This window comes from Anas acuta, chromosome 27, assembly GCF_963932015.1.
Source record: "Anas acuta chromosome 27, bAnaAcu1.1, whole genome shotgun sequence".
NCBI lineage: Eukaryota > Metazoa > Chordata > Aves > Anseriformes > Anatidae > Anas > Anas acuta.
Window position 1 is genome coordinate 3,793,380 of NC_089005.1, and position 106,910 is coordinate 3,900,289.

The 106,910-nt window shown below is 40.4% G+C and overlaps 2 long non-coding RNA genes across 3 annotated transcripts; both read right to left on the reverse strand.

Moving 5' to 3' along the window:
• Window positions 1-6,501: 6,501 nt before the first annotated feature.
• Window positions 6,502-97,595, reverse strand: LOC137845375 (uncharacterized). Its single transcript, XR_011090196.1, has 7 exons — window positions 97,397-97,595; window positions 57,561-57,653; window positions 30,333-30,526; window positions 26,989-27,219; window positions 13,192-13,344; window positions 10,707-10,850; window positions 6,502-6,939 (listed from the first exon to the last, which is right to left on the reverse strand). It is a non-coding gene; the product is annotated as an uncharacterized lncRNA (long non-coding RNA).
• LOC137845384 (uncharacterized) lies at window positions 35,213-37,561 on the reverse strand. Of its 2 annotated transcripts, none has more exons than XR_011090202.1 (3): window positions 37,164-37,561; window positions 36,914-37,035; window positions 35,213-35,338 (listed from the first exon to the last, which is right to left on the reverse strand). It is a non-coding gene; the product is annotated as an uncharacterized lncRNA (long non-coding RNA). The 2 variants fall into 2 exon arrangements; XR_011090201.1 differs by lacking the exon at window positions 35,213-35,338 and adding an exon at window positions 35,386-35,768 and having other exon boundaries at window positions 37,164-37,559.
• Window positions 97,596-106,910: the final 9,315 nt, after the last annotated feature.

The window sequence follows — 106,910 nt, forward strand, 5'->3', positions numbered from 1 at the left end:
AGCCCTTGCGGTGAGATCCGGGCTGTGCCACTTCCACGGCGTTTCACCTTCTGCTGTGCGTCTGGCAGGCTTACCAGGGCTTGAATTCATTCTCCCTCGCTTCGACAGGAAGATGTCAGAGGGATTTGGAGCCAGAGCAGCACCACGGAGCCTCTCATTACCCCGTTAACCAGCAGCAGCAGTGAATATTCGCCCCAACAGAGGCCCCGCGAACCCACACGTGCTGTTTGGGGTTTCCAAGGCAGCTCGAGCATCCCAAAGCAGCTCTGTGCTGTGCCCTAACACTTGTAACCTGGGCTCCTAAAGCTTATTTCCTCGTGCAGTCTGCTCCCTCTGTCCTGGAGTTTAGATGCCAAAATGGTGGATTTATTTTTTTTTTTTTTTAATAAAGTCTGTTATGAACTGACGCTGCATTATTCATTTTTTAAAAATTGCCCCCAGCATCATGCCCACTTTTTTACAGCCTGTATGGCTTGAGGTTTCTGTGCCCTTCTATTGGTTATTCCACGTTAACACAACAAAAATGAAATCCCATAAAACTTGGAGCTGCTCTGTTCAGTTCCATGCGACCCTATTGCCATTATCCCAACTCACCACTGCCCAGCCCCAGCACCTTGCCCCCCGCGGGAGCAAACAGGCTGGGACACAGAATGGGCAAAGTAGTCAAATGCCATTTAAAAATAAAAAAAAAAGAAATTAAAAAAAAAAATAGAAGCTAACTCTTTTTCCCCTCTATCTGCATCCCGACTGTGACATATCAAAACTTCTGAATAAAAAATGTTTTTTTGTTTGTCCTATTATGAGAAGTTGTTGCTATCTACAAATCAGAGACAGATTTGAATAAGAAAAATCTAATTAATCCCTGTTTTTATTCTGAAATGGCCAGCTCTGCTCACACCTTCCTCAAACAAGGTTCGGAACTTCATTATCATAAATGATCTGAAAGGACTTTCTCCAGATCTGTATTAACTGCATCCACATTACGGTCAGTACCACTTCAGCTAACATTCATATTTATTCATGATACAATTTCCTAATAAAGGTAAAAGCTGAAGTGTGCAGCTATTATACCTCGCGTTGATAATTCTCCAGGAAGAGTCCATTTGAAACTCTGCCAGATCTCAGACCGACCTGAGGAGTGATGTCTAAAGCAACTGAGCAGATTTCCAGGGGATGTCTTTTCCTGGATTCCTGGACCCTTTGATCTCGCATGAAGCTGAAGCAGCGTTGTCATAATCTGTCCTGCTGCCATGCACTTATCAAGGCTCAAAAAAAAAAAACATATTTCTACAAAAAAAATTAAATAATTTTAGTTTCGCATAAGTCTTCTGATACTGTAACTGAAAATATGAATTCTGAAACAGGAAGCTTTGATATGGTAGGTAATAAAAAAAAAAAGTGAGCTTTCACTCAACAACATAAGGGGGGTTGGTTGTGGGATTTTGGTTGGTTGGTTGGTTGGGTTTTTAAATCTTCTGACAAAAAAAAAAAAAAAAAAACATTTGACAAAGAAGAAAAAAGATGGGAAACTTGCAATCAATCTAAATAGATGGTTCTGGGGAAAAAAAAAAAGCAAACCTCATCAAGGAAAGGAGGATGAAAATGCCGGTTTGTGGTTTTGTTCTGTTTCTTTGGAGCAGTGAGTGAACAAGACACAATCTCAGAGAAACCTGAAATGTTCTAAGTGCTTGGCTGATCCTCATCCAGCTGGCAAAGCCTCCTGCCACCTGACCAGGAGTTACCTAGAGAAATTATCCATACTAATAAGTTCGTGTGCCATGGGATCTATAGTTTCTCTTCCATGATAATGAACCTGTATTTGTCTAGTTAACTTGGTGATCAATACTAACAGTTGTAATTTTATATACATATTTGTTAAGTGTGTTTGGAATTTTGGCCTTGAGCCTTCCAGCTTACCAACTTGTTTCCACGTACAAAGGCTTAAAAATTCATAGCAACAATAGATTGTATTTACATAAAGGAGCCTACGAGGTGTTTTGGCCTCTCCACGGCATCGCCAGATCCACGTCTGCAAAGCTCCCGACTCACTCAGGCAGCAAATAGTACTTTTTACTTCCCGTTGATCTACTAAGCCATTAGGGTGCATTCAAGTTGCATTTTCAAGGCTTTACAAATTCATTTAGACTTCTTGGACAGATTTAGAGATTTCAGGCAAACAAAGAACAATTACAGTCATCCAGCCTGGCCTCCTATAAAATAGAGGCCAAGAATCCTCCCAAAATACTTCTACCCCAGACCCATAATGTCTGCGATGATGTCTGTTTCATAAAGATGAGTGGCCTTTCTCTGAAAATCACAAAATACTGCAAGAACTGCCCAATTCCAGTGCAGGTTGTTGCTGTGTATAACAGTCCTCACTGGTGAAGCGTTTAAGAGCCAGAGCTTTTTGGATAAATATCTGTTCAGCCTGGTCTATATTCAGGGTCTTCCCCTTACCTCTGTCTGGTGTTTACTCCGAGGGCAGGCACAGAAGCACGGCTTGCCAACTGCACTCTTACATCAGCCACAGCAGGAAAGTCTTGCAGATGCCTTTGCTCCCAACACGTCCTTTTTTATCAGGTGCTCGTGTACCCTGACGCATGCGACGTGCAGCCAAAGACACAACCCCAATACCTCCAACCAAAGAATTTTTGCTCTCTGGGCCACCCACACCAGCTGATGTTAATTACGCACAGACTCAGTCTCAGCTGTGGTGGTTCCAGCTTTGGTCTCTGCACCTCACCCAGGAGAGCAGAGCGTGCTCCAAGCCAAGACAGACCCTAACACCAGCCCCTTTGTTGGATGCTCTTAAGTTTATTTTCCAAGCAGACATTCTCACAGGCACACCAACTTCAGCAGGATGCATTTCCTCTTCATTTAATTAAGGTTTTATTTGTCTTTCCTCAGACATCTAATAACTACTTTATTTATAAATTTATCTGATTAATGACGAATGTCTAATCTCAGCTTTAATTACCTTTGAAGCAGTCAAGAGCCTTAGGAAACCCAATCCAGCCATAAAGAGGCAGCCAGCAATACCAAACTTCCATACTCTACAATTAACTACAACATAACTCCTCAAACGGAAGCCCTGCTTTGCTATCCAAATGCCAATCCCTTAGTTTACACCTCTAATAAATAGTTTATAGGGTCACAAATCAGAACGGGATTTATGGGCAGGATGATAAAGCCAGAAGATACTGAAGATGCTTCCTGCTGCCAGCACTTGGGAGACCAAAAGGTGGTTGAAGCTACAGCAGTCTGACCACCATCCACATTAGCTGGGCTGTAGCACGCTGAACAAAGCAGAAAGGAAAATGCTGACAGTGCTAAGAGAGGTAGAAGCCTGTTCTTGGAAGAGAGCAGGAAACTAGAACATGAAACCTTCCCAACGATCTGATTCCAGAAAAGAAAAGGAACCGAAGTAGATGTACAGTCTCACCTCCTTCCTTCTGAGAGGAATTATCACGATGACTTAATATGCTGTAATATCTTGGCTGGAGGATGCATCCTGCCCAGTGTGACCCCAGCACACAGGATCAGCACATCCCGGTGGTACGCAGCGTGGGGTTCTGCCCCTTTGGTTGCCCTCTGGTTAAATGTCATTTCACATTGCAAAAGCTTTTTTTCTTTCTTTCTTTTTTTTTTTTTTTTTTTAAATTCACCTTGCTGTTATTTGCCAAATCACAATACATCAAGGAATTGATTGAGCAGCGAGGAGATAATCAGCGAGGAGCATCCGAGGCACGACAGCAACTCGCACGGCACCTTTGCAACTGTCTGCAAAGGAACAGCTCGCCTAGGAAAGAATTAACATGCACACACACACCAAACAGAGCAACTAAATGCGACACAAAACCATGCTGATGAGCTCCTCAAGATTAAACTACTTCTGCTTCTCCCTTTGTTGGACGTGGCTGCAATAAACTGGGGCCCCCCAGCTCTGTGCTGGACATTAATGTGTATTTCATGCTCCAAGCCAGAGCTGTGGGGTTTTTGCCCTTGGAAAAGGGTCAGATTAAGGCAAAATCTGCAGTAGGGGCAGGCTAACCTGTTAATGGTGATGCATCCTAAAGCTGTAACAGCGTTTTATGGCATTACATAGGGCACAATAGCGAATTTGCTCACAGAACACTTTTTCTGCCATCAAGGTGGCTGCGATCAAAAGGTCTCCCAGAGCTTTGCATTTTAGGACTTATTCTAGGTCAAGAGCACTCAACAGAATGATTTTATAATTGGCATCTTCTATTTTATTAAAGAGAGGTTTTTTTTTTTCCAGTGCTCATTATCCCTTCCTGTCCATTTCTTTTGGAATATTTACATTTGAAATTTCTGCATGATGTCCTGAGCTCCCCAAAACAGGACAATGGCTTTGTCTTTTATCAGTATTTCTATGCATTTTTGTCTTCCTCAACAGTCATTTAAAATATTGCCTTTGTACAAGGGAAGATTTACAGTCAAAGTTTTGAAGGCATAATCAAAGAAGAAAAAAGAATCTCTCTTCGATCTGTGCTGGAGAGCAGCCTGGAAAACCTAAAAGATCTACTTAGGTGAACCCGTATATTCATATTTTGTAGAAGTTTTATTTAACAAACAAACAAACACAAATTTAATCTGCCTCTGAAATTGTGTGTATTGCTAGGGACTTCGGAATATACAGCCTTAGATATCTGCCTTCTCTCAGTGATAGACAAGGCTATAATCACGTAGTAAGAGATGCATTTTTTTCTTCAGTAAGCTATTAGAAATTAAATTAAATAAAATACCCTACCCCTCAACTGTATCAATTTGATTAGGAGTCTATGAAGCCTTCTTTGAAAACTCCTACAGCTTCTAAAAATACTACAGTGGCTGAAAGAATTAATCACTAAATACAGCCAAGAAACAAAGCCTCTGCTTTTGAGCAGCACTCGTCAGAGCAGTCTGGGATCTTCATATGGTTTTGAAGCCCAGGCCACCTGGGAGAGCTTCGTGCTTCCCTCCTGTGCTACCAGCACAAGCTGGGCGGTTTTCCCTGTTCCAGTGCAACAAATACGTACGTGGAATTGAAAAGACAGTTTCCTGGTGATAAATGTTCACCAGAGGGATACCTGACCTCTTTTCGTCAACTGAGAAAAATGGCTAAAGCAATACCAATGGGAAAAACAATAAATAAATAAATAAATAAAACAACCACCTAACAAAGACCACAAGCAATTCAGCAAGAGAAATCCTAGTTTTGAAAAAAAATAATTCTTACTTTGCTTGGAAAATACCCACAACCCCAGATGCCCCAAACTTTCAGACAGTTCTCTTCCATTTTAGTCCTTTGCTGAAAAGCGATTATGCTTTTTAAACTAGCCAGGTTTTGATCTACAGGACATAATAAACGATCAATAGAAAATAGACAGTATTTTAAGATTATAAAAAGGAAGATTTTATTTAAAAGCACTTCCCATTAACTTCCTGTGATGGACAGCAAGGGTCCCACTGTTCTTGTTGCTGTACCACTGTAATTTTGGTATAAGAATCCAGGAATAATCTCACACGTGAAAATCAACTTTTAATCATATTTCTCTATTTCTCCATAATATACTGCACCACGCTGGTAAGCACATTTAAGATTTTCCTGCAGTTTCTCATAACTGCAGCCAATTGAGTAAAATTAAACTCTACTTAGGATTAGCCAGATAAAATGCTCGGGAGCTGCAGAAAACAGCAGCGTTGGTGCAAGGGAGGAACACGCAGCTGCTGAGCTCTTGTCTACTAAAGACGACAGCAAAGCACGGGTCCACCACTGCTGAATGCTTTGAGCACTTTTGGTGGACCACTCTTGTCAAGCAGCTGGGTTTTGGCAGCAATTGGAGTAGGCATTTAAGTCAGGTTTCATTCCAGCTTTTTCAAAGTGTTTCATTAAAACAGATAGGATTTAAATAAATGAATTCATCCCAAAGGACATCTGGACATCTGTTAGTACCAAAGTAAATTTCTGTTTAGCTAAATCCTCAGGCTTTATCTATCAGATGGATAATCTTCGACATTTATATTCCCTCGCCATTCCCAGCCCCCCATCGCTTGGCACCTGCCAATCTTGGATGTAGGTTCTGCAAAGAGCCCTGCCCATCACAGGACTATCTATCTGGACCTTGAAAGAGAATAACGGCCCAAATCCTGGAAGGTAACCTTCCAAACCCCAAAAAGTCAGCAATTTTTAAATGCAAGCAGATCCCTCAGAGCTGACTTGTACCATGCCTGGTCCAGCTACTGCAGAAGCCACCAAACTGCCCCAGACTAATATATTTATCAGAGAAGCAGTAAATATTCAGTCTGAAAGGTATCAAAAATATAAAATTGTTAGTGGAACATTTCTCTCCCCCACTTAGATGGCACTTACTAAATTCAAGATGATGCTGGAGCATGTAATAATATGTCATTTACCCACATCTCATTCCTCTTTTCCACGCTGACTGTGTTTAAGGTCATCATTTCTACTGAAAATGATCCTTGAGTTAGTTAATTGAATAAAAGTAATTCAGATCTAGCAATTGTTAATAAATTTGAAGTCCTGTGATTTGGTTAATCTTTGGAACCATCAAGAGGCTAAGAAGTCACTTGTCTTTATCTCTAATGTTATTAAAGATGGAAACATCTACACTTTGCAGTATGAGGTTGCTGCATTAATGTGCAGTCATTTATGTTTCAAAGTGCAAAATGAGAGTGTTGGCATTCAGGAACGGCAGACGTGACGATTTTTAAATCAAGACAAGATTTACTAAACATGTCCATAACATTGTAACCGAGCCCATTTCAGGCCACAGAGGGGACATTTCACACTCCTCTGGAAGACTTACCCAAGCACGTTAATCAATGGCCATTCATGCAACCGCCTTTCAGAGGGATTTTTTTACTTCTTTGTTCCAATGGGGTAGAAGAGGAGGGTTGGAGCTGACAACAAGAAATCTGCAAATACAAGGGCCCAATGGATAAACACAGTCAACCTCAGAACGACGTTAATAAAAGTAGGGGGAGCAAGGAGGAGAGCACAAGTTCAAAGCCTTTGAGTCAGCGCACTCCAAACGAGATTTCTTTGCAATTAAATGATCAGTCTCAGAGTCTACTCTACTTCCCTGCAGTCTTAATCTATGGGTTTTCTTTCTGATGACCTAATATTTGTTTGTTTGTTTAATCTAATTGAATGAAATCATTTATCGTCTGTGGAATAAACATCTCACCAAAACTCTTCACTGCAATCCAAATAAACTTCCCTCCTTTGTCTAATTTTACCAGGTATTTTATTTCTAAGCTCAGTCTAAAACTGAGTATCCTTTACAGCAACACTATTTGGGAAGTTTATAAAGAGTTAAAACAATGTTACTACATGTGTTAATACTCTTAATTGGCAGTTGCAATCCTACCTATGATTTATAATGATGTTTTAACCATCTCTAACACCTACAAACCATGCATGCAATTGCTATTAAGCATTTGTTAGCCCTGCATAAATTACATACAACTACAGTCTTAATATGAAATATGATCAGTTTCCCTCTAAAGGTGCAATTTTCATTCTACATTCTTCTTCTATACACGGCACATGGAAAGTGCTTAAGTGCAGCAAAGTGCTGTTGTGTAGCGGGAGAAACAACACCATGAATCTGAAGAAGTGCAAATTCCAAGAAACAGCTCAATGACAAGCACAGAGAGGGGAGTGGGAAAGACAGAAATAGGGAAAGGTTTCTTGATAACATCTCTGCAGTTTTCCTAACGCTAAGAAGAGACAGTAAGAAAATACCACGTCATCACTTTTTGTCGTCCTCTTCTATTTTAAAAGCCCCAAATTATCCAGGCAAAATAAATACATAAATAAACAAAATTCTCCAGCCAGCAGCACCACAACTGGCTAGCTGCCATACAGACTTCCACGTTGTCCTACCAGCATCCTTTATTTCAGGAAACGCGTGCTGGGAAGATCATTCCACCTCCAACGCACAAATCAAACTGTTGGCAGAGCTCGTGAAGAGGTCAATGAGACTGCTTACAGCAAAGCCAGGTGTGATGGTGCTTCAGTAACACGTTCATTTGTCCAGGAGACGCTGAAGGAGGATGACCAACTGATTTCCATACTAAGCATCAGACTGCCACTAGCCAAGCCTGGCTGCAATCAGAGCAGCCTGGACCCAAACCAATGACCTCCTTTAAACGACTATGTCGATGCAATCCCCAAGTGCTATTGAGGCAGAGAGATATTTAATTAAAATATCAAGAATAAGAGACTCTTCCAGCTGGACAATTATTCAACACAGGACTGACTGTGCACTTCATTAAGAGATTGTTACCGGGACGAGACACGTCCATGTTATTGGAAATTGCACCTTTAAGCAAAGTTCTTCCCAGCTCTGGGATTTGGTGAGAAGTGGTTGCTGGAACTGCCCACTGAAGGGAACGGGAACCTCGCTCCACATTTGGAGTCCAACGAAGCTCCTGAATGGAGGATTTTGTCATGGGTGCATCATTTGCTTCCAAATATGCAAAGTATTTTACATACTAAAATGTTTACGTTTCCCAGCACAGAGCAGGAAAGGAAAATGCTGTTGATGCTCTCAGCATGGAACACCAGTGCACAAAGCCTGCTCCAATAACATCTTGCACAGACACCTGGAATCTTGTACTTTTCCTAAAATGCCACATTTTACTCTTTGGTCCCAACTACACCACCACCCCATCAGACACGCTTTCAAACTGCTTAGCATTATCCCCGATGGAAGTTATTGACACCTTCAATTAGCCTGTCTGGATTTCATGTAAATATCTTCACATCATTTCTTTTCAGATGAGCCTGGAAATTCTACAGGCTACAAATGTGTACAAATGCTCTAAGCTAATCTGGCGCATTTTGAAAGAGACAGATGTGTTCACACTCGATGCAGACTAGGTGACGTACACACACAGATAAACAGGAGTCTATGTATGGAAACGGGCACGTCTATTTTACGAACTAGATTGCACATCAAATTTTGCTCAACATACTTTGCACGATGCCACTGAAATGAGGATGACTGCAGACATCTGTATGAAGTTAATTGGCAAGTCTTTCAAAACATGACTTTACAAGCAAAAACAGTAATTATGGGGGCCTGATTTAGTGATTTCTAAGGTACCTATATTGAGTTTTAACATGAGTCTTAAATGAGTGCCATTTAAGAACATGATGGAAATTGGACCCTACTTGCCTAAAATATTTTAGGAGAGTTTCCTGGAAAGCAGAGCATCGGGGTGGGTACAGTGGCAGGTGCAGGACGACAGACACTGAGGGGGTTTGCATGCATGCATTTCAGTTCTCCAAAGGAATCAACCTGTCTCTTTACTACATTTTAACTCATGGTGGGCATTTTTGTAGGGCTAAGTCTTCAGTACAGAGATAGGTGACCCAGCCAATAGTAACAATTCAAATCACAGGATAAAACACTATGAACTCAGGGGAGGTTTTTAGGCAAATGAGAACGTGTTTCACTATACCAGCTTGGACAGGACTGCCTTACTTCTGTTAGTTTTCAAGTCCAGAGGAATGATTTTGTGGTAAGGCCTACTTTGAATTGGAATAGCCAGGCTGCTTTCAATTCCCTTCTCTTAATCTGGCCTCATCCACAATGGCTGATACAGAGACAGGAATCAGAAATCAAATGCTGCTAATAAAGCTAGCATGAATCTTTGTTTCAAGGGCTACTGAACTCAGACCTTGGCTTTTCCTTCCCCCCTCTCTCCCCACTGCTAGTAAACTATGAATAAATTAGCAATTGGAGTGTAATGGCTGGAGCAACTTCATTAATATACTGTCATCCTGCACAGAGGTACAACTTCTGACATTGAGACTCTAATGTCCTGTGAATTATTGATGGAAATATATACATTCAAGTTCCCATCCTCAACTCTTCATATGTGAAACATTTGATCGTCAACATTTGGCTGGTACATTAAAAACAGCATGCAATAAAACCCTTTCTGGATTCCTCAATGTTCTTCCACATTTGTCTCAGTTTACCATGAACTTATTTATTTTAGCGTAGCACATGCAACCAGCAACACTGTTCCCCTAGCTGTATGCACGGAGCCACATACACAGCTAAGAAAAAAGAGAACTTAACCAAGCAAAAGTGCAGAGGGAAGATGACTGTCTCTCCATTTAACAGATCAAGAACTGAGACTTCAAAGGACTGACATGCCCAAAGCCTCACAAACTGTCTCTTTGATGCATAAAATGACTTTGAACAGAACCTGCACCTTTTCATATTCCACGCATGGCTTACCCATGACCACCTTTCTTGTCAGCCAGGCAAGCGCCCAAGTATAAAAACCCTCCAGGATGCAGTCAAGTTCCCTAATCGTGGACCACATTAAATACGGTGGATTTAAGAGCAATGTTAACCATGAGCCACTGGAAAAAAAAAAAGAAAAAAAAAGAGGCACATAGTGATAAGAGAAGAGGCAACAGACACAAGTCAAGACACAGGAAATGTCTTCATGGGATGATTGCTCACAGAGTTTGTGGAATCTCCACCATCAGAAATATTCAAAATGGGACTGGATGCGGGCTGACAGAGCCTGACCTAGTTAAATTGCTTCAAACAGAAGCGGTTGGAATATGGATGGCCAGAGGTCCCCTCCCACATCAATTACTCAATGAAAGGAAAATAAGCACCTGGAACTTTAAGGGTGAATTAGATACATACCTTAATGCTTTTGTGTAATTCTATCAGGCACCACTCAGTGTTTTCAGTGAGGAAACAAATCTGTAAATCACGACTGAATTTCTCCATGTGATGCCCTCACATGAAAGGATAGGTTTTCAAACGTGGAGTACCTCAAACTGGAACCTGAAATGCAAAAAGAAAGCTCTCAGCACTCAATAAGCTTAATTCGTCCAGAAATCTGAATGACGGGAGAGGCAAATAAACAGCAGATGAACTCTTCAGAAACAATACGCAGCTAATTCTCAGTTAAATGAAAGATTCCAACTGATTTTAATTGAATATTTTATTGGATTTCTATTTGAGTGTATTCAAAATAAGAAGTCTCCCCAAACTGGATTTTTTCTTTGATCAGCCTTGATTCCATCTGACACACCCAACCTGGAATACCCAAATCCATTAATCCTCGCTATAGTTTCCAGTTGTTGAGGAGCTCACAAAGGCTTTCTCTCCCTTGCTGCCCTTTTTTATACTCTTCAAACCCTGTTCATAGGGAGTTTCCAATCTACAGAGAAGATTCATGACTTAGATAACCAAACTCCACTGACATTAGCATCTTTTTTTTTTTTTTTCCACAATACGACTAATAGTAGGAAAAGACTGGCCTCCATCTAACTGTCTATTGAAATTCTACACAGGCCACAGGAGTGCATCCGCACCACTGACAGTGTGTGGGACTGCCCTTAAAAGACAAGAGAGATGGGCAGGCGACGAGGGAAGATTTGCAGAAGACCTGGCTCCTACAAGCCCACCCTAACCCCCTGCTCAGGTCCTGCTGTGGGTGCAGGGGCCCAAGTGGAGGCATCTATCAGCCTTCTCCCACAGCTGCACTTCTAAATGCCAGCCGTAGTACCAAATCTGTTTCTTCTAAGCATTTGGAATCTGAGCAAAGGTAATTTCCTTTCTTAGCCCTCAATTAAGGCATGAAAGACTGAGAATGGCAGTCTGTAGCTGTTCCCCTTCTGAAAACTTTAGTAGAAGGCACCGGGATCCTGCAGCTGCTGCTGGTCATTTTCCCTGCATCATTAACTTCTCTTCCCCTCTCATGCGGTGGAGTGGGATCACAGCTGAAGGGTTCAGTCAGATCAGAACTTTCTGATCTTGCTCTCTCTGTCCCTATTGATGTCACCATGGCAGGTACACCTGCTGATCAAAGCTAACAAGCGCGTGGCTCCAACATCACCAATTTGCTCCCATTCACAGCACTCGGAGGTGTCCTACTGGAGACTTTCCTGGCTAGGAAGAACGATGTTATTCATTTTACTCACAGACTACAGCACAGCCTTGAGGTTTCAACCCAATGCAAAGCCTCCCTGAGGATACCCAAGCTCCAGAGTACCTTCTCTGTACTTTGCTATTTATCTGACTGAAGTACAGTGTTATTTACTGTTTGCATTGCGATGGCATTGAGAAGTCACCGTGATGGGCATGGGTACAAGCTGCTGTCCAGACGGATGAAAAGACAGCATCGTCCAAGGAGCTAATACTGCAAACAAAACGCTGAGGGGGATGGGAACAGACAACTGTGCTCTGACCACATAAAAGCAGGAAACAGAACTGATTGGCACAATGGCAAGAGAAAAATATCATCTATTTGTGCTTTTTGTGGGAGGAAAAAAAAAAAAAAAGGAATTTCAGGACAAACAAGGAATCATTCTTAAAAAAAATACAAATCTCAACTCAGGGATTCACTTGGAAAAACATCATTCAGCAGGTTGTGGAAATGTATCTTTCATGTTCTGCCTTATTTAACAGTACTAACTACTGCAACTTATTGCCACAGGATCTCATTAACCTATGAATCAAGATTTAAAAAAAAAAAAACACAACTTTATAGTGATTACCCATGCCTTCAAATTAATAAGGAGAAAAGCAATATTCAAGTATTTCAAAAGAGAGCTAAATCTTCTTATGTACATCAACCTTTTATTAATGGGTGCTGGAGGGAATATTTCCTGGTGGAGAAATCATCCTTTACCTACTGCAGCACCGAGTACACCTTGTCCTGAAGGAGGCGTTGGGAAGGAGAATATGGGAACAACTGGATCATTTGTGTCAGGCACAGGGGACATAGTGTTTGACACCCTTCCAGGGCATTATGTTACACAAGCAATATGTTCTGGCATCGGTAGTCTTCCTCTGAGACTGCTCCACGCAAAGCTAGAGCACATAGCTTGTACGTGGGTGGCCCCAGCACCCTGCTCTGGGTGTCCCAGCTTCAGCAGGAGCTTGGACCAGGCAGCCCCAGAGCTGCCTCCCAGCCTTAACCATGCAAGTTGTACAAGACAAAGCTTCTCACAAATTTCCTTCTGAAAAACTTGCTTTACTCAAAGCCTTAAGTCATTGTGAATGGGGAGGTGAAAAAAAGGCCTGGAAGCTCTGGGGCCAGGCATGAAGTGGGGAAGAAATACCCAGTGTACCAACAGGAAAACTTTACCTTGTTGCTCCTCACTACCACAGCTCTTACCAGCGAGGTTAAAGCCTTGTCCACAGCACTCTCTCCAGCTGCTGAGCATCCTTAAACATGACGGACACCAAGGGCACTCAGCACATCTCACGACCAAGCCTTTCTTCCCCGGAGCAGTTACCAAAGGAGATTCTTGCACAAGCACCGATTACCCTTGAAATAAACAAGCAAACACATTACCAAAGAGACTTAATGTCGCAGTTTTAGAGCTCAGAGACGATTTACAATCCTGCAGTAGCACACGGATGTTTTCAGAACAAAACTGAAATTAAACCTTAAGGTTGATTTACAGAACCAGGAAGCTGAATTTCTGAATGCTGCTGTCACGCATGAGATGTGCCCGGAGACAACTCAGGCCACGTTCAGGCTTGAGTTATCCAGGAGTAAATCTGAGCAGCAGACAATCCTCCCCACCTCATGTCTGCGAAAAAAGCTGTAGAAAACCTCTCTCTGTTTAGTAATAACTCCACCTCTATCACCACTGGCCTTCCAGCATCTCTCCCTCTCATTTCTAAGGGCAGTGGCACAAAGATGGGATCTTCTGAGCTCAGCTGCTCGTTCCCACCTGGAATTCTCTGGGTTTGCCATCGAAACCATGGTGGCATCAAGCACTGCGTCACACATGGGATTATTCTTCTGGGGAGCCCTGTGGCTCTCATCTGTTTTATTTACGACGTTTCTGGTAAAGCCTTCTTAGAGATCCGGAGCTGTATGAAACAAATAATAGGGTATGTGCTCTAAGCTGTTATCTGGAGCTCGCAGCAAGGCTACCTACTGATTTGACCCTAACATTTTTTCCTGAGTTAGGCAATTTGGGCTTTGTACAGCTGCTTGGACACGCGACCCATTTCAACCATCAGCGGCTGCTGGCAGGCTTTCACTAGGTGACACGTTTTTAATACATCTGCTATTCTGTTAGCAGAAACCCAAACCACTTACAAAGCTAACGAGTACAGACAAACAGGGATAAAGCTACTTGAAAAGTAAAACATTAGCCAAAAAAAAAGGAGTCTTAAAGCACCAGCAATGCACACCCCCCTTTATCTACATGGTTGTCAAAGGAAATGCTGTTATTCAAAAGTGGTGGGTAATTGTCTGAATGTTTTCATCCTCCAGGACTTAAGACTGCGCTGAACCACAAAGCCTTGCTTGTAGAGAAATGTATTGTAGTTGAAAAATACTGTGCCTTTAGTATTCTGCTGCGTGTACTCGTTTTGAGTAAAAGCAAGCAATCACACAGTCTAGGAGACTGTCACTGATGAACCCTGAAATAGCCATTTAGCAGAAACCACAAGCAAAAGCAAAAATAAAGGTCATTTATTTAATTCTGAAATTTACCTCACTCCTCGCATTGTACTAAATACGCTATTAAGGATGGGAATTAATTGAAGTGGATGCACATCCAGCCAACCAGGGGAAAAAAAAAAAAAACAACACCTTTTATTTGCTTCTAACCTTTCTTATTTTCATGACAATGTCTGCATTTTCTCTCTTTAAAACACAAACAAGTCAATGTAAGCATGGCTGGAAGGCTAAGATGATTATGGGATAATTCGTGTTTGCAAGACCAAACAAAATCAATTGCAATTGTTTAGGAACCAAGCACATTAAATGGTGGTGAAAAGATATTTGCTGGACTCTGACAACATGGCTTTTTTAAATCCCAACAATGAGAAGGGATAGACTGACAAAAACCCTTAGGAACTGGTTCAGAAATGTGCACGCTATCCTATCTGCAGCGGTAATGCAGGGAGTCATCTGTATCTGCTGCAGCTGAAATACAAGTGGATCTTGACAATATTTAAACAAAAAAGTCACAATCCCTCCCCAAAAAATTGTATGAGAGATTGACTGGCTCAGGACGTCAATTTAATTCTCTGGTACACCAGATTAAACACAGAATTACTCAATTAACTTCAGATTAATTATGCCTCTCGGGTAAACATGCTACCTGTCATCTGGGCTAGCACAAGGCGTTGAGTCACGGGGTATCAGCTCGAACCCCTCTCACCCTGACCAGAGGACTTCTCGTTGCCGATCAAACCCTTTATCTGCATTTTTAACCAACTTCCTCCACTGATGAGGTGCTCATGAAGTGGGGTCAAACATGTCCTAGGAGAAAATCTCCCCTCGGGTACTTCGTTATTTATTTTATGTTCCCAGGGGTTTCTGCTGCATGTACAGAAAACACTGACTCTGCCCTCAAGTTTGTAAAGCAAACAGATACAAACTTGCTGCTGCACTTTATTTTTTTTTTAAATAAGAGCTGCTGGTTCTTAATGGGCTCTCAAGTAATGTGTCTTGGTTTAATTATTTATGACGATGCTTGATGGTCTCATTACTAGGTCATACATGACCTCTGGGTAGTGTCTTCATCCTTCCAGATTAATAAGTTATTGTGACACAAATAACTTTGGCAATTACTTCTTCTTTAGTGCCAGAGAGATATGTATTTTTTGCTCAGGAAAAAGGTCGATTTTAACAAACACAAATGTCCTTTAAAAACAGACAGTACCTTCACACTCGAGAGGCCAATTATTCATTCTTTATTCATTTTTTTTTTTTTAATCCCAGCTCCTGCTTTCTATGACTTGGGCGAGTTGTGAGGGTTATCTTGAGCAAGGTCCTTGATAATCTGCACAAAAAGCCTAAGGAGTCCTTTAACTCTTCGTCAAATTGTTGTAAACTCTGTGCAGTGTCAGGAAGCACCCCTTTTTACGGTGCTGACTTTTAGTCAAACTTAAAAATTAGTATCTTCCAGTATTTATCTTCAGAACTCCTTCATAGTATTGAATTACCCACTCTTTAAGGACAGCTGGATTACAGAATATCTGCAGTGACAAACTGGAAATGACAAACTACTGCAGGAAAAATAAAAACAACCACTCAAAACACAAATTAAGAAAAGTCGAAGTGTAGATTCAACTCTGCTTTAATGCAGATCCAACTCTGCATTATTTCAGTGCAGAAACACTAAACAATAGCACATACGTATGTAAGTATGTAGTTCCTCCAGTAGTTATCTAAATAATGCAAGGTGGGTTTCTACTGAAGCTGAACGGAGACAGTAGAGTGGAGGATTCCAAAATTAGCTCCTGAAACAAACCATTTTTTATTATTTTTTTCCCTGGTGGTAAGACTATGTTTTGAATTGAGATTTTTCACTTGACAATTTTCAGCTGACACAACCGCTGCCCCTCGGCAAAGGAAAGGATACTCCTGGCCGTGTCCTCTGAAGAGCAGAGACACCTCCCTGGGGTGCTGCATTATTTAGGCACGGGGCATCAGAGGGCTGACAAAGAGGGATATTCTCTGTGAATTATTTTCACAGATTACTTTCAGCATCTGATCATCCCCTTTTGTGTCTTTGATTTTCCTTCTCAGAAGCAAACTGCAATTGGCAGGTTTCATGTTCAACAGTGATGAGTTCCTTCATCCTCTGAGCCTGACTTTGCAGGGCTGTCTCATCTGTCCCCTGCAGGACTGAATTTCAGGGCGATCCTTTTCAGGCAGGGCAAGCTCTTGATGCATCAAGCAACAATGCTCAAGATCATTCTAAGAAAAGCATTCACGGAAAGGAAGCGGAGCTGCATTCCCAGGCAGCCGGCAAAACTTCTCATCTACTCACAGGACAGAGGTCAAGGGAAAAAAAAATAATCTTTAAAAACACGTCTTTAGTCTGACTTTTCCCATCTCTGGACAAGAGCTCTAAGGCAGGAAGGAGGTGGTTATTTAGCTGGAGTGCTTGAGGCTTCACCTACCCCAGGCACCTCTGAAAATCTCACTCATCGCTTTCCTTTGGTGCTAGTTCCCATTCCTGTGGTTGTTTGTCAATCTATAGAAGCCCATCATTTGGAGTTAAATTCTCACCTAGCATGAAAATGATTCAAGATTACACTCAGCAAGAAATGCCTTCAGGGGGGAAAAAAAGCACAAATCCACTAGAAGAAAGACGATCCATAACTGAGTCAACATTCAATTGTGATTATGAATGCGCTAAAATGCTGACCACCCACACTGGTCTGGGAAAAAAACAACAATAACGATGAAAAAACATCAAACCACCACAACCACTACACAAACCAGCTTGGGAAAACCCACCAAAAGCATTCAGCAGATTGGGGTGAGCCTAGAAATGTGGTTTCTATTTCTGTCCGCATTTTGCCAAGTTCCCTCCCCTACCTGTTCTCACCTTTCGTCCTACTGGAGCAAGGCTTTTCTCAACCAGTTATGCTGATTTATGCTGTGCCAGCAGCTAAGCACACGAAGCACAAATCACATCCAGAGAATCCCCAGGAGATGCTCCCTATTGAAAAGGAACTGGCACGAGACACCCATGATGCGTGCTGACCTCTGTTGAGGCTGGTTTATCAATAACAACCTTTAAATTTTAGGCAAAGCACACGCAGAAGTATGCTGAGAAGTGTTTAACAAGGCTCTTCTCACCAGTGCTTGCTCGGTAATGGCACGTTCCTTGGGGAGCTGAGCACAGAACCCCACAGGAATCCCCGCAAGCTCTTCCAGGGTGAGCAGCATCTAGCAAGTTAATAAGGTTTTCTCACATTTATAAGAATAGGCATTTACCAATTGTGAAATACTTCTGAAAAGGCTGCCTTGGTCTATTATTTAAGATTACAGATGCTGCAAAACCAGCAACACGTCAGGAAATATATTTTGTTAATGTGTTTATTTACCTGAGAGACTGGAAGTGCCCCCTCAAGACCATGTCAGGTCTTAAAAGTTTTTATTAAAATCAAACATAAAACCTTGTTGTTATACTCATCATCTAGTCAAGCACTTAAATGGCTCCTGGGGGGGGGGCTGCTCTAGCCTGTCCTACACTTCATACCATAAATTCAGCAGAAATGGCCCAGAGACTTGCTTTTTTCTCCACTTTTAATTAACAGGGGGTGGGTGAGTGGGTGAGTGTTGCACTCAGTTTACACAGCTGCCCAAAATACATGCCAACATAGCAGCTAAAATTAACCAGTTGTCAAAACTAGTTATTGTCTTGAAGAAGAATAAAAACAAGAGTGAGATTCTAGAAGAAAAAAGGAAAAAGAGCATGAAACAACAAAGCTCTTCTCCTCCCCTTTCCAAACTAATTTAAAAAGCTGATCTCAAGCTCAAGACCCTGGCATTGGAGTCCCTCCTTTCCCTGATTTTCACAAGGCAGATGTGATGCCAGGGGTGAGTGGCACAGCACCAGTCATTACCAGGGTTTCCTTGCTCCCATCCCATTGAGCAGTTAAAAAAAATCAGCACACAACTTGGATGAGGACTCAGGAGCAAAAGTAAGTTCAACTGGGGAATAACTATTAGATGAAAACCCCTGGTTTGGAGGTCTGGGGAACTGTAACGCCCTCTGTAACGTTCTCCATATTATCTCCAAATTACAAGTGTTTTTGCAAAATGTGCTTCAGCTCTTTAATTTTCCAACAGTAATGATGAAAAATTCCTTTCAGACTTTCAACTTGACGATCGCAGATCAATCCCTCAAAACTCCAAGGCTATGACTTGCATCCCTTCAGATATGTTTCCATTAAAATGTAGTTTCCTGGAGGATTAACAACACGTAGAGCTCATCTAACAGCTACATCACCTAATACATACCAGAGAGAGAGATGTGAAGAAAATGGATACCTGGGTTCCAACTCCATCAAAGATTAGTAGGACTTGCCAAACCGAGTCCCTGCTCACTTCTGTCTTAGCTATATCAAAAAGGGATATATGCATTTGAAATGTGCTTTTCATTTGAAAAGATACTGTAAAAACGTACCTGGGTTCGTCTTGTTACTGCCACTGACATAAAACTTGTCAAAAGGGCCATCCTGCACAGGCAACTTGGGGCCTTCTCTCAGGAGCACGTCACAACAATCAGATGACGCCGTGATTTACTTGACACGCAGTCTGCCTCCCTGTAGATTTTCAACTCGTAATAATGGCCTGCTTGTGTTCAGAAAAATCCGATGTTTGTCGAAAGGTTCTGCATATCGCTTCCATTTAGACCTCGATTCAGCAAAGCGTTTCAAATACACTTACCTTTAACATATGGCTAAACCCCACTGAAGCCCTTCATACACACTTAAGTGCTTTACTGAAGAGGACTGGAAGCAAGCACATTTGCAAAGCAGAGATACAAGGTGGGCACTAAATGGGTCTAACTTTTTCCAACACCGCAGAATTATTCAGTCTGCTGTTGTAAGCACAGCCAATTCCTCATTACACCATGATATAGAGGAAGTCTGGCTTCCAAAACAAAACCAAACCCACAGCAACCCAACTATTTTCTTGAGCTCTGAGGGAAGCCTCTGCTCGTTGGTAAAATACAAGAGACAACGCACGGCCGAGGGACATTTTCCTTCCCATCCTGCCCAACTGCTGGTGTAAGTTTTCTCAGGGCACAGCTGACACCCCCCAAGAAAAACAGAGCAGGGAGACACTCGAGCCACATCAGCCACAAACTAATCCCTGCCAGAACTCAAAGCAACAGAGTTGTGTCAGCACAACACTGTGTCTAGATTAATTAGCTTTGCTGAGAGGCTGAGCTAATTAGCCCGCGCACTGCCCTACTACCCACTATATTGCTTTTAGACAAATCAGCCTGCTCTAACCTGCTTTCCACAACGCGGATACAACCTAGAAGACATATCCCCTAGCAGAGTTTGAAGCTAACATGGTAAGAAAATTGTACGAGGGGCTTCGCGGAGTGACCTTTTCCATGCTAACAGGACAATGATTACTACATCCCAATCAGCAGGGACAAACAGGAACAAAATGTCCTTGCAATAACGAATGCAGCGGATAATAACAGCATTGATTCCAGCAGGAAATATTAATTCAGGACATTCAGATTTCAGCCATTTTTAGCACACCCTCCTCTCTCACCCTCACCTCTGCTATCTCCCCGACTGTTCGTGCTGCTTAGCCCGGGTGTTCTTTGCAAGTCTCAGCGCTGCTTTGCAGGACAGATGAAAGGTTCATTTACATGCCTGTAGCAGCTGTAGTGGAATTAATATTGGTCTCATTATCTTAGCTTACGATGTACAAGCCACCGGTTTTGCAATGCATACTGATGCAATAAAGAGGGGAAGAAGGAAAAGAAGGCTGGCTATTTTCACTACAAATGATTTTGTAAGATAAAGCAAAGAGTCGAGGAAATCCTAGAAAGGAGAGAGTTAATACGGAGTAAAACCCCAAAAGCTAACAGCACCTAATGCAATTAATTTAAAAAAAAAAAAAAAAAAGAAGTTAGTTGTGGAAGTATGCAGTCTGTGCCGTGATATTTTTAATTAAAGGTAGAAGAAAAGTGAAATCATTTCATCCCTCATAAAGGTAGGGCCTGGTTTTGAAATACCCTTTTCCATCCATCTACAACACGGGCATTACCAACGCCAAGACTTAAAAATTCAGGAGACTATTAAAGAAGAGATTTTTCAAGAAGAGATTTATCAGTTGCCACTGTTTAATGAGTCTGTAGGGTTCGCTTAGGTCAGCTTCTTCCAACTTTTCTCCTAACATCACACAGGAAAAAATCACTGCCTTGGGAGGGGGAAGTGTCCACGAACATCAAGTAGTGTGGACATTAAGAAAACGAGCAAGTATCATGGCCCTGCTCCTTAAACAGCTGCCAGCACTCAACTACTGGAGGAGAGGGAAGGGAACTGGGTGTTTTAGTGGACTTCGGTAGCAACACCTTACCTCTGCAATCCTTTGCAAATCATCTGCAGCCAGCACTGCACGCAGCAGCACTGCCTTCCAACACAGCTCCTACGACTGGGGAGCAAACAGCATTTTCCTGTGCTTAATGCAGAGGAACATCTCAAGGAAAACATCACAAAGCAAAGTGCTTCAGCTAAAATGAACTGAGATTTTCCTCATTCCCTAATTATGATGCTACCTTTGGAGATCATAAATAAGGCCTGATTCACAGCACGTTCAAGTCAATCTCCTCATTGATTTCAGTGGATCTGGAGCAATCCCATCAGTATGCTGTGGAACACCTAACTAAATAGGATTTAAAGCTGACTGCACAATGAAGAAATGTACCAATTGTTTAATGATTGATGAGGGAAAATGTCAGACGAATTATCTGCCAAATGATACTGGGTATCTGTCCATCTGTTACAGAATTTTTCCAGGTAACAACAGAAAGAAATTAATTACATCGAGTTCATATATAGCAGTATTCTAAATTGGGAAGCTCGGCTCTTTTCATAAGCGAGTCCAGCATCATTATCCAAGTACAAAAACTGAAGTGGTAGTGGAAAGGTGGTCACAAGCCCTAACTTTAGAGTCACCTGGTATATGCCCTGGCAGGCTGGTCGAACAGCAGAGACAGAGAAAGGTGTGATGGGCTCCCGAAGCAGTTCAAAAACCAGTTCTTCAGCAGAGGCTCTGAATTACAGAGAAAGCTCCTTATCTCCCATTGATGGTACCCAAAATGAAGTGAGACAAATGCTTCCTCAGGTCATCCAGCAGTACACTGTAGCTGTGCACATCCCCAGAACTGATTCGTGTCTTTCTCAGGTCCTGATTTTTCATGCAACTCCAGTTGCCTCTGCTCCAAACACACTGGTGTGTTAGATCAAAGTGAGCCTGAATTTAATACCATTCCGATTTCACTAACACTGGAACCACATCACTTATTACTTTTTTCTTCAATATACTTTTTGCCTCCAAGTTAACTGTTCCCTCTCTACCCTGCTTTTAAAGAAAAAGCATGTCTTTTCCACTACATTCCCACTCTGCTTTCTCTAGAAGTTCCACTTACCACGCACATCTTCCATCAAAAACCTTTGACTCCCTCATCTATTGGGATTTCTCACAATAAGAAAAGATGACGACAAATTAAGCAATGCAGCCTGAAGACAATAAAGTTCATGAGATTTGGAATGCCTCCCACCATGCCCCCGATGACGCTCTGTCAAATTAGCAAAACGTTTTTCTGAACAGTGACTGGGTTAAAGCTAAACCACCCTGAGCACAACCCTGCCCTGATTTACTCTTGGCTTTAGTTATGGCATTTTACCTCAGCCATTTCATATGGCAGAGAGAGCCTCATCTCTGCGTGACACTAGGATTTTGAAATGTTCAGGGGGATTTCTCCATTTTGTCTCCAGCCAAATACTCTTGGTGTTTTTCATAGCCAACAACATTTCTCCAAAAGAAACCAAAGTGGTAATTCGACCTATCATAACCTACTACAGTTGCTCCTCATGTTTAATTTATCCTTCTCCTTTGACTCCAGATAACAATCCTTTACAGACAATGAATCATTCATGGGATATGGAATGGAGAGGTGGAAAGCAACACAGTGAAGAATGATTAGGCAAAGCCAGAACCGATTATGTCACTGGGCAGGTTCACTCCTGCTGGGTATGGGACGTCCAAATCACTCAGGGAAGATTTCAGACAGCAGATTTTCAGCTTATGGCAGAGGGCAAGGGCAGCTTATGTTAAATTTGTAGGGTACCCATGCTAATAGGAAGTGCTGAGATGGATACCTTGAAAGACACAAATCATCCTGATCATCTCTCTTCCAATACTGCTATCGTCTCTTTGATGGACCTTCTCTCAGAGGCCTCTAGCAAAGAACCACACCAGATACTCAACTGTGTCTGCATCAGGGCAAAGACAATCCTAAATCAAGCAAAGGCAATCCTAAAGGAGGTAAGCAGCTCAAAGCCCTGGCTGCTGTGGAGTACCAGTTCTCTGTGAACTAACCCTAAATTACGTACATAAGGAAAGACTACAGATTTCAAAGGACAAGCCAGAGACTGTAATGCCAAATAAATCCTAGTGGATTTAGGATGGCATTTCTGTACCAGAATGCAGCTTCCATGGCAGTTTGTGACATATATGTTTTTCTACAGCAAATTCTGTGTCCGTATGCTGAGTTTCTGTCAGTGGTTAGCAGAGCTAGCAGTGAGCTTAAAATGCTGCTTAGTTGGAAGCAAGCTGCTGCTTTAAGCCTGCTCACACGCCTAATGCTGGGAATGCCTTGGGCTTTGGGTAAGTCTCTTCCAAGCATCATTCCAAAATATGATGTACCTAAGGAACACTGTGTAATACCTGTTTAATTGGAAAGAGGTCTATTATTTTCAATTTTATTTTGAGTAAAGGGATAATGATTACCAGAAGATACAAACCTATATGTTGAAGATGAACTAATTTCAGAAAAATGGTGATTGGAGAATTTACAGGTGAAGGAGACTGAAAAGATTCCTCCTGACGTTACTTGCCTTTGGATTAAACCAAGAGCAAGGATGAAGTCCGAAGTACTCAAAGTAAATATTGGAAGTCCCTAAGTTTTTTCCTCTGTTCATAACAACATAGTCCCTGTCTGCCAGCGTATCGTTCTAACACACACAGATAGTCACATACTAACAATGCTGCTAAAAGGGAAAAAAACACACCCGTAAGACCGAGGACATGTCAGTAATTGTCTGTAGGCACCATCTGCCACCAAGCTCTTTTCATAAATCCATCTGCTGTTAATGTTTTTCTTCCCCAGACCTGTCCGGTCAAGTCAGATGCACTGAGAATCCAAAGGCTGAAAAGGTCAAGGGACAGCTTTTGCTCTCTTTAGGTGAGGTGTTTCTCTCTTTCCTGTTTTGAAAGCAAAGATCACCACTGTTAAAATCTGGATCATATGCGGAAACAACACGGGCCAAACAAGCTGCATAAAACGATAAAAGATTTGTGCTTTTTATTCACAGTTGAAATTCAGGATCTGCAGTGAGTACTGCTGGTGTTGTTGCACTGGGAAGGGTTTGGGTTGGGTTTTTGTGTTGTTTTCCCTCTTCAGAGAAGAAAACGATGGGGAAGGATAACAGGTGAGGAGAGAGAGAAGAGCAAGGAAGGAGGTGAGGGAGAAAAAATATATACTGCCTGGTCCTGCCATGCCAAATCCAAGAGATGCAGCATCGCTGACGAAATATGGCTTTTGTCAACTCAGTTCACATCATCTGAGGAACTCGTGTAGCAATGCCAACAGAGAAAGTTTTGCTGGCATATGCTGCACGCTGCATGGAGAACCTGCCAACAGAGTTTTACAGGAATAATTACAAAAACATCTATGTCTTTGTTACCCTTCAGCTCCTGAATCTCAGAGCTCACACATTTTACCCCTACGGCTTTCCCTGTTACCTCCAGACACAACCGAGGAACACAGAAAGTGAACTATGACAAATTCAAGGGAGTTTAGTTTTCTCATCTGATTACTGAATCCCTATATTCCTATAAGATTTCACAGCAAGGCATGGGAAGTCTATAGCAGTAAAATAACCACAACCACCTCCCAGTCTCATGTAGCAATTCACCATCTTCACAGCCATTTTCGGACAAGGTATATGGAAGCTAGATGCCCTTCCAACACGCTTGTCCCCACGGCAAGGCAGTGGCACACAGAAGAGCAGTACCCTCATACCAGAATGATGACCAGTGAATAATTAATAGCCTCGTAAAAGGTGGTTCTAAAAAACTAAAGTTACACGAGAGAATAATTTCCAATTAAGGTAGTACAGCCTGATTTCGGTTACAAGATTAACTTAGTTATGAACAATTATTTATTTTGAAATAAATTCTGGCATTTCATTTAGCAATGTGTAGCCCTTAAAACCTAACAAGGTATGACGATTTATACATTTTAAGTAGTGTTTTCCAGAAGTGATACAAATGTACACCTCAGTAGGCTGGATCTCAGCAGCTGCCAGCTCTGGGTGCAGTGCTACGTGTAAGAGCAGAGAAGTGGTGTAGTTATTGTGAGCTCTGCAACGTTTTCATAGCAGTGCATGTGGAATAGACTAGTACAGCCTTCTTGTTTATGAACTAATCCTGTTGCTAGTAATAGGATTAGCATCAAGAACAGATGCAGAGTAATTCATGGTGCATTTTTTCCAGATACAAAACTCTGCAGAATAGTTCCTCTAACAGTAACAGGAAAGATAAATTCATGCCTAGAGTTATCTGAAGGACAATGAAAACAGGCATCCTTCCTGTGTGCACTTAGTCTTAAAGCATTTACACGAGGCAGAACACCAGGATGGGGACAAAGTGGATGCAGTCATTGTTACGCTACAATGGCAGGTGCCAGAAGACTAAAATGTGCCACAGAAAAATGCTTCTTTCTTAAAAGAGGTACTTTGTTAAGGTATTTTGGGATGCCTTTGATATTGACTATCTTCAGGCTGCTTAAAAAACACATCTTGAAACGGCATTTCTATTAAAGTATGTGCACCTATAATACCTGTACGTAACTCTCACTTGCAGTCTGCTCTCTGAAATTTCTCCTGGCCTCTGCTTTGAGAAATTGTTGACCAGTAGGCTTATGTCATGTATTTCGTGGTTTCACACAAAAGACAGAAATCACAGTTTTCAAAGACTTAAATTTTTACCTAGTATACACATGAAAACTTCTCAGATTTCACCTTAAAAGCTTAGATTTCTCATCTCCCTCCTTTTCTACATGATATCAAAAATCCATGAGCCCAATTGTCTATTCAACGGGTTTTGAATTGCTTCACTTGCTAAAACAGATTGATAGACCTCCACTAGTGGAGAAAATCTAGTTCACAAATTTATTCCTAAGTGTAGAGGCATGCTGTAATTACCTTTACATGCAGTGAGTAAAGCCCAAGCGGTGCCAGGCTTATGTTTTCTACAAGAACAATAAAATCCTATGGACCAAGACATGGGTATGGTGGTATGAGGGGCTGACATGAAATTAGAAATAAACAAATAGAAATAATAATTCATCCCTTTTTCGTTTGCCTCCCAAGTTTTACCAATGCATCCTAAAGCTTTTGTCTGAGGATCATGCAAACAACAATTAGCATTTTTGTGGTTTTAACTGCAAAATAACTTTGTCATGGAATTACTGCTTCCACTGTGGCTCCAAGGAAACGCCACTGAACAGAGGTTTGGCTTAATAATGATTACAATTTTAAGAAAAATGATTACAAATTTAAGCAAAATGAAAGTTGATTTTAATATGTCATTTGGGTACTAACAAAACCAATAAAACAAGGGAGCATAAAGCTGGAGAAGGTATTGCTTTTGGATAAGCCACATTCTAATATAAAACATCCCTTCAGTTTTGTTATAAACCAGGTACAGCATACAGGAAGAGGCAATCATTTTGATTCTTTAATTTAATCTCCGATTTCACACCACAATGCCTAAGGACGGTGAGCCAGCCAGGCACACTGTCAATAAATGGAAATTGAGGTCAAGTTATCTCTTAGGGAATTTGGGTTCGGATACAAACCCTGTAGATTGGAACCACAATCTCATGTTACTATGCACATTTTTGCTAAAGAAGTAATAAATAATACTTGGTATTTCCAGCATGCTCCTCATTGAGCAAGGTCTGTGATACATTAAGTGAATTTTAATTAATTAAGCCTTCTGTGGGCAGAGAATTACAAATATTTTATGACTTAAATCAGATTGACCATTGATAATTGCATTAAAGAACCTCAGAGAGGACCTATCTGAAATTCAAGTCCGTTGGGGTAAAGACTGCACATATGGTAGTAAAGGACAAAGCTCTGAAGAACCAGAAATTTAAATGTAGCAGATAGAGAGAGGAGAAATAATACATTACCCTTACTTACAGATGAAGAACTGATATGCAGAGACAGAAGGCAAGACTGTAGGAGGAAAAAATTATGCAAGGAGCACAAATTTCTAACTTAGCGTTTCAAGTTTCTGACTTAGTGTTTAGGAATGTGATAAGTAAGATTCTCAAAAGTGCTGCGCAAACACGAAATGCAATAAATGCTAAGCACTTACCAATTCTGAAAAATCAGACCATGTATTTCAGGCTTTCTGTGCAAGCTTCTATTTTTCCATCCGCTCCAGCCAAGTGCCATGTCAGAAGCCAGGCAGTCTGCCTGTCATGAAGTTTTCCTGAGTGACAGATAATGACTTCTCGACATCACCTTCCATTATAGACTGGCTTCAAAGACGAATGCCTCGTAGTTTCGGGCCTTTCAGGAGTCTGAAACTATTCACAGGTAGCATCTGCGAATAAGGAATGACCCACTTCAAATTTACTTACCACACAAAATGAAGAATAGCACAATACTCAATAGAGTTGTCATTTATAAAAATATTGGTGAGACCTGGTCATTCAGCTCCTTTTTATTTTTATATTATGTATTCTTAGCATATACTCCTTTTTTAAATTCTAAGCATTTTGTTTAAAAGCACTAGCTTTGTGAGAAGTTGGCCTCTCAAGCATTGAGATTCTTTGATTCAAAGATACATTTTATTCTCTGGAGGGATGCCACATGTGTTCATTTTTCAGTTATTAATTTTTGCTAACAGTTCAATCTCTGCAAGATCAAAGATAGTTTTTCTATTTAGGTCAGTCATATTTTTCCCAAAATGAGCCAAATGAAAGTTTATGCATAGTGCTATTAAAATAAAAAAGTCTTTCAAGACATTTGCATGCTCTGTACAAAAAAATGAGTGGAAAGAAGTGTATTATAGAATTTGTACATTTGTTCCAGTAAGATGAACTTTTCCCAAATAAGGAATAACCCCAAACCAAAAGGTTTGTACAACCCTGCTTATACAATCTAGTGTTGGTCTAGACTCGTCTTCTTATTGAGGAGGAAATACTAAGTGATGATCCTTCCCTGAGCCCCCCTTCACACCTCTACTCATCATGCTTTCCCAATCTTCTCCCCAAAAAGCCTCTAGAAGAATTCCACAGAACAATGAATCATTTGCCTCCCCATCTCACTAGGTACCACAACTCTAATTCTGATAGTAGCAATGCCAATAACAGTAGCATCCCAAAAGCGTGAAAGATTTCAACGAGTTCAACTGCAGTATTGCCCCCAGAGCTGTCCTAACTCCACATCAAATCCAGCAAAATGGTTATTTATTTATTTTCCAATTTTACACCCAGCCCTTGTCAATATGCAGTTACCTCAACCTTTAACCACATTTTTTCTTTATTTTTTTTCAGGAGCAGTAAATGCACTAATTATTCACATAAAAGTTATGCTGGGTAGTCTTTCTCATGTTGTAATGCTGTAATGCTGTCAATTTATTAGGTTGTAAACTTAGAGAGAGCTCAATATTACAGACTTTTTAAGGTAAAAAATGAGCATGTGCTATTCCAGTAATTTTACACTCTGCATACACACTACAGAATGAAAAAAAAAAAAAAAAAAAAAGAAAAAAAGAAAAAAGAAAAGGTATTTAATCCTGTACTTCATAAGAGATGAGCACAGAATACTGTCTCGTCTTTGGGGTGCAGCGCTACCTAAAATTTTCTAGGCACGCTTTCTCTCTGGCAATGTAAACCTTAAAAAGAGCAGCAGAAGTGAGAGTTGGCATAGCACAGAAAGCAATTTAGTAGATTATCATAGCGCTAAATTGTACCTCCAGAAAAGCATATGTGGACGTTCCAAAAATAATCTGACAGTTTATCAAAAGTGGCAGGCACTGCCCTGGGTCATCAGCATAATGGCTAGGAAGATATAAACCATACATCACTGATAGAAGTGGATGGTCGAATTGGAAAGCAAAGGGGAAGGGAAGAGATGGGGGGAGGAAGAGAAAAAAGAGGGACAGTACTAATTAGCATGCCGAGCTGACGATGACCGGGCTGGTGTGGGCACAGAATACTAATGCAGGCAGTACACAAGGAGGATCAATACAAGTGTCGCTCCCCTTAAAGCCTTACTAAGGAGCAAGACTGCTGTCCACACGCCTATTCCCAAATATTTCCTTACAGCATATGCAAGATGATGGGGCTTTTTCTTCCCCTATTATTTATTCTCCCCCTCTCCAACCATCTACTCTCTTCTGAATCTTTTTCTTTGCTGAGCAGAATCAGATTTATTTTTTTTCCCCTGCTTTGCATCGCTTCAATTAAATGCAATTCTCCCTATTGTCACTGCAGGAGAAAAACGGTAACGTGAGCTAACAATGTTAGAAAAGGAAGGGGCTTTGATTGTTTGTTTGTTTTTAATAAACATCAACAGCCAAGTGATTATGCTTAGTGAACAGCACTACAGCAATGCTCTTAGGAGTGGAAAAGAATCCAGACATAATGAAAATATTTAATCTCCAAACCCAGATGATAACATCACAGTCATTACTTACACTAAGCTCGAGATAAGGCAAAGTGCTCTAAATATCACAGGTTCATGTTCCAGCAGAGTTCAGAAGTTTTTTTTTTCCCCTCTTTTTTGGTGGAAAAAGGTTCTGGGAAGTACCAGGAAAATCTGTGCCTGGCCTGTTATGAAAATCCAGAGCCAGCAACGGGCATTATGCAGGCTGTGTTTATTTTCCATATGTATATATATAAAGCAGAAGCAGCAATTGACTCGCCCAAGGCTACAAACTGTAGAAAAGCCAGAAACTGCTGCCAGTTTTACTGCATCTTTTTCCATTGCCACATGGCCCCTCTCCTTACAAAGCCAACTGGAGTTATTAAAGAAAAGAGGAAGGGACGAGTCCAGCCTTTAAAAAGACTTGCAAGATGACTTATGTTATAGAGAAGGAACTCTTCACGGATGCTTGCTGAATTGGGTTGGTTTCCCATAAGGGGACACCGGTGCATTTCAGGCATCTTCAAGAACTTCAGCATGAGCCTATTTGTTTACATTTGTTTACATTTTGAACAGCAAAGGGTAATTCCTTTCAGCAGCAAGAGATGCTGACATCGGTTCAGGCACTCTTTCCCACAGCTGGCGAGTCAGGGTGCATTGCAGAAGCTGAAACGTGGAGCAGCTGACTTGTTTGCTCAAACACTGGGCAACCTGTGGCACCAGCAGAACAGAACCCAGCAAACATGGCCAACACCAGAGCCAGGAGAAGCTCCCAGCTGGTACCAGCGAGGCAGTGGAAAGAGATCAGAGATACTGCGTGACATTTTCCAAAGAACCTGACTCACTTTGAAGCTGGTGCCCCAACAGAATTTGGAGTGAGTGGGGCTCCTGAAAGTTGAACGTACACACTGAACTCCAGCACAGATGACTTTTAAACTGCTGACTATTGCTTCAACAACACACTCTGATGTTATGCAAAGCAAAACCTGCCATAGATGTTCTCAGTGTATCTTAGAAAGAACCATGGGGACAGACTGGTGGAAGGTGCACTCACACAAAACACACCTGTGTGTAGATTTAATCAGCAGAGTCTTCAATCTGCAGCTGAATCCCACTCACAGCTTCCTTTCCACCACCTTGCCTGCTGTGCAGTAGTACCCAACTCAACCAAGGCAATATTGTCTCCTCCAGTTCCAGGTGTGCAAAGAGCCTCGCTGGTTAGATCCTCTTCGTTTCATTCTCACTAAGAGTTAAAAGCCCTATGGAAGAAAAAAGAAATGGTGAAGTCGGGACCTCGCAGAAGCCAGAGCAGCTCCAGCTCCTGGCTCGCCCGTGGGTTTCTGTGGCTTTAAGATGTTTGGCACCCAGACAGAGCTCAGCCTGCCGAGCCAAATCTCACACAAGCTCCTTTTATTTAGTTTGCTACTCACTGAGGGGGGAAGGAGAGCAACTGTGGCAGAAACAACGTGTGACATGAACACAAAACAAATGCCTGAATTTCAACTAAATTCCCCAAATTCACAGAACTTTACTGCAGAATATAGGATGAGGGAAAAGCAAAGGACAAGAAGGATTTGTGTCCTTTGCAGTTGGGATAAAAGGAACTAAGAGATCAGCTCCAGTATTTGCAGCAGCAATTTTTGTTGTGAATCCAGTCCAGAGTTCGCTTCCATAAATGCGTATCCAGAGTAAAGCTACTGACAGGGCAATTGTGAGTGTCAGACCAGAAACAGACCCAAAAAAACAAACAGGCGAGTCTGCATTAGTGAACAGCACATGCACAAAAATAGGAACAAATAATGTGAACCATTACCCACCAAAAAGGGCTAAAGATTACCTAATCCTGAAAGTGTCGCTAGCATTTACATGCCCGATACGTATGAAAACTCCAACCAGCTGATTACAAATTGCTTTGGTACACGCTAGCCTTTTATTATTACTAAACATTTTGCAGTATCAGATTGTTCCAGGCTCTCAGCAGTTCAAAAACCAAAACTGGGCAGAGTTCACCAAAGCAATGTCTCACAATATTGTGCCACAACCGATGAGAAACTCCATTTTCAGGTTTGGATGTGTAACATGCCCCACATCTGCTCCCTTAGCAAGGAGAGGAAGCTTTGATTTGCACAGAGCCACTAACTTGAGTGAACATGAAAAGGAAATCTGAGGAGCTTGGGATTTGCAGAGCCAGATGTCCCGAGTTTGGGAAGCTGCCTTAATTGAGACACTTCAATAGATCATTTCCTCAGCAAGGACGATGACGCTAAAGGTTGCCTAACTTCAGAAGACGAATTTTCTGCAGTGTCCCGAATGAGTTGGGTGGTGCTCAGTCAGGGAAGAGCTATCGCCACTGCATTTATCGCATCCAAAAAACACAAAATTCATCTGGGAGGAACGACCTCGCTCTGCAGAAAGCCATCCACGGAGCAGGTAAGGGCACCCAGTGGCTCAGAGACTGAGTCAGGACTGAAGTTTACAGTAGTTTTCTAATTTCTGCATCATATCACACTGCTACAAATTTAATAGCTTGAACACCTTCAATGGAACGAGCCTCTTCTCCTTGTAGCAGTTTTTATGTTCAGTTTGTGTTAGTCCCGAATCGTTTTCATCTCAGTACCCCTACAGCAAACAAAATCCTGGAGAACAGCTGATGTATGAAGCGTCGCTTCATCTTGGTGCCGTTCTTAATGTGCACGGTTATTTTTAAACAGCTCCTTTTTCACACTCCTGCCCATTAAGCCCCAGGGTAAACAAGTGCCTGGTGGGACCTGCTTGCAGTCTGGTAAAAATAAAATGTTCTTCGACAGCTCTGCATTTCTTGCTGTTATATTTCTTCAAAAGGCACGTAACCGTTTTAGTGAGCACACTGTTAATGAAAGAAGTTTTAGTACTTGCTTCAGCCAGCCTTGTGCTCGATTCCTTTATGCCAGGCTCTCGGGAAGTCTCTCCCATTCTTTCTGTCCTGTGTATTGCTGGAAACCATCTGTAGTGCGGCCCTTCTCCAGCATGCAAAGTTCTGTCCTCTGTTTTTCCTTCCACCGGGAAAAAAAAAAAAAAAGTATATGACGACCTTAAAAAATGAAAATATCTTAGAAGATATTAAATCTGCAGTTCTGTTTGCTTTACTTAGTGAAATTTAAAGGACTGCAGTCTCAAGGATTTCTCCTCAACCACAAGAAACCTATTTTAGAAAGCTAAATCTCATATGAAAACATGATGCCTGCAGTCAGTGGTTTAGGAACCCAAACACAGCCTTATGAATAGTTCAGACAGACTTCATAAGTGGCTGTTCAAAACCAATTGCTGTTATGATCAGTTAACTTGATTCTGCTGAAGTCAACGAGAATATTCCGTCTCATTTCATTACAAAGAATCTTGGTAAAAGAAGCGTGTCAGGGATTAGCTTCGAGAGCAAGTTCAAGACCACTTTTAAATCATTTAAACTGTACAGGAAGCACATCAATAAAACGTTAGATGCTGATGTGGTTTACTCTCCATGTACAGACCATTAAATCCTTTTTCCATTCACAAGATTTGAGCCCTAATTTCAAACCCAAGAAAACACAGAAATTTTGATTACAGCTTCCCCAGTATTTCTCTCCTTGACCTTTCTCCCTTTTGACCAGTTGCTACATCCTCTTAGAAGCTACCCTGATACGTTCAAACAAAGCCAGCACGGTGAGAGACAGCATCTCCAGTCATCCTCCTCCTACTCATTCATTTAAAATGAAAACAAGGGACAGAAGAGAAATTTTCCTGAGGTTGGAGCTGCCTCATTTCAAGGGCCCATAGATCACCCTGACCTGACCACATACACATTCAGAATAAGCTCGTGGTATCACATTAATCTTGTCTATAACATTATATTTCAGCAGCTTTGCTGGAACTGGGAAGCTTTGGTATTTCCGTTTCATATCAGCTTCAGGATTCACGCTGAGCCAATTCAAGGTATGTATCCCTTCATAAATGCTGCTGTTTCAAAAATGAATGGTGAAAAGCTATGCTTCTGAGAGCACGAGTTTGGCAGCTCACACAGATTCCAGCTGCTCCATCTTTAAGCTTCGTCCATAGCTTTGAGAGAGAAGATTGAAGGATTAAATTGGTGAAGAAACAGACTTGGGTAAAGACACTGCTGTTATAGGAATCTGCAGCCCCTGCATACACAACCCTCCATCAAGATTTCAATTCTTCTGTTATACCAACCATAAAAAAATTAAGAAGGGCTTTACTGAACTAGAAGAAGGCCCACTGCTAGGAACACAGTAAGGCAAAGCCAGAACAGCGCATCCCTGTAAGGCACTCACAGTTTGCAGTGGTCAGCTCTCAGCACTAATTAGAGCAACAGATTTTAGGCTAAATAACCTTTGACAGATTTTCCTCTTCCTCCCCACCAATATTGTCTGATTGCTTTTTTTTAACTCTTGTAGAAGTTTGTCATCCACAATATCCCATGGCAGAGAAATCCACAGTTAAATCACGCAATGAGGAAAAACAGTTCTGCACTTTTCCCATTCAACTCCCCCTTGAGCACCTTTATGTTGTAAGTAGGACTGAACTCATTTGCTATTCGATTTCTCCATGTTATTCATGATTTTACAGGTCTTTGTCATACCCTGTAAGTCATCTCTTTCTCAGAGTCCTCGTCTGTTTAGCGCTACCTATACAGAAACCATTTCATGACTTCACTGAACCCGTTGTTTTTTCTCAGACTGCAGTTTACTTACATGGCTGTGACCAAGTCACATCAGCCTCTCCATGCCTCAGTGCTTGTTGTAAAATGAAATTTTTACTTACCTTTCAAGAATATTACAAAAATTCTCACAAGGCAGTGATGCTAAAATGTCCCATCTATCAACCTAAAACAAATTGCCTTGCATACTGCCCAACCTCTGCAAAACAAACACATGAACCACGAAGGATCAGGCAAGCTGGCTGAAGTGTAGCAGGCTCCTGACCCATTTGGGTTTGATAAGAGTATTTCATACTGCTAGTTTTTTCAGTCAAACACAGAAGAATTTAGAACAGAGATGCGACACCGTTTTAATGGCACATCTAGCTTTTCCCTTATCTTTCTCAAGAACAGATTTTGAGAGGAAAAGCTATCAAGGTGCTCAAAACAGCTGGAGAAAGATATTGACATAACGTCAGAAAAGTGAAAAGTGCTTTTCTTTAATCTCTGAAAATAGCGATCATTACAAACTTGTCATCTTATTACAAAAGCAAATCAATGATGCTTGTTTTCTTGCTTTTACAGCATAATCTGTGCTGAGGAAGAATTATACTGATTACTTTGCCAATGCTTAGAAATCCTGAGACAGAGCTGGACAGGCTGCTCATTTGAACTCTCTCTGCTGTCCCTCCCTCCCTGTGTCTTCAGGACACGCGGATCTGTAAGTTAAATTCTTTGACACCAGGCTCCCTGGCTGGCAAGCACAGGATCAAAGAGCAACTTTGGAACAAAAGCACTCTTTTGGGGTTTAATATGAAGCTAATTGTGATCTTTCTAGTGATTTCCATGAAAGGCTGCATACCTTCAGCCTACAGAAATTAGCTCAGTTATGCTCATGTCAATGATCTCTCTGAGTTGGGTAGAAAAACGCCTTAAGAACTAAATCTGAAAATCATTTTGTTGCTGCAGCAGTGTCCCTTCGTTCTAGATCTGTTTCAGTCAGTACAAACCACAGGCAGCAACCCACAGAATTCACCACCAAAGCTGGTATTTTTGAAAGAGCCTCTACGAATACATGTGAGTTGAATCAGAAGTTAGAGCTCTGCTCCTGCTTATCAGGATTCTCACTTCTTTTGTTAGAACTTCAGGGAGAAAGCATGCATAAAGATATCTACTGGCTGAATAAAAAGAATAAATAGCGTATTATCATTGCAAGGAAGTGAAAACACTGATTTAAAAGATCAGGTCTTTGCTGAGGTAATATTCCAGCCCCTCACCTTCCCTTCAAACCTCTGAGATTCACAGGGACAACCACGCTTGTCAGTTTGACTCCAGGGACGGAGGATCGATTCTCAGAAGCAGCTGTGCAGTTTGGAATACAGGGTGAACTCATTTTCAATTTCTAATGAAAAATAAAAAATATTTAGAAAAAATAAACACTTTGGGTTCTATAGGTTAGATCCTACATGACAGACAGACAGCAAGGATGACAAAACTCTAGCTTCACGTTCAGATGTTGTGAAAAAACACCGCTAACCTCCTGCAATGTCACCACAACATAATCATTCTTTAGGTACACTGACATCCCTGGGGTTGATACAAATACACCAGTCAGAAAGTATCATAATTATTGCTGTATTTTAATGATTTTAATAAGCTAAGAAAATGAAAGATAGGTTAACTATTCATACGCAGCTGACAGATTTCATTAAAACCACACAGCATCTCTATGCTGAAAGGTCTCATTTGACACATTTTATCTTCAGGTCAAAACACAGCGCTTAGATCTTCTCCAAATGCAATCATATTGCATTTACAGGCTCTGTTCCTCTCTGTAACAAAGAAAGATTTTAAGAGGGTAGCACATGGGAAAATACTGTTTGACAAATTAGGTTTAAAAACAGTAATTATCACTAGCATTGCTTAGGTCATTTGTTTCTCCCTCTGCTGATAGCGTTATTAATTACTTGTGATGTGCATTCTCACCACTGTGCTGGGTACTGCACACTCTCAGAATATTCCAAAAGAAATCTTTTGACAGTAGAGCTATTACTCAATTATATTGATAGAGAGGAAAAGTATAAAATGACTGCAACAAGATGGAATAAAAGATCCATGAAGAAAAACAAACAATTTTTTAAAATTTAAGGAAAAAAAAATAATATTTGGCTTTAATAAAAGCTTAACCTCTTATATAAGTTTTTTTTTTGGTTGTTTTGTTTTGTTTGTTTGTTTTTTAACTCTTGCATTGTGTACATCGAGGAGCTCCAGGCACAGACTGGGATGTGACACCTTTCTACCATAAGGAAAGCATAAGGGCTGTTAGAAATCCAGAAGATAAAGAAAATCAACCTCTCACTTTGTGTCTGCAGTAAAGCCAACAACTGAACCTGTAAATAAAATGCTGGTGATTTTATTTCATTGCTGGTAGCAAGAAAATTAAGAAGATTCTTATCCCAAAGAAAGAAAAAACAATCAATCAAACAAACAACACTTTGTGCTACTCTATCACTCCTCTCAGAAGTTTAGAAAGAAAGGTAGATTTCAGTAATCTTTATTTGCTTCCCTCCTTCCTGTAATATTCCAGATTTTGCATTTCCAAAAGTTTCTGGCCTGAAAACAGCAATTCTTACAAGAAGAAGGTACACATGCAGACAACCTATAATAAGCAGCCAAGGGAAGGGACAACAATTTTATGTACTTTTTAAAAGTTTTCTTCAGACAACAGCTCTGTCTGAACAGATGTAGAAGCAAAGTTCTAAATATTTTAGATAAAATGTTTAAGCACATCTTTATTTTAAGAACAAAAGATTCAGCTTTAAGCGCTGTACATCTAAGAAACATAACTTTTGTTTGCTAGGAAGAATGAAGTGTACCTTTAATAAATAATACAGTAAATAATTTCCCAGTGCCCTTTTAGTTTGGGAAGCTTTTTAAGCATTCTATTTCATCTCCACGAGCACTCAGCCCTGCTTACCTTGCCTAAATTCTTTGGACCTAGGGGATCCATTTAATGCCTCACCCTTTGGGAAAGATAAATTATTTACAAGGACTGGGTGTTTGATAAGGAGGAGTTCTAGAGATTTTTGTTCACTTGGTCTGGAAGAAAAAAAAGAGCCAGACTAGTTAACGTGAAAGCAATTCCAGCCACTCAGTTGTGCATGGGCCAGCAGCTTCCACAGGTATAACGTGAAGGTTAAAGCCGAGATGCAACGCGGAATACTTACGTTCAGTTGCAGACTCCCCGCGTGGCATCAAACTCATTGTGTAGACTTCCTGTGCTTTTAAATGAGAAAAGTAAAGCCTTCAGCATGTTTGACATATTTAAATTGAGAGCTCTTCAAGGATCCAAGCAGAGACGTGTGAGATCCCGGGCTCAGCCAGGCTCTCTCAGATACAGGCCTACTAAATCCAAGGACAAAATAGTGGTGAGGCCAGAAAATTTCATAGAAAAGCTTCAAGTAATAAGTTAGTTTCATAAAGTCACTCCTCCATTTATTGCACAGAATTTAATCTCTCTCATATTCTTCCTAAAGAATACTTAAAAGACCTGAAGAAAGAACTGCAATCTGGAGGCCTTTGTCGAGTGGCTCTGAGCAGCTGCCTAGCGCTGTTGTCTGGCCACGCTCCCCAGCCATACACCGCCTTTAGACGGACAGAAATGTTAGCCAAAACGGCTGCAAAAGCATTAGATAAGGGCTGCTGTGTGCAAATACAATGAGGGAACTGGGGTTGTTTGGTCTGGAGAAGAGGAGGCTCAGGGGAGACCTCATTGCTCTCTGCAACTGCCTGAAAAGGAGCTGGGGGGAGCTGGGGGGCGGCCTCTTCTCACAGGTAACTCTGACAGGACCAGAGGGAACGGCCTCAAGTTGGGCCAGGGGAGGTTCAGGTTGGAAATGAGGAGACAGTGCTGCTCAGAAAGAGCAGTCAGGCACTGGGACGGGTTGCCCAGGGAGGTGGTAGAGTCACCGTCCCTGGGGGCGCTCAAGGAAAGGCTGGGCCTGGTGCTTGGGGACGTGGTTTAGTGGGTGACATTGGTGGTAGGGGATGGTTGGACGAGATGATCTTGGAGGTCTTTTCCAAATTTAATGATTCTACAATAAAGATCTCTTATTATTAAATAAAACGACTACAACCAGACTTGTTTCTACTGCTGCCCCGGTCACACACAAGGTCTGTCTGTGTGGAACTGGGGCCCAAGACGAGAGCAAGCGGTTACGTGCTGGCCTGAAGGCTGTGCTCACATTCTGAAGGAGCAGAGGTGCTGCAACGGGTGACCTCGCATCCACATCACCTGAATGGCAACCAAAGCCTAGGAACACACTCCATCCATGCTGGCAGATCACCTTACTTCTCTATCGCAGTATCTCCTTTTCTCCTTTAGCCACCCAAGGTAAGCAGTTTGCCAACAAGGCTGCTTGTTAATATTCACTGAGGCAACAGAAGGCAGCTTCTGCATGGAAGCCCGAGATGAATTTCATAAACACAAAATACTGTAGCTCATAAGAGCTGCTGTTAACAGCAAAAGGTTTTATTTGGGAGACACACTTTCTTAGCCCTACCAGTGATCCCTTTTCTTTACAAGGGCATTGACACCAACCAGGCAGACTTTTTCCTACAGGAAACTCAAGAGATACTCCAAGCTACTCACTAATATTAAGATAGTAGAAGAACACCATAAGGGAAATTGGCAGCCAAATAAAGATAATGGTAAGAAATTAGTACCACAAAAGAGGATTAGCTCTACTAAGCTTAATAGCATCACATATCACCTAAGCCAGAAGATGGAAGCAAACGTGGGCAGCAAACACCACTCTCCCTTCCTCCCCTCCCACAGGCAGATGCTGCAGCTGGTGCAGCCATACCCCTGGCATCTCTTTAGAATAAATGTGGCCATTTGAGGTTTCTAGGAAATAATGACTTGCACTAATTACTCTAATGAGGATTGTACTTTGCACTCCCTGGACTTTCCTCTTGCTCAGTTTTTCTTTTCTTTTTCACACGAAAACACAATGTTCGAGACTTAAGTCTAATGAGCTTGGTGGTGTCAGTCCAGTTTCTCTTGGAGCAACCTCCATAACCAGCAAAACCAAACACTAATTAGGCCCCTTGTTGCTAATGTCTGCAGTAAAGCCAAGGACAGAAGGGATATTAACCTACCTCCTTTACTGGTGTAATCTTAAAGCGATCCCTGCAGATTTAAACTGAATTACAATTGCAAAGGGTCAGGAGGGAAAAAAAAATGCTTTCAGAGTCCTCACCTCAGCTTGAGGACAAATCAAATATTCTGAGGTTTGATGTATCCCTGACTTATACCAATGTAATTATAGCTTCAGAGAAGGTCGTTATATTGATTTGAAACAGGTGAGAAGAGGAGCCCTCCCCACTGCCCTCTGCGATTACTGAGGCAGTCCAGCACAGCGCCTGAACATGAATTTGAGGGGAAGGAAGCCCACAGGCAATTTAGAAGTGAATTTTGGTGGTACAACCTTTTTTAAACTACAGAATATAAAGTTTCTATTGTGTCCAAGAGTTTTCCTCAGGTAGAATTTGTGCCAGGTGCCACAATGTTTCCTTTCCCAGGTGATACTGAGAATTAGCCTAACACGTCAAATACTCCAGGTGTCCTTTCAAGACTTCTGTGGTTGAAGAAGTGGTGGCAGCACTGACAGTATGCCTCCAACCCAGTTCATAGCCACAGAGGTAGCCACTTAACACTGGCAGGCATAAATTGTGGTGCTGAGGAGCAGATAACACTGCCCATTCCGCTGCCTCCCTCTGCTATCAGCACAGCAGTCTTCAGCAGAGGGATGGGGCAGATAAGGTAAGGGATAAATCACCTTGGCAGCAATCCTTAGCTTGGAATCTGAGGCTGCTGAAGGCATTCTCACTCATACTTGGCTGCCTCCTCTTGCTGGCCCCGAGTCAGCAAAGCATGCGATGGAAAGGAGAGAGCACAATGCTAGAATACCTGGTTAGCTGGAGAGATCTTTTCTGGAGGGACAGGGAGACAATTTACAGAGCTCCATGTACGTAGAAGTATAACCATTTGTAGAAAGTGAGGACAGCTCAAAGTTTTAAAATCAGTCTTTGATTAATTATTCCAAACTTGGTTTCCCAAAAATAAAAGAAAATGAAGAGCTTATGCCCGATGGGTCCTGCTGAAAGCCTCCTGCACACCTTAACTAACGATGACAGGGAGTCTTGGCACACACTGTGACGTCTACTCTTAGTGCTAGAAATCTCTAGGAGTTCCCTAAAACTAATCTTTTTATTTATTTTTGCTATGACTTTTACAGTAATAGCATTTACAAAAATAAAGGACAAAGGGGTTATACTGGTTGAAGGATTGTTTTTGAAAATGTTGGCTCTTCTGAGGTCACCAAGGAGCCTTTGGAGAATACGCAATAGGAGTGTTACACCAGAAACGGGTGGGGTCTTGGAAGACAAACTGCTAGCAGAGACAGGAACACTCGCATTAATTAATAGCCAGTGTTCTGTTGGCTCTTTCTTTTTTCTTCTCTAAACAGCCATCAGAAATTGCCAGCTAGCCAGAACCAGATGGTAGTCCTCACTAGGCACCGCGGCCATATTCTGCATTCATTATTCATGCACAGCTCCTACCGAAGTCACTGAGAACACTGAGCACACAACAAACGTCTGCTACAAAACCCAAAAACTTCAGCAGGAATTCCACTGCGTGGCAGGGCCTGTTGTTCACTTCTCCTATAGCTCCTTTGCCCCAGGAATACAGAGTGGGTATCAATTTAAGTCTAACAGAATTCAGGCCAAAGGGTAGAAAATAGCAATTGATGTCTTCTCTGATACAAAGCCCACTGAAGTCAATACGGATTTTGTAACAAAACCGAAGGCACAATATAGCCGTAAATACCAGGACGAAGAGAGCAGTAAGCATCTGATACAAAAGCAGCTGTAGATGTTAGGAGCTGCTTAGAATGAAGAAGAAAATAGCCTGCTTGAGATGGGCTGCATTTTGAATCTTCCTTTGAAGAGGCAGATTAAGCTCAGGATGTTTCTGTCTGTGGTGCAGTGGGGGAAAGAAAGGGGTGGAAGGGGAACCTCCACCTTGGTTTCTTCTCTTCTGGCTCTACACGGTTTAAAATCTACCAGTTCACCATCTCCTTTCAGAAGATTTAACTGGGTTTATATGGCTGGAGGAAGAATGGGGTGCAACAGGTACCGGAGGAGTGGGGAGGAAAGCAAAATCTCTGAATTGCCATCCATCATCAGAGCAGCCACAAGCTACAGCTGACGGCTGAAGGTCGGGATTTGTTTTCACCCTGTGCTGGGAGCAACCGCTTGGCAAGGAGACACGGAGCCCTTTACCCTTTAGGACACCAGTTCAAATCCAGGTCATTCCTGGCTTTAAGCACTAATGGGAGCTGACTGGGAACAGATTTTCCCTGCTAATCTAAAAGGAAAGTGAGTTCTGCTTCAGGCGGCTGCAGTGTGGAGCCCCCGGTGCCCTCCTCTCCAGGCGCACTGTGAGCTCCCCCTTCTGTTCTGCTTCCACCACCGAGGGGATGCTGCAAGGACTGGGGGCTCTCCACAAGCACCAAGCCAGCCCCAACAGCACTGTCCGTTCAGCAGAAGTCAGAGTTCCCCCTGGTACCAACAACTGTTTGTTCATCTCCAGGCAGGTACGGTCATAACACTTCTTTTTAATTTTTTTTTTTTTTTTAAATGACAGACTCAGCCCCAAAGCCGGCATCCTGCTGCGCCTTCACATCGCTCACAATCCCGTTTGGATAGAAGCTCAGCAAACAAAAGCCCTAGCTATTTGCAAGGGCATGAAGAATATGCATTTCACTCACTGAAAAGGAGCCCGTGATCTCAGAGCAGGCACTGAACCGCTGTTTAATATTTTTTTTCCACTATTTCCACTGAGAAAAAAACTTCGAGCTGTGCTGCAATCTGCCTTAGAATGCTAAAACAACAGGAAAATTAGAACATTTCACTTATGAAACTTTGCCATCAATTTCAGGGAATGGCCAGGCAAGTGTTTTAGGCCTACCACAATTGTTTCAGCACATTTAATTTTCCTGTGCACACCCTGTAGTTCCTCTGGTTTTCTTCCCCATGCCACTTTGAAGAGAATCAGAATTATAGAACCATAGGAGGGTTTGGGTTGGAAGGGACCTAAGTCACTGAAATCCAACTCCAAGCCCCAATTCTGATTATTCAATTATCATCTGGGTCAAGAAATACTTCAAAATATCAGTTTCCAGTGGAATGGATATCCTGAACTTCATCTGTGCTCAATATGCCCAATTTAGAGGCAAGGCAAAGATAAAGGAAGGAGTAGGTCCACAAAGGAATAAATAAGTAACAATAAAAAACCTTATGGCCTTGTATCTTTCCCACATTCCCATGTATTTACTGCCAGAGTTTAGGTCCTTCAGCCTTCTCCCAGCTGCAGGACATCCCAGAAACTGTTCCAGCCCCAAGGCAGTGGTGGTTCTTCCCTTGTGTAACAGCAACTTTTCCTCTTTTTCACCCCTCAGCTAAGAGGTTTCCCTTAGTGCCCCACCTTCAGCTGTCCTTCCAGCTGTCCAGAGTTTAAAAAAGACCACAACCACAAAGCTCACCACAGCCAGTTCTGCAGTCTTTAAACCTGTGCCCCTCTTGTAGGACTCCTGTGAAAGCTTCACAAGCCCATGCCAACTGTGTGAAGTGACAGAAGCCAACACGGTTCTTTGATTCCCGTACTTCCCTCGAGCTTGTTGCTGCAGACTGCTGAGCTGCCTGGCGTGTGTTCAGCTTTCTGGATGCAAAAACTGCTTAGAAAGTAACGTACAAGCCTTACGTGGTTTGATGAACTGCAGATTTAATCTGAGGTGATCCCCAAATCAGACATATTTGAAGTAAAAATGAGATGCCGTGTTAGCCTTTTCAAGGATCAAACTATTGCAGCTCTGTAAATTAAGACATCCTAAAGCTGACATTTACACAGTCTCTTTTATCAGTAGTAATGCAAGTACAGACTACACCAGATGAGCAAAATTAAGTTGAATTTCAAGGTTGACACAAAGAAAATTCACACGCAGATGCTTTTTTGGATTTTCCTTGCAAAAGGTTCTTTGCGCTTGACATCAATGCTTACCAGGAATCCTTGTGTGCTGAGTGCTAGACAGAGATGCACCAAATAATATCTCCATTTGGGACAGTTCCACATTTCATGCACGCAGCCCCCCAGTACAGACCAGATGTGCCAATCTCCTGGTGTGAAGGTGGTGAGTTAGGAATAATCCTTCCTGGGCCAGCCTGAGTTTGGTCACACTGACCCGAGATGGTTTTGCTCTCAGCCTGTTTAGGAGCTGAATCATTACTTCCAAAGCAACACACCAGGCTCGCGATATTGAAACGCAGGAAATCTTTTTCACAGCACCCAATTTCAGTAAATGAAATAATTTCCATAGGGAAAATTGAGAAAAATTGCAGAGCGCTCCATCTTACATGCTAACTGCAAGATGTGCACTCTTCTTCTTCCTGCAATCTGTAACAAGCACATCCTGGCTGAAACCCTTTTGGGGGAAAAAAATAACCCAACCTCACAACTATCGGAATTCAAGCATCAATTCCCTGCTTCTGCAGAGAGAAAACAGCGATGAGGTCAAATATAAAGAATCCATATACAAGGGAACACGTCAAAGTAATTCTCCTAGTCCAACCAGTAACATTTTACCGGGCTGTGATTTCTGTGCAGGTGCACCAAGAATTGGGCAGCCTGCACTGGAAGGGGAGGCTCTTCAGTGGCTTGCCTGACAAGCAACAAATAACGAGCTTTTTTTATATGATTTCCTTCCCAAAACATGCTTTCTGCGAGTTGTTACCAGCAAGAATAATAAAATGGAAATTGCTTTGTTTTGACAAGTGTGGAGTAAAGCTTGCCATGCTTCAAAACATTCCCTAGCATTTTATAGAACATATAGGTTATCCAAAAAAACATAGAATCAAGGGAAGAGAAAACCCAAATATTCACGAAAAGGCACATGCTCTGTTCTGTACGCTGACTAAACGCTACTTATCAGTACCATTTGACACAGTAATTACACCGAAATATTTCTGTGTAAAGGCTGAAAGTAGAACATATTTAGGACATTTTTGCATTTCAGTGTGATTCTCCAAATCCGGCTGCCTCGCTGTTCTCATGTTAATCAGGTGCACCAGGAAATAAAAAGACAAAAGCACAAAGGTTCTAACTAAATGCTCCCCAGCAGCAAGAAAATATTACTGACAAGTTCCTTAGGACGCCCAGCATCTACTGCAATAAATTCACCCAACAGCTCGGTTTGCCAGTCAGCACTTTCTGGCTGTACGGCCTCTGTTAGTCCTTTTTCTTAACCCAACTGCATGCAACTTGCTCAGAAAAAGATGGAAAATTGAAAAAATCCAACCACAGCAGGTGATAAGTGTGATAAATCTAATAGTGATGAAATAGCATGGGGTTTTTCTTAATGAGGAACACAAATTACCTATAGTGGGTAAGTTCTTCGAGTGCGGCTGTGGGGTCTCCACAATTCTTAAGTGGCCATCCTATTCATTTTAAAAATCCAATCAGCATGACTGGCAGCTGCAGGAGGTTGACTTAACAATGCTGCCTGGATGTGGTAGCTCTTTTTTTTTTTTTCAGACATTTCTATACTGGAAAAAATCCTTGCAGAAATACAATTATACCAGCAAAATGTGTTTTCACTGGTGTACTTTATGCTGTTTCCCTGAGCTCCCTTGCTGATGTGTGTTCCATCTGCAGCGGAGGGTTTCCAACACTATTTTTCCTCGTGTGTGTTAGACATTATTAGAAAGGAAACATTACTAAGCATCCACCAGGAAACAACACCTAGAGACTACTTTTTGGATGCTCTCACTAGAGCTGGCTTGAAATTGTATTTGCAGTTTAGTTGAAAAATATTTTTTAAGTTTAAAAACATCTCTTTAAAACATCTGATGTATTTTTGAAAATATAATCATAGTATTACAGTTTTCATGGCATGCACGTGAGGCATGCGCAAGGACCGCAAGTGGGAAATTAGTACAAGGGACTGTTTGGAGCCAGAACAACAAAAAATATTTTTTTGCTCCATGTTTTTATTTTAAGACATACCACCTGCACAATTGAAGGCTGTAATTATACGGTGCTTGTAGACGCTTTATTGACTGTAGGTATTTCCATAACACCATCACAGCTGCTAGACGGCTCCTGGAGACAACCACAGCACACATTTTTCCCATTTTTAGACACTAAACTCTTGGGGGGGGGGGAACAACAAGAGTTGGAGAGTTTTTGGCTACCCTGTGGCTGCGTGCACAGGTGCAAAATTCAGATTTGAGTTCATCAGAATAATGCAACAGTCTGCAATTTGGGTGCATTCTTTAACTGCAAGACTAGTGGATGCTACGCTACCTGTAGTACCAATTTCTTACCTCTGTGTAATACAGAAGAATGATCCCATCATCATATGTGAAGCATTTTGACCTCGGCCACTCCTTTGATTCCCACAGGGATGAGAGGTAACACTGGATCCAAACAATCCTAAATGTGAAACCTCCCCTTGGCCCCCTTTGAAAGATGCACGGAGATATTCTTGACTACAGAAGTACCCTAAAGAAATCTGTCCCCAGATTAAATCCCTGATGACGGCACACTTCACAAAGACAGAGTTGAGGACTGAGTTCCTAAATTCTTGGCATGAGATCACACAGGAAGGTCATGGGGCACCTACAGAGTGGACCACCTCCCAGGCTTGCTGCCTGACCATTGAGCCATCCTTTCTGATTGCAAAAACTTCTTAATGGCTTCTGAAATACCAGCTACCTACATTTTGTTTTTCTTTTTTGGAACCAATTCGTTAATTCCCTTGCTGTTTGCACTGTTTCATATGACAGAGAGAATACCTAATGATAGGCAAGTTTTGTTGAAGCCAGTAGCTAATTTAGATCTGGCTTTCCTTAACAAACCAAGAATCTTCATCTGTCCTTTTAAGTTATCCTCAAAAGACTATTTCAACACCACAGATGAAGACACAATCTTTTTAAGTAACTGTTTTATCCTCTTTGGGAGGCAATTAAAGAGTGCAAGAAATTACCACCTTCTGTTTCTATTCTTGTCATGGACGGATAATTGGTTTACTTTTAGAGAGGGAAAACTAGTCAGACGTCGCCACATTTCTAACTACTTAAAGATTATCAGTGCAAAAACATTCTGCCAAAGTGAAGGACAACATTTCTAATGAATTTACATACAAACACACACCCTCCAACAACCACTATGGCAACTATGGGGCTCAGAAACACACTCCATTTCCTCAGCAGATGCCTTCATCTGTGCAGCTCCCACTGCCATAACTGCCTGTAATTCTTCTGTTTGAGACATCAACGTAGCTGTAAGGCAAATAGAGGTAAGTCCTTGGAGGATCAGGACCCAAGCATACTTTTCCTTTCCTTCCTATGTCACTGCTATGGTGTTATGTTGCTTTACCTGGGAAAGCCAGCTGAACATTTCATCTGAAGGTTGAAGGCGAATACGAAATGAGGTAATGCAGATTGCACTGAATTTTAAATCTCAACTTGACAAAAGTTTCGTGGTTTGAATTTAGTCCGGTTGATTGGTTTCGAGTCTCCTGAGTTTCGGTAAATACACCCAGATTAGGAAGAGGTTAAGAAGAAAATGAGGAATTTCCAATTCAGGAACATGCCTGTCACCCTCCCCAGCCTGTGCAGGACGGAGGCAATGATGTTCTGTTTGCGTTCCCCAACAGTCCTGTTCGGCAGGCACTGTCAGCATCAATTAGAAGCATGATCTATGTGAGCTTTTTGTCAATGCTCTAACTAGTTTAGAGCTTGCTCTTCAACTACAGTCTGAGAATCAACTTTGGGAAAGACAAATCTATACAATCACTAAAATTGATTACGGGTGGTTGAGAGAATTACAGAACATCTCTGAATTGGATGTATATGCAGAGCGCACACCTAAACTTGAAGGCTTTGAAATTCAATTACAGAAACTAAAATAAATGACCATAATGTTTTCCATTATCAGATACACAGAAATCATTTTCCCTTCCTTCCCCTGCTCCAATAAAACAAATTTCCATGACTTTTTTCCTAATCGACAAACTTAACCTTTTAGCCGAGTCCTTCAACAGTGTACAAATTTTTAAGCTAATTAATGTATCATAACTACAGAACAACACAGCAGAGGATTTGTGATTGCAAAGCACAGGATCGTCGTTTAAAAACCAAGTATCTGGTACTTACAACGTATCTGGTCTAACCGGATAAAAAGGGGAACACCACCCACAGCCACGCTACGCAGCACCTAGATCCTGGAAAATGAAGGTGAAAACAATTTCCTTACATTCCTTCAGCCCTTGTATGAAATGTGTTGTGTGAGTTCTGTAAAACTCACATTCTGTCTACTAGAATGCTCAAAAATAAACTGTTTTTACAAGTCACAGAAGCTAAGTTACAAAGCCTCTGACACTGCTTCCCCCCAGAACCTGGCCCAGCACCGCAGCTTGCTGACAGGCAAAAGGATTTATCATCAAGTTGTGTCATTTCCCATAAACAAGCCTGGAAGCTAAAAACATGTCAGAAGTATGACCTTTGCATAAGTGCTTGGCATAAGCACTTCATCTAGGTACTCAAGCTGGTATTTGCCTAGCACACAGCATCAAGGCCAGGTTTACAACACATTTTTTGCACCTTCGATGAGCTAAATCACTGAAGGCCACGATCAGCAGTCAGTGTGCTGCTGCTGGAAGTCCTCAGGATATACATGGACGTGCCAGCAAAAGGAGTTCAGCTGATGTTGGAACTGTCCAGAAACTCCAGGGTCTCAGCTTCACGCAATTCATTGGGCACTTGCCTTTCCAGGTGGCTTCCGATGGAAGGGACCTGAACTCCCACCTCTGATAGTCACAATCTGTGCGTGTCTCAGCTTATCAGGCTTTTTAGCACGGGATTTTATTTCACTGGCAAATTTGAGGGAATTAGAAGATCCCATACAGCAAGATATAGTGCCGGAATTACCCTGTTTAAAACATTACAATCACATCTAAGCTGTCTCAGACACTCCTAAGCTTTCCTTTATAGGTATATAAAATCTACATTAGAAAAAGCATTCTAAGCCTTTTCCTCTCCATCCCCCTCCTCCTCCTTCAATGCAGCGTGGTTGGGACTCCAGCTTTACATCTCCACCAACAAAGGCATTTTCAGTTGTCTGAGGAGAAAAGGAGAAGAGAAAACAAACACAGAGTTGCCAAGGTTACTGACAATCCTCGCTGAAGAGACGAATGAAATTGATAGGGAGGAGACGGGAATAAAACGATACTCAACTCTAACTTGATTTTTACAAACCTCCTATTTCAGATGTGACTGGTCCTAGACAGCTTTTTTCTTCTGGGAAATTTAAATCAATTTGTATTTATCAGAGTTATTCATATGCCACCTTGCAAACTTAAGACTCAAACAGCACACATGCAATTGCCTTAGCTTTTCAAAGTGTTGATCTGCTAAAGCTCCTTACTCCACATTATATTGAAATGATATAAAAGTCCATTTATGCCGTCTCAAAAATCTTCAGCCAGAAATAGTAAAGCTAAAAATAAGACTTTTTTTCCTCTGCTATGGGAAAGATGAATGAGAAAGATGCCTTTCCTGCTAACTGTACTGAAAGGAATTGGCTGTCATGCCCAAACCTTATGTTGGTGATGTCTTAACTGTCTCGTAAGCCCTCTGTTGCAACCAAGTTGTTCCCCTTTTATTTTGCAAACAGGAAGACGAAATTGCCAGCGCTGTGCTTTTGATTTTCCAGCCCTGTGTTTCAGCCACGTGCTATGGGCAACTGGTGACAAAGTTCTGTTTGCTACTGATCAGCTTGGTTTTCTTAGTTACCTTTCACAGGGCTCTCAAACAGCCTTGAGATCCCATGCTGAAAAATCACTACATCACGTGGCAAAAACCTTGTTACAACAGGAAAGCACTCTAGCATCAGTGAGCTCAAGTGCTAGCAATTAGGTACTTGATGTCCAGTCACTGAGCTGATTTTCTTAGGCTATTATATTCCAGAGTCTGCTTTGGAGGCTTACCCTCACAACTAAATGAACCTTAAGTCAACCCATGGAGGTTTCAGATGCACAGACCTAAATCTTGGGACCAGAAAGCAGCTGGGAGCTACCTCAATTGCATATAAGGTCTGTGCATTGAGCAGATGACGAACTGGCCCATTACACTAGAGATACCCTTGAAGTTTTGCAATTAGCCATACGTACGCTGGATGTTCTCTGTATCCATGGAAAAGCCAAGGGCTGGCTGATGGAAACAAGTCAGCTCTGACAACAGCCAAACTCAGCTTGCCACGATTCATCGAGGATTCAGTGGTTCCTGAAACTGCCACAGTCCTGAAGCTCTCCACCAAGCCTCGCCGAGCTCCTGAAACCCACAGATCATTTACCTGGGCGACGCACTGTGTGAGACAAGGACTGAGCCTGTGCTGTGCTCTGAGTACCAAGCAAAGGGCTGTGGTTGACCTTCCACCCATCGCAGTCCTAAGAAGTTGGTTCTTTCTCAAGTTCGCATTTTGCTACAGGCTTCTAAAAAGCACATTAAAAATCTGCAGCTAGTTTGGTAAAGATCTAACGAGCGGTTTTTATTGTAGGCTGCTGACAAAGTGAAGACAAATCATCTCGGTTTTTGAAGTCTTGCTTCTAAATAAAGAAGGAGCCTCTCTGGGAAGCAGTATATTTGGGGATGGTAAAGAAAGCATTTTTGAGGACTTCTTATCTTCATTATTTACCTTGTAAATCATGACCCTGGGAAATTGATTAAATTGTACAGCAGCAAGAAGTTCATTCGAGGGAGTAATCAAACGAAGGTAATACGAGCACTGCAGTTCTTAGAGCTTTTGAAGCAAGCAGGACTGGTCCATAAAAGTAAAGGATAGAGCTGTCCTGGGGAGAAAGGTCCTTCAGAGGAAAGGATAACGTAAGCTCCTCATAACTGCTTGGCTCAACGCAGTAGCGCTTCCAGAAAAGTAGATTTGCAATAAGATTACAAGAGTACATAACCCTGAAATAACATTTATCTTTACAATGTTATTGTGAGCGGTTGAAAAATGTTATCACTTCACAGAAGGGGAACTGGGAATCACAGACATGATGTTCTGGATGCATTCTAACATTCTCCCAATCTAAGTGCCAAAACTTGGTGTCCCAACCAAGAGGTCCCCAGATTCCCTGCAGAACACTTTGGTATCTTACTGGATATGAGCCATAAGTTTGGATCCATCAGTGGAGAAGACAAAGAGCAAAGTCATTTATTCAAGCCCAGGTTGGATGGGGCTTTGAGCAACCTTCTGTAGTGGAAGGTATCCTCGCCCCTGGCAAGGGGGTGGAATTAGATGAGTTTTAATGCCCCTTCCAACCCAAACCATGCCATGATTCTCTGATTTCAGGAAATGCTGTTCTTAAGCCAGCCCAGCTCAGGCCCACTATATCCAGAACGTTCCTCCTAGAGCCTTACCTTCCTAGCAGCACCCAGATTTGACCAGGATGTTTTCCCATTCCTGCACTATGTAAACATCCCTAATACAGGCTAGATAAAAGAAGCCTTGTGTTTGCTTTGCTGAGATGCAGAGGCACAATTGCACATGGTTTCTGTACACAACACAGCAAGGCTTCTACCTGTCAGATCCTTCCTAATATTTTAAGTTTTAGCTAGAATTTAGCATCACTATGACAATAACTGTGTCAAAAACTGGGGATTTGTCTGATTTAGATCACCTTAAGAGTATGTGACTCAGAATCTAAGTAACCATCCTGAATTATAAGTAAAGGTGGGTTCTGTTCAAGCACCAGAGGTACAATTAGATGGGAAAATATATTTCAAAGCAACTTTCCAGAGAGCTGTGAGCAGTATGGATGGTATGGGCTCAATGTTTATAATCAAGTTGCTAGATATGGGAAGTCCCGTGCCAATAAAATTCTGATAATACAGGAAAAAGATGGTAAGTTTTATTTAGCAGAAGGAAAACTGTAATGACAAGCTCAAACTAACAAGCTTTGCTTAGCCCTGGCAGGTCAGCTAACATAATGATGTTCAAGCTGTTAAGGAGACAAGAAGAAGGTGGTTTTCATCACTGCCCACCATGAAAAGAATGACAAAATAAGCTCGCTGAGGTTCACTCTGCCACCAACCCTCAAAATATGCATGGTTGTAAATCCACATCACCACAGGACTCCATCATTTCCCCTACCAGGCTCCTGACACATCTTGTGTTGTCTATTTTAAGCAAATTAATACACGGTGGAGTTGGAAGAGTTTTTTATTTTCCTTTTGACAAAGAAAAATCTGATTATTTAGTCAATTCCTTAATCACAAAATTATGAACTTATTGAATTAGAAAGCTCATTCCACAGCAAAGCCATTTGTCAAGTCAGAAGAAAGAACCAGATGCTGAATAAATCTTAAAGAACCTGTATTTGTCACAAAAGACATAAGGGTCAGTAACTACTTGAATAACACGCATTATATCACAGAATCACAGAATAACCTCGGTGGGAGCAGGAGCAGCCACAAAGGTGACTGGTAAAAAGTGCCGCCAGCAAAAGCCTCCTAAAAGCCTGCCAGAAGAGGATTCTGTGCCAGCTGCAGAACCGGGCCTGGCAACATGGGGCATCCTTGGAAGGCGCTGCTGGCCTCCTGCAAGTGCAGCCTAAGGGGACCCAAGTCAAAGCCTTGATTTCATTTGACCTGTAGGTACTGGAACAGCAGGGTCCTCATGCAAGGCAGCCCTATGCCAGTGGCCACCAAAGAAAGTTTAGTGCTGGGGGATGGCTCTGAACGAAGAAAGTCCTAGAAAGATCAGATGGGCAATGATGAAATCCAATTGCATTTATCACTATGGATCTCGATGCTCTTTTATAACATTCCAGTATAAAAGCAGTATGTAAGAAAATTAAACATTCATAAAAGACTAAAACCAACCTGATAGACCCATTACCCTTTAATAAACGCAGACAGATGCCTTCTGCATAACTGAGAATCAAACATACGAGTAGCACTCTTCGTATATAGCCACAGGTAGGTACCAATCGCACCAGAAGTAACCACGTAAGGTGTAATTCCACCAGCTAAACATGCTGGTTTTAACAGCAGCACGTTGTTGTGTTGATAAAACTAAAACCTTTTCAGCACGATTTGCATATACTTAATCTTAATTACAATTGTATCCTGCTTTCAGATGGTGGTTTTAGGATATAAACACAACAGAAATGAAATCGTTTTAAATTCTTTCCCAAATTCAAAACTCCAAAATATTGGAATCTACAGTCTAATGTTTTCCTGCAAAGAACTACAGAAAACTTTATTTTCTCATCTAAATAGAAGAATCAGAATTTAGTAGTATGTTATTAATACACTGAAAGTCACACTTTGACACATCCATATGCTACATGCTCCACTGGATATCCAGCAGACAGATTAAGCACGTGTTTCAGCCGGAGTGCAAAAATGCACTTGACTGAAATAAAGGGAAGTCATTGCATGTCTCTGTGTATGAACATGATAAATTGGATTTGACAAGTTTTAGTAAACCTTCTTATACTACTGTTCAAATAACCAAGACCCGGTTACATAATGAAAGAATTCTGGTGCTAAAGAATAAAAAATTCTTCAGTTTTGAGGTTGTCTTGGGAATGCCTCAAATAAAATCCTCTAATAAACATGAGCTGTTTCATGTCACATTGAAGGCATAAACCTATTCCTCTACTTTTGTCTAATTTTTACTTTTCTTCCACTTCAATGTCATTTTACTAAATGAAGCCCTTCTGTGTTAAAACTGTTACGAACAGTGTTAGTCACACAACCATACCTCACGTAAAATTGGCTCACGCACTTCAAACTCATATTGCATGTGACCTTTATCATCTTTCCAGTCTGATTTATTTTTGGACATTTCCAGATCATGTCAGGATTTGCAGGCATTAGAGAGTGAAGAATCAGAATAAATGTTGATTACAGAGAAGAAAAGATCCATACTTCTAAAGAGAGCAAATATCAATTTCATAAAGGAAACAAATCTGAAGAATCTGAAAGAGCTAAAGCAAAGCTGAAGTCCCTACTCCCCATTCCATGTATAATTTCTCTTACGGTAACTACAATGTGTTCTCAAGGTTTTTGACTGTTTGCTTTCTCAAGATTGCATATTTTAAAAAGCACTATTAGCCCCTTTGCTACTCAAGAGAGAGAAACACAACAAGGATCTGGTATTACTCAGTCTCGCCATTTTGAGGTGCAGGATTTCTTAATCCCAAATAAGAAATGGTGATGACTACTTGAGGCCAGTCTCTTTCAAATAAGGGAAAGTAGTTTAATTTAGCATCTAGTAGATGAAAAAGATTTGCCTCATGACTTTACCTATTTGAAATTCACTGTCTTCAACACATGAGTCAGCATTCAGCTTTCCAGATTACTCTGACTCAGCTGCCTGGAAGCAGGAACACTTGAAATTTTATGCCAGCATTATGCAGAATGTCACTACAAGAGACTATTGTCCAAAAGTTGCAGACAGAAAGATTAAGCATCGACATCATTTTATCTGTTTCTAGCAAACTTTCCTAGTCACACTCCTATTATACCTCTGCTAATGTGGTACTTGAATAGGAAAGCATAGCAAAAATCTGGAGCCGTCTGTTGAGCTTTAGGCAACTCTTTTCATTTCTCCGTGCTAATGTGTGCTCATTTCTGGAAAAGCTAATTTTTTTTGCCTATTTAACTTGCATATTAATCTCCATTGAACTATACAAAATGAATTTCAATCTTCATGTAAAAAATGGGAGGATGGTTTTCGATTCACACCCTTCTTGATTTTCATCAATCAACCTTTTCCGCTTAAGTACTATTTAATCAAAAAAGATGTGAGATGGCTCCTAAGATTTATCTGGGCATCACTGAAATAGAAAATACTGCTGGAGCTCCCACATAGAGTTGCTCATGAGACTGACATTATAAATACAGATTCGGTCCTCTAGCAACTTTCTTCTGCCTCTGAGGAACAGGACCGCCAAAGCCTTGCCCCTCGTTTCTGTTGTAGTGAGCTGCTCATACAGCTATCTCACCCAGTTTAGGTGTGTCCTCATCAGAAGGAGCACACAACAGCACCTTTTCCAAGGCAGGGAGCCCTGTACGTTCCTCACCTACCTCTGTGACCCATGTGAAATATCCAGCCTTCAACAGGTGTTGCCTCATTAACGCTTCAGAGGAGCAAAGCCCTAGTTTTAAGCAGCACGATCCCATCTCAGACCTCCTTACTTGTCTTATTTCATGACAAGGGAAGCCAAGTATTGCAGTGGAGCCTGGATCGTTCAGTAAGCACTGGGGAGTGAAGGCAGGCATCTTCCCCCATGTTCCCTGTATCACTGACCATGGACCAAAAGCAAGGCTTAAGAATTAGGGAATTTGTCTGTCTAGGAAGAAAACAGATGAGTAAGAAAAATCTACATGTAAAATTCACTACAGGGAGGAATTCACTTGTGAAATAATGTAGTATTAAATAGTAATGATAAATGCAACACTGAAAATTACATTGCTTTTTTTAAGTCCTAAGATCTGCTAAAAATACAAAGTGGTAACGGTCAAAGCCATACAGCTGTGGCTACTCTGCAGTGAAGCAATTATATAGCTACTCCTAAACAAAAAGGGAAATAAAAGTAATTTGCATAAAGTGCAAGTGTAATACACTTGTGTGTTATGGACTATGCTAAATTATATTCAGTATTAATACTCTGTAACTGCTTTCATCATACTGCCCTACGGGTACTCAATATAATGATCAATTCCAGTGTCAGTTATAACAAGGAAATACATATTGCTATAAAAAATTTGGATACCACATACTCAAGGCCCTTTCCAAAGCCCAGCGGAGTTCTTGAGTGCATTGTTTCTCAAAGTCCATGGGGTTCAATCATCACAAATCATTAGAAATTCAAACTGGCAGTTTTAATGGTGCCCAGGGGACTTGGGCACTCAGCTTCCATTATGCTTCAATTTAACTTCATTACCTAAGATACCAGTGAACTTTTGAAAATACCAGCATAAGTAAGATCCAGGGTGAGTTACAGTACAGCAACAACAAAAAATCTGAATAAAGTATCTTATGTAGCGTTTCTTCTTCATATTTTAGAAGCGGCTTGTCAAACTGTATGGGAGAGCTGTAATTATCTATTAAAATCTACCAAGAAGTCCCCAAATTATCCAGGAGTTTCCTCCTAGGAATCCTAAGAAGCATACACTCTTCCAGTCTTCATTTTGTGCTATAACAACTTGGATCATTTGCTGTCCTCTCCCTGCCTCCAGAACACACTGATGAACCAGGAGAATGTGTCTCTATTCAGTAACTATAAGCCTACAGGAAAGGTTTTTTGAAAGGTCCCTTTGTTAATATTTTACTTTAAGTTTACTACTGAGAGTTTCAATTTTAAAAGGAAAACCATATAAAATAGACTAAAAACATAAAGGTTAAAGTAACCAGAATGAAAAAAAAATAACACTGCTGCCATAAATGCTGTATAACAAGTAAATGCTGTTCCATATGCCACAAGATTGCTCACATGTCAAGACATTTTGTGCAGAGGTTACAGATGGAATAGATCTATTGTTAAAGACAAACATGCCTTGGGACCCATTGATTTTCATATTAGGTCTGGCTGAAGATTCACAAGGACTATCAAGTACACACAGACGCGCACACACACACAAATGCTCCTCCTGAGAGCAACACTGATTGCCAAAAGGATAATACAGAAGCAGAAATCCTGCTTCCCTGAGAATTAGACACTGTAAAAGAGAAAAGCCAGCAATGTACCTTAAACACATTGAGAGAGAGAATTCAAACATGTCCCATTTTTAGAAAAGTACAAATTAATTCTAATATTCAAGGCATGCAAATTGTGATGAAAAAAAATATTTTACCATCTGCATTTTCAGTTCCTGGAGCTAATCTGCAAACCTGATCTCCCAATTTGAGATTTGTCCCTAGATTATGTCTTCTTGTGGAAATATGTCACAAATCTGCATTTGTGCACAAGGAAAACCTGGAACAGAGTTTCTCCCTCCTCAGTCATAAAAACCCCTATTCATCCTCAAAAATAAAAATATCTTCTGAAACCCAAGTAATTAGCAGAATATGAGAAGACAGCATACAACAAATACACTTTTTTTCTGCAACAGTCTATTTCAACTAATCACTGGATTAGGAACCCCCTGAGCCACAGGTGCCCACCACTGTGTTAAAAAACTAGAATACCTCTACACATTTAAGTCTGATGTGAACTGCCTGATGCTGCTTGACCAAACCTCAGCCTCGCCATCTCCAAGATTTTAAGACATTGAAGAAGCAGACGCACAAAACCAAACCACCACAAACTCCAGGGTTCTTACACTGTTCATAATGTCGACAACTTTTACTATATTCTTTAGACCTGTGTCCCTTTGGCATGACTTTGGCCACCAACATACAAAACCTGTTAATGCCACGTATTCTTCACTGTTGCACAGATCAAGTGCTAAACCCACCCATTTTACAACCGCAAAGATGTCACATTTCTAATCTTTGGTTCTCTGATTTTTTTTTTCCTTCTAGATATTTCCTATCTTGATTCCTACCATACTCCTCTACAGAAGTTGATATATCTTAAACTACACGGCACTGCCAGAAATAGAAAAACTGCCTCTCACTTTATCATTAAAAAGCTCCTTGTTTCTCAGATTTATCTGCAGTATTAAAACTCTCTTTGTTTTAATTAGTACTGCTGGATGATTCATGACATTTCATGACAATAATAGCTGTTCTGGATTTTTTTTTCCTGTTTAATACTTCCTCAGATAATTTGTGTCAATTTTGCGTTGCTTTTAAAGCCCTATATCCATCGAAAACATTAACCTCCAAAGAAAACTCACTTTGCCTAAAGACTGCCTGCCACTAGTGATTAAGTCAAGTCGACCATTCATCATGACTCTCAATTTGAGGTTCAGCTTGCAGGCCCCTCAAACCCATCTGAAAAGATTTTTGGATGTTTCATTGAGTGAATCCCACAGCTGACTCACTGTGGTTTTGCAAACCAGAGGATGAAAGTGAGCCCTTCTAACTTTATTATCTATAAATACAGAGCAATGGTCACCAAACACGCTTAAAATTATGTGCTTGGGACATATTCATGCATCAGGGACACAAATACTATTTTATGCCACAAATATTATTTTATGCTTCAGTCTTACAGGTCAAGGAGTCCTTAGCCCAGCTCCTCAACCTGCCAGTTTGGAATAAGCTGGAGGATCGGTGCTCCCTGCCTCACCTGAACTCACCTTGGGTTGCTGTAAGCCTTTCTATGTGTGCTTTTCAGTGTGTCCCATACTTCCCCCGAGGGTCACACAACAACCCTGCAAGCAAGCATGAGAACCAGCCTCTTTTTGCCTGGAGCCCAAGTTCAAAATCAATACCCGACTCTTTGACAGCATCCCCATATAAAACAACAAAATTCAGCTCGTGTTTTCTGAAGGGCTTGTCCAGGTACAGCTTTTTTTTGTGTGTCATTCATTCTACTTACGTACAAAATTGCTGCATGGTTTCCAGAAGTCAGCCTGAGAGATCAGCCCATGCACACAGAATACTTTTCACATAAGTGCTGCCAGTGATCCTTCTGTTTGGAGTACAGATGAAAAGGTTAATTATTACCAGTGGATGACCACTGCTGGATTGAAGGAGAAGGAAAAAGTAGTATTTAAACATGTAATTGCCAGCCCATCTTTCCCACTAACAAACTTAAAGAAGTCTTTGCTTCTGTAATCACTCTTCCACATGTAACCTCTCATTTTCTGAAACAAATTCATGCAGATTTGTACTGAAGAAAAAGCAGAGTAAACTGGACTTATAATTCGTGCATCGAAAACATCCGTGGGGAACAGGAACTAGGGTGCACTGCTTTTTTGTGGCTGTGAAAGTGAACTTTGTGAGATTCTGCTGCTCACAAGGTCACAAAACTCCAGATTGAAATCCATTACTGAAAACAAGGCAGAGAACAAGGTGGGGTTTTTTTGTTGTTGTTGTTTTTGTTTTGTTTTTTAAGCTTTGCAAAGACCTGAAAGATCCTGGAGTAAATCTACAGTGAAATTCTCTTTCCTCTCCGCAGAGAGGCACCCCAGCAGCATTGGCCACTTAAGACGTTTTTTTCTAAAAGAATCAGCAGCTTTGTATCCTCACGGCTGTATTTAGCCTTGCGTGTCGCAGGAAACCAGCACAGATTTGCATTCACCCAGCTCAGAGCTCTGAAAGACCATCTCATTTAACAATATAGGATGCAGTGCTCAATTTTCAGCACCAAGCTTCAGCAGAGAGATGCAGTAACAGCAGGGAATGCAGAGGTGAACCATGAAAACATTTGGAACCCTGACAACAAGGAAATATTGAGATTATTGACAGCGATTAATTCAGGGAAAAGAGGACTGAAGTGAGCCATAATAATCACCTTTAAATATGTAAAAGATCTGTGCAAGGAGAAAGGGAATATATTCTCTGCGTCCATGGTGGAATAGCATAAGTAATGGGCTTACACTGAAGTGAGTGAGATGTAAATTAGGTATCAAGAAAACCTTTTAATTGCAATGATACTTGCACTGAAATAGCAGCAGAATTAAATGCTAGGAAGATAGGCATTCCTATCCCTGGAGGCTTTCAAGAACACACACACAAAAGGACTGTTAGGAATAGCAAATGCACAGCACTTGCCTCTGGGCAAGGATGTGGTTTGAACAATCCCATGTCCCACCAGCCCTATTTTCCACGATTTTGCAATTATGCCATCTGCATGATTTCCCTAAAGAATGATACCAACGTTTGGTCTGTTTTGTGAATGGAGCCAGTAAATAACCGGTCATCTTTTCTTTAAGGTGTCTGAGGCACGTGACCAAGTGAAGCAGGGCAAGTTACAGCAGTATTACAGCTGCTACTCCACAGCTCAAATCAGGATTTTGTTCAGAGAAGAATTAGCTTCCTCCTGCAGCTTGGCACCCTTTAAGCTCCATTAATAATTGCAGCTCTGAAAGCCTACCTTAAATTTTCCCTTATCGTAGGAGATACCCCATTGACTATGTAATGATGCAACTGCACAGCGATGCGTGGGACATACATTAAAAATGACAATCAAATGACAATATAAAAAAGTTTGAGATACCTCTGTGACACCGTTTTCCATTTCCTAAATGTTGTGCCATAACAGTTTGCTACAGTGCTGACATTTGCACTTGCTGTAACACAGGCAGCTCCCCCCTGCTTGGGAAGGTGTTGAGGACCAGAGCACAGGGTCAGTGTATCACAGAACTCACACACACACAGACAATAAAATCTATACTAGATTATAATAAATAGTCTATAAATCTACAATCTATAAATAGATTATAATAAATGATATTATAATGAGTTATTTTATAAATAAAATTCTGAATTCTTTCCAGCCATCCAAGTGCTTTGGACATTAATTTCATGTTGTCTTTTGTTTGACTGTGAGGAACTTCCCATTCCTTCCAGTTCAGAAAACACCAGTGACATTAAGCACAATACTAACAAGCAAACACTGCCAAAACCTCAAGTCAAGCGGATCCCCAAAGATGGATTATTAATCTGGCAGTATGTCCACATGGTTGTAGATCGTGAACTCTCTCTTATAAAAAACCCTTTATCAGCACATCCGCACATCACGTGTTAGATGAATGTGATAGCAGAACGCACAAAAATATGCAAATTTTAATACGTCCTTTCCAAGGTTTGGGGGAAGGGGTTTATCCAAGAAGACTACCTGCTGACATCCTTTGAATAAAAGTTTACAAAGCAGCCAGAAAAAGGAAATTTTTTATTGATTTAACTCTTCACCAAGACCAGGCAGATTGAAAATCAGCACTGACAAAGATTTATAACACAGATGGAATGAGTCATGGGCTGAAAAAAAAAAATACAGTATTGCATGCACATACAGACGAGTACCAGGGATGTGCATGGGGAATGTGGTTTTCCCCCCAGTCCATCCGTCTGCTAGTTCAGATCTCTGCTTGAACAATAAATCCTCCACCATCTTCTAGGAGACTGCACTTAGGCTTAAAAACCTATTTATGCTTACCGCACAATATAATGAAAGCCCTGGAAGCAGACAAACAAGAGGAACTGAATTATTGCTACATTATTTAGTAGGTTGCATGGCCAGTATCTACAGGAGTCAAACCTGCCATAAAATAACTAACCTGCTTTCTCCAACCAAATTCTCCCTTGACATAATAAAACATGGCCCAGAAGTATTCTCTGATAGTATTAAACAAACATCTGGGGGGTGGAAGGGACGTTAGGATTTAGAAGTCTGGAAAATACACAGCTCTCCTGAGACACAGTCATCCATACAGCTAAGCCTCGCAATCTATTTAGGACTTTCTTTTGAACCTTAGTGAGGTTTTTAAGCCTTATCTGATGAGCATAATGATATTAAACTGTTTTTCATTACCCATAAAAAATGAACAAAAAGGATAAAGCTGCTAGCATCTCAGGCTATTTGAAAGGAATCAATAGTCTGAATCCCTCAGTATATCCTGCTCATAAAAAAAACATTTTCTTTAAACAAAGAGGAATTGTATGGACATGAGAAACTAGTTTCACATGAAGTACCTTTCACAAAAAAAGTAGCTCCAAGGTTGATAGAAGAAAAATGTAAGACAGATTATTACGTGCAGTTAGATATAGGTATGTATGCTTACGTGCAGCATGTCTGCACACCATGCACTTAGAGGAAACATGCCAGAACCAAATTCACCAGCCCTGATAAAGTTTACAAATACAGACAGGAGATAAGAGTTAGGCCAGAACAGGATACAGTAAGCTGGAAGCAGCAGGAAAAAAAAATCTGTATCTGAAGGCATCAAGAATTCCCTTAATTTCCAGTCTCCCTATTTGTTTTGCTGCACTGTGCTGGGCAGACACGCAATGCTACAACAGAACAGCCCCCAACAAAGCATTAGCAGCTACAATTCACTAGCAGAGCTAACTGCAATGTTCCCAGTGTGATTTTTTTTTTTTTTTTTTGTCTAAAAATATTGATTTGTTGGAGCTGCAGCTTTTCACAGGACTGCATCCATTTCAGGAGACAGCCATCGTGACAGCATCGCACCTGACAACTCCTGGTCAAAATGTGAGAGACAATGTTTGTAACAACAGCAACATCCTTTCCAGACCGCTTGCCTGGGCTATAGCAAGATAAAAAAAAAGGCTCAAAACTGTGCTCAACAGCTTATTTTATTCATTATTTTCCTGATTTCAGGCTTCACGTTCCAGCTTGGCCTGATTCATAGAAGGGCTTAGGTATTCTAGGAACCTGCTGCGCAAAGCACTGATCTGTCTTGGGAGGGTGTTAGCTTTCCTGAAACTCGTGGTTCTCTTTTTTACTGCACAACTTCAGGAAAAAAAAAAAATAAATAAAATCAGCATGGGGAAGAAACTGAAATTCCCCAACATTTTTACTGAAGAAGAGCACGCACTTGTTTCTCGCCAGTAATTAGAGGTGTCAACTTCATTCTCACGTGGAGCATGCCACGTATTCCTCTGGTTTGTAGGGAGGATGGATGCAGGCCAAGACACAGGGAAAAAAAGAAATCACAAATCTTTGTGATTCATAAATGGGTTGCTGTTCTATCACTTTAAAGCTACTTAATCTCTACTCTTTGAAACACACCCTATTATGCACTAAATGATTAATATCATTCGTTTAATAAAGAATTTGTCCATATTAAGATATTCAAATCTAAACCATCTTAAAATAGAAAGGCTTAATCCTCCCATGGTGTAAATAAGGATGATTCCTTTGAAGTCAATGAAGCTAAGGCAATTTCTGGCAGCTAAGGATCAATCCTGCATGCCTCCAAGGCTTAATTAACTCTGTGTACCTTTTCTAACACATAATGCTCTCAAATGAATTAATATTTAAGCTGTTATCACCTGTGAGATGTGGAGCATGTATTACTCAGAGCTGCATGAACAGGATATTATTCTATTTATATTCTTGTGATGGCTTCCCAGACGCTGGGTGAGCTTTCCTTCCCTGGAATAGCAACAAGTATTTTACTTACGTGTTCAGTTCAAGCAGAAAAAAAAACAAACCATGACTGAGGAGCTAGCCTGTTCATAGGTAGTCCTTACATCTGAAGTGCTTCTTGCGAAAACACGCCTGACTCACACACACAGAAGTATACAGCCAGCTACCTACATGAAACTGGGGAGCCAAGCTTGCAAACACAGCTCAAAAAATGGAAAAGCCTTCATATAAAAAAAGGCTTTGCTATTAGAAACAAGAATGAATAATTTTGCATCCTGGAGAGAAAACAACAGCACGTGTAACTGCAGCTTTTATCCAATGGGCAGTATTGGGAGTCAAAGTGGGGAGAATTTCCAGCAGAGCTTACTGCAAAGTTCATCAAGGTGGGTAATCAAAACCTGGCTCTCATCAGTACTATCACCACTGCCCTGTTATGGCTGTGAAAGTAACTCTACGACATCTGTAGTATTTTTAAAGGTTTTTAATCTTTATTGCTTCCATCTTTGGTTTATTCTAGTAGAATACACCCTCCCATCTCAAAGCAAAGTAAGAAACACCATGTTGTTCTGAAGCTGGTATATTAAATTTTCACATGCAGCTACTGGAGACAGATTTATAAACTAATTAAGTGTAACAATCTCATAAGTACTGTTTATATCTGAAGAGTCTCATATCAACCAGCTGAGTTATTCCAATGGATAAAAAACTTATTCAATAGGAACATGTTTCAGAATTAGGCCAAAATTATCTTCTGACTAATGTAGATCAACCCATGTGTAAACAACTTCTGCAAATACCTCCTTATTAAATTATTTGATTTTTGAATAAGGAAAGCTTGGACTCATTGATACATTTTGATGAGCTTCCCTCTATTACTGTACACACTCACCAGTTTTTCTGCTATTCTATTTCAACTAAAACTTCCACAGGATGACAACAATTGACATCCTTCTCCCTTACTGAAGTCTGATCTGCTGTTCCTCTCATCACAGTTACAGTTCAGGATCTCTGGTGATCTTTTTTCCATTTTTCTGGTGATCTTTTTTGTGCAAGGTTTCCATACTGTACTACAGAATGCTTATACAGGCACTCCAAATTAATTGCAGGTGAACAACGCGCAGTATTTTGCATGCAGCTTTACTAGAACAAAACCACACAAAAATATCAGAATTTAGTATTTTGCTGGTGTTGTAGCCAGTTTTGTACAAAGAGCAGCCAAAGCTATTTTTCTTCCTGTCTCCCACCCCCCCCAATGCAGGAACACCGCACTGATTTTGTTGTATGTTTGCTCCTATGCCTGGCCTGTATTTTCTGCACTCCTAGTCAGTCACTTCAACCTACTTGTTGCTTACAAAAATTCCACAGCAACCTACATTTAAGAACCCACTTCTCCTCTTATTATAAGCAGGTATTGAAGCAAAACCCATCAATCACCATTAAATCACGACCAAGTAGCTCGAGCTGTAAGCCTTTCCCCGGTGGTCTTCCACCGTAACAGAGACTATGAAAGAGCAGTCTTCTAGGATTTTATTAACTCAATTTTCATAAGGGAAAAATAGCACTCTCTAGAGAACGTTATCATTGCCCACATACTCAGGAGACTTCCAAAACTCCCTGTTTAGAAGTCGACTCATCCACCCAAAAACGTGCTGAGAGCTGCAGCCTGACCTTGGGATTCCCCCTGGCTGGGGCCAGGGGAGTGCATTCGGAATTGGTCCCAAACGCCTTCTTTTGCTGAAATTCCGTTTTACTCAATGACTCCAGGCACATCGTTAGTATTGATTACCTGCAAGCACCATGATCCACTGTCTTGTCCTTCAGTGTTAGTTCAGCCAAACCCAAGAGCCACTGAGTGGATGTTTCTTTGAAATTCCTGAGGCTGAAAGGCAAAGGGATGAATGGGAAAGAAAACCCAAATTGTGGCGGAGCAAAGACACAGGTACAACGCATTTTCATGATATTTTCCCTGCCAGGTGACAGAAATGACTGCATTACCAAGTGTAGGCACTATCTTGGAGTTTTTCTCCAAACACAAGATGTATTTTCAGGTCTGCCTATGCACCATAGGATGTACAACACCGACAGTGCCTTTAGACTTCTTGAGATTTGATCAAAGCTCCTTTTCCTGCATACAACTCTTGTAAATATAAATGCATGTACATACACATGCCTGAGTACAAGAAGCCTTGCCATAAGCACAGTGTGCATCTGCAATTTCTCTTGTATCAGAACAATTTCCCCCCCACGCTATAAAATCCGTTCTGAACTCAAATTGGGCTGTAACAGTCCAGCCATCAGCTGTCTGCTGCAGAGTTTCTCTGTAATAAAACTCTAATTATGACCACAGAATGCACTCTTGAGCAACAACCTGTCTGGAGGCGGAACCAGATTACTTGTATACATGAATTATAAAATGATGATAAGCAGAATCACGCGGGAATAAATCCATTTATGACCTACTGCTGACAAAGGTAAAGATTTAGCTAAGCAACTATTTGACTTAGAGCCACTTTCTTGGGTCTGCTTCGCTTAGCATACATCAAAAAAAAAGTCTTAGAGCTGAGCCTGTCCAATGATTGATGGGCTTCTATTACTGTTACAGAGTCAGTAATATATAACCTATTGTTTAGGTAATAACTTATATGTTTTCTTACTTTACAAGGCTGTTCAGTGTGGAGTTTGATGTATGGAGTGTTTTATGCACATCTACACAAAATATAAGCAATTTGTTTTCATTAAGGAAAGATATATGTAAATAGTTCCAAAAGAGATTCTGACATCTTTATTCCTTTTAATAAATATCTAACTCCTCCCACTGCGGTGGGTGGGATGCTTTGAGATGTTTTACTAGTCCCTGCAAAACCCTTTCACGTGTTCAGCCCTGCCTGATCTTTTCTCTCTCCCTCTTTGCACCTGCTGTTTGAAGGGACAGGTCACGTGGGATGCTCTAGGCAACTACCACCTAGCTCATTAAATTCATCAATTCATTTATGAAGCTAGCTTAAAGCTAGTTAGATTTTGCTTTTGATGGTTTCATAAGCTATTTGCATGTGGATGTAGGTGCTTCTCTAGCTTTTTAGACTTCTGGTCCATTCCAGTACTTGAAATGTTCACTGGATACCAAAGATCTTTGATTTTTGAAGACAAATCTCTAGTCCTTGGAAGATGCAGTCTGGGAATGTCACTACAGCACACTGAATCCAAAGTGTTTGGGGTATGCCACTGCAAACACAGGAAAGAAGGACAGCTTAGCACAAGTATTAATCAGCTCAGATCCTCAGTAAGAGTGGCTACACTGGATAAAACAACTTTACATCCACCTTGATAGCACAGCTCCACTAATTCTCACTAGCAATCACCTATGGAAGACTGTAACATATTTTATATGTCTGTATTTACAAACAAATCGGAATACTCTGTGTGTACGCAAATATTCTGCAGTGATTTTGCATCTCAGAGCCTTTCTGAACGGGTATTTTTGTGTTCAAGATCACCTAATGAATTTGTCTGCCAAAAATCTCTTCCCTTTCCTTCATTTTGGCATCCACAGTATCTCATGGACGTGTTACTTGTTTTGAGCCTGCCACTTAGCAGTTTTCTTTGACAATCTGTAAGTCACAAGGGACTGAGGAGAGTCTCTTGAGTCTCTTCATAGAGAACATGACTTCATGTAGTCATCCTCTACTGCGATTTCACATACCTCTGCCAGGTGTCCCCTCACCAGTCCTCTTTTCAAGGCTGAATCATCTTCCGCTTGTCTATTTCCAGAGCTTTTGTAAAACAGGACAGGAACAGACCCTTACGCATTATAAATATGACTAATTCAACTGAAATTAGATTGAAGACTGGCTTAAATTTGAAACTAAGCAACTCCAGTGGTTTCTAAAGCTTAGGCTCTCTGTGCATCACGGAGAATCGACACTGCCAGTTTAGTGATCATCAGTCTCTTCTCAATGGAGCTGGATGATTGAGTTATTTCACTTCATCTCAATTACTGCAGCCTGTCTCTTTTCTGAAAAATATAGTGGGCAAGAAGCTGACATTAACAGCAAATATTTTAGGGTAATAAGTGTGAGTGCACATGGCCTTGCTTGTGGAGTTTACATCACTGTGGGAACAATCTGAAGCCAGAACAATTTTCTTCAAGGAAAAGGCCTTTTCAGGTAAAATGTTTACAACACAGACAGAGCAAGGCCAAGCATGGTTCCAATTCTGCATCTTCCATCAGACTGGAGCAGATTGATTGACACTGCACTATTTATAGAGATTTTCTGGATTTATATTGATGGAATAAGACAGAATTTGTCCTGGTGTGTCTCAGATATAAACAACTGAGATGATGATACAACATCTGCTGTCTCTTCCAACATCCTCACTTTATTACTTAAGGCCAATGCAGGAAAGAAATGCAAAATCTTAGTATTTAATTGCTGGGCTCTTGCCTATTGCAAAATCCCTTTTGACAGTACTTCCTGTTCCTCCAGCTGACACATTCCTCTCAGCACAGCTTATAAGTTCAAACTCAAACATTATTCTGCTCTGTTGACCTCCGTCAAGGTCTTCACCCATACCCATACAGAATAACAGAAATTCAGCCTGAGATCAGACATTTTTGGGGGGAGAAAAAAAAAGCCTCCTAATTTTTGAACGGAGGTTGGCTCTGCAGAGGAATTTGTATTTGCTCTTCTCAGTACTCTCAAGAAACGTGGGGATTTTTCTAATATTTTTCTAATAATTTTTTCTAATATTTTTCTAATATTTGTTTTTGACAGCAGACTGAAACCATTAACAAAGATTGAGAGTATGGCTGAAAACTCCCAAACTTGCTCCTCTGTGCATTTTGCCTCCTGTCCATTTCTACTCCTAATTTAATCAACTTCTAACACATCTGCAGTATTTATCGTAAGCTCGTCTACTTTAAGCTAAAGACTCAAAAAAAGACATAAAATCATGGCATTACATTGATCAGAAATAAAGCTTGCTTAAGCCAAAATACTTATGAACTGATTTAAATCCTAATGAGGCTGACAGTTACCGAGTGGCAGAATGAGAACAGAAAATAGCAGTGGCCTTGCTGTATTGTGAGGCAGCTGTTTAAGTGGACTGCAATTAGCTCCTAGAGAAAAATCTTTATCATTGTTTAACTATCAATATCCCTCAGAAATGGACTAAAATCAAAATTCCACATACACAGACTTTCAGCTTCCAGCTCGTTTCTGGTACAAATGCAGACTCGTGCTTGGGAAATGACATGTAATGGGATGGGAATTCAATAATCTTCGGGGCAGGGAAAAATCAAGACCTGTAATTTTTAGCTTGTTTCTTTCTAATGTTCTTCCTTCAGTGAATTCTCAGACTATCACCACACCAACGCTAATAGAAAGTACTGTGAATATGCAATGAAGGGCTGGAGGAGCTATTATCATACCTCCTTGGATCACGGAGAGAACAGAAAAATATGCGTTTCATTCAAATAGAGGGTAGTTTGCTTACTAACACAGAAATTTTTCTAGCTCTTAACTGACTGTATAATTCTGCTGTGGTTTTTCTGACCATCTTGGACTTGGTAGTTGAACAGGGCTTTTTTATTATCTAAAAAAACAGCTTTGTATATTTAGAAAGCCTAAAGGGTTTGACTAGGAACTGCAAACCAAACTATGCTATGCACTGTATGCAACTTAGCACCAAACCATACCCTAAAACACTTACAGTGCCAATGTAACTGACATGAGAAATATGTACAATGAAAGAAGCAGAAATATTAAAGAACAAACTTCGAAAAATAATTTTTAAAAGTATTTTCCAAATTCTTCTTTGGAAACAAATTCTGATGTTTGGAATAAAAATTCAGAATGGAAAATATGGGGGGGAGGGGGAGACTGGTTTTCCTACTTTATCTTTCTTTTTCCCCTAGAACACACTCCCTGATCATTCTGCTCCTCCTGTTTTAAAAAGCAACGCTTGTATATTCATACCATCAAAAGCCAATATAGTTTGCTTCATTTTCCCTGCATGCTTTAGTAAGCAGGCCTGAAGTTCATGAACATTTCCTTCCTTCTGAAACTGTATTTTAGGAGACAGCTTATTTGCCAGAAAAATTAACTCCAGCTACAGCAGCTTCCATCAGGTGAACAAAAACAAGCCTCAAAAGACAATGAAAATAAAAAAAAAAATAAAAAAAATGACAGACTGACTTTTTCCAAAGCTTAAAAAGCTGATGCTTTACAATTTCCAGCCATTTGCGCAGATGTGACTTATTTACGGTATACAGATTTGGCTTTGCTTTCCTATAGATCCCTCTATCTCATGCCCAGCACCCTACAGATGACTGGTACCAGCCAACTAGCAGGTATCCCTACCAATATTCATTTGAGCTGATAAACAAGAATGGGGTCTGCAAGTTACTGTTAACTTCAAAGAGGAAAAAAAAAAATCCCTGATATTAGCACTGTAAACATAAAAAGAACAACTTTATCAATACGCACTAGGTTTGCTTTATACAAAATACAGGGAAAGAAAAAGCTGAGCTGGAAGTTCCCCAGAACCTGAGCTGCCATTTGCAGCACGTGGTTTAATTAGACAAACCACAGCCTCGTGGCTGCTGAGACCACAGCAGGCACTATGGACTACATTAGATTTTTAAAAGTTGAAAAATTTTAAGCTAATAATACCATTCATTTCATCTTCTCACTGACCTTTCCACTTCAATTTTCCAAAGCATCTACCCTTTTGCTCACCTTTGCACTGTCCTTTTAACATCGCTATTAAATATTTATATTACAGTAAAGCCCATAGCAAAAGCAATACTCTATCTAGAAAGCACTGTGAAATCACAAAATCATGGCTTTTGCAAAGGATAGCCTTTAATTTACAAAGTAACGATGCTGTTGCAACACAGTAGGACAAAAAAAGTCACTGGTAAAATAAGCAAAATATGTTTAACCCAAAGCTAACTACAATAAAGCCACAGGAAGATGTGAGACCTATTTGTGCAGCAGGCTCTTCGCAACCCGTGGAGCACCTTGACCAGAGCCACACAAAACTTTTCATCTTTTTTAGCTGCACAATTGCAGCTCTGAAATACACAAGCAGCCAGATGAGATTTCAGCTCAACTGGCAATACGTCAGAACTTCTTTTCCACAGCAATCCTTTTACACTATCAAAATAGAGGATTGACAGAACATAACATATGTCAATTGGCATATGCAATACCTTGGAGTAAAATATACACATATTTAACCATATACTGTTACTGCCTGTTGGTAAAGTAACACGTTGTTAACGGTGAAAGGTATAATCTTATCTGAAAAAACACAGCTTCAGCAGCAACATTATGAGTGTGTCCAGAAAATGAAGTTAAAGCAAAGAGTCAGCACAATACATATTGACACAACTAGTAAAATTAGCTATAAAGTGCTCAGAAAAGAATTAGTTCAAGGGTTTCAAATGTGCCCTGTAGTCATCATGTCTTAGGTAATTAAAGACATTTCCAAAACCAGAATAATCTTACGCCTTATAAGTCTGCAAAGTTGTTTGGTTTAATCTTGCTCCTTGCGTACTTTATTTAATCTAAGTTCCTCCCTGTCCTGAGGAATTCATAACCTTCCACCTTAACACTAGTAAAGCTTAATTGGAGTATAAACAGGTTACAGGAACTGTAATCTCATTAAGATTTGCTCTTAGGCTAGGCAGAGAATCACAGGATGGTTTGGGACCTTAAAGATCATCTAATTCCAGCCAAAAAACACCCACCCCACATGACACAGGAAGCCACAATCCCTGGCTTGGGGGAATTCAGCTTTCAAACAAAAAAACATCAGAATTCAATTGTCCTTAAGAAGTTATCACTCTGCAAATCCACTGAATAATTAAAAAGTCTGCAGTCCAGAAGCCACCTATGTACACTTACACTCCAAAAGTACTTGGAAAGGAAAAGAAAAATGTTAGTCACCATCTCTTTTTCATCTCATTCTTCCATTTGTGTTCATCTCCTATGCTTAAAAAAAAAAGACTTTGAATTTATGTGTGTGTGTGTTATTTCTTGCTTTGGTACCACACTTCCAATACACCACAATTGATATAATTCTACTGAACGATAATCAGGTGTGTTAAGGAGATTTCTGACTTACCAGACATGCTTATGAGAATTCATCTACGCTGTAACTCTTATGCAAGTTCTATGTCGATGGACTTCATTTATGTTAGCCTGGAGCTTGGCTGATAGCAAACAACTTGGGGTTAAGTCTATGGAAAAGAAATAATCCAAGATCTGACTGTACTGAAAAGAGTTTTGAACCAAAGATTTTTACCAAACAGATACGAGTGGTGCTTTGTGCAGCAGGGAAATTTTTCAAGAGAAGCAGAAAAAAATCAGGATTTCTCCCTGACCAAAGTAACCGTGCCATTTAAAAAGATCTTGTGATGCCTTCCACAAGAATTAATTAAATCCCATTTTGGCTAATTCACTCAAAATTTATGGCACAATATGGGAAGCATCTGCCACATTCTACATCTGAAACAAACACATTTCTTTGACTGATCCAACCTTCAGAAACAAGATAACCAAATATCCCCCTGATATACCATTTCCCTCCAAGTCATGGTCAGGGATGACCAACCCTCTACCCCACCTTCCCCAAATTTCTCCCCCATGTCCGACCTATAGCAAGACCTCTACCTGTCTGCATTCGCTGCTGATTTTCCAAGACCATTTCCCACCTGCATGTCAGAAGAGCTCTGTACTGCAAACATGGGAGCAGAATTTAATGCAAAACAGGTAGATTACATAATTACAGAAAATCTACTAGAGTACTGAGATGAACATTAAACCAAAGGGAAATGCAACTTTTATTTTCTGACAAGGTGACACTATGGTATTGAGAAGTTAAAGCATCTGCTTACCACAATCAGAGAAAGAACTGATGCATCTTAAGAAATCAATAACCACCTGTAAGAATTGTTTGCTTATGGATAAATCTCCAAAGTTATGGGAAAGTCCTAGAGCGAATTTCAATCTGAACTTTATTCTTACAGATAAATTCAATAAACTTGCCCTCGGTACCCTTATTTAGGAAAAGCTGAATGTAATAAAGGAGTTATTAAAGGAGCTTATTGAAGGACTAACTAAGGAATGGGTGAAACCTCATAAAAGTCACTGAAAGTAAAGCAGTCTTAGAACAAAACCAGTCTTAAATATCAAGACCAGGTTTCATGTACTTTTATAATAACCGCTCTATTAAGCTTCACATTGACAAAAAAGTTGTGGGTTGTTTTTTCTTTGTTTTTATGTTGTTGTTTTTTTAAACAGTATCAGCCAAGTGCTAAAACTAGATTTAGGGTGGCAAACAAACAACAGCAGCAGCACTTTTTTCTCCAGAGACTGGCAATTTTATACTTGCAGACTCAAACTGTCTTGCAGCTAACGGCACCCTGTGACAAGCGGGGGCTGTTCTACCAACATGCAAAAATTGACAGCACCATGTGCCAATTTTAGAAACAGCTATCTTCTAATACCAAGCATTAGCAAAAGATGCAGCAAGACAAAGGGAAGTCCTTGAACCTAAATAGCCTTTCTGATTGCAGCCGAGCTCCTCTGACATAAAAGATAGCCCCAAATGTGTAAGAATCTATATCGTTAGTAAATAAGTCAATGATTAATGAAAGTACACCCGCTGGTTGTCAGCAGGAACATCGCAGAGTTAGAGGAACAGCTGGATTTGGAGATTTGGCTCTTACATGCTCTCCTACCAATTAGAACCCAACATTTAATTGTCTGGAACAAAGCCCAAGTCACTATTTCTTCTTATGCTATGGCCTGATGTTTGAATGTATTTATTTCATTTCAAGGTTACATTCTGTTTATATCTTTTTTTATTAGGCCTGCAGCAAAACATCATAATTGGACACTTTTACGATCACACTGATTCTTATGGTTATTTTTATGACAACGATTGGTGGGTACCTGTTTTTCCTCCCCCTTTGCTTTGCATCTTATTAATTCAAGGCTATTTTTAAAAGTCCAAGAAGAATGGAATGGGAGTGCTGTTTTCCAAGCAGCCACTTTCAGGGAGCTTTGAAAAACAAAGCTATTTTCCTACCCTACCAAACACTCCACAACAGCTATTTCAGTGTTAACCATTCTGTGAAACAGCACCACGGCCCACTGAAAGTCAACATTTCTCAACAAGCTTTGCAGAACTGCACAGACTGACAGCAACAGGCATTATGGCCCTTTAGGAAGTTACTCTATTCCACCTGGTACAGAATATACCGGGCAATCTCTTTTGCTGTGCCTCTTACAGGAGCATATTACATTATTTGACATGTAACCTACTGAATTCCAACAAAATGTCTTGGAGCCAGCCTTGGCCTTCTGGGAGAGCTGGATTTTAGGCTTAGAGAAACACTGTGGTACTGTGGATCTGAAGGAAGAATTTACAGGACAGCAGAGGCACCCAGCATATTGTCTTCAGCACCTACAGGACTCAAAAAAAAACATTAAGTACCAGATTCAGCCTGTACTCGAGTACCAGCTGTGAGCGCTTCACAATGCTGAACACAGCAGAGCAATCCAGAACTGACAAAACCAGCAACCTCCTGTTTCAGCCAGCCAGTTAATTACTCAGTGCTACCCAAACCATAAAGTCAGGATGTCTCTATCACATACACACAAAATATCAAGGAGCAAAGCAAAAATACTTCCTCTAAATCGTGACAATCTCCCCGTTCACAGCATTCACCTTCCCAGCTTGTCCCGTCTCAGCTACTCAGGTCAGGGTGGTGCTAAAAAAAATTACTTATCTATTAATAGGGGCACGGGAAGTTCACTTCAAAATTTATGGCGTCTGCTTTAAAGCATTAGAAAAGATGTTCCCTCCTTCATCAACAAATGGGTTTGATGGAAAGTCTCCAGGAAGATTTTCCTTATAGTGCTGATAAACTTAAGAGCTCAAAACTCTAAGCCACACATGAAAATACCAATACAGCCTGAAAGAAAATTCACCCAAAAAGTAGTGAAATGATACAAATTAGGCATCTCGTAAACTTACAAAAACTTTGAACAATTAAATAATAAGAATTAACTATCCTTTTATTTTTTGCCAGAAGTACTAATGCTACTGCAGCGTGCCTTAAAAGGGAAAAAAATAAATAATTTACTTATATATCTAACACATATTGAGGCAGGCCAGGCAAGAACACTGTTTTTTTGTTGTTGTTGTTTTTAAAGACAGTTAAAAATCATCTCCTCCACCCACACAGAACATCAAACAGTTCTTTAAATTACATATACTTATAAGAAATCAAATTCAGCTAGAACAAGGTGATGCTGTTTTTCAGAAGAATTTCCAGCAAAAACTGCAGCTTCGAGAAAAATACCGTCCAATCTTTTTGTCACAAATTAAGTAACAGATTTTGTTTGTTTTAAAGTTGAGTTTTCATTTTGTTTATTAGGCATTTGATGATCGTGCCTGGAAAAATTTCAGGGAACAGAAAAACAGAATATATAGACTTTAATTTGAGCAGGTTTCTTCTCTGGCCCCTCAAAGAACACAAACAGGCTCTGCTGCCAATCTGCTCGCTCTGTTTCACTCCAGGACTCGGGGAGCCAGTTCTCTACTCAAGTTCACTCCCTTCAGTTTCTTCTGAGATGAAATCTGGACTCAAGCAATGGGACCATTTGCTCTACACTCCAGTACAGACAGTATGAGTATGGTTTGTGCCAAATTGAACTTCACCCATCACAGTCCTGAAGCTTGTGCACACTCAAGCACTCCCAGCTGCCTCCCAGGCCCTGATGGGCTGGGACAACCTTTTCAGCCTGTTTGGCACTATGAAAAACCACCACAAGGATTGCCACAGGTTGCTCAGAGGAAACGCAGAATCACAGAAGCATTAAGGTTGGAAAAGCTCTCCAAGATCATCTGGTCCAACCACCCCCTACCACCAATGGCACCCACTAAGCCATGTCCCCAGGCACCAGGCCCAACCTTTCCTTGAACATCCCCAGGGACGGTGACTCCACCACCTCCCTGGGCAACCCGCCCCAATGTCTGACTGCTCTTTCTGAGCAGAAATGTCTCCTCATTTGCAACCTGAACCTCCCCTGGCACAACTTGAGGCCATTCCCTCTTGTCCTGTCAGAGTTACCTATGAGAAGAGGCCGACCCCCAGCTCCCCACAGCTTCCTTTCAGGCAGTTGCAGAGAGCAATGAGGTCTCCCCTGAGCCTTCTCTTCTCCAAACTAAACACCCCCAGCTACCTCAGCTGCTCCTCACAGGACTTGTGTCCCAGGCCTTTCACCAGCTTCGTAGCCCTTCTCTGGACACACTCCAGGGCCTTGATGTCCTTATTGTAGTGAGGAGCCCAAAAGTAAACACAGCACTCAAGGTGCGGCCTCACCAAAGCAGAGTGCAGGGGGACATTCACCTCCACGGGCCTGCTGGCTATGCTCAGCCGCACACCCACACAACAGGAGGTACAGCAGAGCCTAAGCAATGAGGGTAAATAAAAGCAGCTTACACCAAGTGGCCCACAGTGAGATGTTAGCTCCACTTTATAGGAAAGAAACACCGCCTCAGCTGGCAGTCACGTAGCTCCTGGCTGGACATCAGCGCAGCCGGGCCTAACTCCTACCTGCAGCTGGCCTCAGGCAAGTTCCTTCACTTCTGTGCAGTTGACCATTTATCAAACGCTAACAGCAACTAGTTTTTCAAAACACTTCTAAGTTCTGCTGCTGGCAAAAAAACTATACAAGAAACATGCAGTTTGCCCACCTTGGATAACCTCTTCGTACAGTGCCACTCCTAGATAAGCTGTACCAAAACAGGAGGGTTTTTAAGGACAGGGTGTGTTGTTTTTTTTCAATCACCCACATTCATAAGGGACATTGCTTTTACTTACAAATAAATCACAATATTTACTCGTGAAACTATGAAAATACTTCTGATTTATTTGTAAAGGGATGGTCCATATTTAATTGAATACCCTTCTGTTAACAGTTCTGACAACAACATTGCTTTGAGAGCTGTGACAAAAGAGAGCTAATGCTTTCTAATAGCATATAAAGATTACACCACTGAGATTGACAGAATCATTGGCTTTATGTCACAGAACACAAATGCCTCCTTTCTTCTGTATGATGGTGTGTGCCATAGAAATCCCTTGAAATCTGGGGAAAAACATACAGGGAAATTATGTTTCTACTAAAGAGAAGCTGAAGCAATGAACTTTTTTTTTTTAAATAAATTAAAACAAGCTTGACTAACAACACTATTATACTCAATCACATGAAAGTGACTTAGAGTACTTAATTGACTGTAATTCTCTACAGCACGGACAGTGATATCGGGTACATGTTTTTCCCCAGGGAAATCTCACTGAAAAATAAAGCCTGTGTGGATGGACATAATGACTGCATGCAGGTTTGAAATGACACAAGTAAATAGCAAGTTTTGCAATCAGAAACTTGATTATTGAAATCAACTATTCCCCTTTGTGAGCATGATTCCTGACAGATTATAGAGAATACAAACACAGAAAGAATCCCAGCTGCAGGCAGCAGGCACGCATCCCAAAGTCTACTACGCTAGTGTGTCAATAGGACCAATGGTCCAACACACTCAGCACTCTGGAAACCTGGGTCTTAGATCTGGAAGAATAAGATCTTTTCTTTAAGGATTATTTCCATTACCTCTTGCATATGAAAGATCATCTCCCTTTTGTCGATTGCTCTCCTACACACTTGTTTCACGTCCCTTAGAACTGTACTGGAAAGTGTATTCAAATGGTACAAGGCTGGCAAGACTTGCAGGAGATTCTTTCAGTGAACAACTTGGTCCTTCTTCTTTCATGGGAAGGAAAAAAGCCTTACATTAGACAGAGGTTAAGAGCATACAGTCTTAGGTTTTCTTTGTAGAAAGCATGAAGCAGAACAGAGGAAAAAAAGGCTCTATTAGTAATGTTGATCCACATTTTGATGAAAGCTTAAAATGTAAATGAAAAGAGAGAGAATAGGGATGAAGCATCTTTAAACTTGCAACAAATCATTTTATATTGATAGAGTCCTGGGCTTAAATCCAAGCACAGCTATTGCCTTAATGCAGACTGATTTCAGGAGACTTAAAAATAGCCAAGATACTATGGTGATTGGCAGGCATTGTAGAGACAGCTGCCAAAGTCAAATTGATTTTTTTTTTCCTTTTGAAGGACTCCAGATAATTTAAGCAAGGCCACAAATTAAAGCACACACACATGACTTCTTGATGATTTAAAAAACCCAGTCCCCAGGAGGGGAGCTATTTCCCCACCCTCACCTTCGAGAAGCACAGGGAAATCATGTGCAGACCGACCCCACAATGCTGGCGAGCTTCCAAACGAGCGGTTTGCTGCAATCTTGCCCTGCACACGATCATGCCCGATTCAGCTGCTGTACAGTTCTGACAAGTATGAACTCTAGGGCTTCAACAAATGGCGATTCCTAGTATTATGCACTATTAACAGATGGGACCATCTCAGGACTTCACTGGGCAGAAAACTCAATTACACTCCGTATCTACTTAAGGCAGAGCTGCAACAAGAGGTCGCACAGGCTGCACAAATAGGCATAGGTCACTAGCTGGATTTGCAGAAAAACTCCAAATGTAGCTATGCTAGAGAAGGTCCAGAGAAAGTCCTGAGGGTAACAGAAGGCACGAGTTTGGGCATGTTGCTTTTTTTTTTTTCTTTCCCTATGTTAAAACCTTCCATTTGTACTAAAAGGTCAGGCAGGCAAGGGCAGGAAGGACTTGGGGGTGGTGATGATGCTTGAAGCATTTTCTAATCCACCAAGAACACTGCCTGCTTACACCATTCACGCATCTGTCTAAGACTCTTGAGATATTACTTCCACCAGCAATATAAATGAATTCAAACCTGCATTACAAGTCTGATGAATTTTCAGCTAGTGGCATTTTTAAAATAAAAGACATGTCAAGCAGGCCCCGTCACACAGCGTACAATACATCCGAGCTGGTACTTCCCCTATGCGAGAGACTTGCTGATATTAGCAAAGCTCAAGCCTTCGATTGTTGCTGGATGTTAATAATCCAGAGAAATTTAAATAAGTAATATTGACACTGCTTGTTGCTTTAGCAGTGAAGGTAACAAAACCAACCTGTTCAGCTTACAACTACTTACACCGAGTGCACAGTGTAGAGCTTTTGTATCCAACACCTGTGATACTCCTTTGGTCTTCAGTTTTGTACTACAGAGACTCTACTCTTCTTAGGGCCAGAGTAAGCAGAATAGTCCTACAGTCACCTTTCTGCTTGTAAAAATGATACAGGTGGATATTGGTAAAGGCTAACGTTAGTCCTGTTAGGCTAACACAAAATCATCATATCATTCATGTTTGAAAAGACCTCTACGATCATCTAGTCCAACCCCTAACCAAGTACTGAAGTCCACCACTAACCCATGTTATTAAGCTCTACATCTACATATTTCTTGAAGACCTTCAGGGACGTTGACTCAACCACTGCCCTGGGCAGCCTAGGCCAATGCTGCACAACCCTTTCAGCAAAGAAATTTCTCCTAACATCCAACCTAAAAAAGGCTATAATCCTATAAAACGCTAGCATAAGCTCATCTCCTCAGTTTCCCTTTACAGTCAAAGTGCTCAGTGCAGTAAGCACTGCCTAGGAAGATTAGGCTCGAAACGTCATTCATTAAAAGTACCATGCACAGACACGAAGCAACTTGCTGGAAATCATGTAAAAGTTACGACAGGGCTGTATCAGAAAGGACACGGTTATTGCCTTCAGGTCACTGCACCACCCTCTTTCCAGGATCCAATTCCTACCTGCACAGGTAGCTGACGTGGCCTGTGAGATATTTTCTTGCCAAGTCTTGTAATCACAGTGGATTCATTCACCTAATGAATCCAAGTTTGATAATTACAGTAGTAGCATTTGCACATACATGTACATTCATGTGTTCTCAAAAGAAAGGCCTAACACATGAAAAAATTCCAAAAATAAAAGCTCCTTTATAAATAAATGCCAATACACGATTCCAGATATTAAAGATAACGAAAAATTAGTTTTTTTCTCTGAAGTTCATTATAATTTGTGATGCATTTCTCTTGCAATGAACTTAATCAAAACTATGTGCTTAATATGGACAAATAAAATACAGAAACCTGCTCTGCAAACACTGAAACAACAAATGATCATTAATCATGGCTTTGTTCAAACTAGAAAAGTCTGTACAGGTAGGGACAAAATGAGAAAGCTTTGGGATTGTGAGGCCTGATTCCACACACTCCTACCCCAAGATCTTAATAGTCAGATCCCGTTTGATTTCAATGAAGTTTTGGTTAAAACCTCAACTGCTTGTTCTCATGGCCTGGATTTCCCTATACAGGCACTCTGGCAAAACCCAGCATCTGTCCATCTCAGCACCCTTTTTTTAATCACAAACTTTTATACAGTTACAGGCATGGGGGGAACACACTGATTCCCCTTTATACCTTTCCCTATGCTAAAATCGTCCTTGTACAATCACTAAACAGGATCCCTATTTAAAGATCACCTTTCCTCAGTCCTCCAAGACCATTAAAGCCTAAGTATCCATTACGTGTTCTGCCCAGCCTATTATAAAGGTCAAATGTTCTAAGACAGCTACCTTTCAGCTCCAAATGTAATTACACTTCCTGAAAATCATACTGCTCACATTCTTTTTTGAAATACATAATGAGATTTCCATACAGAAGCACTACTGCAGAAATGATAAACCCTTTGTGTAACACCAAGGCTTGGAAAATGACATCTCTGCTTAGTTCAATACTGAACAAGAACGTCAAAGTCCCACAGAAGTTTATTCTGAACTTTTTGAGCCAGTGTTGGAGCAGCTCAACAGGAACAGAGCTGTGTTGCTTTAGAAAAATAATTATAATTAAAATCAAGTTTAACATACCTTTCATTATCAGCGGTAAGGCACAACAACTTCCAGAAACGTCTAACATACAAACTTAGGGGACTTTTTGTGTAAAACGTGACACACAATGTTTTATCATTATCTGTATCATCGTGGCCACCTAAAAACCATAAAATTCAACTCCTCCTGCTTATCAAACTATTAAGACACATACACAGAAGTTAGTTTCCAAGCAAAAGAGCCTAACCCAGGCACCAGAAAAGTAGCAATAAATCGTCCAAAAAAGACAAATGAGGATGGTAGGTTGGTAAGGTGAAAGTGAGAATATGAAATCAGCACGTGAAAAATAGTCTGGCAGACAAACAAAAGTCACAGCTCTTCATCAAATTCACCATAAATTCAGGTTTGTGACACACAGCGGTATTAGCACCTTAAATAACATTCTCCATTATGGCTAAGAGGAACATTTTGACAAAGAGAGGTTATAATGCACAAACACAAACCTGGGAAGAGAACAAGCTGCACATGGACAAAACTCGGTAACACTCCCCATGTCATTAAATAGAGATGTAGAAATTGTGGAGCAGCACTGGAGAGCAGCCTGAGTACCACAGACTTGATTCTGCCACTTCTAATCCCATAATGCTGCAGCTATGTCAGCACAACTTGATAAGAAAACAGCAAAAAAAAATAAATAAAAAAGTACTTGAGACACCACAGGAAAGTGCTGCTGCTGCTGAAGTTTCCCGAAGATCATCAAAAGGGGGAGACATTGCTCAACAAAGCTGTGTTGGATGCAATTGAGATAACAGTGGAGATCGTCCTAAGAGCCACCCTGACAGAAGAACAAAAAGAAGAGAGGGTCTAGGAGTTAGCAGAAAGACATGGTTACATCACACTCAAACTCCACCAGCCTTTTCTTAAGAACTTGGACAAACAACTCCCCTCGTGTGCTTGAGACTGCTGCCTCCAGTAGGAAGATTTGTCAATTCCTTCACCTTCTTCTGCATTTGCACAGCAAACTGTTAGGAACAGAATGAACATTAAATGCAATATTTAGCCACAATGATGTTCTGGCTTATTTTTAAGTCAAACCAGAACCCTCATCTGCTATAATACATAGCTCCACAAATTGTGAAATTATCCCAACAGAAGACTTGAGATCCATGGGCTAAGAAAGAGGGGCTTACTACCTCTGGGCACATGCACAGCTGCACTGAACCTGAAAATGAGCACCAGCAATGACCACAAAAAAAGCTTTTGCTGTGCCTTCCCGAAAGCAGTGTCCCAAATGAAGACAACAGCTTACTCCAACTCCTGCAGTCCAGTGGTACAATGCCTTCATATTTTAGAGTCAGTACAAGTAATTTATGATTTGAAGTTTAGATTAAAATGTTTCATTGATGTCAGGGAGTATTACACAGTCAGAGCTACTTGATATCAAAAGGAAGGTATGGTACTTGAATGATGATGTGCTCTCTTTAGTGTCATGGAAGGTATCTTTTGGAGTTGGAACTCTGTCCTACAAACTTCACACATTTCTCTGAGGAACTTTGCAATAAAGTTGGATCACCTCTCTTCGATAGAAACATTAAAGTCCTTGATGGCTCAGACTAGAAGTGAAAGTAGCTGGTTTTGTTAGTATGCAATCCTGGAGATCGATCTTGTTTTATTCCCATGACTGGTATTTTCACAGATTAAAATTTGCTCTGCAAATGAAAGATGTTGACCTACAGCTCTTTCCTGCAGAGACAGGAGAGTCACTGCTCCTCTCAGATGAAGTTCTCTCCCTTGAGAACAGCCAAAGACCTAGAGCTTTCATCGGATTGTTAACAATGTTATCTGGCACTGAAATCTAAAGGCTTCAGAAAGAACTTCTATGACTGAGGGAGTCTGTCATAGCTCATGCGTGTAATATTAAACATTTATTTTAAATGCAGGTAAAGTACAAATGCTCTAGGGGGTCCTGTAATGGGAAGAAAAAAACAAAAACGGAAAACGATTCTTCTCAACATTTTCCCAAAAGTAGTCCACATAAATATCACACTCATGACAACCATCCTCGCCCTGGCAGGTAAGCCAGCCAGCCAACTTACTGCAATCGTATTGTTACAGAGCCAACAGCCTCATTGCATTATTCAAACTATCACATCCATCTGCATGCTGACAACTGAAAGCTCGGAATAACTTGCAAGTTGCCTGGAGATGCCCAGCTGTTTGCTAGCCAGCTTAATTAACCATGGGCCTAAGTGAAATACTGCTGGAGTCAACAGGAAAACTCTACTGATGCTAATGGGCTTTGTATCGGTCCCTACATCCAGTTGTGCTTCTCAGTTGAGAGCCCAGCTTCAGCAGATTTCAAATGTCTTAACACTTCCTAATTTGTTTCTTAAAGGTCAGAGCTTCTAGCTGCCAGACAAAAGGCTTATTTGTATTTTTTTTCCACATTGTGGTATCAGACAAGAACCCATGCAGAAGCCCAGATCATCACGTGGAAGAAGCAACAAGATGCAGCACATAAGGAAGAGCTCAACTTTGAATCCCCAAATTCTTTATACATTTCTGCTAACTTTCCCTCTTCAGCCTATTTTAAGTGTTTGCAGTTTTCTTTTACTATTAAAGCCAAGAATTCCTGTGTTAGGTCACACCAGTAGTCCCAATTTAAGTGGGAATTCTCACACCGGTGAAATCTCTCCAAATATTCCCTATAGTTTGCGATGGCTATCGGAGCATTTTAAAAGCTGTGAACAGGGACATCACTACCAATTACACTCCGAAGGGAATGACTTGGGGAAACTTATCTATAAAAATTATGTTAAAAAAAAATTGCCATTAAACTAGCAATAACCCCAAAGAAATAAAGCATGTCGCTTTGCGCTAAAAGCTTTCCCACGTGAAAAAAAAATCAAGTTATTCATGAATGCACATCCTGATATTATTTTGGCAATAACGCGTTAGGAAAACAGAAGGGAGAACCCAAGCTAAGTGCTAGGATGTTAACGTATTAATTTAGAGAGGTGAAGAACATCTGCATTCACACGCAGCCCTCCAAGAAAGCCCTTACATCATCTAAGAGTAGGATTTACTGAAATTAGCACTTTACCTTACGCAAGAGATAAGGAAGGAAAAGCTTCTGCTGGAATTTATTTATAAGGGTTTCAGCACTGGCACTGTGTAGCCAATTGAATAACTTACTGCTTGCAGAACACAGATTAAAGATGACTAATGGACAAAACATCACAACAAGATACGGTGCAGTGACAGACCCGGGAGCTCGGGGGGGTCTCTCCTTTACTCAGAAAGAAGCCCGTTCATCTCTGTACAGTAAAAATCTCATTACTATGTACATTTGCAGAGTCAATTACCATTAGAATTAGTGAAAATCCTAATTAGTGCAGGAACGCTGTGGTTGCACATGCCAGCGTGTATTCTTCAGACGCAGTATTGAAAATAAATGTTTTAGTATGTACTAGGTTCCTCCTCCTAGTGGCAGATTAACATTTCATTTGGAAAATCAGAGTCATGCGTTGCAGAAATTGCCTTTTTGGTTATAAGGCACAGAATTTGAGAGCTCTCTCTATATATTAAACTGCACAGGCTGGCAGCTTGATCTGTGCTTCTAAATATAAAAACCAGGCAACGAAACAGAGTGAAACCTTTCACGGATCACACTAAAAAAAAAAAAAAAAAAAAGCATTAACACACCAGTTCAGAATTAGCCTTCTCAGGATTGTGAATCTTCATCTTCCTATTATGATCCCATAAGAACAGCTGTCTGCTGTATTCCAGCGTTTCAATTTCCAGCAGTGACTACAGAGCTTGAAGTCAGGGGTTTTGTTTCCAAACTGCTACTGTTGATGAAGCCAGATGAACCATCTCACCTAACACTTGGGGTTAAAGTAATGCAAGATTTTGCTCCGAAATTTAGATAAGAATATCAAGATTTCAAGTAACAGCCTGCAGAAGGCCTCAGTGGGAAAAATTTAGGAGAAAAATAAAACTACATTTTCAGTAGTTCAGTATTCATGAATCAGCACAAAGGTGGCATGTAATTATGGGAAAATCACTGTATAAAAATTAAGAAAATATACTTTGGATTCCATCATCTTACTGAGTTCACCAAGCCTGTTGTTACAATTTCCCAGGTTCCCTATGCAAATCTCAAGGGCAGAAATATCACTTAAAAACACAGATTCTTCCACAATCCAAAGCTAAAAAAGCTTTATGAAAAAATCTAGAGTAAAAACTTGTGTTGACAGACAGATGAAGAATACAGTAGGATAACAAGAAAAAAAAAGAAAAAAATCAGAAGAAAAAAAAAAAACATTAGAAAGAGGAAAAAAGGCTTTCAAATGTTCAGGGTTTTCTACTGCCCAAAGGACAAAGTGGTTCAACAAATTCTAAGTAAAATTTGCAAGCAAGAGCATTTCAGTTCATTCCCTATTAGTTGTTCCCATGTTTTTAATCTTTTTCTCCTAGATTTTTTTTTTAAACCAGAAGCGACTGAATACATATTTTTTTCATCTATTTAATGAAACTGAAATCCTCATCATGTGTGACAACCTCCCTGTTTAACCACCTGAACTACATCCTTTATCGGTCAGTAAATGCCGAACGTCAACAAATTTTAAGCAATTCCAACGTGATGCTGCCTTTTCAATCTCATGTGGAACTTGCCTGATATCAGATTAATCTTTCTTGCCAGGCAGATCATATTCGGTTAGAAATTCCTCCACTGAGAAGTTGCATCAATGCTCTTTCGAGCAACGTATCATCCACATAGCTGGGCAAAGGACAAAAGCAGCGTATTTGGGGGCTTATCACTGCTCGTGACCTTTGAGGATGCAGACTTCTGACAGAAGAATGCGCTAGCATTGAGTTCATCAAATACCATTAGATCTGGTATCAAATTTGAGAACTATCAATTAGAGAGGCATGTAGAACTGGATGGAATTTTTTGACAAATAAGCTCAACACTCGGTTTCACCAAGATTGAAATCTCTTGTACTTGTCAAATCAGATTAAATTTTCAAGGCCTGTCATCCAAAAAAAAAAAAAGTAAAATACGAGTTTTAATCGCCAACATGTTTCATTTACAAATTTGAAAAAAAAAAATCTGACTTCTCATTTGGAAATATTGGTTCCAGTGAAAATATAAATACAACAGTTAAATAAACTTGAAAAAAAAAATATAATTTTGATTCATGCTGTTAAACTGCAATTTACTATTTGCTTTTGGTAGCATCCCCTTTCTTCTGTCTTGTAAGTTTGAAACTTTAGTTATCAAAGAAAATATTGGCCACTAACTGTTCTATTCTGCTTTGCTCAGCCATAGAGCAATAGGCATTTTTAGTTTTATTTCTCATATAATTAAATCACAAGATGCTCTAACATTATTAGCAAATCTGCAGAGAAAAACTTGCCCAGGATTATCCGGGGACTGTGTGACTGCTAAAAATTAAACCCAGGCTTCCAGGTCTTGTGCTGCCTCCCCAACAACTGGAATAATGCAATCCCTCTGTTGGCCATGCACATCTTGCTTGGGGTGGGACTGCTTTCCAGTCTGAGAGATGAAAACAAACAGAATGATTCTCAAATATCAGACTGGAGCAGGCTAAGAAAGGAATTTAACAGACTTAAACTCGTGTGATAACTATACAAATCACAGTCCCCTGAAATACTGTTTGCTATGACTGTGCTTTACCAGATGCAAGGAAATACGATGGAACAATTAAGAAGATCAGTTATTTTTTGTTGTTCAAGACAAAGTTAGAAGGCAGTTTTCCCTTGCAGCTTACTTTAGGTCTTGAGAAAGTGCCATTTTTAAAGAGAGAAAGGTCAGTCTTGTCAACTTAAAAATTAGATAGTGTTGTACCATCGGAACTGCTTGTTATTTCTTAGAACCCTTCCCCTTAAAAGGTCTTGAGAAAAGCATGCACACACACATACAGACTTTTCTTTTTTCTTCTTAGCTTCAGCTATGCATTGCTTTTGGAGGATGAAGACTATTAAAGGTTTTTCCTGCAGTATTTGCCAGGAAAAGTCCTTCCCAGACAAAACGGCCTTGCCTGCCTAATATCTTAATTTGATAGACAATATGTGCACTATTGACAGACAGGAGACAAAGTTCAAAGTATACCAGTGGGAAGAGAGTCCACTATCATTTTTCGAACATCTTAATAGCTCTTTAAGATCAGAATTTAATATCATAGCCCCCCTCAGAACTATTCCAAGGCATTCTTTGCTCATTAATCCCAGTTGGCCATTGCAGCAATGAAGTGCAAGGCAGGGATTAGTATTTTCCAAAGGCTTTTAGAATATTTCTGTATTTTTATGTTATTGCAGACTACGTATTCTCTTTTCTTTTCCATCCAGAAGAGCTGAAAACATGGAGAAACAACTTGGTTGCACCCGGAGGTGCAAACTGAGGGGCAAAAAAATCTCACACCTTTTCTCTTGTGGAAGACATGATGAAAAATGAAAATGTTACAGCTCACAAATATCACTGGGTTTAATTTCTAGAATATTTCAGTGGTAGCTCATCTAAATTTTCAACCAACGAACATCCTTTCCCATATAACTCCTCCCAGGGATTAGAGAACCACACATGAATTATAAGGCAACTAGGTTTCCACACTTGATCTGGCAGATATTACAGAGACAGACAGATGGAATAAAGAGATGTAATCTTCCTAAAATTCCAAAAACCTTCAGGGGTGGTGTTAAATGTATACCAAGCCTGGAGCTGCCACTCAGCGTTTGTGGAATTTGTCTTGTTAATTTGCAAATACATATAGTGAGAACTTGAATGGGTTAGGACAAAGTATTGAATAAAAAAGTAGGGAGGATAGCTGATCCAATTCCATCATTACATTTCAGAAAAAAAAAAATCACCTCTATCAACAGAGTTACATCTGTAAGACCCAGAACAGGCAAGTAGAGAATTACGAGTAAGATTTGGACCACTTCAAGGTTCTCCAGCTAGGTGTCTGATCATTTCACTGTTTATATGTGAAAAATACAGATCTCAGTTCCAAGGAGATGCTGTCCTTACCCTATAGTCCCTGTATGTACAGTGCCAAGCACAACAGTTTTTGCTGTCCTGACTGGAACTTAAAAGCATCGTAGGGTAGCATAACTAAGCAGTAGCCATGTACCTAGGAGATGAAAACAATAATAATGCACCTCAATAGTCCTTACACTATTTTGTAGACTTTGTATCATCTTCCACTGTTAGTACCCCATTCCTTTTTAAACAACTTATTTAATTAAAATTTTGAAAATTTCCCATTAATCTTAAAGCCAGCATTTCCTCTCCTCTCTTTTTTTTTCTTTGAAGGTTAGAACTATACATGTTCAAGAACTTGCTTTAAGGGGTATTTTGCTGTCCCTTATACCCACGAAACGAACGATCTCCCCCCCCCAATAAAATCCAGCATATTAATGCAGCATTTTACATCTCCCATTAATGTCATCTGCCTCCCTAAGGAGCTCTCCTTCACATAGTGTTTCATCACAGAAGACGTTTCCAATGTGACCTTTCCTTTCACGCAGTTGTACTGCAGTACGAGGTACTACACTAAGCCAGGCAGAAGGAATGGCCAAGCACAATTGCATTTACAGTCATGTCAAAATGCATTTTCATGCTATTCAAGACAAAATGTTGAAATGCTGGACAAGAAAAATGAAGTATTTCAACTCACAAAAAAAATAGTGTAAACATTTTGGTTTCTTTGTTCTGCTAATTCCTATTCTATTATGATATAGTATAGCATACCACATCGTATTTGAAATAAGATTTTGAATTTTGATAGTTTTTCCATGGGAAAATAAGCCTAATGTGTTTTGAGGTATTTCAATTTCAACAAAAAAAATCTTGCCGTGTAAACCTGTTCTATCAAAACCCAAAGCCAAAATACTGACCAGAATAAGAGTAGCCATCAAGTTGTTATTATTACTTTTTTAAATCTAACATTAAACAAGTCATTTTTTAAAATTTTAGCTGCGTTTCTATTATCTGTGCTGCTCTTGTCAAGACCACGTTTTCAAAGATGCTCAGCTAACAGTAGCTGCAAGCCCTGGGTACAATGTTCTTCAGTAAATTCATCCTGCTCAGGGTGGTATTTTCTGTTATTCTATGACCTCCGTCATTTGCCAAGGATCACAGTGGTCTACAAACATCCATATTCATTTTCACTGGAAATCTTCTTTCAGTCATCTCTCTAATAGCACAATGAGCGTTAACTTGGGCATGTTGAAGCTTCCATCCCTTCTCCAGACTAGTGAATAGGAGGAACAGGAAAAGAAAGCCTTTAACAGAATCCAAGGTCAGCACTTAATACTCTCTTTAATGCTAGACTACCAGTGTTGGAGGCCTATTTAATTCCTTTTAAACTGTCAGTTAACAAGTATAATCCTTGTAAATAAACAAACCCTTGTGTGAACAGGCTCTTTTGATCCTTACGAATAAGGCTAAACAAGCAAAGAGAAACATCTGAAGTCTGATGCGATAATCAAAGCATGTCTTCTGTGCGTCGTCTGAGCTGGCAGCTAACAACGGCTTCAATGCACCTCCTGAGCGGCCTTTAGTCTTGAATACTTCATTACAGTACACTATTTTATTTAAAATTTGGGGAGTTTGAGCTTTAATGTGTATATGTGAAGTCACTACAAATTCCTCTTCCAACAAATATATTCACAACTTTTCTGTGAGTTTTGAAAAATCCCCATACTTCTTAAAATTAAACAATGTCTGCACTGGAGTTCACAGGTTGCCATCCAGCTGTAATGTAGTGGTGCAACTGTACTTTAAAGAAAAAAAAAAAAAAGTGAAATGCTACCCAAAGCATTCTCTTGTTTCACTCTGAGTTGTGCTGGAACAGGTAACAGGGCTAAGTCAATGTACACACTGCTAGGAGGGAAGCTTTCTGCAATGCACAGGAGGTAGAAACGTAAGTTTAGCCCTCCAGTCCAGCTATTAGTCTTTGTAATAATTCTGAACCACAAATATGCTAAGATAGCATCTCATTCTGCCTGTGCTGGAGTCACAGGTGCTCCACAGACTCCTCATTTCTTTGGTCTTTTATTAAGCTGAAGTCTGGATGGGCACGAGAGCTAAAGGAAAAGGATTACAGGGGTTTATTCAGTGCTGTCAGTGAAAGAAAATCCCTGTCTCACTGCCAGATGCATTAAACTACTGATCTCACAGTTGCATAAAATTATCACTGGCATTAAATCTATGCTAATTCAACCCAGAGCAAGGAAAGATGATTTAACCCAGCACCCTTTTCCAATGTCATTCAAAAACTCTAATTAGAGAAGCTCTCCTCCCTTCACACTGTATTGTTATGGGTATTATTTAAAAATGTATTATTCGTATTCATTAAGCAGAATGAGAATAACTAGGGGGGCACTTGGGCTATATGGCTGAGGAATGCTGTTTAAACATACCTGGTCACAGTTTTCTGCAGAAACATTAACCTCATGTTACATAGCTTCTTGCTTAGGTTCATTCATGGAAATGACACAAAAGCAAATTGGGTGTTCTAAGGTGAACGCTACCTGCTAAATCCCTCTAAAAAGGGAAATCTTCAATCTGTTAAAATGACAGGTTTAGAAGTTAGAGCCAGGAGGCGAACTGAGCCTGGAGCTGGATTCAGTGACCCTTGGGGGTCCCTTCCAACTGGAGATACTCTATGATCCTATGATCTTTTTCTTCCTTTCCATTTACTCCTCCCTGTGAATAAACAACAACTTTCAACAACAACAGAACATTTTCCTCGCATTGTACACCTGCTATTTTTGAAACATATCATGACACCATCAGACTAAGACAGGGAAGATCACAGAGACACACCAATAACATCTGAATTGTGTCAGCAGTGGAATTCCTGTGCTCCACATCCCATTCCTTGAAGCTGCTATGGTCAGACACAGCACAGCGAGGGCCAACAAATAAAAGCCTTTATCCTTTTTAAACAAGAGGATGTGAAATTGAGAATTTGGGGCTCAGAGCAAAGTTGAATGAATGGGGATTAGAAGAGGTTTTTCCATCAGAGATTTTTCCATGGCAGTTGTTTCTGCAGAGGCCTATCGTAGGCCTTTACGTGCCTCTTTAACGAGCTTGGCACACATTTGTGTTAGGACAGACTATCTGGCTAGACAGATCACTAGTCTGATCTAATATGGCAATTTCTATGTTCTTAGAGGAAAAAATAAAAAGTAGTGTAATAACACACTCCAGGGAAAAATCTAGAAAAACTTAAAAATTAAAATAAAACCATAAAAATTGCAATAAATTCATTTTCTCTCTCCTGTGTTGCAATATGATTTTATGTGCAACATTAAAACTACAACATGAGTTATCATTTTAAGCCTTACTTGAAAGTGACTGTGAGTAGAGGCAGGCAACTGAAATACACCAATCCTGGTGGATGAACCGAGTTTATATCCATTCTAATTACATTCATAATACACTCGTTTGAACTACCATAGGTATTATTTAGATGTATGCTATACATTCTGTCTAAAATAAATTGAAATAAAAATATAATGCATAACTGAAAAATATACTCTGTACAAAGTACTGTATCTCACTGACAAGTACTTTAAAAAAAGGCTAAAAGTAATAAAAATTACTACTAGAAAAATCGAAGTGTTCCATTCCTAGATTTTATGGGGGTAATAAAAAATGAAAAAGCAGCTCTAGTTAAGCTAGACTGATGAAGTGATATACTGCCAGAAAGGCATTCAAGGTTGTGTTGAAACAGATTTAAAATTGATATATATCAAATACAATAATTCTGGTGCATATTAAATAGAACCTAGATAGAATGCTAGTGCAGACTTTCACCAGATGATGGTAAATTAAAACAAAAAGTTTGACCTACACAAACTTTGCCATGCCAAAGAGCTTGGATGAAGCAGTTAAGCGCAGTATAAACCCACACAATGTGGAGCTTCTGAGCAGTACTGCAACTTTTTTCTTCATTTGCAGGACTTTCAGGAAACATCTACAATTCCTGCCATTTAAACTATTTTATTTGTAGCAAATAAATGTTTCTGATTGATGTCAAGAAGCGCACAGAACAGTTTTGCCTTTTGTCAGAACTGAAAGGGTGGCCATGCGTTACAATTGATTTCCAAGGCTTATTTCTAGAGGCACAGCTCAAAGATAGACATCCTTTCCTGGGCAGGCATGAGCTTAGACACTTCTCAGTGACAAACATGAAATGGAAGAGTTTAACCACTTTATCCACATCTCTGACTCCGTTACAGGTGGAGCACTAGGCCAGTTGAGAAGGTTATCGCTCTGAGTGAGGCTTTGCAGTGTTATATTTCATTTTCATCACAGAGGCAGAGGAAGCAGAGCTAATAAGTACTTTTGAGTTCGTGCAAGGCAACTAAAAAACAAGACCAGATCATTAACATTCTGACCATACTCTGGATGGATTCAGGTTATGACACCTCATTTAGTTTTTTAAGCAGGATACTCACTGGGAAGTGTGAACTGATCTTTTCAACACTACCCAGTATTCACCTTCCTCCTCTGGAATTAGAGAAACTTTAAAAAAAAAAGATTTTTAAAAAATTCCCAGTGTTCCCAATGTGGCTGTCTAAAACAGTTGTGAAAAAAGGTTTGCACAAAGTGTTCTGACACACGTGTTTGCTTTGCAGATACTCGTTCTGAAGCTCAGCCTCAGCAAAGAGCCAGCACAGCAGCTACATGCCCCTCTGGTCACACTCCAAGTACATTTTGGCTTTATCGCCCTTTCACAAGCATTTAGCTAGTTATCCTGATCAGGATCACAAAGAGCTGTCATCACATGCAGTACCAGAAGCTCTCAGAGAAAACCCAGCGACACCACCAGCATCACAGCCTTGCAGGACAGGAGCCTTGCCTGTGACTGTACCGTGCATCACCAGCTTTGTTCCTATGAGTAGCACCTTGTCAACGTAGGGACTGTAACGTGAAAAAGTCACACACAGGAGTCAAGAATACAACAGCAATCCCTCAGCACTTGACCAGAGCACATTCACCCAGTTATGTTCAGCAATGCTCATGCAAGTGAAATGGAGGAACTGTCACCAACCGTTTTCCAACCTTACCCCAACCCAATGATATGAGGTAGCCTGAAAAAAGAAAAAAAAAAAAAAAAAACGGTATTACGTGACACCAGAGACAGCAGCATTCTTTGCCTCCAAAATTGCTCAATCCATCCATATCAAGGATCACAACTGATTTGTTGACAGCAGAAACTGAAAGCCACTGTCAAACGTAAAGCAGGCTCACGTCTGACAGCCTAAGCATGCCACACCAATTATCTTGAAGCAACTCTAACTACAGCACCAGCTTCTTACAGCGGCCTTGTACACCCCGGCGGTGTGAAAGCAGAAGCCTGCTTTCGAAACGTTCACACCTCTAAACGCTCCCCAGCCTATGACATTCTGCAGGAACAAGTTGCTTTGGCAGTTTAAAATGGAAAGCATCCAGGCCTTACATACATTAGGAAATGCGAAATTATTAGCAACAGAACGTTATAAATTTGTCTCCTTGACTACTGATCTTGAAGAGTACAGGCTACAGATTGTTTTCTACTTAAATTAAGGAAAAAAAAAAAAAGAATAAAATAAAAGCATTAGCATCATGCATGAGAACAACTGCACTTTGCTCCAGCCAGTCTGGAATTTAGCTAGCCAAACCTCTGCACCAAGCGTCCCTTGGGGCATTTAGACCCAACACTTCTGAAGTCTTATAGGCACAGAAGATGGCCTCTTTCCTCCCTTACTGCAAAAACCTTTTGCTGTTTTGAAGACTTAAGTAAGCTACCCTCAAACCCCCATGTCAAGCAAGCCAGGCTTTTTTTCCTCTACTAAATTACTGTTTTACAATACAAATATTTACTATGCATATACAAAAGACAACAAAAGCATGAGACTGATCTGCCACAAGTAAGAGAGGCGTTCTACTACCTGTGTAAGAATATGGCAGGTCTGTTTGCTGCTGTGATTTACAACAGAATTATATAGGGGTGCTACAAAGGCACAATTCCCACCCTACCTCACCCTCAGTCCTTCTCTGGTGCCACAACATCTCTCACGATTCCATCGCCATGTGATTTAATATATTAGTAACTCCAGAGTTCTGTGAATAGGAAGTGGAAACCAGCACACTTCCAGTCCTCATAACTGCAAAAAAGAATTTGGAACATGAACCCCTAGAGACCATAGAAGGCTCTGAAACCATAAAACAAATCATTTGCATGATTTTTAATGCAGCCTGGCAAATATTTGAGCTATGCAGAGAAATTACCAAACAGCAACTTAAAATTAAATAGAAGATAGCATGGGATTTAAAAGGAGACTGGACAAATTCCTACAGGACAGATTCATTCATAGCATCGACCACAAGATAACAAAAACACTATTGTCACGATGCCATCTTATCCTGCTGACATTTCTGGACTGCTGTTTCAGAGAAGGTGGGGAGAAGTTTCACGAAAAGTATCGCTCACTATTCTATAATTGCCCTAGTCCCTAATGTTCTCCTTAGCATCAAGAATTAGATGCTGTCAGAAGCAGGACTGCTGACAGAGATGGAGCTCACGTTTTGATGTCATCTGATCAATCGTGTTCTTCAGTTGTGGATGCAAGATATGCAACAAGATCTAGATTTTTATTTTAAATCAGAATGTTTGTCTAATATTGCTCTTCCTGTACTGGATTTTTTTTTATGGAAAAAAGAAAAAAAAAGAAAACCTTATTAATAAAAAACTTCCACAAATTAGTATTGTAGACATATACACCCATTACAACAAGAATTCTAAGAACTAGCTTTATTTCCAAGGAAGAAATAAAAATAATAATAAAATCAGATCTGGAGAATTTACTAGGAGAAAAATATCTTGTGCAAATGCTAAAAGTCACCTCTTGTTCAAGGGGTTTGGCATTATCATACAGCTGGGTATAGGTTTGCTGCATGTTATAATTAAATGTATTGCTGTGTGCTACACTCATAAAGCACAGATCTCAAAAAAAAGACTAAAACAATGCACAAGAGACAGGAACGAACTGGCATCCTTCTAGTCATGTACTTATGCAGTAACAGGGTCTGACATAAATCTCAGATTCCTATCAACGCGTTCATACCATACTGACCACCTACAAAGAAATATTAGCATGGCAATTGGCAGGAAAAGCACTGGAAAAAACACCCTTTGTACACAAATGTCCTTTCACAGGTTTCTGGCCCAGCCTACATCTGTTAAATTTATTACTTCTTTTTTTTTTTTAAATCATAGATGAAGGTGGTTTATCTCTAGGTATAAAATAAACATCAAAATAAGGAAGATGCAGATAGAACATACAAAGGCTTGGAAATCACAGCGGAATAGAGCACTGTGCAGATAAGAAATCAGTCTCTTAAAGTAAACCAAGGGGATTAAATCAAACTCTAAAAGCAGACAAGTAAATGATAAATGACACACAACTGTAACTAAACTAAATCTTTGGTGTCTAAATGAAATATAGAGGGCTGAAGAGATTATGCAAATTGAATCAGACTGAATCAAGACTTACAGCTGATGTAAAGTGTGAGGGAACACACTGCAGTCTGAAGCCAGAGCAATTACACAACCTGGGACTGAGCAGCTGACCAAAGGATAATGGATGGACATTTGCTTTGGTATCCTGAGTTGCATCTCCATAGGTGCCATCCAGGGTTTGGGGAGGAAGGAAAAACAAAAGAAGAAAGCTGTACAAAACACATACGTATTAGTGCTTGCATATGTAAATACATACTCATAGTGATCCAGCTGAGATCTGAAAGCCATAGAGAGCCAAAACCTACTAAAATCCTTCAGCTCTAGTACTTTTGAAATGGCGATCCAATTGCTTTCTCCTGAAATACAGTTGTGTCCTTTGCATACTTTCAAAAAACACTCCTGAAGCAGACTGCTCTGTATTGCTAGGTCTGATCACATTTCCAATTCGAATTCAAAATTTCTCAGAAGACTTCAAGACTTCTCAACTTCTAGTTTAGTTTTCTTCTTTCAAGTCTGTACTCATAGAAACACAATAGAATTAGTAATACAGAAGTTAGGCAATGAGTTAAATGATCCAAAATGATGCTGTATTTATTTTATTCACTATTACCAGCAATTACAAATCATAATACAAGAGTCTTTTGACCTTTAGAATAACTGACGCAGTCTTTTGCAAGCTGAGCAAACCAGCCTCCCTAAGAACACAGGGAAGGGAAGGACGAAAGTCAAGTGCTGTAATTAGCTGCATAATTATTTTCCAAAATAAAATGTGCAATCTTCACCTCTTTGGCACTGAATGGCGTCATTGGGGCTGGTATCATTAAGCTGCCATCGCTGCACTATCATTACAGGGCTGATAAGGGAAGACAAACACTTTGAGATCCACTAGAGGATGCGCTTATTTCCCAACTTCCCTCAACTAATGTATTTATGTACTTATTTTTGTGGATGATGGGATTTTGAGGGCATGAAGGAAGGTCAGTGACACTGGAACCAGCAGGGATAAGAAGTGTTTTTCTCAACAGGAATCGAGACTGGTGCTCTAATAATCATTATACGTTAAACCCTAGCTTTTTTCCAGCCGACGACAAAACTCTCATCAACTTGAGCAGCTTCAAGATTTTACTCCAGGCTTGCAGACACAACAATAAACTCAACACAAGAACTAGAGAAGGGAATTCAAGTCTTCATGAACTCAAGTGGAGCTCTGTCCTGAATCTACAGGTATGAAGTACATATTGTGAGGGTCAGAGTTACCCAATGCATTTGGAAACAAACAAAAAAATATATTGCTTGCATAATGAAACAAGAATAATTGAAGTCATTTAACTCTTCTTGCCACATAAGAACGTCAATACATAGTGCTTATCCACCTTTTTGGGTATTTCTAATACCAACTGGAAGTGAGCTCAGACTCACATAGTATTTGATATACAGTTGGCATGCATTGAATTATATTTGCCCTTGTATTTTAATGGCTTTCTTTCATCCCTGTTATATCCCAGGATCCTGCTTACTGCTAATAAAATAGTTTTTTTCTTTTTGTTGTTTTAAGTCCAGAAAAACAGCAGCAGGCACAAAGGACAGGATCTCACTGAGGCAGACTGTCCCATACAGGAACACCCTGAAAGATTTGTTCCCCAAACAAAGAAAAAAAAGGAACAAGGGAATCCCCACAACCTACAAGGTATAAGGTAACTCCAACACAGGATCTAAAACTTCCTTGTTTGCATTTTGGCCAATGAACTACAAAGCAAGGCACTCATTCTTTGGGTACAACTTGGACTTGGCTCTTCAGCAAAATCAAGAGGAATCCTCCACAGGCACAAAGAACAACGCTTACAAACACGCGTGCAAGACCAGAGTTTTATTTCACTTTTCTAAAACCCAAATCACTCCACCAAACAGATGGGTCCGATTCTTTGCCAACCCCCTACAAAGCACACAGGATCCTCACGACTTCAAACGCTGCTACTCATTATTGTTCTCGCAGAACAGAAGGTGCTGTGCAAAGACCAAAGCCTAATATGAAAGTAACAGCACTCATCTCACCGGATTGAAGTGTGAAAGACCAACAGGAGAAGGACCACTGGGGGATATGAATTCTTGCAAGACCTTAAAACTTCAGGAAAGTAGTCAGAAGAATTTTTCCTCGAGGCCTTAAGACAGAGAGAAACTCTGAGGGGAAGCAACTGTCTGGGGATGGAACACAGTACGAACATTCACAGCTTCTAAGAGTTTGGGTTTTTTTAAATGAAGATGGAAAGATTTAATTATTCAAAAACAAAAAGAACTGAAGGAGTCTGTCAATTAAAGTGGCTGATAAAAGTTTATGGTTGTTCTGAAATATTTAATAGAGAATGCTGAATATTTTATGTAAGAAATACTTGTCCTTGCAACAGAGCCTACTGTTAACACAGAGAAACAAAAAACCCAAGTTTTCAAACTCCCATAGAGGTACCTGAGCAAGGGTTTTGTCCTTCTCTACTGATGTTTCAAAATCAATACTAACAGGTGAAAACTAACACCCATGCAACTAGACTCTCACATCACCATGCCTACCCACAGTAGTCCCAACAACACCGAGCACAAGCTGCTCATTAAAATCGGACTCAAGATGTGGATTCTTTGGTATTTCATATCCATTCCTGACCCCCTTCACTTCTTCCATTCTGAAAAGCCACAGCAAGACACTTTAAAACTAACCAGACCTTTAAATATACATCGCAAAATTATGATTTTTTTTTCTTCCTATGACAATATAAACCAACTGAAAAGCTGACAAGCACCTATGTTTACAAACAGATTCAAATAGCCAACAACATGCCCCCACGTTGCATTTTTCACACTAGTTTTCTGTCTTTCCATGCCATACTTCCCATCTCTAGTTCATGAGTCCTGCCAGGCTTAATTAGCAACAATATTAATGCTGCTAATACTAATACCTGAAATCTTCCGGTAAATTTATATATCTGTGGGAAAAGCAGGTTCCCTCAGAGCTCATTAGGGAATAAATGAGTTAAGGAGCAAGGCAAACATGAGAATCGCGTTCATTTGGATGCTGCATCACAACCATTTCTGCACCACTGTCAACGTGATTTCAGAGCCAGTAATTAAGCTCTCACTGACCACAACCAACTTGTCCAAGCTAGACCACTAAATGCAAACTCCGAAAAGCTAAAGTGTTTGAAAAGTAAGACAAATTCTAACATTAAAAAGAATAGCAAAGAATGTTTTGGGCAATTTTCACATTTTTTTTTCTTGTATAACACAACTGTGTAGAATAGGTAAATGCACTGATCTGTACTTTGTGTTCTTTTAAATTCTAAGGAAAAGACAAGCAGAATCAGCTGTAGTCATTATATGGCCCACTCAGCACCATCTCAATTTTACCTAAAATTCTCAGCCTCACAATGATAAAATTCAGCTTTCGTAAGTTGAAAGAGGAAGTCTCTCTTCTTATCAACCCAGAGACCATAAAGCCTGAGAGATAAATCTGGCAACAGCCATAAAAATGCAAAGCCTACCTAGCTGGCCATCCTTAAGTCCTAAATACTTCAGATACTCACCACTACAACTAGCAGCAATCCTTCAGACATCAGTAGCACTTGTCTGGCAAAGAACACGTTCACAAAATTCTCAAAATAGCATCAAGATGCAAGAACTATTACACGTGTGCACAAAATAAACATAGCTACAAGATCTGCTATCTCGATTCTACCTAATTAAGAAAGTTTATTCAGAAATAAACTTCTCTCCTTGGGTGAATCTATTTTCCAAAAAGCAGCTAGAAATGCCATCAGATTTCAGGAAAGCTCAGAGTAACTCATTTGTTTTCTTCTGCATAAAGGGAGTCTTACCTTATGGAGTAAGGCGATGGGCTCTGGGCAGATGCATCCTGCAGTGGAGTGGGGGATCGTGGCATGCAGGTTTTCTGTTTTGAGGCCACTTGAGGCAGCTGAGGGAGCCACCAGGACCTGGCAGCCCTTTTGAGCGCAGCTGATGAGGCTTGGGATGTTAGGAGCACAGGAACTTTGTGGGTTTTTTTTTTGATCATGGGGAGGTTTAATTCAGCACCTGGCCTGATGGCTGCCAATGCGTCCCACCTGTCTCAAAGGGGGAAATGAATTCTAGCCCAGGAGCTGGCAGGGCTCATCGAGAGGGCTTTAAACTATGTATGAAGGGGGATGGGGATGAAATGAGGCTTGATGAAGATAAGCCTAGGGGAGCAATGTCAGGGTTGGGATGAGGGCAATGGTGCAACTGAAGTGCAGCTACACCAATACAGGCAGCACAGGCAACAAACGGGGTCTCACACTGAAGCATCTGAAGGAGCTAAAAGCAAACCCTACCTTCTGGAACAAGATACTGGTAATGAAGGGTGATACATTGTTATAGTCCTGGTTTTAAACAGATAGGTTCTGGGTTATCTTTCTCAAGCACTGAAAGTAAATGCAAATTCAAGTAACTTCCTGAATCAGGACAGAAATTTTAAATGAATTTCTACATTAGCTGCAGTCATGTTCTGCATTTAGCATCACACCTTGAAAATCACGGTTGTGAATGAAAGACTTGAGCAAAATGCACATGGAAAAGCATCAATGCAGAGTAAATCACATAAAATCTGTCAGCACAAGAGCTGCAGTCACTGAAACTTCATCTGCAAGGATAGTTTTGTTCCTGCACCCAAGCAGGTTCCTTGCTGCAGCTGTCCCAGCTCAAGACTTGCCTTTTTGGTACTGCTGTGCCTCTAACACTGCCTGGGTTTGGGGTTTGCAAAGTCTTATTAGGGAGACCTGGTGAAGGGGAAACGTAGGAAGCAATCTGACAGCACACGGACAGCACTGAACAAAGAGCAGCTATCTGTCAAAAACATCGGAGAGGAGGAGGATTGCATCCTGTTGTGATGAAAGGATACGGAGGGGTTTTCTCCAGATGTCAGGTGGGCTGTTGAAAAGATGAGTGCTGTTCGGCACCGTGTTGTAAATGATGTTGAGGCATCAAGAGATTGTCTACATCATACAATGCTTCATAAGCCGAAAGAACGAACCAGGGCTAATTAGTTCAAGTGAACTATTAACAACTATCCGCTGGCACTCAAGCTAGCACCCTTGCGTACACAGAGCTCTGCTGTGAAGACATACAAGTTCATTCATCACTCGCTCAGGTATCTCTGGAGCCTTGAATAAAGGTCTTATTATTAAAATTCCTGTGCTTGATCTTGACTGAAAGGCCAGGCAGACAATTAGAGTATTTACTGTTGCAGACTTCCGTCAAAGTGAAACAAAGGTGATAAGCACAAGGTGCTTGGCTCTAAGTCTTACTCTTGGTTTAAATTCTACCTTAAATACAAAAACACAGGTCTCCTGATCCTGCCATTTGCTATGGAAATGTAACTCCTCTGCACTTGTTTTGCCCTGTCCTTCATGAACTTCTTCCCTCTACTCCTTTTCCCCTGTCTTAGCCCCACACACCTCTTACCTATTTAAATCTAAAGTCTTGAGAATAGTTCTTATGCACTGGCAATACATTAACACAACTCCATCCTGTTCTCAAAATCTAAGTGCTCCTTCTGTAACAAGTAATATTTCTCCTTTTCTGTGAATTTGTCTTTAAAAGATGTCACTTAAAAAGAAGATGGAGCTGTTTTCTCTAGCATTTTCAAGGCATGTATGCAACAATCCTGCTCACCTCAGTAAAATAAAAATGCGTAATTGCCAGCCTTAAAGCCATAATTTGCATTAAAATTGTGGAGTAAACCTCTTATGCATGCAGCACCATATGGGTAGCCATAGCAGTTGTGTCTCCTTCTAGGTGGGCAGGGAAAAATATTGCTGAACATATGCATCACTGTTGACCATCCCTGAACAGAACCTCTCTGATTAGATTTGGGAACTGGCGAGGAATTGACTTCATCTATGGACTCCATTTCCTGGATAATGTTATTAATTTATTCATTAAAATGTTATCAAATTATTGAAAAGAAATCTCCATCCTGAGTGTTAGATAACAGCAGCTCTGCTTCCCATCTCAACGGTACATTCACTTTAACAGGACTTTTAACTAGCAATATTGTTTAGTGATTTTATTATTACCATTATTCAATTCAGCCAAGCTTTTTTTTTTTTTTCTTTGCACTCTGTTTACACTTTTTAATGAGGTTTTAATCTTCCCTGACATGTTTATTCAGGTTATTTGTTTTACAAAAGGAAAGGGCCTTAAGTATAACTGAGGAAATCAATGCTTTTTTCAACCTGGGTCCAAATCTCCTTTTCAAATATTCCTCAGCCTTGGCGATAATAACAATAATAATAACCACATGGGTTTTGGAGAATGTAAGCAAGAAGGCTCGGGGTTTTTATATTAATCCAAGTAGAATTCAAATTCTTATGGCAGAGCTGTGAATTCTACAAACCCCCAGAAGAATAGCTGATTGCAAAATTAACTCAAGCCTTCAGAGATTCACGGATAAATTTTTAAAGTATTTTTAAATAAAAATGCATGAAGTAGCACGGCAAACCTTAAGCCAGCATTGGTCACGGTAAATCTGCATTCCCTTAAAATCAAGCAATGTGTGTTCTTTTCCATTATGTACCTACAAATGTTTGCATATCTTTTCTGGGTTTGGTTTTATAGGGATCAGCACAATGGGCATATGTTGGATGGATAGCCTGACAAATCCAACCACAAGAGCAGCAAGCCTGAGCAGCTGGATTTTACACAAAATAACCTAGTATCAGCTGTGGATTACTAGCTCTAAAAAACGTAGTTCTTTGGCTGAAGTTTCTCATGTAGGAACAAAAGTCTACATCCATGTAAAGCCATCCGAACTCTGAAAACGAGGCGGACATACTTAGGCCTTGAACTTACTGACGTTTCTGGTGAATTCTACCCTTACACAGTATAACAGGCAAAAGCTGAGAACATTGAGTGGCTGGAGGGCTGTTGACAGTGTTTCCTGAATCAGCTCTCCTTGGATGAGCTCTTGCTACTGTCCTTATTCTGCAAGCAGTTTCCACACTGGAGATGGAGGAGGAACCAGCAAATTCCTTCGACAGGGATGAAAATGCAGCACAGTGGTTAACTACACTGAGCTGAAATATCCAAGGACTATGCCTATCACCCTGTTTTCACCAGCATTATAAGGTTTAATGCAAGAGCAGATTCAAAGCAAGTCCCTTGCTTTAGACCTGCCATAGTCCCTTTGCAATAATAAATAAGGGTGCCAAAAATTAAGAATTTAAATAACTTACTTCCAGTGACTTCTATGAAGAACTTCTCTCCTGTAGTACTTGTCATGCTGAATACACACATTATTACCTTATATGTAAGATAGCTAATAAGATGTTTTCCATTTAATTTTCTGAGCAGCAGAAGTATTTAAAGAACATTAATGTAGTCAGACTTAATTTACTCCTTTTTTCCCCATGACTTGCAATCATTTTTCACCATCCTCATGCTAGTTAGCTATTATTTTGTAAATGAATGACTTCATTTAATTTAGTTTCAGATTTAATTGTTCCTTATTGGAAATGTCAGCTTTCACAGTTCATTAATAAGGGCACTGGTGGAAAGAAAGCAAGGAAAGAAGTGGGGATAGGGAGAAATAAACTTATCTTGCAAGTTATGAAGAGCTTTAGTTAATGTTATGTCCGCATATTTGTTCTAAGTCCCTCTTGAACCTTGGTCTCTGGATTTACATTACTGGGGATGTTTGCTGGAATTCAACAGACCAGCTTCTCTGACAGATGCTGCTTGCTGACAAAGACATACAATACAATCCTTGAACTGTTAAGGCTCTCCTCCCAGATTAGTTGGCAGAAAAATTCTGAGGTGGCAATCAGCCACCTTCCTGTGGCAGTGGTTTAAATATTCAGATGGAAAAATGGTTCTTCTGAAGAGAGCCAAACACTATCCTGAAAATCTGAGCAAAGGTGCAAGGGGGATTTCCTGGGTAACAGGCATTTCAGAATACCTTTGGAAAATCTGTGGAGCATTTGTAGATCTGTTCAAGGCACAGAATCCCACTGCAGCAGACAATCCACTGATGTTTACTGGATGCTGATTGCCTGGACTGGTGGCTACAGACTGCTGAATGCTAGCAACCTTCTTTAATAAAGAAGTATTATCTTTAATCTCTTCCACCTCCATTACACATGCAAAAATGTGAACAAAAACTAACTCCCTGTCTTTATGTAGCAATAACAATCCCATTAACCCATGCCATTAAATACTACTGTGCTGAATGAGCTCCTCTAGGTAGTCCAAAATTACCACTTGGGACATGTAAGTGTATTTATACAATGTAGATATGAAATAAATAATAAAAACATACTATTTCTTTCTTTGCCAACTGGTATGGGACTAAAATGCCTGTTTTCCCAGTTTTGTCTTTCTTGATGACTTTAGATTGTCTTCGAAGTTTTACAGAGCCAAAGCGTCTTTCTAAAGTGGTGAAACACAAACACTTGTGAGAATCACTGAGACGTAACAATATCATATCCATCCACTAATTGGAACACATTAAAAGTTTAAGTTTGATCAAAATTTGTGACTCAACTACTGGCTAATATTCATAAAATGGATTACTAGCAGAGGAAAAAAAAAAAAAAAAAAAAAAACACAAGCATAATCTATGAAATCTTTATGACATAATCAAGACTAGTAGTTAAAACTGATATATAAATCCAGCGGCATAACACTGCAGTAATACATTATAAAGGGAACGCATCTTGCAATCCGTCCTGTATTTTGGATACTTTCTCTGTAAAATGCTTTCTAAGCTCATTTAGCTCAATTAGCATTTATGAAACACTTTCTATGAAATGGCTTTGACTTTGTGTTATTGGTCTGCCTTATGCTACTTGCACATGCTTGAACGAAAGGTTCCCTACAGCTTTTTTGGGGGAAAAAATGCAATTTCATTTCTTAAACAAGTAAATAGTGCATAGAGAATTGCATTAGAAAAAAGGATAAAATTAGAAATAGGCTATATACTTATGCAGAGCCTCCAAAAAAAAGACAATAGCTGAAAGAAAACAGAGCTTTTGTATGCAGAATTTATTACACATCAAAAGAAGCAAAACTGGCTCTATTTACCACGTATGGGAAGAGAAGGAAGACACTGTATGCTGCACATAGCAGAAGATAGTAACAGCTGAACTGAAATTGTGAAAAAAATCTCCACTAATTTTCAGGTGTGTTGGATAAGAGCTGTATGCTTCCATCCACCCCTAGATTTGCCACAGACTTGCCCTGCAGAGCATTTAGCATCCCAACTAGGTTCAGCAGATCAGCTGAGCAGATGCTTCATTTTAAGCAGATGAGAAGTCCCTTTCAAGAGAAAACAACTTACATTTGAGGGCACCGCCGAGCTGGACCGCTGGCTTTGATCTTGGTAAGAGGACCTGATTTCCAGAGATGCAAACCACATCCTGCTTCCCTTTAGTTCGAGGGGGGGCAAGAGGGAGAGAAAGAAACCACACACAGGAGGTTATGACCTCAGTTTCCCCACGTATACAACAGCGGACTAGTTATACACAACAGGGGTATTGACAGGTATTCAACCTAGAATTTCAATTTGACATTCAGATTTTAAGAAGAAAAATATGATATAAATGCAAAATATTGTTGTAATAAACACTCGACTATACAAACTATAATCATCTTCCTTTTTACTTCCAAAACAGCAAAGGTAAATGTAATACAAACACTTACCAAGGTGAAATTACCCCGTCTTAGAGAGACCATGAAAGGAAAATTCTAACATGATATTTTCTTGGATGAAAGCTCCCATGCAAGTGTAAATTATTATCATTAAAATAATGAATTCTTTGCCCGGTTTAAGCTTTGCAGCTCACTCTGGAATTGAAAAGTGCTCCCTGCTCAATGAAACTCAGGGGGGTACTGTAAATTTTCCACAGCATTTGGTTTTCAACTACATTCTACGGATTCTTATGATCAGGAGGCAAAACCGCATTGAAAAATACTTGTGAGTAAGCACACAGAGCAGTTGTCTTTCAGTTATAATTCCTGGATAATGTGGATGTTGGTCAGTGCTGCAGAGCAATTTAAACATCAGTTCACTGGTTCAAATCTGGGTCAGGCAGGATGTTTAGAAGAAAAGAGCTCGTGGATATCCTGTATCAGGTACTATTGTCTCAGGCAATTCCCCAGTTGACATACTGATATATAGAAAAAAGCCACCAGAGTATTTCACCCATTTAGACAACTCTCATCGTTCCCAGAAAAAAAATAAAAATAAATAAAGCAAGCTCTGAGCTGGAACTGACCTCTCAACACTGAAACTGCTCCCTCTGATGCCAAGGTTGAGGCAGGATGTGCAGGACAGCATTTACATGCTCACTTGACCCTTGCCAGCATCAAAAATGATAGAGAAACACAAGAGAACAGTGTAGATTCATTTTCACATGCTGCCTCTGCCCAGAACAGAAGGAAAAGTTTTTAACCTAACTTTTCAATAGAAAAAAAAGTTCAATGCATCAAGCTGTTTCCAGCTAATTAGAAACTTCAATCCTTCCAGTATGTATCAAGATTATTTTCTAAAACAAAGAAAAGGACAGAGCAACATACAGCAAAACATTTTTGTCATAAAAAAAAAAAAATCCAAAGTATTCCTTGGCCATTTTGTTTTGGGGATAAATCAAAATTCAGAATCTCAGGATGAAGATTCCCTTTCTTTTCCAGATCTGTTTCTAGATGTTCAGTTCACTCTTCAGCAGTTTTGCAGCACTATGCATCTTGTGCCTAGTCTTTGGAGATTGTGCAGGTAATGAGGACTTGCTGATTTCAGTTGCATTTGGGGCTAATACATATGAAGTAAGGCCTAGACTATCTAAGCTGCACACACAGTATTCAAAATTAAAAGGCCACCTTTGACCATCTCTAAATTTACTTTATGAATTATTATTCATGAAAAAGAGCCTTTACGACTAGCTTATCAATGATAAACAGATTGTATTAGCATAGTGGCTGCATCAGTAGCAGTCCATCTAGAAAAGTTATTAGATGCGAGCATAACCTACAGCTCTGAGCAATGTCTTCACTGATTCGATCCCTTAATTACAGCAATCAATTGACATTAATATGGCAATTCGATGACCTACTTTGTAAAGAGGTCAGACAAAATGATTGAATGGTCTCTTTGAGTCTTCAAACCCATAAATAACCATTTATTAAGATATCTAATAAGCATGTATTAGCTAGATTGAGCATAGAGAAGCCAAGCTGTCTGAATCAAGTTGAACAACAACTTGAAGTTTGATCTTTCACTGCCCCAGAAGTGCCTGGACCAACAAGCTGCTTAGGGGAGGGAAAGCGGTCCAGTCTCTGTGTTTGTCTCTGCCCTCCCACAGCCTCGAGTTTTACGAGTTCATAAATGCTTTGTCTTTATGTGCAAACTTTTAGCAAGTCTCAAAAACATTCCTAGGAAGAAAAATCAACGGTCTGTTCACCTTTGTATTAATCCCCTAGAGCCTATTCATAAATGAATTTTGAAGTCAAATTTTATTAGGAGGGTTTAGGAAAGTTCTTCCAGCATTTAGAGCAACTTCCTCGTCCATCTTACATATCACGTTACCAACTTAATTAATTTACATGATGCTATTTAATGAGAGACTCTTCCACACTTCTCCCAGTCACTTGTGTCTTTTGGTGGCTCCTGATCATGCCTGAAGTGCAACGCAATGCTCTCATGCATGGTAGTGTGTTACAAACTTTGCCTAAGAAACGTTCTGTTGTTTACTGTTTATGGAGGAATGTATCACTGCTCACTAATGTTCTCTGATATAGCTTGATTGCTTTGTGTGCAGAAAACAATAAAAAAGTTAATTACAAATAAACAAAGGAAAGCAAGAGAAGATAGACCCTGTACTATCGACATAAAATTGTGAACTGAAAGCATCAATGTAACAGAAGCTGCTAAAGACATTTTAGATGCTGTTTTGGTGCTATAAATGATTTCCCACAAACAAAAGGTGCAGTCTACTGAACTCATGTACCTCCAGATTTTTGGTAGACTGAAGGAGCCCTACAAAAGAGAAGATAGGAAGCTATTCAAAAGATAATGACCAGTATTTTCACTATTCATCTCAAGCATTACTTGTAGTAATTAAAAGAAATAGCATGCTTGACTGGCAAGTCATCTCCTCCACCCGAGTCAACTGTTGTACTTTCAACAAAGCTACTGCTGAGTATTTCATCCTGAGTTTCTATTTCTGCTGATACAACATACCTGTTGCACACATTCCTCTGCCTATTTGCAAGTATTCTGCCCCATTTCACCATTGCTAACATTTCATCCTTTGCCTGAGACTTCTCAACCACAGCGGATGTTTTTGCATTCTGTCCAGCTCTTACGTGCACAGCTCATTCCTCCATCTGGGATTAGCATATACAAAGCTGACTCCACAGCCAGGAAAAAGAAACGTACATACCACTTTCCCCCATGTTCAGAGCTGCATGTGTCCTAAGGCTGGGAGACGTGCTGAGTAATCCCTCTTGAGACCTCTGATCTGAAAAGAGTGGGCTCTGCAGGATGCTGGAGAAAGCGTGGTGACAGAAAAACAAGGACAATGTCAACTAGATACCCTTGGAAGCAAGAGAGTTGCAGATTACCACAGGTTTCCAACCTCTAACAAGAAACCAGACTACACAAGCAGTTTGGAGCCCACCTGCTTACCCCTCTGCTTTCCCAGCCACCCAACTTCCTTGTGCTTGTTCATGCAGCAGCTGCTTTATGCCATTTGAAAAAAATCCTCTCTCAATTGTACTGTATTCTGGAAACTTAGCAAGAGAATATCCCTCGGCATCCAAAAAATGGCAGGCAGAACTAATATGAAAGCCAAGCAAAGAAAATAGGACAGGTGAAAGTCATTCCAGGAAGTCTAAAATGTGTTTTCCAATGATTAGCTAAAAAAAAATAAAAAATAAAAAATTGATTGCTAGCCTGCAGATGTTCCTGAGCAATTCAGAAATAGGAAGAGCAAGTCCTTTGTGCGTACTATTCAAACTGCTGTATCTGGCTTTCAGCAAGTTAGGTGCTTCCATCCACAATCAGAGTTATTTTCCTCTCTGAATGCTGACCAGATGGACAGTTTCTGTGTGGTTGCAGTGTGTGTGAGGGGGTGGGGGGTAAGGGGGGAGCATGGCAATTATCAGAATGTGTGAAACTTCACCACTACCGCTGCAATAAAATGACTGGAATAATATCAAATTTATATTCCGTGCACATATATTTCATATGCATACACCATCATAACTGCCTGGGAGAAAAAGTCAGTTATTTTCTTTTTCTAAATCCTTTTTCCTTATCGGCTATAAAATGTTGCAATAAAAATATAATAATCTCAGGGG